General features: G+C 40.3%; 1 long non-coding RNA gene across 1 annotated transcript; it reads right to left on the bottom strand.

The window, feature by feature from the left end:
• Positions 1–56,990: 56,990 nt before the first annotated feature.
• LOC310848279 lies at positions 56,991–97,511 on the bottom strand. Its single transcript, XR_014566267.1, has 4 exons — positions 97,395–97,511; positions 96,503–96,657; positions 63,180–63,328; positions 56,991–57,231 (listed from the first exon to the last, which is right to left on the bottom strand). It is a non-coding gene; the product is annotated as an uncharacterized lncRNA (long non-coding RNA).
• Positions 97,512–144,179: the final 46,668 nt, after the last annotated feature.

Below are 144,179 nucleotides of genomic sequence, written 5' to 3'. Positions count from 1 at the left end.
ACCGCATTTGGTTGTTATAATAATGAAATGAAATTTTACATACAGCGGTACCTTAGGTTAATAACTTAACTCATTCTGGAGGTCCGTTCTTAACCTGGAACTGTTCTTAACCTGAGGCACCACTTTAGCTAATGGGACCTCCCGCTGCCACCGCATGATTTCTGTTCTTATCCTGAAGTAAAGTTCTTAACCTGAGGTACTACTTCTGGTTAGGCAGAGTTTGTAACCTGAAGCATCTGTAACCCAAAGTACCACTGTATGTGTATGTAAAGTTAAAGGGACCCCTGACCATTACGTCCAGTCGTGAACAATTCTGGGGTTGCAGCGCTCATCTCGCTTTATTGGCTGAGGGAGCTGGTGTACATCTTCCAGGTTATGTGGCCAGCATGACAAATCCGCTTCTGGCAAACCAGAGCAGCGCATGGAAATGCCATTTACCTTCCCACCGGAGCGGTACCTATTTACTTGCACTTTGTGCTTTCGAGCTGCTAGGTTGGCAGGAACAGGGACCGAGCAACAGGAGCTCACTCTGTCATGGGGATTCAAACCACCAATCTTCTGATCGACAATCCCTAGGCTCTGTGCTTTAACCCACAGTGCCACCCACATCCCATATATATATATATATATATATATGGATGGCTTGAGGACATTTCCTGGGCTGTCTTGGAAAGCCAGAATGTAGGACATAACAGCATGTGTACACCTTCTGCCTTTAGGGATCTGATGAAATATGAAATTCAGTGGATTTGATATTTGAAAGCACAGGCTATGCTGTTCTCCCTTTAGCTGGAGGATATAGAATAACAGCACACAAAACTCCATATAACATGGTACTTTGAGTTTTCAGGGCATGCGTCCTCTTTTATGTGGAGGTGTCAAAGTAAAAGCAATGGACACTACAGTTTGAGAGTTTCCTCACTACACTTCGTTAAATTACTTTTATGTGGTGTAGCACCAAGGAGTTCCTGAAGTTTTACAGATCTCCTTAAAAGTGAAGAATGAAACTTTGTCTCAGAGATACATAACTGGGAGTGAACGTGGCTATGAAAACTAAATATAGTTCTTCAATGCGCTTATTGGCAGAGACACGCAAGGATACCTGTGAGCACAGATGATAATCACCCACATTCCTCTCTCTTAAGTAAAGGAGGCTTTGTTCTTATTTTTTATAACAATAAGAGATCCATCTGTCATCCCACTTGATGTCCACATATTCAGTGAAATAGCTGAGACTGAGTGCATACAGTCAACATGTATGCATACAATCTAAATATTGAGGCCCTCCAGTTGATAAAAAATCCAGCACGGTCAGAATTCCTGGTCACATGTAGCCTCTGTACAATTACAGCTCTATGTGCATAGCTAACCCCTTTCAGAATAGGGAATGGATGAATAAATCTGCTTTCAATACATTTTCAGTCCTTTTTCTGTGCCAATTGTAATTATTATTATTTTTTAAGTCCATATGAAAATGTCCATATGAAAACATGTATTCCAAGGATATGCTTTCTCAAAGAAATAGATTTCTAAATGTGTTTTATCTAAAACTTAATTTAAAAATGTGTATATACTCTCTCTCTCTCTCTCTCTCTCTCTCTCTCTGTGTGTGTGTGTGTGTCAAAAACTGTGATTGAAATGCAGTGTTTGGGAAGGGCGAAAGCCAGTGGATAACTAATTTAATTCTATACATTAATCCAGGTGGCTCGAATCAGCTCATTTGATACCAGAATTCACAAAGAATCCAGTTCCACAAACATTCCTGTTTCAGATGTCCTATTAAACACTCCTTTTCTAACACAAGCTCTAGTACTTCTGTGTTCATGAACTGCACATGCTGGATGCACAATTAACAAACCAGTTGTTTGCCATTAATATTGAATTGGTTATGTTATTTAAAGCAGTGTTTCCCAACCTTGTGCCTCCAGATGTTTTTGGCCTACAACTCCCATCATCCTAGCTAGCAAGACCAGTGGTCAGGGATGATGGGAGTTGTAGGCCAAAAACATCTGGAGGCACAAGGTTGGGAAACACTGATTTAAAGGCATTCCAGCTCAATGTAGCCATGAAGACTGCATTCAGACAGGGGTTTATTGTGTTATTTTAATGGATACAAACTGTCCCAATTGCTAACGTTCCTTTTAAACAGCAGCACCCATTGCCTTATACAGCTGTGGCTATTTGACTGTTATACCATCATGGCATGCTAAATTTCATTTACACTAGTTGACATGGTATAGCACCAGACCCCCAAAATGTCCCTATTTTCCAGTGACAATCCTGGATTTACAGAAGCTGTCCCGGTTTCCTATTTGATTCTGGAATGTCCTGCTTTTCCTAAGGACACCCCTATTTTCATCTGAGAAATGTTGAAGGGTGGCGCTGTGGGTAAATCCTCAGCGCCTAGGGCTTGCCGATCGCATGGTCGGCAGTTCGAATCCCCGCAGCGGGGTGAGCTCCCATGAAACGGTCCCAGCTCCTGCCCACCTAGCAGTTCGAAAGCACCCCTAAAGTGCAAGTAGATAAATAGGTACCGCTTTATAGCGGGAAGGTAAACGGCGTTTCCGTGTGCTGTGCTGGTGCCAGCTCGCCACAGCAGCTTCGTGACCCGGAAGTGTCTCCAGACAGCACTGCCCCCCGGCCTCTTAAGTGAGATGGGCGCACAACCCTAGAGTCGGACACGACTGGCCCGTACGGGCAGGGGTACCTTTACCTTTACCTTTATGGTTGGATGTCCCTATTTTTATTGGAGAAATGTTGGAGGGTGTGTAGCACAACAATTACCATCATCTGACGGTTGCTTTTCTCCTACCCGCTCCAGACATGCACACTTCTGTTGCCCCATGATTCACTACATGCCAACAAGATGTAAGCACTTGGTGTTTGATAAATATGATGAAGCAACTCTTGATAAATACAGAGTGGATCCTCAATAAGCTGGCAGCAGATGTCCCTCATTTTTCCTAGATTGTTTGCCTGACACCAACTGAGTCATGCTTTATATATTTGAAGGAACAGGTGCTTCAAGACATCACAGAATCAGCCAGAGTAATACTACAGTAAAGAAAAGAGGAGCCTATAATTTTGATGGTATTTGAGAGTATACAAATTGTACTAGATAACTAGCAGTTTATATGACACCTAAAGAAAGCCTAGCACAGAAGAAGAAGAAGAAGAAGAAGAAGAAGAAGAAGAAGAAGAAGAAGAAGAAAGTAAACAGTCAAAGCCTCAAGGTAAATAAGTCAGCAGCCAGATACTCCATATTCTTGACAATTATACCTACCTAGTTTGTCAAGAGAATTGGAAAGTAACTGAAGGATCATAAATAAAGGAATATGATAAACTTCAACACATCAAATAGAAGGAAATGTTCCCTGGGGCAAAAAACAGGATCCACGTTGTTTATAACACCTACATTAATGATCAGGAAGAGGAGATAAACAGCATTTTAATGGCATTTGCCAATGATAAAAATGGGATATATTGCAACACTAGGGAGAGCCGAGATAAGCTACAAAATGAAATAAAAAAGATAGTGTGGAAATAAGGCTGGAAATATTGACAGAATTGGGGTGAGGGAAGGATTCCCTTGGAGAAATACAAGTTGCCATATATACATAATAAATGTGAGAAGGAAACTGGAAAACACTATATTCAACAGGCAAAGAAAAAAGAAATAGTGCTTTATCTTTGTTTTAATTTTTCCTCTACCTAAACTCTACTTATATATTTGTGTTGGTTTTTTTTTAAAAAAAGGATATATAACACCATAAGAGTCCGGCGGCTCTCTCCTGACAAAGGAATCCCAACCTGAGGAAAGGCTGTATTTGAATATCATATTATGTAGGCTACCTGACACTTTATTCAAGTGTCTTTGCATAGTGGTTTTGTGAAATTCATTTACATTGCTGGCTGAGTTTTTTTAATTATTTGGATTGGCAATACAGCCTTTCTAATGCATTTTATATGTGAAGGGAAAGTAGCAGAGAACTATGTCAATAAAAAGGAATGTGTGCTAGAAAAAGAAGTTCATCATTATGCATTAACATCATTTATGGTACATTCTTTTGATAGGAAACCTCTGCCTTTGGAAAGCAAAGTGAAATGGCTTCTGCAACATTAAACACTGACAAAGAATGAATATTGCGCCTCCACAAAGCAAATGGTCAAAGCAGGACAAGAAACAAACACATTTAAAAACACCCCCTAAAACGATGTGTGTGTTCTGTAGATACATTTCATTTCCTTTTGCATCTCATAATATTTGCAGATAAAAAGCTTCAATTTGCACAGGGAGTCGCTGTTGTCTCTCTAATTATTAACACATGAAGGGTGATACAGAGCTTTTCCTTGTTGCTGAAGACACTATTGTCAATTTACCAACCTGCAGAAAAAGATACCTTCAGGGAATCCTTTTCATATTATTTTCCCTTTGGGAAAAAGAAACTGCAACCCGCCCCCCCACCCCAAAAATCTTCCCACTCTTTAAAAATGCAGCTCCTAACCCAAGCTGGTAAAGCTTCCATGCTCTAGCTAGATCCACCTCTTGCCTGGAGGAAGGAAGTTGCAGTCCTGGATATGGGATCCTCTTCAAAGAGGGTCCTAATTGCACTCAGGACCTTGGGGGCCCCCATGGCATCCGGAAGCAGGGCTTAGCCCAGACATTCCTGGGGTGGTCTCTCGATCACCCCATTTCCAGCACCCAATCAGGTTGTTTTGCAAGTTGGGGAGGGTGAGGGTCAGAGCCAGTTGCTTCACACTGCCAAACACCTGCCCACCCGCCCTCTTTGGTTTCTGTGCTCTGGCCTTGCTTGGGACTTCAGTTGGTCACCTGTTTTGTGGCAGGGGCCTGGTAGGAATTTTGTCCACTTGGCAGATTGGCACTGGCCATTTGGCTTCTCGCCTACCTCCCAGCAATCGTCACAACTTTGTAAGGTTTGGCGGTTAGGCATTGACTTAGTGTGGTTGGGGGAGGGGAGATGTGGCCATCACCTGCTCCTCCTTAAAAAAGGGTATTCCGTTAAAGGAATCTGGGGGTTCTGGATTTTGTCTGAAGTCTGCTTGAGGGGCTAGGGGCATGCCAGGACCACAGAAAACCTGGGGTGAGCTACAGCTGATTTGCATCGATTTAGCTCCCTCGTTTGGTCTACCCATCCAGACCTCCTGGAAGGGGTCAGTTTTAGTTTGTCAATGCCTAAGCCAATACTGCTCACATTGTGTAATCAATAAAGTTGTGGCCTAAATTTTCCCATTAATTTTAAACTAAAATTTGAGTCTGTGTTTAATTTATTTCTGGGGGGTTACCTGAGGTCCTCGAAGCGCAAATGTTGAACTACGATTTCCGTCATTCTGGACTTTTGACCATTATGTCTGGGACAGAAGGGGTTGCAGTTCCCATGCCCTCTTTAGGTCATAGTAGGGCTTTAGAGCTGCTCCATCCTTTCATTAGTATTTTATTAATATCCTAAACTAATAAAAGTATATGTGGAAAGAAGCAATGCATAAGGATGTTTGAGAGTTATGGGGAGGTGGTAGGAAAATAGTGCCCTAGTGTTTTGAAATTTGCATCTATTTGCATGGGAGTTAGGATTCATTCCTCCCTCCCCTTCAAGCTCTAGAGATTGGAGAGTGAAACTTGAATATCTCTGGCATCAAAAGCAAAAGGACAGTCATTCTCCCAGGACAGTTACTAGAAAATTCTAGTTCAACACCAACATCCACCCTCCAATTTCTCATAAGTGTTCTTGCCCTGTGAAACATGCTTCCATTTTTCTCATTCTCAGGGCACTTGATAATTTCTTGCAGTGTTGGGTTTTGCCTTATCACTATAAGGTGGCCTGGGGTGGGGTGTGTGGGTATGGGTGTGTGTGGGTGTTTGGGTGTCAGTGTTTTCTTGCCAGTAAACATTTCCTTTAGCAGTCCGCAGTGTCCCTGGCTATCAGCAATTCCTGAAGGAAGTTACTTCATGATGTCTTTCTCTGGGCTTCGATTTGAAACAAAGACCCCTGGGAGGGCTACAGAATGCAGACCACTGGAGAGGTGATTTGTTGAAGTAAAGGAAGGCCACTTGAAAACATCCAACAGACACCTTGAAAATAAAAAATAAGTGTGACATAACACCTATGATATCTGCCTTTTGATAATTTTCAAATACATTTTATTATCTTGTTAAGTGAAAGGGGAATGGCTGAGTAGGAAAAGGAGAAATGTTCAGCATAGCCCCAGAAAAACCAGACAATCCCTGGTAAATATGGATATTTGGTCCATATAATATCATCCAGGCACAGTGCTTTTTATATCAGGGGTTACTCAATGGTATGCATGCCTCTTTTTGGTTGTTAAAAAGTGTGGCACTTGCTGTAACAACTTCATGGTGAGTACCAGGACCTATTTTTCTAGGTGGCACTGTCTAGGCCTCATATTATGTAGATTCTCTTTTCTATTTTACCAATATTTATTAACAAAAGTGAGCACAAACAAAAGGATCTAGTATGTTGTTCCTTTTCACCTCATTCAGCCCACCCCTAAAATCTGGAGGAGCATATTTCTGTTTTATAGGGGCCAGACTGCTAAATGTCTGCATTTCCCATACACAGAGATTATGGCTACTGCCTCTCTGAAGCTGGAAATGTGTGCCCTCTCTGCTTGCAATGAGTCACAAACAATGCAACCCTGCACATGTCTACTCAGTAACAAATCCCACTGTAGCCTGAAAGTGGCTACAGAATTGCAGCCTAAATCTAGCAGGATGCATTTTTACCCTATGGTCCACACACACAAGATACAGTTTCTGGAAAAAGATGAAAGAAGTTAATAAGCCATGTCATTAAATGTGGAATACCTCTATCGTCATTCCAGCAGTTTTCTCCAAACTGCTAGATTAGTGTAAAGCAACTGCACTGAGCTTTGAAATGTGTTTTTTTTTAAAAAAACCCAAAAAGTATTTTAAGAATTGCTGTCCTTGCAGTAATTTTAGTTGCTGACAAGAATAGTTTTGCCATCTTTTTAAGCAGTGCCTTTACTAAGGATGTTAGGAACGAGTGCTTAGTGAGAATTACCGCACAAGCAGCTTTCACTAAGCACATGATTATATAGATCCTTTCATGCTCCTGCATTAGGTTAAATTCTGATTACTGTGTTTCTTGCCTTTCTTTTCAGCTTAAAGTGGTTTTTGTGGGTCCAAGCCTGAACATGTAAAGCACAGAAGCGCTACAGTGGAGCCTTCTGTGCAGATCACAGAGCTTATTGGAGGAAATCCTGATATCCAGTCACAGCTTCATATTGTGATTAACTTTTCAGTGGTAGTCAGATAGAGTATTTCATAAAGGGCTTTAATAAACTTATGTCTGTTAGAGGAGTGCTTCAGCTGAATAGATTGCGATTTCTGGATTTTCTCTCACATAATGCGTTCAGGTTTCTCAGAAATCCAAAGAATTTGAAGCTTTTCTGTCTAAAAAAATAATAAAGGGAAATGCCTAAGGTCTAAATTTTATTCACCTGACTAGTTCTAGCACAGTCACCATTATGCTGCGGCTAGTACTACATATGCTGATTTCTGAGCCAAATGACCCAAGAAAAATCCCACTTTTCTTGGTAGCTGTCCCTGGCGAACTACGGTGTAGGTATTATTTATTTGTGGTTTATTTATTCCTAACCTCTGTTTCAGAGCACAGCTCTCCCAAGGTGGTTCAGAAGGATTTTTTAAAAAACAAAAACAAACATAAAACCACATAAAACAAACTTTCCAAATAACCCTATATGAGCAGCAACAAATAAAATTCAAGAACGAGCACATCAAACAAACATAGATCTTTAAAAAATAAAGTTCATGGCTCTTTTAGAAATCAATGTCAACATTTTTAAAAGTCAGTATGTGGGTATTTACCTGAGGAGGGAAACCTGTAGCTGTGAGGGCACTGTCAAAAATGTCGTGCTATCAGTGTTCCTTTCTAAATAATTCCTAAATTATTTGGGTATTTGAAACAAACATGAGTCAACCAAGACCACTGAGTGACTAGATTGAAAATTAATGGATGTTTCTGCATTTACTTCCTATTTGGTGTCACACAAACCTATGGGAGAAGTTTTTTAAGACATACAGTCCAAGGCATTACATCAAAAGGTGCAAGGATAGGTCACCCTTGCATTCATTGATAGCCTTCCATTCATCACCCTCCCCAATAGACCAAAGGATCAAGGCATATGTGGTGTTTGGGAATCAAAATATGATGTAAGTAAATGACATTCCTAAAATAAGCATTTTATCAGGTGTGGCATTCTAGATTCACTTAGTCAAATACGTCACTAAGGGAGGCAATATTGTGGCAAGATCAGCTGGGCTTGGCCAGTGTTAAAGCCGAGCCCCTGCTCAGCCGAAGATGAACTAGCATAACTTGCTGATCCTGGCTCAGCTGGGGCTCACTCCCCCAAAGTGGGTGGGTAGGCAGGTCCAGAGGGGGGATTTAGGATCGAGTTCAGCTCTGTCACAAGACCTAGCAACCCAGCATCAAATACTATTTTAAAAGGTTGTCCCCCTGCTTCTACCAGGCTTAGGCAGAGCAGCAACAGCAGCTGTGCTGCTGAGTGGTGTTTGAATCTGGTGTAACTTCACGCCTACTTAACTTAACAGCGGTATGCTTTATGCCATCTTCTTGTGCATAAGATTGCTGCCTAAGTATACCACAATGGCTCCGCAATATGTGTGCCTTGTATATAGACTATGTAGAATATAGGTTCTTTCGCATCTTTTACTGGAGTGGGAAACTAGAAATGTGTAACTGCTATTTCTGAAATTCAGAAGAAAGCCAGGATAAATTAGAAGATTTACTATCTGATTTGTGTAGGTACGGCACATTAAAGATAGGAAAATTCATAACAGTGGCTTTGAAAAAGTGCTTGGATTTGAATGAATCTACATAAGGATGCTGTTGTAAAATGTCTAGCAGGGATTCACCTTCTCCCCCAGATAAAAGTGCTACAAATGTGAACCAGGCTGCTCACTTGAATTTTACTTCACTGTAGTTCTGTATCTTTCAGCCTGTATGATTCTGGATTAATGTCACAGTGACGCTAAAGGTGAGTGTACATTTTCATTGAAATTGTATGGTGGTTAGTTGCTAAAACAGAATAAAATCTGCTGTTATATAGAATATAAGGCATATATGTATATTTTATTAGAACCCAAGGCTTTAATGTTTTAGATTTTTCCCAAAGGGATCATATAAACAAAGCCATACAGCAAAAACACTACAACTAGGCAGTTCTGCAGCCAATATACTATAAACAGAACTAGATCCAAGTCAAGCAATTTTAGCACAGGTGGGCCCATAGCACTAAGACCCGTTACCATGAATATTTCTTAGCTGCACTGTTTTCAGGGCCACAGACTAGCTAAGGAAATCATCCATCACATATGTCCACCTATAAAGTACAAAGAAGAATATGTTCTGAGGACCCAGAAATAGAAAGCCACACATTTTCAAGGTTAAAAAGTGTACAGAATGAAAATCTTGAGAACTGGCTTTCAGCAGACTTTATCCATTAGTTATGGTGACTGCTTAGATGCACCTTAAATGGCCTACACATAATAGAATTCAGTTCCCATGATTTCATAGTGCAAAAATACATCAGACATCTTATGAAGGAGATAGTTTAGAGTCAATATGAATGTTATGAGGACCACTAAAGTAAACAGGAGTTTTCAGAGTGATCATTTCCCCCTGGTTCTCTTAAAACTCTAAATAGGAAACACACACAGTTTTAATAATTATGGGTTGTATCCAAAACTGTGTGTTAATGCAATGGGACTTAACCTTCTTCATCCCCCCACCCCTGAAGTCTCATGTCATCCCTCAACATCTGCTCTGGGGAGTGATCTGTGGGATCCTCTGGTGCAGATGGGGGGCACGGGGGATGTTGTATTCTGCCTTATTATTATTGATAGTCAGAAATACAGTATGTGGTTTGGGTAAAATAATCCACATATTGCTACTGCAGTATACTAAATGGAAAACTAAATTGTCCACTGTGTCTATCATCCATTAGTTTTAAGAAACACTTGTATCATCTATTAAGAATACATTTTTCACTCAGGACTAGGATCAGAATAATTTCTTCTTATATTTTTATTAATTTATGACCTGAGCCCTACTAAGAATGCTTTACTAACTAAGCAAATAGTCTTTTTCTGATTTATCTTCTGATTCATCTATCTGAACCCTGTACCGCCCCCCCCCCCCCGGGTTTAAGAATGTGCTACAAGGCTATTGAAACAAAAGTTCTAATGTTTTATGACTCCAAAACTCTGACTGAACTGATGTACAGTGGTACCTCAAGTTACAAATGCTTCAGGTTACAAACTCCGCTAACCTGGAAGAACTACCTCGAGTTGAGAACTTTGCTCCAGGATGAGAACGGAAATCGTATGCCGGAGGCACAGCAGCAGCAAGAGGCCCCATTAGGCAAAAGCACACCTCTAGTTAAGAACAGTTTCAGGTTAAGAACGGACCTCTGGAACGAATTAAGTTTGTAACTAGAGGTACCACTGTAATTCTTATTTAAAAGTGAAAAGCTCAGAAAATTGGGGAGGGGGAAATCATGAGACTGAATCATGCCGAATATTAGAACAACTGTCATCGTTATATATGTTATGTAAGAGGCAGCCAAAATAAAGTAGACTAATTAGACAGGCTGTTTTTTTACACAGTTTGACATGTGCAAGGTTCAGGAAAATATACCACTGAAAAGGCCCTTGTGTTGCCTCCTTCCACACCTTATTGGGTGGGGACACACAGAGAGAAGGGCCTCAGATGATGAAAGCAGGCTTTGAGTTGGTTCACATGGGGAAAGTTGGTTCTTGAGCTACTGGGGTCCTGAACTGCATAAGGCTTTTTAGCTGAAAACCAGAACTTTGAGTTGAGCCCAGAAACTAATTGGTAGCCAGTGCAGTTGTGCCAGAAGCGGTTTTATTTTTCAGACCGTCTTACTCTGGTCAGCCATTTGGCCACTAAATTCTGCACTAGTTTCAGTTTCTACACCATCTTCAAAGGCAGCCCCACATATAACATATTGCAGTAATCTAGCATGGCGGTTACCAGAGCAGAGACAACAGAAGTTTTGTATGCACTTTTCCTAATACAGACTTCTTTGCAGAGCAATTTTCCCCAATACAATGCATTTGTATGTTCATTTTAATTAATACATGCATTTGTAGGCACACTTTCTGTCAATACCTCCCAAATCATTGCTGGCTCCTTCTCATACCAGTATTGTCCCACTATCTGACATTAGGAAGGAGCCATAGTTGTGGGCTCCTCCCATATGGCTTTAGAATTCTTGCATTGCTGCTCAGAGTGGTTGGGACAGCCCAGTCAGACGGGTGGCATAGAAAAATAAATTATTAGTAGTTGTATTATATAGAGAAGCAATGTGGGAAAGCAATCTCAAAGTTAAACTGTATTAGCAACCTGTGAGTCGGTGAGACTAGATGAGATCGAATGCAAATATTTCAGACTTACTTGACTTGTTTCCCCCATGCCATTACATCATGCCACAGCGTCAATATTTTTAAGTAGCACTAATGCACTCATTTCTGTTAATTAATTGTAAGCATACATGGGTAACCTTGAACATTGTTTCATTGTTGGGCCCCATTCATTCTTAATTTCCCACAATGGCAGCTTGTATGTCTTTGAAATAACCTAGATCTGTGGCGTACAGCTACATTTCTCCTCTAATTTCCCCCACTGCAACAGTTTATTTGACTGAACATTTTCAGCAGGGTAATTAGCATGTACAAGACTATTTATAAGACACAAATCTTATTTGTGTACTGGCCAGTGGCCACTGCTAACATTTCCCAAGGGGGGGAACATGCAAACCTGCTTGCTCTTCCGAGCATGTTTCATAGTTGTAGCCTTCTGTAAAAACCAACAAAACATATCCAAAGTGGATCTAAAAAGGCATTGCTTTTCTTTTTTTATGTACTTCTGCCTAAATATGATGGGGTGAGAGACTTTAAATTGGCCATCGGGGGATGGCTTTCTTCACCTGTCTTGCCCTACACTTCAAGCCCTAGAAGCCTCTGGAAGGGAGTTTCAGCTTTTGGTGAATGGTGAAGATTCACCTGCTTACCCTGGCTTTTAACACTTGAGCTGTATATTTTTAGAACCCACCTTATTTCTGTGATTGTAACCTGTCACAAAACCTTAGAGTGAAGGGCAGGCAAATTAGGAATACTTTTTGTACTGTGCTCTCTCTCTCTCTCTCTCTCTCTCTCTCTCTGTGTGTGTGTGTGTGAGAGAGAGAGAGAGAGAGAGAGATATGCTTATCTGTAGAGCTAGCTGTAGTGCAGCTGTTTTGAGAGGAAGCATGATGTTGAAAGCTAATGTAGATTAGCTATGGATTCTTTCTAGCTAGAACTATCTATAATCTCTCATTCTGTTATAACTTCACTAATTTCTTAAAATACTGGCACCCTATTTGACATCCCAGCAAAGATATGCAGAGTCATGCAGGGAACAAGGTAGTACAAAGATGGTAACAGCAAGGTAAGTAGATCAAGGAAGGTGGCATACATGCCATAATGTATTTTCTGCCATCCTGCTTAGCTCTCAAGTCCATAAACCTGCATAAAGTTCATTAATAGTATTTTTATTGCGACATAAAAAACATAAAAAGTGAATGAAGTGAGACTCAGAAGGAAAGAAATAGAGAGTGGAAGTAGAAGAGTGTGTGTGTGTGTGTGTGTGTGTGTGTGTGTGTGTGTAGATAATATTAACACTCTGGGACAAAATATTCAGCTACCTGTTATTTCCCCTACCTAGTATGAGATACATATATCTCTTAACACTCCAGATCCCTCTGAAAGCCTTGGGCAAAGTCGGAGAGACAGTGTGGCATAGTGGTTAGTGTGTAGGACTGGGAGACCAGAATTCCTAGTCAGCCATTAAGCTCATTGGATGACCTTGGGCCAGTTGCTGCCTCTTGGCCTAGCCTTCCTCATAAGGTTGTTGTGAGGATTAAATGAGGAAGGGGAGAACCAAGTATGCCACCATAAAAACCAGTCTGCTCAAGAAGAATGAAACAAGCTTATTTTGTTTAAATGACTCCGATAGAAAAACCATGTAGGTAAATTTCAAACTTAGCTTAATCTTCAAGTCACTTGGATCAGAAGTGGTGATAAGGCATTGTAGGAGAACTGACCCAATAATGTCAGATTTGTGTCTTTCTTTTATTGTTTGATTCAGGCTGTGTCAAGTGGCATTGTTCAAATGTATGGTGGTACAGTGGTACCTCTAGTTACAAACTTAATTCATTCCGGTGGTCCGTTCTTAACCTGAAACTGTTCTTCACTAGAGGCATGCTTTCGCTAATGGGGCCTCTTGCTGCTGCTGCTGTGCCGCCGGCACACAATTTCCATTCTCATCCTGGGGCAAAGTTCTCAACTCGAGGTAACTCTTCCAGGTTTGTGGAGTTTGTAGAGTTTGTAACCTGAAGCGTTTGTAACCTGAGGCATTTGTAACTCAAGGTACCACTGTATTAGATTTGCAGTCCCCAAAAGATACAGGAACATAGGAAACTGCCTACTGAATCAGTCCATTGATCCATCTAGCAGTGGCTCTCCAGGGTTTCAAACAGTGGTTTTAAGCAAACCTACCTGGAAATACTGGTGAAAGAACCAGGGACCTTGTTGCATGCAAAGAAAAAAAGCAGATGTTCTACCACAGGCTATGGCCCCTTTCCTAGTAACAAGCTCTTTCCCTAATACAGTTTTGGGCATACAATAAGGATCAAGTTCCAGATCCCATGAAGTCAGCAACAGAGTTCTCAAAAGATTCAACAGAAAAATATCAAAACCATAAAGAAACAAACCTCTGCCCCTCACACTGAATAAGACTGCTCAGTTTTATCTATGGTTTTATATATGTTTTTTAAAGTTTTGTTGTCATTGTTGCATTTTGTATCTTGGACCCTAAATCACTTTGGTATGTCTCATGGGAAGCTATTAATAGTAGTAGTAGTAGTAAAGGTAAAGGTAAAGGGGCCCCTGACCATTAAGTCCAGTCGTGACCGACTCTGGGGTTGCGGCACTCATCTCGCTTTATTAGCCGAGGGAGCCAGCGTACAGCTTCTGGGTCATGTGGATAGCATGACTAAGCCACTTCTGGTGAACCAGAGCAGCACACGGAAACGCCGTTTACCTTCCCACCAGAGCGGTACCTATTTATCTACTTGCTTTCAAACTGCTAGATTGGCAGGAGCCAGGACCGAGCAACGGGAGCTCACCCCGTCGTGGGGATTCGAAATGCCGACCTTCTGATTGGCAAGCCCTAGGCTCTGTGGTTTAACCCACAGCGCCACCTGTGTCCCTTAGTAGTAGTAGTAGTAATTAATAATAATAATACTTTATTTTTTCCTAATTTTATGTAAACTGCTCAGACTCAAATTTAAACTGCACAGACTCAAACTTAAGGTCATGTTCAGCTGCAGTGAAAAAAAAGCTATCCAAACCTCAAACCATCCCCTTCTTAGTCAATGCTTCATGGCAATTTGTATCCTGGAAAGGAAAGTGCATTTCATAACAGTGGCTTCTGAGAATGGCAAAGTAATAACTGTTTTCAAACACTGATAAAGTGGCTATTTTATTTGTGTGTCCCAGCCAAGTGACCTCAAAACTAGGAAGTATAATCATTCAAGTTTTTATCCTGATCTATAATCATTCTGAGTTGGGTGTTTTCCCCATTTCATAACCTACTGCCAAACACAGCCAAAACTCTTGCTTACTACCAGTCTAATGAAAAGAAGAAGAAGAAATTACAGGGTTTATGTCCATATAATGATGGCTGAAAAGACTAGTGGAAAACCATTATTTTCAAAATCCTGCAATCACCACAGCTCATCATAATTCTTATTAATCTTGAATGTTCTTTCTGTTTATTATACTTTCTTTTTCAGCTTGTGCTGCAGACATTTATTATTAAAGCCCCAAATAATCAATCTCTTCTTTGTCATTGCTTATTTATGTGTAACTTTGTGTATTTATTTTTCCTTTATCAAATGCACAACTCTGTCAATTTTTCTATGCCGTTCGCTCTCTGGATGATTGCATTTTTGTCTTCTTACCTAGAACTGGAAGGCAATCGCAACAATGTAGTACTAAAGACATCTACTCAGAAGTAAGCTCTGTTTAATTCAGTGGGGTTTACTCCCAATTACTAAGTGGGGTTAGGCTTGCAGCCCAAACTTGAAATCCTATGTCTATTTATGTAGGAGTAAGCCCCACTGAAATTATTGGGATTTGCTTCTGTGTAGACGGTTGTACTGTAAATTGTTGAAATACCTTGTCTGTATAATTCAAGCTAAAGTAATAATATTTGCAATTATCCATATTTTTTTAAAAAATGTATTTTTCTTGGTAAATTCATTTTTATTGCTCCTATTATGAGAAAAATAATGATGATGGGGAAAGATATTTGCAATGATCTTTCATTTCTCATGCTGTTCTATATTTCATTAAGAATCAAATATATGCTTTCCAACATGCAAAGTATTTTTCTCCAGTAAAGAAAATACACTGTTGTTCAGGGTGCTGGAATTTTAATGGACTAAGGAGTGTTAGCCTGACTTAAAACTACACCAGAGCAACATCACCCACAAATCTGTGCTAGGAGTTTTGTCCTTACTCCTACAACCATCACCTTCTACAAGTCTCTCTGAATTACCAGTAATGAAAAGGCAGGCTTTCTTAGGGGATGACATGGAAAAGTTGGAAGCGAACCAAAAATTTGTGGATGATGTTGAACATAAAAACAGACAATTTATTTCATAGCAAATCAGGAATTTCAGAGAAAAATGTGTTTATACAATGCTGAGCAGATGCTCAACTGGCATATTCACTCTAGTATATTCACAGTCACACATTATCTGTTGTTGTTCAAAATGAGTTCTGGAAAAGTTGCTTGGGAGAAATAGCTGCAGAACTTGACAGAAACCAATCCCTGTCACATACATGTCATTAAGAGCAGCAAATTGATGCCAGCAAAAAAGCAAGATGCACGTTTAAGACAAAATAAGTAAATACAGTGGGTGGATGCAAAAGTAGGTTATGGTTTATTTCAGGCTGATAGAAATGAGAAAGAGGTGGGATTTTGTTATGCTATAGATATTTTGAGAAGAGGAAGCGCTGTGGCCCATAGACTGCAGCAAAATACTAGGCAAGGAGCTCAGAGGCATTTTGCCTTGAGTGCTTCCCACCCACCCTCAGGTTAGAGCCTTCGCTGATCACTTTTGGGGTGCTGGTTGACAAGCGAGAAAGTAATGTTGTCTCTCAGCATGATTGGCACTTGGTTCTGGGGTTTTCTCACCTTCCCCTCAGTGAAATTGTGGCCTACTTTTGTTAAGCAGAAGTACATTATTTGTATAAGGGCAGAAATGGCATTGGGCAGGACCAACATAGCATGTGGGGAGAGCTAAGGGGGAAGGTTGACCATGGCACTTCACAAGATTGGGTTGGGGTATCTGCCTGGTTGGAATCTGCACCCTGATTGCCCAATGAGACCTTTGCTTGTTTGGCTTGCACCACAACAAGGTTCAACACTGGCCGACTCCCATGGAACAGGTTTGGGGTGGCCCAAACCCAACAGACCCATTCTATCAATATGTGGTTGGGGAATGATGAACTGGTCCTGGTCCCAATGCCATGCCAACCCTTACCATGATTGTTGTTGTTAATAATGATCTGACCTAATTTATTCCATCAGCGGGGGGGGGGGGGCACTAGGGGCACATTGGAAGATGGCCGACAATAACATCTCTCCGGCTCACACAAGGTAATTAAGAGGCTGATATGGGAGTATGCAGCCTCCCTTGTTGCCCAAGGGAATGGGGAACACTGCCTTGCCTGCTGTGGCCATAAATCACCCCCGGATTTGAAAGAAGGGGGTGAGGGCACTAGGCACAAAGCCCTTGTGTGGGTCCGGCTCTCCCGGACGCTGTCTCTGATCGCGCGCTGGCTGCATTAGCTCAAATAAACAATTAGAAAAGAAGCAAATGGACATACTTCGAGTGAAGATCAGGAGTAAAGACTGCTAATTAAAGGGATCTCTGGGATGTGGAGCGACGGGCTGGATTCAACAATAAATCAAGAAGAAGAATCATCAAAGGATTGATATGTCGGAGCGAGACTGAAAAGGGGGGGGGCTTTTCTTTTTTTGTCTTATGTGAGTACCCAATAACCCTTCCCCCTAAGAAAGAATCGTCGCGATTACTGATCACAAGCAGTATGAGTAAGAACTGTGTGGAAATTAATTACTAATCAAAGATATGGCGTGTGGGAACATCAAGAAAGTTCTCTGTGACGCAGTCATAAAAAGAGACTGTTATGGCAGGCCTGCCCACAGGAGGACTGAGGGGGAGGAGGACTATGGCTGGTACTATATCGGAATGTGAGATCGGCCTGGCAGGGCCCCCTGAGAAAATTTATGAGAGCGGCAGGCCTGTGGAAACCAGGACAGACGGTGGGAAACGTTTTTTACGGAGGTGATGAAATGATGTCTGTCTATTTTGATATGGCTCTTGGATGAGTGTAAAATCCACACAGGATATAACAACGTTTGTTTTCAACCTGCTTGTGGAGACTATCAGAGATCATAAAGAAAACAAGAAGATGAGGAAAACAACAAAGAGAAGATGGAATAGAACTGTGAATACTATTTGGATAGAACTGTGTATATTAAAGCAGCAGCACGAGAGATGTTTGGATCCCGTTTGGAGCTCGAAGTATGGGTACCCTCAACAAAAAATTTAAAATTTGGCTGTGTAATTTGGAATTAATGTGATTTGGAATTAATGTGATTTGGTTGGCCTGTTAATAAAAAATATTTTTTAAAAAATAATAATAATTTATTCCATCAGCAGTGTACAGTCTGGTTATTTGCTGCTCTCATGCATCACATAATGCAACTGCCTGGGTAAATGAAAGGAGCAGCTAGATCTTCTAGGCGAACTATGTAGGTAGCTTTTGCATACTATAACGTTAGTCTGGAACTTGCCACTCACTTTTTACCTAAGATCCATACAATATTATTGCTAGCCCATTATTTTCTAGATGTCTCTATATTGCTTTTCAAAAAATTTCAAACCTGTTTTGCGCTCTCTCGCTCTCTCTGTGTGCATGTGTGTGTGTGTGTAATACAATGCAGTGTCAGTGCAAAATATCCAGTATGGACTGGCCAAGATATATAGAGACCTCTCAGGTCTAATGAGCCTTTAATTAAAAGGTTCCTCCAGTCTGTCTCTTTTTTATTGCTTCTAGTTGAGGATAATGTGATAATACTAGTGAATAACCTTTGAATTGCCCTGTGACTAGCTTCCAAATTGTTCTTTAATGAGAGTCACTGGGAGTGGGGGGGGGGAGTGCCTTAATTACAAGTTGCTTCTCTTCCCACCCTCACCCCACCCTTATTTCCCATTTGTTATTGTGAAATCACTCAGTTTTGCTATAAAGGTAAAACAGATGAGAAGAAATGTCCAATGGTAGGGCTTGCTTTGACGGGCAGGCACCAAGGCTGATGGATCTTCTTCATCCTCTTTATTATAAAATCAGGGGAGCAGGTTAGAGAGGACATTTCTGTTTTTTCTCTCTCCTTCCCAAAGCTTGTCCAGCTTCAAAAGGCAAGGAAAAATGGGACTGCAAAATAGATTAAATTCTTTGCAGATTATTTTCTCAAAAGGTAAAGGTGTTGAGAACGCAAGAGGAATGTCACAGACCAGTATACAGTGGTACCTTGGAAGTTGAACGGAATCCATTCCGGAAGTCCGTTGGACTTCTAAAATGTTTGAGAAACAAGGTGCAGCTTCCAATTGGCTGCAAAAAAATTGGAAGCCTCAACAGACATTTGGGTTCCAAAGAACGTTTGCAAACCAGAACCATCACTTCCGGGTTTGTGACATTCAGGAGCCTAAATGTTTGACTTCCAAAGCGTTCGACTTCTGAGGTACGACTGTACCACAATAATTCCTGAAGAGATCCTTGGCTAGGAGAATGGATACAAGGTACTTCAGCTTCTTGTGAGATAATGTTAATGTTTTTGTTTAAAACACTTATCTTAATTAAAAATGGTAGGGATAAATATGAAAGTACAGAAGGAGAAGGAGATAGGGAAATGCTGTGTGTGTATGTGTGTGTGTGATATTTTAGTAATCTAGTTATTGGAAGACCTCAGGTATAACCTACAAGTATATTAGTTAATCTATGAGAAGGTGCTGAGAAATTATTTTTAGCTTGTCACCATGGGTACAGTAACATGTTGCAAGGACATGATTTTGGTGGTAGGTGTGACTAGAAAAAGAATAATCTAACGACAGTATAAAGTGGTAGACTAGCAAAAGTAGTTTAACTAACAATACAGTTTACTTGGAAGCAAGTGACTATGTTCAATGGGGCTTGCTTCTAGTGAAGTTCTTAGCGCTGCGCTGTAAATTAAATAAGTGCCTGACATTTTATTGGAGCGTCATCACAGTGTTTGAAAGAGTCTGGTCAGTTTTAGTGTTTAATTTCTTACTGTTGAGAATCTGAGAAAAGAGGAAACTTTCCCATCATATTGCACTCTTGGCATGAAAGGCCACATCTTGCATCAACCATATTCAATAATGTGGCTCTGAACTTTGAGCTGTGATTTGATATAGCAGTATCTTTCCTCACCCTTATTACCTAACACTTACCAGCCTGTCCACTCTTGGCTGATAATGAGCCTACTTCCTTTCATGCCTATCAGCATGCTTTTGTGTTAGCTACAGCAGTAAATTACCTAAAATAACTCTTTTCTTGATAATAATAACAATCCTATTGACCTCCTGCTATGAAGAATGACATTAACTGTTCTAATTCTTTAGCTTGCCTTGCTTGGAAGACATTGTACTGTCTGCTCTTAGAACACATGAAAATACACACCCTTTAATGTTTCTCCCCTCATCTCGAAAAAGAAGACCTTAAAATGTTTCAGTCAGGGAGACCTTTGCCATGACTGTTAACTTTCAGGTGAATAAGAAACCTGGATCCATCTCATTTTTTATATATATAAAAATGAATTTCTAGAACTATCAGCTATTTAATGGAGCGGCGATGAAACAGAGAGGGACATTTGGCTATTTTTCTGGAATGGAGGATAATAGATGACAACCTTTCTGTGTGTACTTGTCCTTCTCCAGAAGGTCAGAGCAGTAGAGCTGTCAAGAAGAAGAAGAAGAAGAAGAAGAAGAAGAAGAAGAAGAAGAAGAGGAGGAGGAGGAGGAGGAGGAGTTTGGATTTGATAACCCGCCTTTCACTCCCCTTCAGGAGTCTCAAAGCGGCTAACATTCTCCTTTCCTTTCCTCCCCCACAACAATCACTCTGTGAAGTGAGTGGGGCTGAGAGACTTCAGAGAAGTGTGACTGGCCCAAGGTCACCCAGCAGCTGCATGTGGAGGAGCGGAGACACAAATCCGGTTCCCCAGATTACGAGACTACCGCTCTTAACCACTACACCACACTGGCTCTCAGAAATTATTAGGAGATAAGCTTCTGGTTGGCTCCTGTGAGAACAGGATCCTGGACTAGGTGGGCCATTGGCCTGATCCAGCCAGTGAAAACACAGTTTGAGCAATAAGAGCAATAAGTATTTTCAAACTCCTGTCTCTTCAAGTGGAAGTAGTCAATAAGAGCAGATCGCTATCCCCAAAATCCTGCATTTACTTATTTTCTGAATAGTTGTATGAAATCATTCACTGTTGCCTCTCAGCACTTTGGAGCACTAAAAAAAATGGAGGGTTGGTTTGTCTGTATTCCTTGGCCTATTGAAGCTTTGCCACCAGTTGGCACCTCATTCTTTCAGCTGCTAGACAGGGACAATTATTGCCACTAATTTCCAATGCTGACAAACCAGCATCATTTCAAAGCAGGAAATGCAGAAACTCTCACCCCCTCTGGCCACTGCTACAATCTGTCAATTATAAAATTTCATCCAAGAATGCTTCTGTATGCCAACTTGATTTTGTGTATGTGTCAGAAAACTAGTATGGGATAGAATAATAACAGTAAGGCAAATGTGGATGAGAATGCCAGATACCTATGGACATTTTATAAGTGTCTGCATCTGCTTTTACTTGGAACACTTCTTTCCAGTTATATAGCACTATTCTAATGAAAGCCAAGCATATGTGGTAGAATTTTATGATTGCTTTAATTACTTAGTTAAACAGCGATGGCTAGCCTCCCACACGCAGCAGCCATGGTACGCTGTGAAATTCTTTTCTCTCCCTGCATTTTTAAAAGGTATATCAACAGTGGTTTTCGTTTATTTATTTATCTTTCTAAACAAAGTGTGAGAACATTTGAAAATACAATTTCCAGCATGCCAAATGATATATTTAGCCTTTGTGAACCCTGATAGTTTTAATAAAATATAACTTTCTACCTTTGATACAGTTCTTTGTATCTCTTGTTAGACTCCCTTTTGACTCTCTCTGTGATGTTTTCTGTAGTGACTTCTCCTCCTAAATGACTAATTGTTGTTTCAATGTTTCCTCAAGAGAAATTTTCTTGTCTCCTTTTTCCATAGGAGTCCCTCAGTGCTCTGGCCTTAGCCCCCACCCTACCCCATTCTGACCTATGTGCATAAGCAGTCATTGAAGAGTGTTATGGTGTATCAACGTTGTGCAAGTGGATTTCTGCTTGCACAAAGTAGCTTTCTCTTTTTCTCCTCTTCCTGGGTGCCCCCTATATCTGCACCAAAGGGTACCCCAAACCACTGGAGAAAATTTTGAAGGCAGGTGGGGGACTGCAGGTGGCAGGAGAGCCTAGGCAGTTTATTAAACTTTTAAGAAGTATAAATGTGTCAAAATTAATTGCATTTCTGGGGGTAAGACTGGATTATGAATATGATAGTGTTGTATTTACTTACCATACCTACATTTGTACCCCATTCTTCAGGCAAAAAAAGCCTTCCACAGTGGCTAAGATATAATCAAAATAAGACAGCAGTCCCTACCCACAGGCTTACAATCTGACAACTAAATAAATAAATGCCAGGGAAAGGGACAGGGAGGGAAGAGGAAAATCAAAATCAAAACTCAGGCACAATTTTTTCAACAGTTTTTACTATAATGACCAGCTGGCACTGTTCAGGGACAGGAAGTCCCTGATGGAGTTGGGCTTCCAGCCAATTTGGAGAAATGAGCCCTACTACCTATCTCTCCCACTGTGGCAGCCTGATGGAATGGCTGCCCCAGGTAAATGTCGAAGGAGAGGAGCCCTCATGAAGCTGGCCTGTTGCAGCAGAGCTGGTGGAACAAGCTATGCTTCCCAGCATTCCCACATTTGTGTATTATCTGCCTTGTTTTAGCCAAGAAAATAAAGCTTATTTCACGCCTCCCATCGTTTTTTGTAAAACAGAAACCTATAATTCCTGCACATAGATGATATTCAGGGTCACTTCCAATTCTATGATCCTTTCAAATATACAGTGACTCAAACCTGCAACCTTGTCATTATGAGCACCACACTCTAACCAGCTGAGCTATCCAGCCTGCTACATGGACAAAGTGTGCTATACACAAGAACACAGTTCATGGGCAAATGATTTCATTTTTTAAGGGCAGACAAATATATCAGAAGCAAAAAAAACAACACACCCCATGTATATTTAAAGAAGAAATGGCCCGTCTCATTACTACATGGAACCATAGTCCTATTATTGTCACAGTTCAGGAAATTTCTGTATTCATAATAAGAACATTTAACATACGTCTGTCCCATTGGTAGTGCTGTGGGTTTCCACAGTGTCCTAGATATGTCACCCTTGTCTAGAATGCTGTGAACCTCTCTTTGTTAATCTGAATTAATGATCAGATGATGTCCAGCTGGACTGGAAAGAATAACAACCTTCCATAGGTAAGGATAATTGGTGTACCTATAGAGCATATTCCAAGTAACAGTTACAATGCTTTAAGGAGTTACATCCCCCCCACTCCCTAATAGATATTAATAAATTTAACAAGTCGTTAAGAAAATGCAAAGCTTTTTTGTGTGCCATTAGATTAGCTTTTTTATTTCGTGTGCTACAAGATCTCTGGTGCATTGGTTTTAGCCATAATTCAAGGTGCTGAATTATAAAGGCCTATGAGATTCTCTTCAGTCTAATTCTGCTTGCCTGGGAGAAAGGACTATTTATTAATACAACCATGAACTTAGCTAAGTGAGCCAATCTTATACTTGTTTCAGGCTATTGTAGAGAAGAGAAGGAATTAGATGAAATTTAAGACTGAGCTTTAGTTGAACTGGATTTAAGAATTTTTCCAATAAACCATTAAGCCATTGTTCAATATATGTCATCTCTTTCATGATAGTTTCATGCAATCTAAACAAATTCTTATTTAACAATCTAAAGTTTAATGATAGAAGCATCAAGGTCATAAGATCACGGGGCATAATGCATATCTTAATAACAAACAAAAACACACACATAGTTTTAAAGGCCATAGATTGCTTAATTAGCTAAAGGCCTGGGATAAGAAGAATGTTTTTGTCTGGCACCTAAAGATATGTAATGGAGGCACCAGGTGAGCCTCTCTGGGGAGAGTATTCCACAAACAAGGAGCCACCAAGGAAAAAGGCCCTTTTTTGTGTTGCCTCCAGACCTCTGGCAGAGAAGGCACATGAGATGGGCCTCAGATGATCAGGGTTGGTTCATGGAAGATAAGGCAATTGATGGCTACTAATCGCAATAGTTATATTACTTCCAGTACTCGTGGCAGTAAGCTTCTGGAGACCAGTTGCTGGTGATAACAAGTGGGAAAGTGCTATTGAGACTGGGGACTTTCCATGGTCATCTGGCTGGCCACAGTGAGCTCAGGAAGCTGGACCTGGTAGATCTTGTCTGAGTGTGATCTCTTATGTTTAGTATAATGGTGAACTATTTCTATTAGAAAAATATAGATGTTCCTTATTCTGACAACATAGCAACACAGCACCTTCCTCAAAATAAGCTTCCCTCCATTTTAATACTTTGGTCTGACTAATCAAGTACTCTGTTTGTAACCTAATATAATCTCATGTTGACAGTGTGAGAAACCATTTTTACACCCTGCAGTAGCCACAGGGCAGAGAACAATTTATAAATCTATATTCACCTCAGCCAATGCCATTCCATCATCTCCCAGTTATCTAACTTTACTCCCACGACTGTATCGGTCTTCTTTGCCTGAACTATTTTCCTTTATTTCTGATGCTGAAATTAAGGGCATTGCTTACATAAAAATCCTTTAAAGCAACCATCAATCTCTAGTATAAATTATATATGTATGGGATTGCATGGCTTGTTTAAGCATTTTTCTTCAGGCAGTCTGTAAAAAAAGTATGTTATATTGACTGAGGCTCAAGTTCTAAAACATTTGCCAAGTGAAATAAATATATGACTATTTCAGATAATAGTTAATTGCCAAATTGTGTTCCTGAAACATTTGAAAATCGCTATTAAACTCTTGATATTTGAATAGTGCTGTCTCAAGCTTGTGTCAAAAGGGCCAATTGTTCTGCTATTTTAGAAGGGTTAGTTTGGGAAATACAAATTGAGAATTTGTTTAGTTAAGCTATTTTTTAGTCTGATGGTGTAGATTTATAGCAGAAAGAGAAATAATAAATCAATGATAACTAACGGCTACAAATGTAGTAAATCAATATTCCCCCTCCTCCTGGGTTTCAGCGAGAAAAATAATAATGGATGCTAAAACAATGTATTTGACTTCATTCATGAGTCCTTTTCTTTGGGTCTTTTTTATATTTCAGTGCTGAATTAATTCAGAATGCCTGAGGAATATTGAATATTAAATTCTATGATATTTTGTTTTCATTTGGGACAAAACTTTTTATATTTTACCTATGTAACTTAGAAATATTTACCAACAACTTTATTTTCAATATGCATAGTCTTTTAAATAAATAAAATTACTTTTTTTGCAAAAGAAGACGAACTAAAGAGAGGTAGGCTTTAAAAAATAATAAGAAATACCTGCAATATTAAAAGTTTGAAAATATTTTGGTTAAGGTTACTAAAAAGATTGCTTATAATGAGCTCAGCTTTGACAATAATATCCAAACACATACAGATTTGTTAATATTACATAACAGTTCAAAACAAGTACAGCCTTAGACCATATAGGATACTGTTTCGAAACTTGTGTTGAGCATCTTTTCCATCCGCTATGGAAATACTGAGGAGGTCACAACTTCCCCTCTTGCATGCTAACAAGGAAAACACTAATCTGCTCCCCATCCCAGGGGGGCGGGGTTGTGGTCCAGCCGTGCACTCTCCCTTTGTACAGCGGGGGGGGGGCGTGGTGATGCCCCCAGATCACAGGCAGTCCCCGGCAGCATCACAGCCCCTGGCTGACCAATTCAGTCATCCAGGAGGGCATGGCTAGGGCAATTTAAATGGCTCCAGGGCGAGGGAAGCTCTCTCTTCCTCCTCCTGCATCGCCCATTAACCCAAATTCTGGTGCCATATGTGATTTATTCTCAAGAACAGGGGAGGGCTCGGGGCCTTGACGTGCAAAGAATTTGCATTTAGATTAGCTTAGATTTAGTTCTAGCATTGCTTCGCTAGGGCATTCTATAGCAAATACTATTTTATTTTTAGGAGATCAAAAATATTTATGCCACTTCTAACTCTAAAGATTTTCTTGGAGTTATTTAATTTATTTTGAGAAGTAAGTTTTCTTCTTGCTTACCTAGAAGAAGTTTTCTGAAGAACCAGCTCCTCTCATATGAACCTCCACAGCTATCTTCCCCAGGACTTGCTCAGTAAAGATGAGGCCTTTTTTCTTATAGTAGCATCAAGATATGGCATCTCATCAGAAATAAGCTTGCTTTACTGCTTACAATGTAGTTTTCTTTTTTTAAAAAAAGTTAAATGCAAAACATTCATTTTCATTTTCAAGGTAGAAAATTTATAATATTCACAGCGGTCCAAAGAGTGGCCATAGCAACAGGAAAAGTGTCTGGTCATACCAAATTTCATGAAGGTACTTTACTTTTATTTTAACACAGTCAAGATAACTTCCAGAAAGTTGATGAAATTGTACTTCTCGTCTTTTCTTCTCACATAATTATAATTGATTTTTATGTTCTGGAACACTTTTACTTTTTAAAGCATAGTCTACAGAGGCTTGTTAAGAAAACGTAAAATCTAATGTCATCAGCGTTTCCTTCCTCCCTGTCAAAGCATAAAGTTCAAAGCTCTTGAAGTAATTGTAATGAGAGACATTGATAGCCATATTGAAAATGTCATCAGGATTGTTGATATCTGTTGTAAAAATGCACAATAAAATCACAACTTAATTGAATAAGCAAAAAAACCACCACAATACACCCTTTCTTTGAAATGCTGTGGCAGCTTTTTGTGATTTATCATAATCTGTTCACAATTAGTATTGCAATACCTACCTGAAATCTCCCAAGACTTTATAGATTTAATGTGAGCTATGGTAATATGAAAACTATTACTTTAAAGATGTATTTGGAGGCCTTGATCTCACAAAGGTAGTAAACCTGTGTCTGGACTGTTTCATTTCAGAATGAAGCTGATTTAATGTGGCTGGGTTTCTTTGTTTTTCAAAAACCTACCACACGTAGAAAACTAGACTCTACAAGTACATATTCTGGTTAGCTTCCTAGTATTGCTTGTTCCCCTACGTGAAGGATATTTTTGTTTCGAGCAGCATTCTTAGGCTCCCATCTTCAACCCAAGCTTACCACTTCAGTAAAACTAGGCCTGAATTGCCTAAAGAAGAGAGGGATAAATATGTTTTGAGGGGGGGGAGTACAGTAAAAAGATGTGGTGTGGGGAAAAGGTTGGCGTTAGAATTGTTACTGAACAATAACTCCCAGCATTCTTGACCATTGATCATGCTAGCATTGGATCATGGGAGTGGAACCCAACAACATATTCTCCATTCTTGAAACAGAGAATTTTGATGGGATTTAAAGAAAAATGTTTCTTCATCTTGAAGATGAGGTCAATAAAATGTCTGTGCTTGATAAGTACAGTGTGACTGAGGTAGAAAGGAAAATAGTAAGTAGGATAATGTTGGTGAGACCTGTTCCTGGTGAAGATACCAGAATCAACCTTCAAGCCTGTGTGGTGGGAAAGAAGTGGAATGGGAACCTCCCTGGGGCACAGAAAGTTTCATTGCCCTCAAAGATGAAACACCTTGAGGTTAATGTTGCTGTCAGTAGTTGCCTCAGCTCCTTGAGAGGATCACCTACAAGAAATAGGGCTGATCTCAGGCTGATAGAGATGGAGTCAAAATGTAGCCATCGTGTTAAAGAGCAATACCCACACTGAGATAATTATTTGTTATTACCTTGCAGATAGAGATGGGACAGATTATATTGTTCATCCCATATATTATCTCATGTCTGCATCCAAGTGTGCAGAAAAGCAAGGGCCTTAAACAATGTCTCTCAAAGCAACAGCAAAATGTGGCTTTGGAAAATCATAATTAGGTACATCATTCTAGGAAGACATGTCAGCAAGGCAGAGAGGCATGATTTGATACAAAACTGCATCATGTGGTACCACTCATCTAGATCCTCACAGATAGTCAAAATGGAAATAACTGACATCACCATTTATAACCACAAATTCTGGAAATCTGGGATAAAGGGAGGGGCATATTAGTTCATGACAAATTTAGGTTGTATCCTCTTTCCTGCAGGGATCCCTTTGCAGACATACAGCCTTGCCATAGATATCAGAGAGCATGCAAGCAGACAGAACTACAGACAAAGTTGTGTTAAATTCAAATCTGAGTGCTAGGAAAACCCCACTACAGGAATGACTAAAAGGAGAGGCATCTTCCTTTTCTGAAAGTAAAGAGTTATTGAAGCAACTAGTACCTGCGAAGTGGTTTTAAATAAGATCAGCCAGACAGCAATGGAGAATAAGAAGGTGAGGTTTATTGCCAGGCAATAAGGTACCCAGTTGGAATAGTTTCCAAAGAACTGGGACCCTGATTGACAGAAATCCAGAGGTCTTTATACCTGAGCAGAACACAGCAAATCATTGATCATAAGACAATCACGAAGGATTCACAATATTGTCAGCAAGAGTCAGCCAATCAGCAAGCGGTTGTCACGCTACTTGACCCCCGGTCAAGCCTTGGTCAGCACCGGATTCTAGTTCTGCTTTCCGATGCTTATAGTGACGCTTTGTCTAACCTTTCCCCCAATTATGACAGGACATGGACATTTTGGACATTTTGTGGTTTTGCTCTTCCTGTTCTGTGGATTTATTTTAGCCTGTATCTGAGGGGATTTTGTACCAGAATCTCTGATTCATGTCTTTCCCCCTTGTTCAGGGTGCGCAGATGTTTAGGGGAAAGGTCGGCTCCAAATTCCGCTGTTTCAAGCATTTTGCAGTTTGCTAAAGCACAGCTTCCCTTTTGATTCAAAATGGATTTTAAAGTACTGTAATCCTTGATTATGTGTAAGCATATATGAATATATTGATTATATTGGTTTCTGATAACTGATTATGTGGATAGCATAGGGGTAACCCTTCTCCCTTGCCTCATTATGGGTGTCACAACAACCTTTATACAGAAAAAATAATGGCCTTCTATGTTATAAGTCTTCAGTCTAATGCACACTAACTTGGGACTTACCTCCAAGTAGACATGGACTGCACAGGTCTAGAAAAAAAATGTCCATCAGTTGCTTCCCACAAGTATCTGAACTTCGTTATATAGTACTATAGGGATGGGTCAGTGAAGTACACAATGAAAAGCTTGTTCACTGAACACATACTAGAGTCGTATTGCAATACTACAAACTGGCTCAGTGTGAGAACCTTAAGATTTTTAACCTTACTGTGGTGTTTGGAATCGCCAATTTACTTGCTTCATATGATCTCAAAGAGAGACTGAGCACATGCTGAGGCAGTGCCTCAAATAAATTCACAGTGCCCAAACTGCCCTGCCTTATAAACCATCACAGCAATTTGAAAATCAATTTTATGTTTGACAGAGAGCCAATGTAGCTCCCTCAGGATACTTGCAACATGCTGAGGCCACTTAGTGTGAGTAAAATTCTGACAACAGCATTTTGTCCAGTTTGAAGTCTGTGCAGGCCCCCCCTCCCTGAATACCCAAAAAACAAAGTATGTGATAGTCTAACCTAGGGGTGAAAGTTCAAAGCATTGCCCATTATTTCTGCATAAATAGTTGCTGACTTTAGTTGATACATAGGCAGAATATTTTTTTGCCTCTTGCCAGCCACAATACAGACATCCTAGGGTAGGGGAAAGAAAAGAGGGAAGTTCAGATGAAAATCATGATGGAAGAGAACTCCTGAAGACCATGCAGGCTTTCACTATGCCATCCTCATTCCAAATTTTAACATTTTGATGTTGAAATGTGGGTGTCACTGTTATAATTTGACAGCAACATTTGACAGTTTTAGCTTTTGTCATTACAAAGGGATGCTTCTTAATAGATTATAAGATTTTTTAAAAAAAAACCAACAACAACATAGCCCTAATTTTTAGAAGTGTGTATATATAGCATTAAGATATCATATAGGTTTTAGTTTTTTCTTCCCAGAGACCTGTCTTAGAGCAGGCCTTGGAACTGAGGCCAAGTGGCTCCTCAGCAGTTAATGTCTTCTTATGTGCAGCAGTAATAAATGAGTCTGTTATGATACCAGTCTGTTGTGTGTTGCCTGGAGAGCCGAGCTAAGATGTGGAATGCAACCTGAGCAAGTAAGCTCACCCCATGTTGAGCATGACAAGAAACTCATTGCAATGAGGCTTCCTATTAAAGGCATGCCAATGTAGTCAAAGCATAAGAATGACATAAGCAGTAAAACAGGAGCCAGCACATTAAAACCATGCAGGAGGAGAAAATCAGTACAGACAAACTGTCTTGGGGGAAAAATCTTAACAGCATGCCTGATGTTCATCAGGGAAGAGGCCATCAAAGTGTTTCTGGAGTAGGAGTCCAAAGTCTGGGTGCTGCAAATGAAAATGGCCACTGTTTTCTCCCCACCAGCTGTGCCTCCAAGGGAGGCAGAACACAGGTGGCTGGCTTCATCCAGCCAAGCTGCTTGTTTACATCCTCAGGCTGCAGAAGCTCAAAAGTATCCATAACAACATGACCAAGCAGAACCTTGGCTGCCTCCACCTCTGATTCAGTCAAAAGTAGGTCACCTAAGGCAAAGCAGAGACAAGCAATTTTTTTCTGCAAAATGTAAAGCAAATGGGTCACAACAGTCCTTTGAAGGATCAACCTGATGATGTTTCACCAGGCCTGGCAGGATCTCAAACAGATCAACTGGCCAACTTTGAACAGGTGTAATGTTGATTTAAAATTTTAAAAGATGCTGCTGTTAAGGTGCTACACTCAATATGCCAGCAAGTTTGGAAAACTCAGCAGTTGCCAGAGGATTGGAAAAGATCAGTCTACATCCCAATCCCAAAGAAGGGCAGTGCCAACGAATGCTCCAACTACCGCACGATTGTGCTCATTTCACACGCTAGCAAGGCTATGCTTAAAATTCTACAAGGCAGGCTTAGGCAGTATGTGGACCGAGAACTCCCAGAAGTGCAAGCTGGATTATGAAGGGGCAGAGGAACCAGAGACCAAATTGCAAACATGTGCTGGATTATGGAGAAAGCTAGAGAGTTCCAGAAAAACATCTATTTCTGCTTCATTGACTATGCAAAAGCCTTTGACTCTGTCGACCACTGTAAACTATGGCAAGTTCTTAAAGACATGGGAGAGCCTGATCACCTCATCTGTCTCCTGAGAAATCTCTATGTGGGACAAGAAGCTATAGGTAGAACTGGATATAGAACAACTGATTGGTTCAAAATTGGGAAAGGAGTACAACAAGGCTGTATACTGTCTCCCTGCTTATTTAACTTATATGCAGAATTCATCATGCGAAAGGCAAGGCTGGATGAATCCTAAACTGGAATTAAGATTGCCAGAAGAAATATCAACAACCTCAGATATGCAGATGACACAACCTTGATGGCAGAAAGTGAGGAGGAATTAAATAACCTTTTAATGAGGGTGAAAGAGGAGAGCACAAAATATGGTCTGAAGCTCAACATCAAAAAACCGAAGATCATGGCCACTGGTCCCATCACCTCCTGGCAAATAGAAGGGGGGGGGGAATGGAGGCAATGAGAGATTTTATTTTCTTGGGCTCCATGATCACTGCAGATGGTGACAGCAGTCACGAAATTAAAAGACACCTGCTTCTTGGGAGAAAAGCAATGACAAACCTAGACAGCATCTTAAAAAGCAGAGACATCACCTTGCCAACAAAGGTCCGTATAGTTAAATCTATGGTTTCCCCAGTAGTGATGTATGGAAGTGAGAGCTGGACCATAAAGAAGGCTGATTGCCGAAGAATCAATGCTTTTGAATTATGGTGTTGGAGGAGACTCTTGAGAGTCCCATGGACTGCAAGAAGATCAAACCTATCCATTCTTAAGGAAATCAGCCCTGGATGCTTACTGGAAGGACAGATCCTGAAGCTGGCTACCTCATGAGAAGAGAAGACCCTGATGTTGGGAAGGATTGAGGGCACAAGGAGAAGGTGACAAAGGAGGACCAGATGGTTGGACAGTGTTCTCGAAGCTACTAACATGAGTTTGACCAAGCTGCAGAAGGCAGTAGAAGACAGGAGTGTCTGGTGTGCTGTGGTCCATGGGGTCACAAAGAGTCGGACATGACTAAACGACTGAACAACAACAACAATATTGATGGAGAAATACTTTTTCCCACCACCACCTTCACTACCAGAGAGAAGGTCTGGGCTCTAACCTGTGCCCAGTCATAGTCAAGTTTTCCACCATCTACACTTTAGATGTTAAACTTGCCATTTAATTGTCATTAATTGTGAAACACAGCAGAGAAGCCGAGAACACTTATCTTGCCTGTGGTTGTTTAGAAGTGATTGTGTCTATAGCCTTATCAAACAACAATCAGTTCAAAATCCACATAATCAGTGACATGATGATTTCATTTATTCTGAAAGAGCCATCTCATAAGTTGATTGTACCAACTGTCTCTTTCAGAATAAATGCAAGAAATTATGTAACTAGCTGTCTAAATCCAACTTTCATCTTCTCCTTATTTGGGAGAGGATGAAGAGGGTCATTCCCTGGAAGAGGGCAGGTATGGGATTCCATTCATCCCACTGGATCAACAGCATTTCCAATATGCACAAGCAGCTGTAGGTTTTTCAGAAAGTACTGTAAATTATGCCGCTTCATCAAATTTTATTTCAGATAACTTGCCTCAGATCGAATATTTGTTCTGACTCCAAGAAGAAGAGCTGGTGAGATTTTTCCCACCCACCCAAATCACACCATCTGGCGACTGTCACCATAGCAGTATCTTCAGGTCACATACCCACATAGCTGCATTATGGATTCTTGCCTACAGCCTCAGTCTGATGACCCAAAAGAGCAAAGTAAAAAGGCACACACAGCATGCCAGCAAAGTGGCCAAGCTCATAAGGCACATGTTTTATTGAACAGAAATAATGGTTTCAATTTGTTTCCAGAACTGTAACAAAGGTTTAGACTCAAGGGAAATCCTTCCTGTTTCAGTCCATTATCTAAAGGACCAATCCCATGGTTTTCCATCCCATTCATTTTTTCTTATTGTATGATAGGGTCATGGCTGATAGCAGTTGACGTAAATATAATTTCTGCTTCTTCGGAACTGGATTCATTTGCCTCATCTGATCATGGATTTTTTTTGTGCTTTTGTCTTCTTCCCCACTAGTTTGCATATGAACACAAAAGTGTAGAGTTTCTGCGGCTGAAATAAATGACAACATGGGAAAATCATTGTATTGAAGAAGGATCCCATTGCTGGGCTGGGCTATGGAGCTACCAGTCTGGGACAAACATGCCTCCCAGAGACCTTTGTAAACAATGGTATCTATGCAGACATATTATACAGCAGTAGTGGGGAATGGTTTTCAGCCCAAGGGTCATGTGCCAGTGTGAGTCAGAGCCAGAGGCAAAAGTAGGTGGAGTAATTAATGTAAAATTCACCTTTATACAGTAAGCTGTTTCCTCACATAGGATTTTAAATATAATTGGTTTATACTTAACACTGAAATGATGAATGCCTAAATATGTATTACTGAAGGCTTTAATATGGAGATTTTCCATGGGGCTATATTGAAGCCAAGAACGGGACTATAAGCTTTAACTGAGTTGAAAATTAACTATTATGTTTTCTGCTAGCTAAGACCTGAGGGTTTAACCTTAGATCAAGTGACAAAGGTATTGAATTGCAAATCACCATTTTGAAGGGAGTTGCCTTTGAGTCTTTGTTCCTAGACTCTTTGAGAGTGAGGACATGTCAATGGCTGTCCAGGAGCACATAGTTTTGGGGGTGGGATGCAGGCAAAATGGAGCATGAGAGCAAGTGAGGTATGTTTGTCAGCTCTTTTTATAAGTTAAAGTTATTTCTAAGAAGCTGAGCCTGTACTGGACATTGCACATGATCTTATGGAACTGTTTGGATGTATCATGGGATGATTTTATTTTGTTTTGAAGAAGCAAAATACAAACATACAATTACTTCCCCTTTGTGTTCCCTTTAGGGCATGTGATGATGATGAGTGGATATGTGTGTGAGAGAGAGTGTTTGTCACTTCAGGCAATTTTATTGGGGGGGAGAGGCTATGTATGATATAACTAAAAATATCTGCATATGTATCCTAAAGGGTGTAGGCAGCCTAAATAAATAAAAGTTTCCTTTGCATATTTTTCTTCCAGCCATCCTCTACTGTCATAGTAACATGGCCCAAAATTAGACTGCAAATTAAATTATTCCTTTAGCAAATCCTGCTGAACTAGCTGCTCTCACCTTTTGGTCTTTGTGTTACATACTAATGGCTTTTCAGTGCTTGTGTTAATTTGGGTGAAGATCTCTCTCTCTCTGATGACTGTTGGTGTCAATCTATTCTATTATTTTGGCATATACTTTTACCAAAGGTAAGCTTGTAATTATAGTGGAGTAATTACGGAGTAGAATTTTGACTTCAGTATAACCCAGCATAGATTGTAGAAGTCTGGGGAATGGTAAATTCAATTGTAAGGACTTTAAAGCACAAGGCTCGTAGCAACATAAGTGCCTAAGAAGAGGAGCAAAAGTTACATCCAACCTTCAATACATTATTGTGCCTTTTAAAGTGTGTGTGTGTGTTTAAAAAGATGTTCACAGCACATCTGAATCTAAATCTGGATCACTAAGGCATGATTAGCCCACATGGTGCCCTCCAAAGGTTATCAGACTGTAACTCCCATCAACCCCAGCCAGCATGGCCACTTATTGGGGAGTTATAGTCTAACATTATATGGAGGGGTGGACAGAGCTGAAGAAGGCAGGCCATGATGGTACACTTGTGTTCCTCTTCCAAATCATATACCCGATGTGTGTGGTGAGGAGAAAGAATCACTTACCCACTGACCTCAGTCCCCTTAATGTCTGAGTATATAGTGGACCATGCAAAAGGTATTTCCAAATGATCAAGATTTCTGACTACCTTAATAGTCCTCATGATGTAGAGCAGTGATTGCTGTATAGGCCTCTTTCTTACCAGTGTTGAACATTGTTACACAATCACCACAACAGTACGAGATTCCAGGGAATTCCAGGTATGTTTTACCCACCAGGGTCTGTTTCCTTTGAGAAATGAGGCACAGTGGAGACTGTGGTGTCTTTATGATATATGGCTTATTTACACACATATAAAACTTGAGTGTATGATGGAGGGGTCTCCAGAGTTACACTCCAAGAAGGTCTTGCTTCCTCCATAAGAGCAGCATTGGATTCAAAGAAGATATTGGTGATTTTCTCTGCCCGTTTGCTTTCTGCTTGTCACATCACTCCTAACATTGACCTGCTAATCCACTGGCCACTTTAATTAGCTGTAACACGTGGCTTAATTAAAGGATTAGCAAGGTCTAGCATGGCTCAAATACACACTTGGGTCAATCTCAAATACACATGGGTCTGGCTCTTTCTTGGTTTTAATAAACCAAACCTTGATTAAATTCTAACTCTAGCTTAATCTGGAATTTAGGGTGTCTTGCACCCCCAGATTTATGACAATATATAGGCCTTAGTGCTGATGATTAGTTTGAGGAGGGCAAGCATGGCAGGTAAACTGTGGTGTTAGATTAAAATTTAGGGTGCAATTTTAGTACATAGCAATGAGCCCTATACATAATTTGAAAGTCAGGTAACTGAGAGGAATAACTATACATTGTTGTCTGGGTCAGCAGAGCTCAGCTCCATGTCCCTTTCATCAACATAGCACAGGTAATGCATGAAGGCATTTTATTTTCACCTGCAACTAGACACATTTCAAGCAGACATGTGATGGTCTTATACAGAACCTTTCCTACAGTTTGGTTTAAGACTGTGATATTTTGTTCTGTTTTAATCTATAAAAAACTAGTTATTGCTGCCCCTCCCTCCCTGATCTTGGAGTGGGCAGTGGTGTAAATGCCAAAGTGGCTATTAAAACACTAGCGAACAAATCCGAAAGGAAGTGTGGCTGGCAGGATTGCAGCCTGAGTATGTGTTGGGAGGAGGAAGAGAGACAATCCATCTGTTACACAGCACATGCCAATTTCCTTTGTATCCTTTTTGGAGGGATGCTTCTAGAAGAGGAAAATGGTTAGAATTAATATGCAAAACTATTAGGACGCACCGGATCCAACAGCCACCCCCACACTCATTTCTGTGAGTGCATTGAGCCCGGGGGAACCAGGAGGGAAAAAAGAAATTCATTTGGATCTTATTCTTTCACCACAGGATATGAGCACACTACTGGTGTTACCAGCTGATGCCACTTAGAGACGGCAAAATCTGACAGTCCCTCTGTTTTTCAGTTTTCCAATATTAAGTTCAATTTTCCACATTTCCACATCAGCGTGTATTTTTTTTAAAAAAAGAAATATCATGATTTGCCAGCATTTTAATGCACTTTTCTCCTAATGTGCCATTTTTGTATGCAATTTTCCTTAATCTGCACAATTTTAGAAAGAAATTTCCCCAGGTAGATTGCATATTTATATGCTGTATTCACAGCATACATTTCTATGCACACCCTAGAATATGCAGCTTTCAACATATTACTGTATTTTTATCTTGTGAACAGCTCTGAGATCTTTGGGTGAAGGGTGGTATATAAATTTAAATAAGAATAAGAATAATAAGAATAATTCAGTTGTTTCCAGCATTAGTCATTCTCTGAGGAGACACACTGAGTTAAGTTCATTCATTTCAATGGGTCTAATCTGAGTAAACCTTAGATAGAACCCACTACATTTATGAAAATCGAAGTCCTTAACCACCACAGCACAACAAATATAAAAATATATAATAAAATGGATGGCTCTTTATACCATATACCGACTTTTCAGATTCTACATTCAACTGGGGTCATCCACCTAGTTAGAATAATATAAATGTTATGAAACCCAGGGGGAACACTCTCACAAGGATGTATTTTATGGCAGGCTCTATGTGGGATTGTAATATTGTATCAAAGGTGTTTGCTAAGCTGAAGTATAGCTTCACCGAGAGTCATCACACAGGCATACTAATTTAGTCAATATCTTTTGTGTTCAATGTTTTATTGAAAGGTTTTCATGTCAAACAAAAACCAAAGCATATTTTCCAAACCTTCTCTCTCCTCACACTCATCTTTCCTCCAACTTAATTGTAATATAGTCACTAGAGTAAATAATTAAAGATATTTACTATGCCCAAGCAATTTATTTTACTGCTTCCTTATACCAGAGATAGAGGAACCTGTGGATTTTCAAATGTTGTTGGACTACAATTCCCATCATCCATAATCATTGGTCATACTGACTGGGGCTGATGAAAGCTGGAGTCCAAAAGCATCTGGAAGACCACAGCACCTCATGTCTTACACTCATAGCAGGTGATATATTTGGCTTTATTTGGGAATAACATTATGGTTCTCCTTGACTGACTTCCTGGTTCTTTTCAAATGGCTGTTTGATATTCAGAACTCTGGGTGGCTTTGATAAATTTGCCTGAGTTAACTGTAATAAAAATGTATATCTTTCCTCACATGACTGTAGATAAAATGTGGACTTTACTAATAAATGTCAGACAAGCTGAGATATTCGAGTTCAGAGAATTCACAAGGGTGGAGTAAGCTAATAACAACTTCAGTAGAAAAACATTCCGGCTCTTGACTGGTAATATGTGTACAGTGTAGATTTTTATGCATCAGGCATCTAGGCCTAAACATTCAGTTCCCAGGAGTTATATGTCTTCACCTTTATGAACTATGTAGGAGCTGAAAGCAGCAAGTAGGGCGTGCAAAGAAGTGTACTATCTTTCTCCACACTCTCTCACCCCATTTCAAGATGCTTAAGACAAGGGATACCCGCTAAGCTACGAGGAAGAGCAGTGAGTGATGAGTGACGAATGGGGACGGAGGATAGGATGCAATTCACTTAGCATTTCAGGGCAAGGCTACCTAATTCACACACAGCCATCCTTCTAAATATGCACTTAAATCTAGTTTCATCATTGAAACCCAACTGCATAAATACCTTCAGGTGAAAGAAACCAGTAGGAAAAACAACTGATACTGGCATGACAAACCTGTGCTTTATGCACCCATGATATCAAATTTGGTGCATGAACAACAGTAGTACAGAAAAGTGGGTGTTTATCTCTAAGGAGGAATGGAGAGAAATTTTATTCAATTTGCATTTAAAGGTGAACTTATCTGCTTTACAGTTTCCAAAACATTATGTGAACCACACCAAGCCATCTATCAGAATTCACATTTCTTTGAATTTTGCAGTGCACTTCTTCAGCCAAATCATTGTGTGTCCATAAAATGCATATATGAGTACCATAGCATACAACAACGTATTTTATGAGGATAAATTGCTTGCAAAAATGTGTATGTTGGGCAAAATGTCATACAAAAATGTGTCTGTTAGGAGAATTTTGCACTAAAATGTAGGTGAATTTTCATGAAAACCATTTAAGAAAATTCAAATTGATGTGGAAATGTGGAGAAATGAGCTTAAGAATGAATAAGTGAGAGAATCAAAATTAAGAGATTTTCCCATCCCTAGTTAATAACAAGTTTCTCTGCTACCAAGTGGAGTTTTTGGTATACTTTGTGTATGCCAGTGCCTTTTCACCCCCTAACAAGCTTGATGCAGTACTAATGCCAAAATCTCATGTTCAGGCATCAAAATTTCAGAAGGCTTTGGGTAGCTCTTGAATTTAAGTCTAAATCAAGAGTAGCCAATATGAAATCCTCCAGATGTAATTCTGGTATCCAGCAGATATTCTCAGCCCTTCCTGAGTGCAAAGCAGTTGCTCTACCTGAGCTGTAGCTCTTCCCCTAGTTTGTGGTATCAGCATGTGAGTAAGTTTACCTACATGTTACAAAAGGAATAATTCAGTGTTGGCTTATTAGTTTCAGGGCTGGCCTCATGTTCACTGTAATGTAAATCTAACCATCAGATAATAAATATTCCACACTTGGCAACAGAGTTTTATTCTGTGTGTGTCCAAGGGCCATGGGACAAATACGTGGGTTTGAGCAAAAGAAATGGTACCACATGGGTAAGTGGTGGAACCTGTTGCCACAGCTTTTATTATGGTCCCTTCTGCTTTCCCTTCATACTTCAGCTAGATCACATTTCTTGATTATGCGAAAGTTACCACAGACCATAAAGGTAAAGGTACCCCTGCCCGTACGGGCCAGTCTTGCCAGACTCTAGGGTTGTGCGCTCATCTCACTCTATAGGCCGGGAGCCAGCGCTGTCCGCAGACACTTCTGGGTCACGTGGCCAGCGTGACAAGCTGCATCTGGCGAGCCAGCGCAGCACACGGAACGCCACAGACCATAGATACCACATAAAGCTTGGTTTGATTAAACAGTTTACCATATCACGTGCCCACGCTGAACTGAAATTCCTCTTTAAAGATTTTTGTTTCAGGGCTTCTGTGTATGAGATCTGCTGTGACATCTTTCCTAACTAGAAAAGGTCAGCAGCTGAAAATAGGCCCTACAGTGATTTAAGCATCAGCGACATGATTTCTAAGAAATCTGGCATACATTTATCTCTGGCTGTTTGACAGATACTACTAAACCAATTGATGGTGACCTTTTACATGTAATCTAATGCGCAGAATGTTCACCCCTTCCTTTTTCATTTCTTGTTGTCAAATTCTAACAAGGAAGCAAAGAGAGGGCAAGATGAATCCATTTTCATGCCAAAGCCCCAATGGGAATGAAAAATGGAACAATGCTATACATATTTGAGGATGGCATGGGCCTATCCAGGGAGCAGTGGAAACTTGGGAATTGAAGCAGGGGCTTCACCTGCCCTTTCCTTATGAATGTATTCTTGGGGTTGGAGGCAGGCTGCCAATCCACTTCTCACCAGAGATGTTGGTTGACATGCTGTGAATCAGCTGGACTGCAAGGGGCCTTTCCACAGCACATCCATTGCTGGCATGGAGAGATGGCAGATTCATTTGTTCCTAGAGCAATGTAAGAGTATCTTCTCTGTACTCTACCCATGCTGCTACAGTAATGCTTGGACTTAGAGCCATGCAGTCTGAGTCAATGATGTGAGCATTTCCTCTTCTGCTCTTTTGCTCCAGTCACATATAAATCAGCTCACAGTCTGTTCAGTTGGAGGGGTTAATGCTGAAGAGCAGTTGCATCACGAAGATGCTTTTAAGCAGGCCCCATGTAGTGACTGTGCACCCCAGCTCTAAGATCTGTGTTTTCCCATTGTGTTGATTTTCAATGCAGGAGCAGGAAAAGGTGGGATATCAACAAACTGGTTTTTAGCAGGCTTTGGTGGAGTGCTTCTTTATAGAATTCAAGGTGTCTGCTTAGTTGTTACAGGAATTCTCCTCTATCTAGGCAAGCATTATCATAGCTCAAGGACACATTCCTTGAGCATTTGAGGAGTGTGCAGAGTAGGGTTCAGGGCCAAGGTGTGCCCTGTGGAAAGTCTTGAGGGCCAAATAGAGAGATCAGGAGGATATTGGGACCAGGACTAGTATGTTTTGCTTGCCTTTTTATATAAATATATAAATATAAATATATAAATATAAATGAGAAGCTTAGAAAAGCAATAAGAGCTTTTAAAAAAACTATGTAAAATGGTTTTCTGCATTGACTCTGATTTTCTGTCTGACAAGATATCCTTCTCCATATTGGTATGGACTGAACTGGGAAGGAGTAACAAACAACACAACACAAAGAAGTGTGAGTGGAAATGTGAACACGCTGGCTAAGAAGCTTGGTGTGCAACGTGTATTAATTAATTGGCATTATTTAATGAGATGTTGAAAGACAAGCCAATTGTTTCCTGATTTTCTTTTCTTGCTTTGTTCCTTTTGAATTCTTAATGTATGGGAAATTTGATTGTGTTTTTCAATACAGGCTGAGAATGGCTAACAGAATGCAATAAACAGTAAATTGGCTTCAGATCAGACCTGCTTCCCTTTATTTATTAACAGCAGATTCAAGTGAAAATTGTTTGAAGGTAAGTGAACACTGAAATTTAATGAAAGGTATCATTCCAGCTAGACTCACAAAGGAGGGAAAGTCCTGTTCCAGCCGATGAAGGTATACACAGAAGAAAATTTTGGGATTTCAGAGTTTAGAGTAGAAACCAATATATACATACAGCAGTATAGAATAAATATATGCAATAAATGCTAGATATGTGGAATAACATAAAATATTGAATTAGGGTGCTGTCCTAACTCTAGATCTGCTGAGAATGAGCAATTTAGGATTGGGCAAATCTCTGGCTCAGGCAGCAGGTTCTCAGCTCAACCAGGCTAGGCCTGTGTGCGTCCCCAACCATGACTCAGCTGGAGATACACTGGTTAGGGCTAAGCCAGCTGAGTTGAGGGGGGGGGGAGGCATTCTACAGGAATAGCAGGAACAGGATCGGAGGATGAAGGACTTATGCTGGATTCATACTCCATTGAGCTCTATTAATGTGACCTGGCAAGCTGGTGGAATTTACAATGGCAATAAGGGTGATGAAAGTCACACTGTATTTTAAAAATTTTTAAAATTTTGCTTTCCATTTGCCAGGCTTAGGCTGGCTCAACCAGCAACAGCCCCACTCCACATGGAGTTTGGATCTAGAATACTTTAATACTGGTTAAATTTGAGGTGACATAAATTAAGCTGACTCATCATATTTAGGATTGATCCCAATGTTATATAACAGCAGACTAGCCTATAAGTAATATTGTGGTCCCTCACCATGTATGTGAGCAGAGGTCCTTTAGGGATGTTGTTAAATGTTGTTCCTACATTTTGGACTGAGCTGAGCACAGACATCAGTCAGCATCCGGTCCTCCCCACTCTCTTTTGTGGTCCTCGTGTGCAAAACCCGAAGCTTGGAAGACATAATAGTTTCCACAGCTAACTAATCTTCATCTGATATATTCATTTTATGCTGAAAACATGGGAGGGAGACAACATGAGAAAGTCTACAAGGTTTACATCCATTATTAACTGGGGGGAGGGGATAGAATTTTAGGAAGCAGTGGATTGTTATCCATTAGATGCCAATACATCCCTTCACCCCTGTGTTATGAAACACAGCACAAACCAAAGCCACGGAACAAGAAAGGAAAGCCACTTAGCCCTGTTCCAATAAAGACCAGGCCAAAGACCCAAATCATTGTATGCTATTACAATGGTTTTATTCAAGCAAGTTATAAGCAAGAGATATACTTTTTGGTGTGTGTGCTTTCTTATAGAAATGTCATTTTTCAAGAAGGGGGGAAAGGTAAGGAAATGATGTAATTATTGATCATTGATAATCCTCAAATATTTTCTTAGTACTGATACCTAGCCTTGCTGCCCAGAATACAATTTTACAATAATTAATGTTGCATTATAAAGAGAAAAATGCTGTAAATGCAGTTAGGAAAGCTGTCCATATTGCCAAGTGAAATCTATCATAGTTATTGCAGTAAAATTATGACGTAACATAACATCAATCATGTTTCAAAAATTATGCTATGGTGTTAAGGAACACATTTTAAATGCACTGGGAAACATTACTGCTAGCTATCATTTTGGAGAAAAACAAAATTAGGAACATGGTAGTCGATGATTATGATGCTGATTTATTAATGTTTTTAGTCACTTTATCTTGCCCAAGGCAACCAATAGCGACTTACAACCAAACAGCCAAACAAGATGATAGATCTGAAAACTATGCCTGTTTAACCTATCCAGCCTGTGCCTTTGCATTTAGATAAATGATCAAGTTGAAGGAATAGGTGGATAAAGAAAACGGAACTTTATGTCTTCCGATCCACAGTCCACATGCTATTTGCATTTAAAATGCACCACGCAAATGTGTGTAGATATTTTATCACAGAATCATAGAAAGAGCATGTAACAGTATTAATTCCCAATGGAGATTGCATGGGATTGGAAGAAAATGGGCTGTGTATCTGGGGCATGCAGTACAAGTGTATGCATTATTACTCAGAAGAAAGTCCCAGTGTGTCCTAGGGGGCTTATCTGGCAACCAAAGAAGCTTATGATGATGGAATGATTGTAGTAGCATGCCACTGAATTTTACGTTCAGTTTTACACAGCGTCTGAAAATGTGTTGCTACACATAGCATTTCCTTCAGTGGTAGCAGTTCACGTGAACATTTTCCCTTCTCTCCATAAAATTCTTCCTTGTCTATTGAGTCTGGTACTAGGCAATGATTCTTCATCCATGTAACTTAATTTAGGATTTGGAATATTTTTCCCTTCCCAAATGGGGAATTTGGCCTCTGTGTCTTTCTACATACTAAAACTGAAACTGAGTTATGTTGCTTTCTTATGGTTGAGTTTCTCAGAATTATCATTTGCATATACCTCAGAAGGCTGAAAAACCTTGTGGGGGGGGGGAATATAATCTTTGTGGGCTGAATTTGGTAATAAATTGTAGGCAAGTCTTTTTTGGAAGACTTGAATCCAGCCCGGTTTCAGACAGATGTCTGTACTGGTTCTCTTGCAAGGATTACCATTACACTCTTTAAAAAGGTAAAAGTAAAGGACCCTTGACAGTTAAGTCCAGTCGCAGATGACTCTGGGGTTGCGGCCACTCATCACACTTTACAGGCTGAGGGAGCTGGCGTTTGTCCGCAGACAGTTTTCCCAGGTCATGTGGCCAGCAAAACTAAGCCGCTTCTGGCAAAACCAGAGCAGCACACGGAAATGCCGTTTACCTTCCCACCAGAGTGGTACCTATTTATCTACTTGCACAGGTGTGCTTTTGAACTGCTAGGTTGGCAGGAGCTGAGACCGAGCAACATGTGCTCACCCCATCGCAGGGATTCAAACCACCGACCTTCTGATCAGCAAGCCCAAGAGGCTCATTGGTTTAGACCACAGCACCACCCACGTCCATTACAGTCTTAGGGTGAGCTTAAAAAATAATCCTAAATAAAGGAAGTGGTGAAATTCATACTGGCTTAATTTAAATCAGTGTAAATTACACCTTTTCCAAATTCCACTCAGGAGCTATCACTACCTGAGCTGGCCTAAGTCCGATGGAGGGGCTGAGAATCAGCCAGCTGAGTCAGAGATCTGCTGGCTCCTCACATGTGCATCCTGGTGAATACTGGGTTTGGTTTAATCTTCGCTAGCATTTGTGTACAATGTGTCTGAAAATGGCAGACACTTTCAAATCACCCAGAGATCTACCAGAAGACCCAGAATGACCTTCTACCCATCACTGCTCTGAGGTTATGATAACTGCAGGAGCTTCTGTTCTTCTGCATAACCCTAACATTTTTGCTATGACTGGCTCCTCCCACACCTCTTCCTTCCTTCATGTCAGTTCAGTTTCATCTCTTCATTTTCTGCATTTCAGAATCATCCTATTTCCCCCATCCAGTCTTTTTGCCTCTTCAGTCCATTGATTTATAAAACTAAGTAGGTGTCAAATACTGTGGTATTAGGGGAGAACTGGAAGAAAGAGAATATTTTCCCCCTATGCAATGTAGAAAGTAAGCAACACGTTAGGTCAGCTCTGCAGTAGAAATGTCAGTATTGCCAGGAGGAAAGCCATGATCTGTGTTTGTGCTCTCAAGGATTTCAAAATGAAAAGAAGTCACTGTATACATGATATAAGATCACATGTGCCTTTATGAATAAAGTCAACAATCCTCGTCCCCTGAAAGTTTAAAAAATATATTAATTAAACCATCCATACAGACTGTTCACTATGGCTGAGCAGATATATGTACTGTTTTGTTAATGAACCTAACAATGTTATTTTAGAGCCTGGTTCAAATATTGACAATTGTGTGGGTATTTATAGGTCTCTTGTTAAAACGTAAACATTTTTCCCCTCATTTTTTTTGGCACATAAAAAGATGCCCATTCCAGATGATTTTATTATTTTTACCCTCAATTCAATATGTCCAATTTTTCTCGTTTGAATGGCTTCCTGTGGTTTCTGTATATTTTGCTGCTTTGGGAGCTAAAAATAGAAGATGAAAGTGCTGCTGTGCCTATTGGTGTACAAATAAAACCCATCAATGGAAATTTGGCCTTCTGAAGAAATGTCATGTTTTCACACAAAGCCCCATGTTCTACTCAAGTTTCTGAAGCTTCAGATAAGAGCATAATTCTTTAGCGCTACTTCATGGAATTATACAGAGAACGATGAGACATTTCTAATGTAAAATATGCATTTATATATTTTCTCTTACTATGACATCATCACATTTTGAAACGGAGCAAAAGTTGCACTTTGACATCACATTTTGCCAATTCAGCTCTGAAATGTGAGGGCACAACTCCCAACAGGAATCCGTCGGGCAAATCAATTATTTTCTGCAGCATGTCAATTTCATATCTGTTCATCATGTGCTGCTGCTGCATTCATTAGTGGTTCTGCCACCAAAAATGAAATAATAATCTGTACCAAAACCCCCCCATTAAAATACATATCACTTTCAAAATACACAGTTCTAAACATATTTTTCTCATAATGCACAATGCACTCTTATTTTATTTCAAAATACTTATTGCAAGATGCATTTTGATCGGTTTGAACTGCTAAGAACAGTGTTGTGGCATTTAGTAAGTGCAGAGTTAAGTTTTGATCTGCAGTGAATATTAGGGAGCAATCCTATGCATAAGAAGCTGGCATAAACTTAGGTGCTATAAGATAGCCTGGGGTAAAGCTATACCAGATCCAGGCCCTGTTCAGCAGAGGGACTGCTGTTAGCTGCTGAGCCAAAGGCTGGCAGAGGGAAAACAAGTCTTTGAAATAGTGTTCTAAAACAGGTTGCCAGGTCATGTGTCTAAGCTGAACAGGCTTAGGTTCCAATCTCTCCCCTCTGGCCTTGGCCCTAGCACCCCCTTAGGAAATGGGGGTTACATTGCCTTTGACTAAGCCAGCTTTTCTGAAGGAAATCAGCCCTGAGTGCTCACTGGAAGGACAGATCCTGAAGCTGAGGCTCCAATACTTTGGCCACCTCATGAGGAGAGAAGACTCCCTGGAAAAGACCCTGGTGTTGGGAAAGATGGAGGGCACAAGGGGACGACAGAGGACGAGATGGTTGGACAGTGTTTTCAAAGCTACTAATATGAGTTTGACCAAACTGCGGCAGGCAGTGGATGACAGGAGTATCTGGTGTGCTGTGGTCCATGGGGTCACGAAGAGGCGGACACGATTAAATGACTAAACAACAACAAAGCCAGCTTTGGTTGAGATGGCTGAGCCCTGGCTGTGCTGAGATGAGCATGTTGCATTGGCATATCTTCAGGTAAGCCAGGGTTGGGGACTTGACACCTGCTGAGCCAGTGATCAGCTGTAGTCTAAGCTGCTCAACCTGTTAGATCCTGCTTCCTTTACATTGCAGTCCAACTGAGGCATGTGAAAACCTGGTTGTCAGCCCTGTTTGCCTCAGGCTCCACACCTCAAATATTTATTAGTGTATATTTAATTTTACATACTGCTTTTCCACCTTTGGTGTGGTTTACAACTGAGCAAATCATAGATGGTTGAACATCACTGATACACACATTTTAAGAATCAGCTAATTATGTTACAGTGTATTCATTAACATTATCAGAAGAAAGTAGGGCAAATACTCCCAGTATAGGATAACCTCATAAGTGACAGAAGTGGTGCCCGTAAAAATGTTTCTTTGAATTCACTGGGAAGCGGAGGGATTATGAGAAAGAATTATTGAGGTTATTCTGGACAAAGGTATTTAAAAGCTTCGAAGGTCAAAAACAGATATAAATTGCTATGTATGACCTGTCATGGTTGCCATGTCATTGTAGGGATGGAGGAATCATTTCATTACTAGCCCATGTCTCTCATCTGCTGGTTTATAAATCCAGTTATAAATTCATATTTTATTGCTGTTTTATTGTTGTTGTTGGTATTCTGTTGGGAGCCGCCCAGGGTGGCTGGGGGAACCCAGCCAGATGGGTGGGGTATAAATAAATTATTATTATTATTATTATTATTATTATTATTATTATTATTATTCCACCCTGCTTCAACCATAATCTGCCAATGTATTTAGTTATTAAATTATGGTTAAAATGTGCATTGAAAATGCATATTTATTTCAAGATATATTAAAATGTGTTTTTTTTCTAAACATACTGAAATAGTCATTTTTTAAAAAGTGTTTTGTTATGCTTCTTGAGCCAAGAACTGTGCCAGAACATTCAAGACATGTGAAAGCTAGAGGATAATTAAGTTCCAACCCGCCTATTCGTCCAGGGGGTGCAGATCAGATCAGCTCATATCAGAATTTACAATGATCAAATTCCTCAAGCATCTCTGTTTCTTGATATACAGAAGCAAGCCTACAGGGCCTGCTAGCTGGTTGTTTTATAAAAAATCCTGTTATTTTAGGAATGCTAGACATTACAGTGCAGTAAGTGTGCTTAGAATGAAGCTACAGAAAAAGTAACCTTTTCAATTTTGAAAGTATTTTTTTAAGTTGTGTGTGTGTGTGTGTGTGTGTTTGCAAATACATAATCTGGTGTGTTAGCCTTATAGAAATTCTAGATTTTTATAAAAATCCAGCAAACCTATAGCTGGCGCCCTTACTCCAAGAGTTTTTCACAGGTGCTTTGATTTGCTAAATGTCTTACGACATAATTCATTCTCCTCTCCTCTTTAAAAGGAAATTAATGAAGTAGTAACAGTGATACAGTATCAGAACTGGCACTGACCTGCTTTGCAGAAAGGTTTTAGAACCAGTGTGCAGCCTTAGGAAATTCTTTCCCGCCCAGCTGAAATCACATACAGAATGTCTAATGTCAGGACAACCATTCATTGCTTATGAAAACTGGTCAGCTTTAGTTTAAAATTGTTTAAAAGATCCATGGCCTTTGAATTAAGGAGGAATACCTGCTTGCGCATTCTCCATTACAGCTCAAAAGCTCCTGCTCACAGTGGAGCTTAGAGAGCAAACTCTGTGTCATGAGTTCAGCTCAATTACGCCAATGCCCAGCCAAGTCTGCATTGCAGGCAAGATCTGTGCAGGGTACTATTCAACGGTTCAAAGACTGAACCGTCCAATTTGCAGAAGATAATCAGATGTGTCATAATCATTCTCACTGAAAAGGCACTTCTGGAGAGGATTTTTCATTGATGACAAACATATGGAGTGACAAAAGGGAGCAGGTGTGAAATTGTCTTATATAATATAGAGAGATTTAGCATCTAGCTGAGCTTTCCTAGGGTATATCAGCAAATTTATAATCTTGTCTTTAAACCCCCTCCCTCTAAAAGAACCTGTTCTTAGAGATGCCAGTCATCTTCATGTTAATTTTAATGCAATTCAGCAATTGCATAATTTGTTATCTTAGCAATGGGTGTGTTTATTGAAGCTTGAATCCTGGCAAGATGGAGTTACTTTAGGTGAGTGGGTCCCATGTTTGAGAAATTGACCCACTGCCTAGAATGGATAGGGTTCTTCTTCCCCTGAAAGAGCAACCATGCAGTAAGGTTCTGCTTTTGGATCTAGCATTGTCACTGGAAGTGCATAATATCTGACCATTGGCCATGCTGGCAATGACCTGATGGGAGTTGGACTGCAAAAACATATGGAGGGCTGCTATTTTCCCATCCTTGCTTCAAAACTGTAAAGAGAATGGTTGCTTACCGGTCCCGGAGTGGGCAACTGTTGCAGCCAATCACGACTGGCTCCCACCCTCAGGGATCAGTGCTGGGGCTAAGCAGCTGGCAGTTGGAGAATTCCCAATTTGCACCCAGTGAATTGTAGTTGGAGAAGTTTAACCACCGAGCCTAGGGCTTGCCGATCAAAAGGTCAGCGGTTCGAATCCCGGCGACAGGGTGAGCTCCCATTGTTCGGTCCCAGCTCCTGCCAACCTAGCAGTTGAAAAGCACGTCAAAGCAAAAGTAGATAAATAGGTACCACTCTGGCGGGAAGGTAAACGGCATTTCTGTGCACTACTCTGGTTCGCCAGAAGCGGCTTTGTCATGCTGGCCACATGACCTGGAAGCTGTATACCGGCTCTCTCGGTCAGTAAAGAAAGAGGAGCGCCGCAACCCCAGAGTTGTCTGTGACTGGACCTAATGGTCAGGGGTCCCTTTACCTTTGTATGGGGAGCGAATGAGGCTTCTTTAACTCCTTAAACATCCATTGTCAAGCATACATTTTAAAAATGAACTGTCAGTGAATAAGTAGGGATAAACAAATCCATGGTAAATTGCTATAAGCCTCCTTTTTTCCCTATTCCACTCCCTTCACAATTCAGAGAATCATAGAATTTTGAGTTAGAGTGGACTCTGAAGGTCATCTAGTTCAACTCCCTGCAATGCAGGAATCTCAGCTAAAGCATCCTTGACAGATGACCACATAACCTCTGTTCAAATACCTCCAATGAAGGAGAGTCCACCACTTTCCAAGGGAGTCCATTCCACTCTCAAACAGCTCTTATTTCAGAAAGCTTTTTCCAGATGTTTAGTCACAGGTCTTACCCTCTAGAACAGGATAAAACAAGCTTGCTCCATTTTCCATGTGGCAGCCCTTTAGATATTTGAAGATGGCTATCATATATCCTCTCAGTCTCCTCTTAGGCAGGCTAAACATAACCAACTCCCACAACCATTCCTCATAAGGCTATAGGGAAGTTTTTAATGTTTGATGTTTTATTGTGTTCATAATATTTTGTTAGGAGCTGTCCAGAGTAGCTTGAGCAACTCAGTCGGGTGCCATATTAATAATAAAATTATTATTATTAAAGTATTGGTTTCCATATTCTTGCTCATCTTTTAAATTAAGCTAAAACACTCATTTACCAGCTTCCTTGTCTTGACTAATGAATCAGCTACACAGGGCAATTTATAACATTATAAATGCATTCTAATAATGTGACACCAGATGGTGCTGTAGAGCAGCAATCTTAAGTGGATGAAAATTTCCATTGGGAGCTGTATTCTTATAGCATTTTTAATAGATTTTTAAAAAAATATTTATGTAGATCCAGCCTAAGCCCACAAAGGAATGGTTGAGGACACATGAGGACACACCTCTCTGCCTGGTGTAGTTTCCGCTGACTCTCAAAGCAAGGTATCTCAACATAATGCTTGGCATTGCCAGCATCAGTAAAAAAAGGACCAAGCAATAAATAAGCAGAAAACCTTGAAATGCAAGTTAAATGAACCACAGAAATATCAAATCAATTGAAAGCCTCAAGGAAACTTGCATACTGTATATGTAAAGAAATTCCAGGCTAGTAGATGGTTGCGGTTTTTTACCCCTTAGAAATGATTCAGCTATGGAGATTGATTTGTTTTCTAGAACATTCATATGAAGTCCCAGATTGTTGTGTATACTCCTCTGCAAATAGCTATGTTCACTTCAGGTTTGACATATTTAAAGAATGTTATGAAAAGAGGGATCTTCTGAGAACATGCTGCTCAATTAATTCTCCAGTGATGCCACTTCTGCATACTGAAATTATTCACAAATTGTGTTATATTTTAGCTTGCTTATGAGCTGCCATTTGGCCAAAAAGTTCCCTCAGGGCAACTTAGGGCTACTCAATACCAAATGAAGTTATTGGAGCAGTCATCCGGCATTTTGGAGTAAGGCCTCAGCTCTACTTCTTCGTTAACTTTTGAATTATGAGAGACTGTAAATGTTCTGGATCAGTGCATAGATGGACTGGTGGACTGGATGAGGGTCCATAACTGTGCTTGAACCCCCTTGTGGGGGTTGGGGAGATAGGTAAGTCAGCTATCCTTGATGAGGTTTCACTTCCTCTGAAGGAGCAAGTACATAGATTGGACTTCTGGACACATGTTTGTCATTAGAGGCCTAAGTGAGGTATGCCTTTTACCAGCTTTGTCTGTTTCACCCACTATGGCTGTTCCTAAATTCTAAATAGCCTGCCGTAGCCCATGTGTTGATAACCTTGATGCTAGATTACTGCAATGATCTCTGTGTGGGCCTGTCCTTGGCTTAGTTGAGAAGCTCCAGCTAGTGCAGAATGCAGCAGCCAGACAGCTGGTGTGGGCACCTGGCTGGCAACATCTGACACCAGTGATAAAGCATATATACTGCTTCCCCATCCATTGCTGAGCCAGGTTCAAAGCCCTTCATATTAATATGCAAAGCCCTGGGCATCAACCCCAAATGCAGCCTTTAGTGTTACTGCTCCAGTCCTGTGGAATGCTCTGCCAATAGAGATTCAGCCGGCACCTCCTCCTCCTTCAACCTTCAAACCCCTCCTGAAATCTCTTGCACTCTGCCAGGCTTATGCAGGCAATCAAGAATACATCTTTCCATAATAGTTAGTTGATAGTCTCCGATTTTAATTTTTATGTGTTTTTGTTATATAGAGATATTATTGCAAACTACTTCAATATCTTTTATGATATAGCGGTATATAAATATTTTGCATGATTGCTCTGTTAAGCCAGGGCAAGGGACAAAAGGCCGACACGAAAAACAGTAAAATGCTTCTGAGATATGGGCCCACAGACATCATCAAGCTGGTCCTCTTCATCATGAGGGCTAGAAACTTTTTTTAAGTACAAAAAAGGGGGGAGAGAACTAGAAATTATCCAGATGCTGAATTCTGCAGTCATTACTAAAAAGTTATTGTTGTTTTTAAATCTCAAAGTGGTTGGTGCCATATTTTTGGGACACCAGGAAATCAATCCTTGCACTTTGGCAAACAATGGCTGAGTTTTGCAAGACAGAAATGAGAATCGCCGTGGGTTTTTAAAAGAATTTATCCTGATCTTTCATTTTTCCTTCTCAGAAAAGACAGCACTGTATTGTTACACTATTCGATATCATATGCATAACATCTGGAACACGAGAGGAACAGTCTTCCACTCTATCCAAAGCCTGGGCTGCACCCCACTTTCAACTGCGATTTCTGAAAGAAGACAGTGGTAGATTCCAAGAATCCAGGCTTCATGACAAATGTAAGTACATTTCGATGACGACCACACATCTCCAGAACAAGGTTCCCATCGTCTCATCTCAATTCTTACTCCTCACCCCCTAGAACAGGTGAACAGGATGATGCCTGGATTGGGGTAGAGAGAGACAGGTATGTGTGTTCTTTTCCCCCCAAGGAAGAAGGGGGGGGGAGGGAAGACATCACCAGGAACAACAGATGGACAGGAAACCTGCTCATATTAAATATGCTCGTTTCCAGAATTGTGTGAGCACCAAGGGAAGATCACAGCCCTGTCCCGTTTCACATTGAGAGGGATGGACACAAAGGGGACCCACGTGAACCCCAAAATCCTCAACAATGCAACAACAACAAAAAGCTTTTGTGCTACTGATGCTTTTTATGGCTTGGAAGTGTCCCCCGTCCTGGAGGTAGGCTGTATGAATTGTGTATTGATTTGTAATGATTTGTTGGGTCTCTGGACCGTAATAAAGATTGATTGATATAAATATTTTTATAAATAAATAAATAAATAAATAAATAAATAAATTTGTTCTCCGACAGTCCCCACCCCCCAACATCTTATCTGAGCTTGCTCCATCACTACAGGCAATTTTACCTGTCAGCTTCTCTTCCAGATCCCATGAGTGCATTAGAAATGCAATAATATTGCTTCTTCATGATTTTATATGTGTGTGTGTGTTTTAAAAAGAATACAATATTTTTACATTTTAGTTTCAATTTATTGAAGTGCAAAAATTGTGGGGTTGTGACCCCAAACTATTGGGGTAGGTTATCCTTGAGTTCACAAAGAAATAATAATATTCAGGGACAGAAAGGCATATAAACTCTTCCGGCCAATCGACAATGTATGCAACATTAGAACTTTTCCAGGATGATTTAGTAATGTTCTAATTGTATAAGGAATAATTTAATTCTTCTTCACTCCCATTCTATTGTTTATCACTTCACTCTTACATTTCTCAGCACCATGTTTCAAGTCCAAATGGACTCCATGCTGGCATTGATGTTTAGCACAGGGTACAATGTAATGGTGCAATTACACCTATCTCTAATGTAGAACCCTGTGTGTTGATCGTAAAGAGCCAGTATGCAATGGAATCTATTGTGCCATCAGTATGTCTGAGATGCAATGATCCATATTGTCTATATTTTTGGGAAGAGCAACATGAAGTCTGTGGTTGTTTTGTTTTTTAAAAAGTAGACATAACTAGTAGACATAACCTTCATTTCTTGCCAGCAGTCTATTACAAATAAAGATTTGACTGTAGTCCTGAAAACCGAACCTTTCCCTTTGACATCATCTATGTAGCCATTCAGTCACCAGATGTGCTCATCTCTCTCTTTGTACTCCTCTTCCATTTATAGCAAGAATTAACAAGTCCCTAGGCCTTCACCTTTTGGTCTAGTCTAGAGTCAGATATGCTAAGTTCATAATTGTGCCTGATGGTGTCACTGGTTCCCATATGGATGAATGAGGAGGGATAATGATCAGTAGACTTAATAAGCTTGGCAATCTCTCCATCACATCCTGGATCTGTGCACTAGGGACACAACACATTGCATGTAAAATTCAACTCATTGTCTTCAAGGACAGTGGCTCCAACCGATTGTTCATCAAGGACAGTTATTCTTAACAGTAAGTGGGAAGAAGATAGCAGCCTCCACCATAAGAAAAAAAAAGGACGAGAGAGAGATTGCCAAGTGAAGAGAATTTCAGAAGAGAATTTTTAGTATCTTCAATTCATATTATTTTTAGAATTGTCATTTTACACAGCAATATATAAATGTTTAAATAATTGCATATTTCTTCCTTGGACAATTAACAGTTTCTTACTCTGGCCAGTCTGTGCAATTCCTTTGTAGAGATAATTGAAACTTTAAATCAAATTATTTAAAAGAAGGAATCTACAATAGTTAGTGTTGCTTAATTTAAAGCTGCTTCTTTAGTAATAAGGGCAATAGATTAACTTAAAATATTATGAAGAGCAATTACATTGTAGGGCTTATTTTAAAGTGCTAATGAACTGCTAGTGTTTCTTCCAGTAGATCAGCTGTGTTTTGAAATCTAATGTCATTCAAAACATTTGTAGGACTAAAAAAGAAATATATACGGATGAACTATTGATCCTGAGCCATAAAATTTTGCATTACAGCAAATTCTGGTTCTTATTTAAAATTGCCTCTTATTCATTCTTCACATCAAAGTCCACATTTCTTTGATTTTCCCTGACCTTCTGATGCCGTATGCTTCAAATATCTGGTCCTAAGAAACAATTTCCTTTTCCCTGAAATTGGCACCATCATTATCTGTTGATTGGCTGATTTATCAAAACCATTATTTTTGGTTGGCTGACTGGCATGCTGTCACAAAGAATGCCTGTAATTGCTTGTTGATTTACTTTAATGGGATAATGGCATGTTTTGCGGAGTCCTTCATAAAGGTTACATTCTTTTGTGTTGTTGTCTGGGAGACTATTCACAGAGTAGATTCATATGTTGCTGCAGGACTTCAAAAGAGTTCCTGCTCACCTTCAATAACATTACACAAGAATATGTTTAGGACCACAAGAAGCCAAAGTAAGCTTCAGTAGATGGCACTGAAGTTCAAAAGAGTACTAAATACTTGTCAACAGAAAATATTTCAGCACGATGTTATGGTTGTGATTTTCTCTGCCAACAACACAAAAATATGAACTTGTCACAGGTCTGGTTCCAAGCCCTCCAGCTTAGAAAGTTAATGGATGTATAGACAAAGCCTCAGCTGGCAAATTGAAACCCAGGCTGTATGGAAAACAATAACCAATAGAGAAAGGAATGTTAATGTAATAAAATAACATCTGGTTCATACCTTTAAAGGACAGGGAAAAAATACTTTTTAAAATCTGAGAAACAATTCTGTTTACCCTCAATGGAATCTAAATCGGAGTCACTTCTTCAACGGCATGTGCACTATTTGTTTCTTTGGCTAAATGCTTGAATTTGAACTCACAGTGTTTTGAGTACTTTATCTGAATTTCATAAGGTTCTAACTAAATTCTACTCAGAGTAGATCCATTGAAGTTAATATACGTAAGTCAGGCTGCATTTGGAAAGCACTCTATTCCATTTCTCTGCCATTTCCTTACATGATAATTTTCACATTTTTGTGATCTTTCACACAACTTAAAAGCCACTTCTGGAAATCTAATGGAAGCTTAGCACTCATTTCCATGTAAATTTCCCCCAGGAAAAAAAATGCAGCCCTATCAACCCAGAAGATCATGGGAGTTTTGGATTATAATGTTCCTGTGGTTTTCATGGATCACACCACTGCTGATCATGTAGTGAAATTTGGGGTGGTATTCCAGCATAGTTATCTTCATGAGTGAACATGCTCATAAGTGTGGTCATGTGTCTGGTGATGTCTGCTGTTGTGTCACACCACACCCTTTGTTGTTGTTTAGTTGTTTAGTCATGTCCGACTCTTTGTGACCCCATGGACCAGAGCACGCCAGGCACTTCTGTCTTCCACTGTCTCCCGCAGTTTAGTCAAACTCATGCTGGTAGCATCGAGAACACTATCCAACCATCTCATCCTCTGTCGTCCCCTTCTCCTTGTGCCCTCCATCTTTCCCAACATCAGGGTCATTTCCAGGGAGTCTTCTCTTCTCATGAGGTGGCCAAAGTATTGGAGCCTCAGCTTCACGATCTGTCCTTCCAGTGAGCACTCAGGGCTGATTTCCTTAAGAATGGATAGGTTTGATCTTCTTGCACCATAGGTCTCCTCCAGCACCATAATCCAAAAGCATCAATTCTTTGGAGATCAGCCTTCTTTATGGTCCCGCTCTCACTTCCATACATTACTACTGGGAAAACCATAGCTTTTGCCCCTTCATGGATCACTGCCTTGCCGTGGCGAAGGGGCTTGAATAACTCAGAGAAGCTATGAACTATGCCGAGCAGGGCACCCAAGATGAACAGGTCATAGTGGAGAGTTTTGACCAAACGTGATCCACCTGGAGGAGGAACCAGCAAGCCACTCCAGTATCCCTGCCAAGAAAACTCCATGGACAAAGACAGGCATATAAAAGTTATGACGCTGGAAGATGAGCCCCTCAGGTTGGAAGGCGTCCAACATGCTACTGAGGAAGTAGATTCAGAGCTGATGAAGTGGCTGGGCCAAAGCCGAAAGGATGCTCAGTTGTGGATATGCCTGGAAGCGAAAGGAAAGTCCAATGCTGTAAAGAAAAATATTGCATAGGAACCACACCCTTTAGTGTGAATGAAATTTAGTGTGAAATAGTGGTATATCTATCAAAAGTCACAGTTCTACAGCACAACAGATAACGCAGGGTAAAATTTAATAAATAAGAATATTATGTTTGTGGGAGATGAGTTATTGGCTTGGTTTCCTTTTATCATGTATTTTGTATTTTCATTTTGTATTTTTATGTTATGAACCACCCTGTGATCTTTGGATGAAGGGCAATGTGCAAATTAAATTCGAAACTCGCATTATAATTAGCACTCATATTATAGAGAGAAAAACTAACAAAATAATCCCCACATGCTCATTAATGACTGTGTGTCTACTCAGAGTAGAAGTAATGTTAGCTACAACCCATGCAGTTTTCAAGGGCTGTCTAATTTACATCATAAACAAGACAGAAAGGGATTTATACATGCATTTATATTATGACATTGCTCCAGTTCTGATTTCTGTGTCCCTTTCCAATCTAAACTCATGTACTATATTACTTGTTTTCTCCTTTTCTATAAACTCAATATTTTATCTTACTCCATACTCACCAGCCATATGTGGGCAAAGTACAATAACTTAGAACTCCTATAAATCAACTTCTGTAACATTTTAAATTAGATGCCACTCAGCTATGATGCACTCATAAAACCATGCTCATCACATCATCTTTGTCATTGTTATAGGATGGATTATTAATTTGTTTTAAATTTCTGTTCAGCCTTGGTCATAATTTTGAAACATGTTAAAGAACTACCCGTCACCCCACCAACAATGCACAGGAGGATCATGGGAAACAATTCTCTTTGGCAACATGGTGCTAATGCTATTCACCTCAATTAACTGTATCCATAATGAGGTCTCCAAATGTAGTATTTATTTGTTTAAAATATATTTCTAAGACACCCAATAATATGCAAGAATGAAGAGTGTGTTAGAAACATTTTAAGGTATAAATATTGTGTTTGCAAAACCCATAATTCAGAGTGATCTTAAGTTGGGCACAGGTCCAACTAGCCATACTAAACAAGAATACAACAGAGGGGAGAGTTAATCAAGTAAAATTTATTTCAGAACAATTCACAACAATATAACAGCTTATACACCCCCTAGATGCAACACTTAATTAAGCCTAAAAAGATTGAAAATTATTTTGTCCCATTCTTTGATGTTTCAGTCACATATTTTATTACACCACTTTTTCATATTCCTTCACATCCATGGGAACTATTGTGCTGTAAATGGGTTGGTCATTGTAGCTGCACGGTCCAGAGTTGAACGTTACCACAAAGTATTTGTGCTCCTCAAAAGCTGGCTGGATTTCTGTATGCTTTTTACACTGGATGATTCTAGACCAGCAGGTTTCAGATTCACCATGATTTATTTGGAACTCCAGCACGACCTGTCTTCAGCTGGAAAAAAAGTATGGACCCATGATGAGCAATGTTATGCACTTGTGTACTCTTGACTCAAATGTGACATTGTGCTACCCATCCACATCCCCCTGAATTATGGAATATTTAAGCTGACAGGTCTGATGTGGTGACAGGCAGACAAGTCCAGGGGCAACTTTTTTTCCTGCAATAGGTCACCTTCCACTGCACTTCTGTGACAGCCTGTACACTAACCTCTCCACTAGTTCTTCCTTATTAAGTTCCAATAATGCTTTTAAGTCACTTTCCCTTTATCAACTGGAAGAAGAAGAAGAAGAAGAAGAAGAAGAAGAAGAAGAAGAAGAAGAAGAAGAAGAAGAAGAAGAAAGATGAGAGACCATTTTGATTCCATTCTATTTTCTTTTAATAACAGCCCACAGTAGTGACAGCTTTCTGTCTGACTGGAGATGTACTTTTGATTCATCATAGTCAGACTCCAATAATGGCTAAAGCAATAGCTAGCATGTCACTTGAGATGGAGTTTAAATTGTGTTGGGTGGGACACAAAAGAGTGAATGTGGACATCCTTCTCTTGCGTTATCCACTTTCTTGTTACATCTAGCTCATTATGGGTTATAAACGATTAACACAGGAATGCTGAAATGAGGCTTTACAAAAATACAGAAACTACACAGAGGTGTGTGTATGTGTAAAAAAGGAAAGAAAACGAAACTACAAATCTAAATGGTTTCTATGTAATTTAAGAGCTGATTTATAGAAAGAGAGGTACTGCAAAATTGCATGATTATTATGTAATGCAGGTTGCATTCTGTTAAAACAACAGAAATCCTGATCCATGTAAAAGCAGAGATTATTTGTCCTATGTGCATGAATTTTCATCTCCTGGGAAAGAGAACTACTTGTTTCAAATTTAAGAAATGTTATTTCTCCCTAGATGTTTCCTATTTTTGTTGATGTTGTAGAGTGGGAACCAAAAAATCCACCAGGGATACCTAGATGGTAGTTGAACACTCATGATGTGTAGTAAGAGAAGACATAGGCAACAACAGTACACTAGCAATATGTTCACTTTACAATACATTTGGGGACAGAAGGTCCTGCAAGGCTCCTAGCTTCAAGGGAGCTGCCTCCCCTGCCTTCCCCTCCAAAGCTGAGTGTATACTCCTGGGGGGGGGGCAGGGATGGGATGTCAGATAATGTGGAGTGAGTAGTAGAATGTGCCTGTCTCACTTTTCACATTCAAAATTGAACATATACACACTCTTCTCCAACCCAAGTGACATCACTTGACTATATGTTTGGCTTTACAGTCATATGTACTATACATGTCACTAGATCACCTGCAAAAATTACGGGGGGTGTGCAGCACTTATACATTACAGGTAAACTCTGTGCAAGTGTGCAGTCTAGGAAACTCCGTCTGTGTGTAGGGACTGTATGAAGAATCAAGGAAAGCGATTCAGCAGTCATTATGCACACATGGGAAAACATCAATAGTATTCAGGTTGAAGGTCCTCTGACTCACAGGCCAAATCTATCCAGGTCTATTTTGAAGTTATCTCCCTTGATTCAATGCAGCTTACACATAAGAACATTAGCAACCTTAGCCATGGACTTCAGTCTTGTGGCTGTTGCTACTTTGTAGCCCTAAGCTGTTGCACAATGCTCTTGTGAAGACAAACCAGTGGTATATGTGTGTGCCAGGGACATGCACTATATTCAGAGCTGGGCAAGCCATTAGGCAGGGTGAGGCCACTGCCTCAGGTGACAGATGACACCCAGGTGGCATGCCTGTGGGTGCCCTGCCCGCCCCACCACCTCCACCAGTGGTGGCAGAGAAGTGCTGCCATCATCCATACCAATTTTGGGTGAGATCACACCAATCCGGGGGGAGATCTTGCCCTAAATGGATGAGACCTTGCCCAGAATTGCCACCAATGGCAGTGGTGCTTCTCTGCCAGCAGTAGATACAACAGGGTGTGCAGTGCTGGCAGAGTAGGCAGCTGCTGGAGCAGATAGGTGGTGGTGGGAGTAGCAGCAGTGGCAGGGCACGATGGTGCTTGCCGTTTCTCCTCAAGTAGTCAAACGAGACATGCTGTTCTTTACTATGCTGACTCAGACCATTGATCTGCATAGCTCAGTAATGTCTAGTTTGGCAGTCTCAAGTAGAGGCCTTTCAGTGCCTGAGTATCTCTCATTGCTATTTATTTATTTATTTATTTATTTATTTATTTATTTATTTAATTTATTAATTAATTACATTTATTGCCCATCCTTCACCATAAGGCCCCAGGGTTGTTTACAACAATATAATATGCAACTATGAAAACAGATAATGATAAAACAGAGAAAGCCATTCCAGATGGAATAGAAAAGGAAGCGAAGCAGAAGCAGAAGCAGCAGAAGAAGACCATGGTGGTGGTCCCACAACAAAATAACTGACAAAGAACAAGCTAAAGAAGTGCATCTTCAACATACACTGAAAGTTGTGCAACGCTCTGTGGGGATGAATTTTCACAATGTAGCAGGGTGGTAGTGGTCCTAGTCTACCCTTCCCCACACTAGACATACCAGGGATTAGACCTTTTGAAGATTGCGGCTAAGATTAGTCTGTGAGAGTTGCATATTAGGCAAAATTTCATCAGGCAATGCTTGCTCTATCACAGTTTTGCAAGGACAGAAGAAACCACTCACGGTGGGTGGTATTTTCCCTTGAATGTAATTCCTGCAGCCCACTCCTTAGATATGCCTATACCCATTTGTTGAACATAGGACTGGGCTGTTTAAGCTGTATGGGCCATTATGACAGTCAAAGGAAAATTGTTTCAAAACTGTACTCATATATATGTATACCCCCCCCCCCACTGAAATGTCTTAATTGCCAATTAGTAGTTATTAGTTGCTGTTCAACCTAACCAACTCATTTCTCCCTGTCATCTGCTATGCAACCCTCTCTAAAATATTGGCAGAATACTATCATACCACCCCAGCATCTTTTTCCCCTATGCTAAACAAGCCAAGTTCTTTTAATCTCACCTTATAAGATATATGGACTTACTAAAGTGTTAATGTTCTTCCAGTATGTTTGAGACATGTGCCGGGAATGCTAATTAAACCAGCTAAGTTATTTATTTCTATGTACTTAGGTGAGAAGCAAAGTCACCTGTAGGTTGTGTCAAGAAAAAATAACGAAGAATTGCACAGGGGGAAAACAAATACTGAAGGAAATGAATTTATAATTTTATAATTAAGCTTACTTTAATTTCTTAATATATACTAAAATTGTAAGGCTGTTGTCATGATGCAGTTGTCATGCCAACTCCAGCACGATAACACAGTGGCAGGCAGGTGAGCGAGCAAGCAGCATGGGTGACAGGCAGCCAAGCAAGCTGTTTAAAGCAGGGTGGGGGGTACTTCAGCAAACTGCCCTCTGAAGCACCTCCCGCCTCCATTACATAACTGGGGGAGCGAGTGTTTAACAGAGTGTGGGAGCCACTTCAGAGAGTGGTTTGGTTCATCACTATGTGGAGATTTTTTCCTATTGAATTGTTGATATTTGTTTAGTAATGTTACAGATAGGTAGCCGTGTTGGTCTGCCATAGTCAAAACAAAACAAAAATTCCTTCCAGTAGCACCTTAAAGACCAACTAAGTTAGTTCTTGGTATGAGCTTTCGTGTGCATGCACACTTCTGAAGGTATCTGAAGGTATCTGAAGAAGTGTGCATGCACACGAAAGCTCATACCAAGAACTAACTTAGTTGGTCTTTAAGGTGCTACTGGAAGGAAAAAAAATTTTGTTTTGTTTAGTAATGGCTTATGTTCCCTGCTCCACCTCACTCACAAGAGAGAGAACAACCTGGTTTTAATTTATATTGACTGAAATTGTTATTTATTTATATATTATTAGTCAGTTAAAGGTATTATTATTATTCATAATACTTTCCCTAATCTATCTACAACATGACAGTGGTACCTCAGGTTACATACGCTTCAGGTTACAGACTCCGCTAACCCAGAAAAAGTGCTTCAGGTTAAGAACATTGCTTCAGGATGAGAACAGAAATTGAGCTCCGGCGGCTCGGCAGCAGCAGGAGGCCCCATTAGCTAAAGTGGTGCTTCAGGTTAAGAACAGTTTCGGGTTAAGAATGGACCTCCAGAACGAATTAAGTTCTTAACCCAAGGCACTACTGTATATGGCCAGAAGACAAAATACACAGTACAAAATAAGATTAAGTCAGAGAAGCAAGTGTAAATTTTACTTTACTGTGTTAAGCTAGTTTGTACACACACTCACACATTCTTTTCTATTCTCCATCCAGATAAAGAAGGGCCATTTATTAGACTTCATTGATCCATTTCAAACAGGCAAAAACAAAGGATGTGAAACAGGGTTGGTGATGGGTGGGGAGAGAGGTGCAGGTCGAGAGGCCTGGAGGAACGCATTTGGCACATCATCCTGAGGGCCCCCCACCCTTGGCTTATGGAGTTATGTAACAAAGACCCTTAGGGTAAGTGCTAAATTACTACAAAGGCATTCCCCTCTTTGCTTGACTGAAGACACAAGTCTACCTTGGAACACAACAGGCTTCATAAAGGGCTTTCCCCTCTACTTTACCCCAGGGAATCCAATGGAAAAATTATGGGCCTCCAGATACAGCTGAGCACTAGCTCCTGTCATCCCTGACCATTGTGAATGCTGGCAAGCGCTGATGGGAGATGGAGTCCTACAATCTCTGGAGGGCCACAGGTTCCCATTCGCTGACTTATACTGCCCTGCCTCTGACCACACAGAAAAACCTAATTACATGATGCTTCTGTCAGCTGATCACCTGGTTGCATTAATACAGAATTCTTAGAACCTCATTTTCAAAGCTTTGGGTCCAAAAGGATAATTAGTACATACATCAAGCAAATAATAAATAATATACCTTGATTTTTTTAAAGGTGCCTATTTGAAAAGGTACAATTCTGCCATTTTGTATCATTGTGATTCAAAAAGAAATTGACATTTGGGAACGGTCTGAATATTTCAGATAAGAACACAAAAAGGTGTTGATCAATAATGACTGTGAAGGCCACTGTAGGGCTTTTATTTATTTATTTCCCCAGGCAGATATTGCTTCAGAGCTGCTTTATACAGGGATAACACAAGCAACATACTTCATGAATTGTTTAATTAGTGCATCAGAGGTTTGTTTGTTTTCACATTTGTTTTGCTCTACTCTGAATCATGACCAAAGAAATTACAATACTTATTTGTGTAGCTGTAGAAGCTGAATATTCACTACTGCTTGATTAGCTTTCAACGGAAATAAAAACATTAGCAGGCTCCCACAAGTCACAAATGTCAGTGTACTTCAGATATAATTATAGTAGATACTGAAACATGCAATTATATACCAAGTAATTAGTAGGCTATTACAGAGTAAAAGCAAAAAACGAAAACGAAAAATGAAAAATGAAAAAATAAAATAAAACCAAACCCTCAGCTCTTGGCTTGACATCATAAGAGGGAGAAGGAAAGAATAAGGGGGGGAAATGTCAATGAGCTTCACAGTGGAACAGAAAATATAAATGCAAACATCTTCCCGTTTTGTTTACATAATTGTTAGTGTAAGGCTTAGAATTTCCACCAGTACATTATTTTTATGGATTGAAAAACCTGTTACAGATGGAATTTGTTTACCTGTTTTGCCAAGAATTATGTTTCATAGTTTGATCCTATGCATGTTCCCCTGTGTTCAATGGGGCTTATTTCCAGGTTAATGAATACAAGACTGCAGCCTAAGGGCACAATATGTGATGTATTATTGCAAGTGTGATAATTTTATTCCATTTTATGTATCAGCAGCCAATCATTTCCAAGATGTTTCATATTTTATTTTATTTTTTAAAAAAATACAAAAGCGTCATGGAAATAAAATAAATTAAATGTATTCATTACACAAATTAGAGCAAAGATAACCTTAAAGATCCCACAGGAATCTATCCTGCTGCTGAGATCATTGGCATCGGTCCAGATTTGGCTTCCCCTGCGTTACAAAATGTATTGGGTGCTTATTTGGGAACAAGATCCTTTCAGCAGTGTCCTCTGATGCCACTCTTTGCCTTAATCTGTTTAATGCAAAAGAAGAAGAAAAAAGGTCACTACTGGTGACACTTTACTCCAGATACCCCAATACCAATTCCCAGCAGGTTAAATGAACAACAGAACAAGATGGAACCCTGTTTCTAGCAAAAATCATTGTTATGTTAGCCTTGTGCAGGTTCATTTGAACATGCAGAGGCTGGGGTGGCCCCATCCTGCTACAACTCCACCACTCCTATTTTTTCAGTATATTGTACCTGTAAATATAAATAGAGTTTAAAGTAACAACACTACATACTTCACATCAATTGAAATACGAGACAGATACCAACCGTGATAAAGATTTTAGAAGGCTTTTTGAAAGAGGAAGGCTTTAGCAGTCTCAAAAAAGACAATGGTGGAGATGCTTGTCTGATATTCAATGGGAGGATTTTCCAAAGGGTAGGTACTGCCACACTAAAGGCCTGATTCCAACATCATGTGGAAATGACCACATTATAGGATTGTATCTGCAGGATATCCTCTCCTGCAGAACCCAGTGATTGGTTGGGTATGAGGTGGAGGGAGATGTTGCAGGAATCCATCTTCCCTCATTCCTTACCAGTTACCATGCTGGCTGGGGCTGATGGGAGCTGGAGTCCAATGACATGTGGAGAGTCAGAGATTCCCCACCACTGATGTAGATGTTTTCCCAGGGAATCTCACAGGCACAACAGTCACCTGCTGAACCGGCCATCAGGTAACTCATAATTTCCCAGAAGAGAACCCAGATATACATTAATTTGATGTTATACATTATCATATTGTGAGACACTTTTCTGCGGGTTATCCCATGGTGCTAATGTTAGTTTAAAGGCCTGCAATCACATTGTAATGGGTCCAAGTTGACAATTTAATGTTAAAGACCCATATAATCTGTTCCACATGTGAGGCTGTGAGCCATTCCTTCAGCATGTGTAATGGAGACATAAGAAAACAGGTCTGAGCATACTATAATTTGTCAAGCAGGTAGGTCAAGAAACCCCATCAAGACTGTGAGTTTATATTAGGAAATGAGAACCTCCAGTCATCTAATCTGGAAACCTTTCAGTTATTGCTTACAGACTGGCTGTATTCAAACGCAACCATGGTTTAGTATTACAGTGGTACCTCAGGTTACATACGCTTCAGGTTACATATGCTTCAGGTTACAGACTCCACTAACCCAGAAATAGTGCTTCAGGTTAAGAACTTTGTTTCAGGATAAGAACAGAAGTCGTGCTCTGGCGGCACGGCGGCAGTGGGAGGCCCCATTAGCTAAAGTGATGCTTCAGGTTAAGAACAGTTTCAGGTTAAGAATGGACCTCCGGAACGAATTAAGTACTTAACCTGAGGTACCACTGTATAAGAAAGAGCCTTAAGTCCCCCTCTCCCCTGTCTTTCCCCACCATGGCCACGAGGAGGATATTAGAAGCTTCTGTTTTAGATTGGGGGTCAGACAGTATCTCACATTGTAGCTAAACCGTGGTTAATCTTAACTATGGTTGGTTGAAACAGGCCAGCTTCATACATTTGGGCTTGAAGTTAGTTCATCAGCTACATGCAGTTAATATGAACTGAATTAAAGCCATAATAAGATTAAGGATTAGCCAAACCATTTGATCAAATGACATAATAAACTGTGGTTAATGTGGAGCAAAAATGAAAGCTTCCAACCCTCCTCTTTGCAGCTGCATCAGAAGAGAAGACAGAGTGTGCGAAACCAATGCTCACTGTTGCTTGCAGAAGATCCCAAATTTAACCCCCATCATCTCCAGGCAGGGCTAGGAGAGACACCTACATAAAACCGTAAAAAATCACTGCTAGTTCAGTGTAGACAATGCTGAGCTGGATGGATCATTGGTCCAACTCAGTATAAGACAGTTTCCTACATTCACTTCCATTTTAACTGAAATTGCCAGATAATATGTCCAAGCCAGCCAATTCTATATGAGTCAAAATTCAAAATTATTTTAAGCTCTCTTTCTCTTGAATAAATGAACGAGGTAAAACTAGAGATACTGAGCCCATTATAGAATGCTAGAAAAAGGTTGTTGGTTCATGACCACAGGATGCAACAAAACAAGGTTTTAATAAATAAATAAATTGTTATTTCAACAGTTTAAACATGATTCCAAAATTGGTTTTTGTCTTTTATTAAGCACCAATAACTGGGCAGAAATACATGTAGTTCTATATAGAAGGAACTGATTTCCATGGAAACCTTATGCACATGACAGGCTTAAAAAAGAAGAAGAAATCATTGCTTTCCTGGTGACATTTTAGCAATTCCAAAGGTATTAATATTGCAAGTGGACCTGAAATTTGTGAGATGCAATTGTGTGTGTATGTATGTGTGCATGTGTTAGAAGCCAAGTCTGACTTTTCATCTTTTTAACTGTAACTTATGAAAGTTCAGTCACCAGTTCTAGAGTGTAGCCCAAAAGTTTATTGCAACTAAATGAGTTTGTGGCGTGCCTGATTTGAAACATATGTGACTCTGGTGAAAAAAGCAAATGAGCTCCAGTATAATACATAATAAATTCCCTATACATTTGAAGGATTGCCTTGCTTTCATGCATTCCAAATTTGCAGGCAATTTTCTTGCTGCCGTCCGAGACTGCCTTACAAACTGCTGGCAACTAATTGAGAGAGAAATGTGGCAGCGTCTCTGAAATGCTTTCCTGAAAGAGTGTAACTGGTGAACCTTGCTATCTTGATTAGTACATTCATTATGAAGCAGGTGTTAGTGGACTGTGTTAATGGGCTTCAAGGAAAGGTCAAGAAGGTTTGACTGTCATCTCTTCCCCTCAGATTATTGAATATTTCACAGCTCTCCTGATTTGAATACGTCTGTGGAGGATTAGCATCTTTCCAGAGCGGAAATAAGAAGGCTCTTTTCTTTCTCCCTTCTTTCCTTTGCAATTGTCAGATAAAAAATGAATTCGAAGCAAAGGTGCGCAGTTAACAAGTCAGAAGGTGTGGGGGTGGAATGATATTCAACCAAGAGCTAACACCTTGGTGGTTTTCAGTCCTCATGACATTCTAATACTGGGTGTGTACACACAGCCATAAAGTGTATTTGCTTTCTTCTGCAGACACTTTATCTACCATATTGGTGGTAGATCATTCTTCTGGTGTTTTCAACGAACCATTCTGCAGAATGGTTATAAGCCATCTTACATTTAGCAATGCATTCTGAAGCATCTCTTCCCTTGTGTCGAAACTAAGAGCACTTTCTCTTAGAACCTCCTATTGGGTTAATGCGCCATGATGTGGCTGGACTACACTTGTATAACCCCTCCATCACATTTCCATGAAGATTCACCTGAGAGATACCTGAGCCATTTGATGTTCAGGATCGCCTGGAAGGATTTGGTTTGTTTCAATAATTTTTTATTATTATTATTATTATTATTATTATTATTATTATTATTATTATTATTTTACACTCCGCCCATCTGGCTGGGTTTCCACAGCCACTCTGTGCGGCTTCCAACCAAATATTAAGAACACAATACACCATTAAACATTAAAAACTTCCCTAAACAGGGCTGCCTTCATATGTCTTTTAAAAGTAAGATAGTTGCTTATTGCCTTGATATCTGATGAGAGGGCATTCCACAGGGCGGGCGCCACTACCGAGAAGGCCTTCTGCCTCTGGTTCCCTGTAACCTCACTTCTCGCAGTGAGGGAACCACCCAAAGGCCCTCAGAGCTGGACCTCGGTGTCTCATATATTTCTCCATGTATGGGGAAATATATGGATACAGTATTTCAATCTTTGGAAAGTTGCATAGGCTTCACAAATGTTTTACTCTTTAAGAGAAGGAGCAGAAATACCCAGCATTAACTCTTTCTCCTCTGTGCTAAAACCCCATTGGAAATGAGGTGGCTCCAGGCATATAATATTTTTATTTTATTTGAATTTAAATAGCATCCTATACCCAGAAGTATATAATGAATAGAACAACCCAATAACACCCCCAACACCCCCCACACACATTTTAAAGGGGCATAGGACATACTTTATTTTTAATAAAGTAATCCCTTCGTTTTATCGCAGTCTCAAAGTTTTGCTCAACTTAAAAGCTGTAATCACACTTTTTTCCCACCAAGAACTGTATTATCCGACTACTTATGGCAGTTCAATAGATTTGAGGCCCATCAGTTTTGTGCATTGCCTTTCAACACAATGAAGCAAATGTTTCCAGGCCTCTCTAGTCAGTACGCAGAGCTCCCCTAGCTGCACCCCTCACTGGCTCTGTTCTATGTCTCCCTTGAAGACTTTTGCATGACTGAAATATGTCCTTCAACTATGACAATGCCTCTGGCTCTCCTCAATGAAGAAATGTATGTGTGCAGATTTCTATAGTATTTGCTCACAGAAATACCCGATTCTTGCAGGGCTGGAATGTAGGAACGAAGGCAAGAGTCATAGCCATTGCTCTGTTCCACTTTTGTCTCTAGCCTAGGCCACCACTGAAATGGGCTCCCCAGAAAGATAACCATGAGGGAATTTGGCCCTCAGACTGAAAAGTGTTGCCCATCCCTGCACTACACTATACTTTCTTCCTACCTTGGGCCAATATTCTACTCTAAGCCTTGCCTACCTCATATGGTTGTTATGAAGATGTACAGGGAAGTATAAAATGGCTACCAATTTGGATGTACTGCTTGCAGGGATCAAATTTTGGTTCCTTTAACCAGAGTGATGCATCCTTTTACTATGTTTCTCTGCTCCCTCCCATCCAAATGAGTGCAGCTCCAAGTATTCAACTGATCTTAACCTGGCATTCTCATTGGGTTTAATTGAGCATGCTCCAAAATAAATGTGTACCGGTTACTGATTCCTGAGGAGTTGTTTTAGCCTGTAACAGCTTGGAGGTTCCCTATGTCTTTACAGCCTGTTTCCTTTGTCTCTACTGGGCCTCTGTCCCCCTTTCTAGGGCTGCAATATCCTGCAGGTTTCCAAACATTCATTCTGTCTGATGTCCTGCAGTTGGGTTCCATCCCTCCCATTAGGCTAAAGAATGAGGGTGCCCACTCTACTCCTTTCCCCACAGGTAGAGCCTCCAGGCAATGTCCAAACATGGTCTTCTCGGAAGCCAATGCCTAGTTGGCACTTTGGTTGAGCCTACTTAAAGGGCAGGATGCCAGCAAAAGACAAACAAGCTCTGGCAGTCCATCGCAGTGTGGTACACATACACATAGGCAGACTGTAGTGACCAATGATGCTGCTGAGCCCAGTATTTTTTTACTTCCAGCTTGGATAAGCTTGGTCAGAGGATACAGAACGCTTTTCATAAGCTGTGTTGTCCATGCTTTAAATCAATCTTTTTCATACCATATTGAAAACATAGCTGACAATGCCATTGCAATTGGGGATATTTAATAACAATGTGCTTCTTGGGAAGCAGAAAAATGACAGTTCAAAAACTGTTCACAAGGGTAGCCATTTGCTAACTTGGTTGTCAATGAATTGCACATTAGCAAGGCAAAAATTATATGTTACTTTGAGAAACTAATCCCTTTCAGTGTCTGGATTAGATCGGTTAAAATTTCTACTCATGCCAAGTATCCTTCAGCTATTCCCTTGTGGTCTATGTCAGGTTTCAACAAAGCTGATATTCCAGTTTCCCAAATTAGCCTATATCCAGTACTTATCTCAAAGTCAGCAATATCTCCCCACTCCTTCCAAATGGAGCTTATTAAATATGGGGGGGGGGGAGTAATGTCTGTATGCATATATGTCCTGTATGCATACAGACATTACTCCCCCCCATATTTAAGCCTCTTCTTCCTTGATAAATATGTTGCAAAGCAGCTTGATCCCATCAATGCATTTTGCATTACTATATGTTGTCTCTTCTGTCACTTGCATTAAACGAATTTATCAAGGTGTCTTTGGTACACCTTGGACTCCATTTCATTGCACAGGAGTGCTTCCCCCCTCCCCCCTCCCCGCTCCTTCCAAGTGCCTGAATCAGGTCAATTGAGGAACAGCAGCAGAGTCATTATGTGACAGACGAGACCGCCTTTGGGAAACTGGCAGACATGAAAGTACATTGGTGGGGGGAGACTTCAATTAATTTGATAGAGAAGCAGCCCAGTCCTCCTCTCTTTGAAAAGAAAAAAAGAAAAAAGAAAGAAGACGAAGAACTGAGGAGCCATGCAATTTTCTGACAGGAACTTGAAGAAATAGCCAGACAAATATGTGCAATCTCGGAGCCAATCTTTGGGAATCAGGCTGACATAAATTATCTTTGAAAAATGCTGATCGGAGAAAGGGGTTTGCTTCCAGCTCCCTTCCACAACACTATGGGATTCTGTCCTGACAGCCTTTAGTAGAAACTGCTCAGGCAAGGTTTAAAAACTGGTTGGTGTCAGAAGCCATCTGAGTTTATTTCTGCAGATGAGGAAGACCCCTGCCCTCATTTATATATATATGGGGGGGGCTAGAGTAAATTATTCTGAGGACAATATGGTAAATGATTCTCTGGATCTCAAGGAGAATATGGAAAGCTGGAAAATGTGCACAAAAGAGCAACCAAAATGATCAAGGGACTGGGACACCTCCCCTGAGAGGAACTGAGAGATTTTTTTAGTTGAGAAATGAGGTGGTGAGGCGCCTTCATTACATATGTTTAGGTGCAAGGCAAGAGCATTCCTTTTCTCCCAGGCCTTTGGCTAATTAACCAGTTAACCAAGGTAATTATTACTTACTATGTTATGTATTTTTGTGTTTTTATATTGTAAACAGCCCTGTGATTGTCAGATGAAGGGCTTTATAGAAATTTAATAAATTTAATAAATAATAATTTTATAGAATTAACAATCCTGTTTGCTTAAGGTTTTAACGTGCAGTAACTGTGTCTGGAATCAGAGGTCTGTTCATGAAGCACTGAAAGAGCATCATAGCCACATACTCCTCCAGACTCCTCCCTTCAACTTATCACATGCCAGCTCTGGCACAGAAATTCTGGCATATATTAAGCCAGAATTACCTGTAACTTCTGAACTAGGGAACTCAGATTTAATATCAGTTAACTAACCGGAATAATAAGCTCGGTCCTGACTTACTATCCTGGTTTCTTAAGCCAATTGGTCCCTTGGCTGAGACATAACAGGGGATGCTGGCTTAATGCAAACAAAGATATTCATGCCAAAGTCTGTGTGTGATGGGAGGAGGGAAGGAGCATGAAGCTATGACACTTGCTAATGGCTTCATAAACCATGGTTTATGAACCATGAATGAACTTTATAAACCATGGTTTATGAAGACATGGATGAACATCCAAATGCAGCCAATCAGTTTAAGCACTACATTGTCCTTGGCTTGCTGTCTCTTTCCAGCAAGTAATTACAGTGCTGTGGGCTAAAGCAGAACCATAACTTAGGAAAGTAACGTCAAAAATAGGAGTGAAAAAAGATGAACAGGAACTCACAAATAATGCTTATTTCAAGGAGCAACTTAGGTTTTTTTGTACAGCTCCATAACATTAAATGGGATGGGTGTGCACTAAGAAATTGCTGGGTGGATAGTATTTAACTCTGGGACTCAATGATCAAATAAAAAAGTTGACCTAAAGTTATCAGGTCTGCCCTCATTAACCCTTGTACTACAAACTATTCAGAGGACTGGAAGTGAGTAATTCAAAAGTTCAAAAGCAAAGCATTAAGAATGAGAATCTCTGTATTTCTGCCAATAAAACCAAAGTATCATTTCAAGGTTAACACATTAACCCGTACAGAGCAAAATTTAGATAATTTAAAACTGTATCTAAGGTTTCTGGCATTTTTGTGAATTCACATTAGTCGTTGACACTGATTTCAATATTTTAGAGCACAAATGTTTTGGCAATCGAATTCCTGTGTCCTGTGAATGATATTCCTCCAAGGTTCATGTACTGTAGGCAGATCAAACATAATTTAAAATGATTGACGCCAAGTGCTTTACTGTGCAAATTATCAAGTATGATACTGGACTTAATTTCCATAGATTTGCTCATTTTTATAAAGAAGAAGCCTGTTTTAATTTATGCAAACCTTGCACTGTTAGAAGGTCAGCTGTTCCAAGTACCGGTAAATATGTCTGCTACTTTCTAAAGTGTGCTGTAGAAAATGTCTATGAAGGGTCCAAAGTTTTTAGTTCTGTTTTTTTTTTTTTTTTTAATAAATTTTTATTAGGGGTTTTTACAAAATAAAGTACAAAGATAAACAACCTTTCTTTTATCTCAACAGAGTTTCATGACTTCTTTGGACTTCCTCACATCTCCCGCTGCCATTTTCATCATCATAAATTTTTCCCAGCAATTTATCATCTAATTTGCAAATTTTATAACCACTTATTTAAATATAATCCTCTGTAAATTAATTTCTCTTAATCTCACTTTACATCCCATTTCGATCCGATTTTGTGGTGGCCAATTATTTATGATCAAACATCCTACTTAACTTTCCACCAAATCACAATATTTTTGTAAATAAGTCTTAAATTTCCTCCAATCTTCTTCAACCCTCTCTTCTCCCAGGTCTCGAATTCTGCCAGTCATCTCAGCCAGTTGCATATAGTCCATCAGCTGCATCTGCCATTCTTCCAGAGTGGGTAGATCTTGAGTTTTCCACTTCTTGGCGATAAGTATCCTTGCTGCTGCTGTTGCGTACAAAAAGAATGTTCGGTCCTTCTTTGGCACCATCTGGCCGACAATGCCCAGGAGGAAGGCCTCTGGTTTCTTAAGGAAGGTATACTTAAATACCTTTTTCAGCTCATTATATATCATTTCCCAGAAGACCTTCACCCTGGGACAAGTCCACCAGAGGTGAAAGAATGTTCCTTCATTTTCCTTACATTTCCAACATTTGTTGTCTGGCACATGGCATATTTTGGCTAGTTTAACTGGGGTCATGTACCACCTATATATCATTTTCATTACATTTTCCTTCAGAGCATTACATGCCGTGAAGTTCATCCCCGTGGTCCACAACCTTTCCCAATCCTCAAACATAATATTATGCCCAATATCCTGTGCCCACTTTATCATGGCCGACTTAACCATTTCATCTTGTGTATTCCATTTCAACAGCAAGTTATACATTCTTGAGAGTACTTTAGTCTTAGGTTCTAACAATTCTGTTTCCAACTTCGATTTCTCCACCTGGAATCCTAACTTTTTATCCTTTTTAAAAATTTCTTGAATCTGAGCGTAATGTAACCAGTCTCGCACTTTGTCTTTCATTTTTTCCAAACTCTGCAATTTCCAATTGTTGCCCTCTTTCTCTATTATTTCCCAATATTTCGGCCATTTGGCCTCCATATTGGGTCTTTTTCGGGCCTTAGCCTCCAGAGGTGATAGCCATCTTGGAGTTTTATTTTCCAATAGGTCTTTGTATTTTGTCCAGACATTAAACACTGCTTTCCTGACAATATGGTTCTTAAAGGCCTTATTGATCTTAACTTTGTCATACCATAAGTATGCATGCCAGCCAAATGCATTGTTAAAACCTTCTAAATCTAACACATCAGTGTCCTCTAGAAGTAGCCAGTCTTTTAGCCAGCAGAAAGCTGCGGCTTCGTAGTACAACCTTAAGTCTGGCAGGGCAAAGCCCCCTCTTTCTTTCGCATCAGTTAATATCTTAAACTTAATTCTGGGCTTTTTGCCCTGCCAGACAAATTTAGAAATATCTCTCTGCCACTTCCTGAAGCACTCCGTCTTATCCACAATTTGCAATGTTTGAAACAAAAACAACATCTTAGGCAATACATTCATCTTAATAGCAACAATTCGGCCTAACAGAGAAAGCTTCAATTTTGACCAACTGTCCAAGTCTCTCTTAATTTCAGACCAACATTTTTCATAATTATCCTTAAATAGACTCAGATTTTTTGCTGTTATGTTTACCCCTAGGTACTTTACTTTTTTAACCACAGTTAGTTCTGTTTCTCTCTGAAACCGTTCTGACTCTGCATCTGTCAAGTTTTTTCCCAACACCTTAGTTTTCTGTTTGTTTAGTTTAAAGCCCGCTACCCGACCAAAGTCCTGAATCAATTGTAACACTCTTTTTGTACTAGATTCTGGCTCTTGCAATGTCAAAACAAGGTCATCTGCAAAAGCTTTAAGTTTATATTGTTTCACTCCGATCTGAATCCCTTGCACCAACCGGTCCCCTCTAATCAAGTTCAAGAGCACCTCCAGGACAGAAATAAACAGCAAGGGGGAAATCGGGCAGCCTTGTCGTGTCCCTTTTTCAATCTTAAACTCTTCTGTAACCACATTGTTGACTATCAGTTTTGCCTTTTGTTCTGAATAAATCGCGTCAATCCCATTTTCAAAACCCCGCCCCACTCCCATTTCTTTTAAATTCCCCTTCATAAATTTCCAAGAAATATTATCGAAGGCCTTCTCCGCGTCTATAAAAATTAGAACTGCTTTAGTGTTAATATTTGTTTGCAAAAGTTCCAAAATGTCAATAATGTGCCTTGTATTAGCAAATAAATGTCTTCCTGGGAGAAAGCCTGCCTGGTCTTTATGAATTATCTCATTTAAAACTCTTTTGAGTCTTCCTGCCAAAACATCAGCAAATATTTTGTAATCCACATTTAAAAGGGAAATGGGACGGTAGTTCTTAAGTTGTGTCTTTTCAGTTTCTGATTTTGGTATCAATGTGATGAAAGCTTCCTTCCACGATTCAGGCGCCTTCTTTCCCTCCATAATTTCATTGCTGACCTCCATCAGTGGTTGAATCAAATAGTCACTTAATGTCTTATAGTACTTGGAGGTCAAGCCATCTGGCCCTGGAGACTTGCCCAACTTCATATTCTGAATGGCCTGTTCTATCTCTAGTCGTGTTATTTTACTATTCAGGAGTAATCTATTTTCTTGTGATAGTTTTTTAAGTCCATTTTTCTCCAAAAATTTTGCAATCTCTTCCTCCTTTTGTGGCCCTTGAGTGTATAATTTCTTAAAATATTTCTGGAAACATTTTCTAATTTCCACCGGGTTCTGAATATTCCTTCCTTCTATTTCCAAATTTGTTACTATGTTCAGCTTTTGTCTCTTCTTCAACTGCCAAGCCAGCAGTTTCCCACATTTATTAGCCGATTCAAATGTTTTTTGTTTCATTGATTTAATCTTCCATTCTATTTCCTGATTTATCAGTTTGGAATATTGTGCCTGATGAAGTTTAATTTCTCTCAAAATCGGCTGTGACTTCGGGTTTACTCTTAGTTTCTTCTCTAACTCTTTAATTTTCCCCAAAATCTTGTCCTTTTTCTCATTTTGTAGTCTTTTCTTTATGGCGTTCTGTTGTATCAAGAACCCTCTCATCACAGCTTTGCTTGCGTCCCAGATTGTTCTTTTTTCCACAGCAGTGTTCAAATTTATCTCAAAATAGTCCTTTATTGTTTTTTTGGCCTTCTTGATAATCTCCTGATCTCTAAACAAGTTGTCATTCATCTTCCATCTAAAGGAGCCGGTTGGTAATAATGTCATGTCCATTTTCAACACGTTATGATCGGAGCAGGTCTTTGGGCAGATTTCCACTTTCTTCACCTTAGGAGCCAGACCTCTAGAAATCCATATTTGGTCAATTCTTGTCCAAGTCAGTTGGGCTTCAGAGAAAAATGTTCCTTCTTTCCCTAAGGGGTTCTTTGTCCTCCATATATCAATCCAGTCCATGTTGTCTGTCATTTCAAAAAAGGTCTTTGGTAGTCTGCCTTCTTTAGTAACCTTTTGGCTTTGTGACCTATCCATGTTCGTAGAAACGATCCCATTCATATCTCCCATCATAATGATGTTATCATAGTCCAGATAATCCAGCATAATCTCATGCAACTTCTTGTAGAATTCTGATTTCCCTTCATTTGGAGCGTAAATTCCTAATATCAAAATTTTCTCTCCTTGGTGCTGTATTTCAATTGCCAAAATTCTTCCATGTTCATCTTTAAATAGAAATTTTGGTGAGAGGCTCTCCTTTGCATATATCACCACTCCTCTCTTCTTAACTAAGTCCGAAGATATAAATTCTTGGCCTAACCTTTTATTTACCAATATTTTTCTGTGGAGCCTAGTCACATGTGTTTCTTGTAAACAAGTAATGTCTAGTTGCTCCTTTTTTAATATATGAAAGATTTTCTTCCTTTTTTCCGGACTGTTGCAGCCATTTATATTCCAACTTAAAAGTTGCAGAGACATCCTGGATAGATCTGTTTAGTTTCCTTGGGATGGTATTTTGTTCTGTGAGTCTTCAGGGTTCTGAGGTACAGGCACCTGTGGTGGTTCAGGCCCTGAGGGTAGTTCAAGTCCTTTATGAAGGTCCTCTCCGTAGGCAGTCAAAAACTTATCCCTATCTTCCAAAGTTCTAATTTTAATCTTCTTCCCTCTAAAGGTAAAAGATAGTCCTTGGGGAAAGTCCCACCTAAAGATGATTGAGTTGCTTCTCAGCAGTTTTACTAAGTCCAAATATTCAGATCTAAGATCCAACAGCTGTTTAGGAATGTCCTTAAAAATCTCAATTCTTTTGTCCGAAATGTTCAAGGAGCTTCCGTAGTGCAGGCCCAAAATCTTGTCCCTTTCCTCCTTTGATCTCAACGTAATCAAACAGTCTCTGGGCCTTTCTCTCTTTGTGAGTCTTCCAAGTCTGAAGGCTGACACAATTTTAAAGTCTTCCTCCTCTAGACCCCAGAACTTGGAGAATTCTTTGGTCAGAAACTCAGCTAGATTACCTTCTTCCACTTCTGGTATCGATCTTATCCTTAAATTAATCTCCCTGTTCCGAAGTTCCAACATGGAGAGATAGGTCTGGTGTTCCCCAACCTGCTTACTGAGCGGCCTTACTTCTTTTTCCAACTCTCCCACTCTTTGGCTGGTCTCTTCGGCCAGTTTCTGATTTTCACCTGCAGCCTCCTTCAGTTGTCCGATTGCTTGTGCATTCTGTGCAACTTGCCCAGATAATTTGTTTAAAGTTTCTGTATTAAGGTCAATTTTCGCAGTTTGTTGGTCAACTTTCCTCTCCAAAGACTCCAATTTCTCAAGAATTCTCTCTAATACAGAACCAGATCCTCCTGAGGCCATCTCTTCTAGTTGTAAATCCTCAGTTTCTTCCTCCCCTGCCTGTGACAGGGAGGTAGCTTTTTCCTCCGAGGGCAAAGTGGGCACAGATGATCTGCGTGCTTGTGAGGCTGCAGTTACGGTTGTCAGAGTTGTTTGTCTGGTTCTTAATCCCTTTCTTTTTGCGCCACTCATTCCAAAGTTATCTAGCAGTCAAGGTCAAGCTGAGTTGTTCCCATGGGAAAGCTACGGCCCAGGTGGTAGCAATCAAACAGAGGGCCGGGAAATAGAAAGTAAAACAATGTTTTTGTTGTAAATCCTCAATCCTCTAGGGGGAGCATAAAATGTCCTAGGAAGAAGAGTCCATTCCACATACGAAATCTGAACCAATACTTAGGGATCTTCACAAAAGTAGTTTTAGCAGAGTTGGTTTTAGGTTTGCCACAATATTTCAAGTTGTGCTTACTGGAGTTCCAAAATGCAAGAACGTAACCATTCTGAACTCCCTCAGACTGTCTCAAAGTTTAAATAGAATGTATCCAAATTTGCAGTCTGACAGTTCTACTGCTCAGGCAGTTCTGACACCTGGGCTTCTTAAACAGAATTGTAATCCACAAAGAAGGGAGTATATAAGTCCTAATAAAAGTCCAAAAATCAATTGCTTACAGTCATTAAAGGGAAAAGTAATTTCTGCGGGTGCTCAATCTGAGCTGTCAAAAGTTCTCTCTATGCCTCCACTCCTCCTGCTCTTTGCTTTAAAAGTCAATGGCTGCGGAGGACGGACTTCCTTTTCCTCGTCTCTCCGCTTTCAGCTTATTTTCAATATTTTTAGTCCCGAAATTTAGTAAAGTCCTCAATTACTCACGGGTTGTTGCGTTTTAGAATCTTGTGTTGAAGGAAGAAAGGTCGGCGCTCACCGGCAACGGCAGCGCGGCTTCGCTCCGCTGAATGCGCATAGACCCACAGCGCCGCTACCCCCTCTGCGATCCGGAGCCCCTTACGGGGTTCCCTCAACGTTTCGGGGGTAGCTCCTGGCGCCCGCCGGGTCCCGAGACCGCAGGCTTCCGCTGCCTGCGGTTTTCCAGAATGGGTCTCCGCTTCGCCGTAGCGGACGACCCTTTTCCAGCGTAGCTTCCCTCTCCCGGTTAGGAAAGGGCAGCCATTACCGTTCGCGCCGCCTCCGGAAGTCCTCCAAAGTTTTTAGTTCTGGGACAACGACCCCTTTCTTTATGCATTAGGATCGAGAAACCATTGCAGTGCAAAACAAGAGTATTGCACAATGGGATTTTTAAATGTAGGGGTAGGTTGGCCGGGCGATAGTGCCTTATTCTTTGCACTCTTAAAAGGTAAAGGTAAAGGACCCCTGACCATTAGGTCCAGTCGTGACTGACTCTGGGGTTGCGCGCTCATCCCGCTCTATAGGCCAAGGGAGCCGGCGTTTGTCTGCAGACAGCTTCCGGGTCATGTGGCCAGCATGACTAAGCCGCTTCTGGCGAACCAGAGCAGCACACGGAAACGCCGTTTACCTTCCCGCAGGAGCGGTACCTATTTATCTACTTGCACTTTGATGTGCTTTCAAACTGCTAGGTTGGCAGGCGCTGGGACCGAGCAATGGGAGCTCACCCCGTCGCGGGGGTTCGAACGCCAACCTTCTGATCGGCAAATCCTAGACTCTGTGGTTTAACCCACAGTGCCACCCACGTCCCTTAGCCCTCTTAAGAAAAGGTAGAAAAGCTCTGATGCTCTAATGCTATTAAACTTTGACTTGACACTATAGCATAAGATTCAGAACAGATTTGCCTTATACTGGGTGCCAGCAGATTTGGTTCCTTTGGGGTAAGGCCCATGGTTCAGTAGCTTTGCATGCAGTAAGTCCAATGTTGAACCCACAGCATATCCAGGTAGGACAGGGAATGTTCCCATTCTGAAACCCAGGAAAGTCACTGGCAGTCAGCACAGACAGTACTGAGCTAGATGACCTATTTGCCTGACTTGGTATACGACAAAACCCTCTGTTCCTAAAGTCCTACACATAATGAGGTTTATGTACAACCTCCAGGTTTAGGAGGCCATATGCCTCTGTTTGCATGTCATTTGCTATGGAACAAATGGTTCCCCATGATAAATAGGAAGACACAAAGTTTTGGGTTTTTTTAAAGGCATAATTCTTATTTGAACCTGAAGTAGTACATCTGCCCTCTGAAACAGTCTGAACCAAATTGACCCACTTCCTGAAGCACTGAAGCATGGACTGAACCCACTCTTGTGTTCAGTGCACAATGCTATTTCAAAATTAGATATTCAGGAAAATATAAAATATTTGAAGGATACATCATAGATCTCTTGAGTTTACATACACAGCTCTGATCTGAAGGATAAATTATACATTTTTCCAGGTTTTACAGATTTATAAATTATGAAATATCATAAATTATGATGTGGACATAATGATGTTGGAGCAAGGGACTAAAGAGGAGAGAATTAACATATCCCTAGAAGATCCAATTTTGAAGCCTGAGGTTTCTTAATATTTGGTTCACATTCCACTGAACTCTAACACACTTTAATTAGTTGCCATTCACATATAGACAAATGAAGCGAGAGGTTTTGCAGTATGCACACCATTCATTTTCTTGTATTTCCATTAGAAATAGATAAGTTCCATTTGGTAAGTTATCCAAATATTAATAAAATATTTTTATTTCCTGAAAATATTCAAAGTAGTTTAAGAACTGCTTTGATGCATTTGGTTGGTACTGCTAAGCTAGTGCTAACTAGCCGTGAGAATAAGATAGAGATACGTAGGTAGATACAGATAAAGATAACATAGTACATGAATGAAGTAACTCAGGAACAACACCTCCGAGCCAACTGCTTGAGTGTGGGTAGGTAATTCAGCTCCAGCTGTTTCCAGAGTATACATTGTCTGACTCCGTTTCTATGTGGTTTTGGCCATGGAAGTGTGTTTTGGTATGGAATTGTATATGGAGGAAACACCTGAAAACTGTCTTTGGGTTGAGCTGACTTACACTTATCCACACATATTAGACTCTTCCAGGCAACCTGTTTATTGTATTTTCAACCTTGTTTGCTTCTACAAAGTTCACACACAGGTTACACTATATGTGGAGTAGACAAGCATAAAAATTATGTATTTATTTTATTACCTCTCATTCTTTTCTGGGAAAAAAGTATAGGGAACATTTCTCTAAAAGATTTGGGATGATCTTTTTTCTTCTTAAGGTTCCACATATTTGATGGGTTCCCCCCAATCATTTACCGAGCACATAGCATGCTATATTAAAGTGTGTCATTAGCTTGAAGGCATATTGTGAAGCAAGCTGACAAATCACTTCTACCTGTAATACATTTGTTAATTGGAAAAATATGTCTCTGTCAATTGAGCTCATTCTAAACTGTTTTCAGTTCATTAACTGAAAATATTAAACTTTAACTTTCCGACAAAGTTATAGATTTTAGTTAGTGCTCATTTTAAGTACAGAGTTCCCCCTTCACTCCTGCAAGAGAGACCTGTTGCAAATAAATGGCATGGAAATTGCCTTGACACCTGTGCTGAAAGTGTTTTAAGATTTTTTGTCAGCTGCAATTACACACTTAGGTAAGAAATCTAGACTGAAAACAATGGTCTCATTAGTCAATTTCAGTAGAATTTGCCATCCACTGTGACAAGATGTATTAGACATTATGAATTCAGTTGCCGTCAATGATGGCTATTATCTGTATTAAAATATATTTTTCCCATATGAGCCAAGAATTCTTCAACATTTGGGTTCATACCATCACACAAATTAAATTAGCAATTATCCACTAAATTCTCATAGGTAATGTTTCCATTTCTTTTCTTTTTCACATAATTGCTGGAAAAAAATATGTGATTTCTGCAAGTTGGGAGAAAATTACAGACAAGTATATCAAATGTACTCCTTAGTGTATTATATATTTGCATAGAAAAGGAGCCTTGCAATTACAAAACTTTTGAGCTCATTCTGTATAAAAAATGTTTATATTGTCAAAGATTTTATGACTTTACTTTTACCTTCCTAGACAATCTTATATTAGATTCATTGTAGAAATCAATACAGTGGTACCTCGGGTTAAATACTTAATTCGTTCCGGAGGTCCATTCTTAACCTGAAACTCTTCTTAACCTGAAGCACCACTTTAGCTAAAGGGGCCTCCTGCTGCCGCCATGCCACCGGAGCACGATTTCTGTTCTCATCCTGAAGCAAAGTTCTTAACCCGAGGTACTATTTCTGGGTTAGCGGTGTCTGTAACCTGAAGCGTATGTAACCTGAAGTGTATGTAACCCGAGGTACCACTGTATATATCAATTATTTTAGGATACTAAAATGCCAATCACTGGGTTGTTGTGAGGGCTAGCTAATTTCAATTGCTGGTTCCAAATGCATTTTGGTGGCTTTTAATTAGTTTTTAACTAGTTTGTTTTTATTGCTTTGTATTTTATAATGTTGTTTTTAAAATATTGAATCCAAACCTGAGAAAAAATTGGATAAAAATACATTTAGTAGGATTAGTAGTAATAGTATATTGTCCACTCCCAGGAATGAAGAAATGAAGCAATTTGGGAGTAAGTGGACACAATATTCAATGAACATATTATCAACAAGCTAAAAAAACCCTTCAGTGTTGGATGCTACATGTCAAGTGAGATCTAGAAGAACACCTTTCACATGATTCCATCCTACCCACACTGAGCCTGCCAAAGGTTGAAAATTAGTTCATCAGTCAACTTACCACAATAACCCCCCAATAATTACTTCACATAAGATCAGTAGCAAACATGTTTACTTCTATCAATTCTATGTGTAGCATCCAATACTTAGCTTTTAAGCTGCCTACATGCCCACAAGCTAATTGAGAATCTTATGCAATGCTGCCATCTTGGTTTCTGGTCTTCTGTGATGAGGGCATACGAAGTGATGGGATACAAGACTACCACAAGTAAAAAAGAGATAATATCATTTACAGTCTACAACAACAAAACCAAAAGAATTGGTTGAAACTGAATGATGCTACATTGAGAATTTCATCCAGAGGTATTGCACCAAGAAACAAAGTGCTAAATATTCATTATGGAGGTGAAACATCATTTTGACAATGTGCTTACAGAGAAACAAGTTTGTCAAATTTAGAAACAGCACCTTCAGCTCCCTGTGCTCTTGGGATAGTCCATCATAGAGACCTTCCTCATTCTGAGTTCAGATCATTCCTGGGCCAGAGGTGCAGCTCACAAAAGGTGATCGGACACAAGCCCAAACTATTGCTTATTCACATATGGCTCAGGTGGTCCACGGAAAGTTCCTTACACATGATAAGCCAGATTGATGTGCTCTTCCTTTCTGTGTGGGAAAAGAAATGTGTGAATCAGTTCTTCAGGATTACATTCTTGAACTAGCACCTTTTAAGAAGTAGTTTTCTAATTAAAAGACGTAACAAGGTTTAGAGAAATGTGTGTATACAGATGGGTGGGACGCAGGTAGTGTTGTGGTCTAAACCACTGAGCCTCTGGGGCTTGCCAATTGGAAGGTCAGCAGTTCAAATCTGCACAACAGGGTGAGCTCCCGTTGCTCTGTCCCAGTTTCTGCCAACCTACAGTTCAAAAGCACACCAGTGGGAAGGTAAACAGTGTTTTTGTGTGCTCTGGCGCTCGTCACAGTCTTCCATACACCAGAAGCGGTTTAGTCATGCTGGCCACATGTGGACAAATGCCAGCTCTCTTGGCCTGAAAAGCAAGATGAGCGCTACATCTTTGACTGGACTTAACTGTCCAAAGGTCCTTTACCTTTTACTTTTACCTATATGTATGGGTCAGTGGGAAGTGGTAAAAAATCTCTGGAAAGAATATCGGCTAATTTGTACTGACTTCCAAAACTTATGATCCAATACAAATTATATACCCCCCTACATGGTGGCTTTGAAAAGAACTTCTGTGTGGTGATATGTCTAACTCTCCAATGGTTTGATTTTACCCTCAAAGGCACACTCTTCTATTTTTTCTAGACAGACGGATGCCAACAATCTGCCTGACTGCTGCATCACAACTGTAGATTTATTATTATGTATAGGAACATAGGAACCTGCAATCATACCCATTGCAAACACTGGTCCAACTAGCTGAGTTTAATCTATTGTGTCAAGATTATTAAACTGACTGGTGATTTCTCTCCAGGGTTTCAGACAGTAGACAGGATTTGCTCTACCTGGAGGTGCCAGGTTTTGAACCTGACACCTTACGCAGGCAAATCAGATTCTCTGCTATAAGCAGATGCATGTTTATGATCATAAGGGATCAATGACTGTTCACATTCAAAGATTCCAGCAGCCTAGACATCTGTAGTTTCCCTCTGCAGTTGGAATAGCTCCATGGTTCAGAATCCAGAAGAGAAATGTGGGACAGACAGAAGAGATATTTTGACATTTTATGATACACAAGAATGAACTGTATTTCACTCTAGGCATATGTTGTGTATTTTCTTTGGCTACTACTCATTTTCTGTAGAATATAACAGTATTCGATAGAACTGAGATGCTAGTTCAATTGAACTTGTTGCCAGTGTAAGACAATATAAATGCTACTATGGCAGTTAAATTCGTTCATGGCTATCTGCCATACTCTTCAACCCTTACTCCTTTTCTTAATAGGAATACTCTATCTGACCCTACTTAAAAGCAAGACATATGCCTAATTACAGAATGAGGTGTACAGCACATGGATCGACTAACTATTTAAAACCAAAGGTTTCTTCAAGCACAGCTTAAAAACACACCACCCAGTTTCATGAGAAACCTGTACAAAGCAATTTTCATGCCAGGTTAATATCATGCATTTTTCCTGAAAGGACTTTTATCTCAAGAAATGTACGGACCCTGGTGATTGATGAACACTCTGACAAATGTATAGATTTGTAGTATCACTAAGCATTGTAGTGGTGATTGAAAAAATAGACATTAAAATTATTTAAAAATGGAATAGGGCCCAAAAGGGAGATATTCACAGGTCAGATGTTTCAGAAATATTAAATTGCTCAATTGCCAACCATTAAGCTCAATTTCATTCTTGTTTTTGTGCCCAGAAAGAAGATCAAACATATCAATGAACAACTTGGAGAGTGCCAGAAACACCATCAAAGCCCATATTCATCCACAGCACTGCTTTTTCAAAATTACCCTTTCAATTTTAGACAACAGAATTAGGGTGATGACCATAATTGTTCATGTTTGTATGAGGACTTGAGGCTGAAGACAGGTTTCTTTTCCAGGTGTGCACACTGCTCCTATTTTCAGAACTGCTTAAGAATGGCTTGCTAGGTACATGTCTATTATTAGATATGTGTATTGCAATCAACACATCACTGCTGTATAAGAGAGAAGATTATTCAAAGTAATCCCCCTCTCCATTTTTTGAACACAAATAAAATGACTTTCAGACCAAAAAACAAAGACCAGATAACTAACAAAGAAGATGGGGGTGCTGAAAAAGATGGATTATAGTCTTCTGGCCATATACAGTAGTACCTCGGGTTAAGAACTTAATTCGTTCTGGAGGTCCATTCTTAACCTGAATCTGTTCTTAACCTGAGGTACCACTTTCGCTAATGGGGTCTCCCACTGCCGCCATGCCACTACCACACGATTTCTGTTCGCATCCTGAAACAAAGTTCTTAACCTGAGGTACTATTTCTGGGTTAGTGGAGTCTGTAACCTGAAGCGTCCGTAACCTGAAGTGACTGTAACCTGAGGTACCACTGTACATTGCAAAGTTTGAGTATGTACTGTATGCTGATTTCCCCACGTGAATGCAGTCAAAAAGCCCATCCCCATAATTCTCTATTCCAATATGAAATGTCAGTTGTTTGATTTAGTAAATACACCTGTTCCAAATCTGTCAATCCACCTTTAGGTCCTCCCCCTGCCTCATCTTCATAATTGTCTGAGATTATTTTCCAGGTGTGCGGACACAGAAAGTACAGTATGTTCCCTCACCAGACAGATTGAAGGAGCAAAGGAGATAGATAGAGAAGCAGAAATGCTAAAGAAACACATACCAACTGAGAATTAATCCACACTACCACTTTCCACCATCTACATGGTAGTGTTGCATGGGCTAAATAGACATATGAAGATGTCATAATCAGAGCCACCAAACACCCAAATTGTTTCACAAACTACCTGTTTGAAGCAAAACCAGAATATGACTGCAAGCAAGCAAGCAAGGATGGTGAATCTGTTGGTTTTCATTTTTCTCAGTTTTTCATTTTCTTAACATTAATTTCAGTTCTCCATATTTCCACATCTGCTTTTATTTTTTTAAAAAAATCCTCATGAGATTTCACCAGCATTTTAGTGCAATTTGCTCCTACCATATGTATGCTTATATGCAATTTTGCCTAATATACAAGGTTATATATTTTTGCATATTACTTTCAGTGATATATTATTTTTTTGATGCACATTCTACCCTAGTATATGTATTTTCTACACATTACTTGACTGGAAAGCTGCACTGCAAAATTCAGAAAAAGGTGAACTTTGAAGGATGGCTTTCTGTTTTAGTTCAGGTATTGTTCCGTTAAGCGTAAATTGGGTAGATTAACCATAAAATGCCAACTGAATCAAATTTATTCCCCATCCTTAGCTTCAAGGAAACATGCTCGAATGACACTTGAGCATGTATCTCTCTATATATGTATGTGTGTGTGTTATTGCATGTAGACAATAACAAAAGTAATATCAGTCAGAACTGCCCCAAACCTCCCGAGTCTTCACTGAGAATCAGTGCACTAGTCCTGAGATTAAGCCACTGTTTCTGATAATATATTAGCATACCATGTTCCTTTAACCTCCTAATTATTTAATTACAGCTGCAGCAAGTTTAATGATTGGCTTTGGTTCGGATCTGGTTGCTCATTGGAACTGAATGATCAGCTTATTTAAGAAAAAATGGTTCCAGTGTCCTCAACCAAGAGCTCTATATGCACTACTGAATGAGGAATGACTATACTAACTTATTTACTTTAACTGGGGAAAACAGCACACCACCCATATCCACATGGGGTTGTTCTTTCCATTTAAGCGAATGAGGAAAACAATCTGTTTTGTAGGAGCACAATGGAGCTCCACAATAGAGTTTCCATAGCTGCAAGGAACCACTTCATTAAGACAAATGCCTCTAGATGATATGCTACATGGAGAAGAAAGAAACCCAATAGGTTGGCCTTTGTGTAACAGCTTTCTCTAAAATAATGTCTGATGATGTGATAATCTACTGTTATGACTGGCTTTTTCTTTCTTTGGTGGAAAGCCTTCCTTTGTTCTTGGATTATACATTTTAAAGCAAAGTATTTAAGGGGAGATGGCACTCAACACCAAATTAAGCTCATAGGGTTTCGCTTGTAATTCTGGGATATAGAAAGGAGGAAAGTATGTTGAAGTACAATAAAAAGGAACCCAGAGCTCAGATTCACAATATGGAAGAGTGATAAAAGAACAGCATGTATCAAAAGAGAATTTGACACGGCATGGTAAAAGTGTAGTTTCACAATATAATAAGAAGGATTAAAAAGAGAAAGACAAAGTAATGAAGTATAATAGTGTAATAACGAGAAACGATGACACTGTAATATAGAAAAGAGCAAGTGGGAAAATAGAATACATGGAGAGAGAAAAACCCTAAGGCATAGAGCTATGGAGAAAAGAGAGGAAACCCAATGATTGGAGAGCCATAAGACTTTTTAAAAACTGTTGCTTGTTAATCTGTTACTAGGATAATTGATTATGTCTAAGCCCCATCAGCAGCAGTCAAATGTTATCTTCCATTGTTCAAATTATACCTGGGGTATATTAAAGAAACTTTTGTAAATTGGTTTATTTGAATTAAAAAGGCTGAGATTAGATATAGCAAACAGTCTCTTTGTTGAAAGCATGGGGAAGAAATAAAGCTAAACAAAGAGAAACTTCCATGTATGCATGATTACACTTAAATGGCTGAACATTATGAAAATATTGGTTTTTGTTATTTGGTTAAAGAATAAAACAAGAATTCCCTGGATACTTAGATCCAGGATTGAGCAAGTACTCTTTGAAACATGCAGCAAAGTGAAGTGTAGAAATACAGACTGTTAGACCTTTACAATACCCCCTTCTAAGTTGCTTCCAAAGCTCCCCACTTCCTCTTAGCATAGAAAGAGACCACACATTTGGTACATTTAAAATACCGTATTTTTTGCTCTATAAGACTCACTTTTTCCCTCCTAAAAAGTAAGGGGAAATGTGTGTGCGTCTTATGGAGCAAATGCAGGCTGCGCAGCTATCCCAGAAGCCAGAACAGCAAGAGGGATTGCTGCTTTCACTGTGCAGCGATCCCTCTTGCTGTTCTGGCTTCTGAGATGCAGATTTTTTTTTCTTGTTTCCCTTCTTCAAAAACTAGGTGTGTCTTGTGGTCTGGTGCATCTTATAGAGCGAAAAATACAGTAGTTTACTGACAAACTTTTTAAAGGTCAGATTCATGTGTTTTTCCATACAGCAGCAAGAAAAGACAGGCAGTACAACTTAGCTTCAAAAAAAAAAATGGTAAGAGTTTCTAAATTATTAGTTTAGAAACACAAAGAAGACTTTTCTAAAGTCCACAGTCTAAACTTGGAGTATCCAGATTAGACATAATTAATAGTTAGCTTGGAAAGAAAAAGAAAGCAAAGTGTTTAGAGGAGGGTGACTAGTTATTTCTGGCAAGATAGCTTACTCTATGGTCTTAACCCTTTCAGTCATTAGAGTTACACATGTTGGTTATATGTCAGGGAGAAAAATAGTAGATTTACTAAGTCTCCATTGGAAAATCATGTATTTTATTCAGTGGCCTAAAAGGAACAGGCAGCTGATGCTGTTACATGACTGGCATTATTTGTGCTTTTCTTTGCCCAGTGGTGAATGGTTTCTGTGGGAACTGGTGGAATGAAAGGCAGATAGCCAAACAGACAGCAAAACCAGAGCCAATGTCAGCTGAAGCAAGAGACAATGACAAGCAAAGTCAACTCATTCTAGTTTTGCTTGCAGTCTCCTCCCTGCTGAGTTCTATAGGGGAGAATAGTGACACTAAAGAGGAGGAAGGCTGTGACACACACACACATACCTGTACAGGTTGTAAGAAGGTAGGCAGGTGAGGGGAGACTGAGGTTGGTGGACCTATTTGCCCTAATGGACCAGCCTCCACTGTTTTTGCCCAAGCGAACAGTCATGCACAATGGCTGACCACACCAAGCAGTCCACTAGCAGGATGGGCCACCAGCTGCTCATTATGATTTTTATTACAGACTGCCTTGATTGAAGTATTTGGCAGGCCACAGTTCATGGCTGGACATTGCACAACCTGCTGGGTCAGAAATTGTAGAGGTCTGATTTATGAGAGGAACTGATGACCACTCCTCACATTATCTTGACTTTCTGAAACAACTGCTATTCATTGAACTGGCTGACTAAAAGGCTCCGGTGTCCACTTATGTTTAGACTAGGCATTTATTGATCCATTTAATTATATATTACTTCACCCATATCATTAATTTAATATTGAGCCATATCTAGATCATTACAAGGCAATCTAAGAAAGAATTTAGCCTTAGGTTACTGGCCTAATTTGCCTGTGTGATCCCCAAAAGTTTTATTTGAATCTCTTAATTGTAATGCTGTTTCTTTCTGGAAACCACCTGGTGAGAGGGCTGGATTTGGAAAATACAAAGAAAACCCCATGAGTCTAGGATAAGCGGGAGTTGACTGTCTTCTATTGAAGTCATAAAACAATTGATGAACAATTAGAACAGCAGTAAATAAGAGCAAATATAAAAAACGGTTTTAGAAAGCGTAAGTGGAGCACAACAATCTCTCCGTGGCGTGACATGACCAATGGGGAAAGAGGAGCTAGCAGATAAAAGCTGTCGTGCTGACACCACACTTGGCTCTAAGGGTACTTCTGTTTTGTACATCCCTCAAACAAAGCCACATTATCACTAACTTTAATGTGTGTTCCATTGAGTTAGTCACATTGGGGTCAAACTAGATATGTTAAATGTGCCATGATGCTAGATGTGTCTTTGCATCTAACCTGCAGTATTTTTCTTCTAAATGCAAATTGCATCAGCAAGAGAATGTTGATAATTAACAGGATTAGAGTGATCATAGACGGGGCAATTTGCTCCTTTCACCTGCTTCAGTATTTGATTTGGTAGATGGAAACTGCTTATTGTGCAAGCTAAGTGACACTAACGTAGATAAACACTTTTGGTATCTGGTCCATGAGCTTCATGCTGATACCACCACCAGAATCTTGGGGTTTTCCTGAGCACGAACCTCCCTCTTGTTTCTAAGTAGTTCCAGTTTAGATACATGGCTGACACAAATCAGCTGAATTCAATAAGTATTCAGTAAGTGTTCCTATTGTTTAGTTAATTTATATACCGCTTAATTGCCAAAGTTGTTTCCAAGCTGTTTACAAATATAAAACTCATAACAAAAAATATAAACACGCATTGAAATAAATACCCACAATTAGAATGCTCACTAAAACAGCATAACCATTAAAAGGCTCAGCAATTAAAACACAGCAGGAGGTTGAAAGCCAGAGGAATGCTTAACTAAACAGGCATGTCTTTATGAGCTGGCATAATGCCATTACTGTTGGGGCCTTTCATATTACAGAGAACTTTCTAGAACACTGCTGCCACAAAGCCTGCCTTCATCTTACCATGGCTACTGATCGCAATTTAAAAAACAGGTAAGTATCCTAAATATGTCAGGTGAACGTTGTACATGTAAAGCATCCCTCCACCCCCCCCCAAAAAAAATTAAAGGCATTATTTGGAACCACAATCATATACATAGAGCTAAAAAATGTGGATTAGGATCTCTTTAACAGCCAAACACCTCAGCAGATTATGAGATGCATCATAGAAAATAAGATTCAACAAGGCCATGTAGCCAGGGAACGGTAACTCCAGTTCCAGCACATTGAGATATATTACATCTACCATCTGCTACCTTATAAGCATATAACAAAGTGGTCTCTTGGTACAAGAACATCCATGGACAATTAAGATTAGTGTATTCTGATCTGGAGTAATATCCTAGAGGGATGGGGCTCTTCTGTTAAAAATCCTATGGAAGAAGTGGCATGACAATGTGTAAATAGCTTTTTCTCCTGGTGATTTGACTCAGCAAAGCAGGGCCTTAGATTTTACTTGCCCATTAGGTTGGCATTATCTTTTTGTTTGTGTCTTATTTCTCCCTTAAACACCGAGATAGCAGATTGATGTTTGGCACTCCAAAAGTTATCATGGTTCCATGAGAAAGCAGCAGCACTCGCCTTCTCAGGCTGAGCAAAATGTAATTGCAGTGTTCAAAGTGGGCATCCAAAATACAGCTTAGTGGGCTGCATGTGCTGAGTGAGTCATAAAATAGCATGCCCCTGAGTTATCTCAGGTTCAGTGGTGAGGGGAAAGTAATAAAGAGCCAAAAAGTGTAGTGGTAATATGCTGTAATTTGCAAACCCAGGATCCTTTGCCTCAAGAGTTGAGTATTTAGCTGAGTATGTGAGTTGTGGGCTGGAGAGTCCCAGATAAGCCACCATCTAAGCCTAAGACCCCCAGAGGAGGGTTTTCCCCCTCCCAAGTCTGCTTTTTTTCCTCATGGCAGGAAAACTTCTGACCTCAAAAAAGTGTAACTTCTTCTTTTGTAGTACCATTGCAAAAAGGTATTCAGGGAAGAGGAACAAGGACTTCCTCCTGTTTCCTGAACCTCTAAACCCTTTTTGCAATTCTGCCACACAATAGGGCATTTTTTCCAAGGTAGGAAAAAAGAGGGTTCTGAATTTGGCAGAGGGCTGGTGGTTTCATGATTCTGATCTGGTTTATGGGCCACAAGCAACCAATTATAGGAAGCCAGGCTGGTGCAAGTTCCCTCCATCTCAGGGGCCTTTGGGAGGAGTTACTGATGGCTGAAGCCAGCAGGTGAATATGAATTTGAGTGTTGATAATTGGGCCCTAGGCAACATAACTGGGTTTGGGGAATAGCACTGCATAAATTCCTCTATTTTACGTTCTGATGGCTGAGCTCCAGTTTAGTTGGACTGATTTATACTGGCTGAGCCCTGGCTCTGTCAGGAAAGCCCAAGATACATTTCATTCAAACTCTCTCATCCCGGTAGATTTTGGGTTCCAACACTGCAAACATGTTCAACTTTGTAAACATGACATTCACATCTCATTTAATTTCCAAACAATCTTATCGCTCAAGTGGTAGGGGGTACAACCAACCATTCATGTTTGAACCCAGGGAATGAAGATGGCCAAGGTACAAGCACTCTAGTCAAAAGAAAGCTGAATCATTCGAAAGCCAACTTTGGAATGAATGGACCTGTTTTCTACTTAACATTTAATGTATTCCTCCTGTGCTTTTATGATAAAGACTGCTTATTTAGCATCAGTATGCAAATAATTCTGGTTTGGTGATGAATCCTACACTTGTCACCTAATAAAGCATGATCAAAGAAGAACTCCAAGCAGCTGACCAGTAAGTTGGACTCCCCTACTGGATGGTGATGAATGGAGCTATTGTCAGCTGCTGTTTATTATAAAAAAACCAGGTTATTATAGAAAGCATGCCAATCATCCAAACTGTGGTAGAAAATAGCAGTTGGATTGGCATATTAATGATCACAGGAGACTGATGTAAATGTCATGAACTATTGGGGAAGAATAAACTGAGCAGGAATACTTCTCCTCATCTGCTCCCAGTGTGCACAGATAAAAATTTTATCACAGCAAACAGCATGGTAGTTTGCATGAATTATTAAATCATATGCATACAAGAGGGTTAGTAATTAAACAGGAAGACTTACTGAGGATTATCATAACTGACAATGAGTAGAGCTTGCAAAGTCCAGCTATAAGTCAAGAGACTAACGTGTATGATTGCTTTTAATTTGTATGACAATTTGTGAGTTATTAATTTATAACACTTTCAGATGTTGCCATAGGGGAGTTGAACGTGCAATTAGTCTTCCAGTGTGCATATGTCAAACAGGCATAATAAATGGTGAAGATATGGTGTTATTTATACACACGCCTTCCCGCTTTCAAAAGATGAGCAACTTCATTGCCATCAGCTATTTAGTTCAAAAAACTCAGTTTAAAATGACTGCATCATCTCTTCCTGTGCACAATGATGTTTGACCACCCTAATATGCTGCCTGTGTTACGTTTGGGCTGTTCACAACAGTCCAAAAGGCTTGTTGTTTGATCGTTGCAAAGAACTCTTTGGACTAACGGCACTTATTTCAGATCGCAAGGCCTATGACATTTAGAATAATACTGGAGGTCCCTATTCAGCCAATTATTTGCTCAAGCACTTTAGCGTGTGCCAGTGTGTGTACAGAGAGCAGGCTGTGCGTTTGAACCTTTCTTCACTAGGAAAACTAAAGGAACATGATGCAAGGATATACTGGATAGCACTAAAATAGAGATTCCTATCTCCTTATCTATGTTGCTGAACTGACACCAATATTCACCAATAATCGGGGGGGAGGGAATCCAAGGGTTCATTCTCTTCATATTTGGGGGATGCATGATGTAGTCCAAAGGTGTGATCAAATTGGGGAGGGGAACAGCTGAGATCACCTTTGATCTCACATTTCATTCCTTCCGTACCCTCCAACTTTTATCCGATGAAAATTGGGACGTCCTATTCTATAGTAGAGGGACGCTGGTGGCGTTGTGGTCTAAACCATTGAGCCTTGGGCTTGCCGATCGGAAGGTGGCAGTTCGAATCCCCGTGATGAGGTGAGCTCCTGTTGCTCGGTCCCAGCTCCTGCCAACCTAGCAGTTCGAAAGCACGTCAAAATGCAAGTAGATAAATAGGTACTGCTCCGGTGGGAAGGTAAACGGTGTTTCCATGCACTGCTCTAGTTTCGCCAGAAGAGGCTTAGTCATGCTGGCCACATGACCCGGAAAAACTGTGGACAAATGTCGGCTTCCTCAGCCAATAAAGCGAGATGAGTGCCGCAACCCCAGAGTTGTTCACGACTGGACTTAACTGTCAGGGGTCCTTTACCTTTTTTATTCTATGGTAATGATTTTACTATTTATACCCTGCCCATCTTATTGGGTTGTCCTAGCCATTCTGGGTGGCTTACAACATATATAAAAACACAATAGAACATTGAACATAAAGAAATTCCCTATACAGGGTTACCTTCAGGTGGCTCGGGGGTTGAATAACTCCATACACTCTGAAATTTCTCCAATGAAAATATGGACATCCCAACGAATAGCAGGACATTCCAGGATCAAAGCAGAAACTGGGATGGCTTCTGTAAATCCGGGACTGTCCCTGGAAAATACGCTTGGACGCTTGGAGTGTCTGTCCTTCTAGATTAAGAAGGTTGTAACAGAGAAGCATTTCTCCCCTTTCAATTACAGTATCAGTGTTTTCCTAACATCTGTCTCTTTAATCCCTTTCTATCTGTGCCCCATAACATGTACTTCCTCTGGGCTATTACTAGCTTTTCCAAATACTTTCTTTCCAGCACATTCTGTTCTCAGCATTCAGTATCTGGCTGTCCCCACCCATTTGGCCATCCATAGATGTATCTCCAGTTCTACTTGCTAGTGCAATTCAAGTTCTCTCAAGGTCTAATCATTTCTTAAATGGTCAGTATTTTTTTTTTCATATGAAGACAGAATTGCTGCAATGTTCTTCCAGTCTTTTGAACCTGTTTCTTGTAGGATTGATGTGCCATATTTTTACTGAGCAACTTACAGCTAAAACAAAAACCACAAGTCCCTAACTCATTGAGGGTTTAAGACCCATTGGCTACCACCACCTGGTTTAACCAGCCAGTCAAAGCCATTTCCCAGAGTGTGGCCAGTCAGCTGCCAGGAGCCATGGGTGAGAGCTGAGTGCATGGTGGTAACCAAAGGTGGACAAACTACCCCAGAAGGAGCACACCAGAGGTACTGCCCCTCCTCTAACACCCCATACACCCAAGATCTCAAATGTATGCATAATTTTACCCTTACAATAGCAACTCAAGCTAATTGGACTGCTGAATGTGTCACAGCTTAGGGCTACATCAATAGCTAAGTTACATTAGCCTGAGCTTAATTTGCTCTGAAGCGTTTATGTTCCTGTGTTTCAGAAGAAAAACTGCTTTGGGGAAAAAATCAATCTGCATAGAAGTCTAAACATCAGTCAGATTTTATTCTGCATTAGTATTCATACATGCATTCTAAAACAGCGATCGTGAATCTGGTTCTAATGGCCAGATTCCACAGAATTGTGCTGAAATTACATTTTATAATACACATCTAAGAGTGTGTACAGTTAATATGGACTTAATATCCAATATGTCCCATTTATTGGATGATCTGGATAGGCAAGCATCATCATCTGAAAATTGTAACTATCATGGTAACAGCACTTGACCAATTTGTTTCCCATTATTCTCCATGGTTGAAGGAATCTTTTTCATATTCTGGTTTTGATATTAGATATCAGCTGGTCAAAGAGAATGGGAAGTGCCCATAAGAATAGAATGCAGCAAGGTATGATGGACTGTATGTGTGTTCATTTTTCTTCTCTTGCATTCACTTTTTAAAAAATCAGGTATCATCTATAAATTCAACAAAATGAGGTAGAAGACTGCTGTGGCAGTAGGTCGGGTGGTGCACTTGAGGGGTGATGCGCTTGCTGCTACTGCCTCCCTTAGTGGGTTGCATGGCACTGCCCGTGAACTGGTGTCAACAACAGCAGCTTCTGGTGTTGCAAGATTTTGGTGAGATCTTTCCAGAGGCCAGTGCCATTGCTGCTGGTGGCATGAGTAGGATGCCCACTGGGTGCTTCCTCTTGTGAGGCAGCTGTTAGGCAGAACTTGGGCCTGAAGTACCTTATGGATTGCTTGATTCCTTATGTTCTGCCTCCATCATTGAGAGCCTCTGATGGGGCACTGCTTGTGGTTCCTCATGCCCATGAGGTGCAGTCAGTTTTTACCAGGGCCAAGATTTCAGGAATGAGGGCCTTGCCCTGTGAAACATCTTCCAAGCATAGGTCGGGTAGGAGTTGTTCCTGCTTTCTTTAAAATGTCTCCTAAAAGGGGTGTTATTCAGATAGGCCTTTGCAGTGTGAATTTCTTTTAGCAACCAGTATTTATTGATGTTTCTACTGATGCTTTTTTATTTATCTTATTGTAATTTTGCTTGCTGTTTTTACAAAAAGTGCAGTCTATAAATATTTTAATAAATAATAATTGTGCCACTCAGCTTGCTTGCTATCAACATCTCCTCCACTTCCACCACCCCTTTTGGTCAACTGATCTACGCACATCATATTTAACCTTAAATTACAAAGTGAATGATTTCTGTTGCTGCAATATGTTCTTTATAAGAGACTTTTAATGCTTCCAGTCAAGCTTCTAAGGATAACTCTACACCTTTTCTTTATATACTGCATTTACATTTCTACAATATTGTCCTCAAATGTATACCAGTCTTTAACACAATGAATCAGCTGTGAATGGTGTGAGTGAGGAATGGATGCTTAGCTTAGAAAAGAATATACTGAGACCAGCTAAGTAGCAACAGAGAATATGAGAGCTTTGCCAAACAAAGTTTCCAACGCTGCATAACAAAGCTGGCCAAAGATGCATGCCCAAGTCCCCGATGATTCCCAGCAACTGGTATTCAGAGGCACGCTGAAGATATATAAAACTCTGCTGATGTGTGTCCTTGAACTCCTCTAAATAGGACTTACTGGCATCCCAGTGGTATCAGACACATAAAAAATGCACCTGAGTATGCTGTAACTGCAAGCCAAGAACATTTGATACAGGTATTTCAACATAACAAGGCCTTGAAAGCAATCCCTGAGGAAAGCCTGGTTACAGTATTTGCTGACTTGTTCATTGGGGGATAATGCTTTCCCTGTAGTCATTCTTGTGTGGTAGTCCCCAAACCATCTAAAAATATTTGAGCTAAATCCAATTCTCAGGTTGCTTCTTGTAATCTTCAGGGGCACACAGTGGTCTGCAATAGAGGCTCTGCAATAGTTTGCTTGAAGTTGAGACCATTTGAGCTTGATGTGAGGGCAATCTGGTTGTGACATCTGTCACCCCACTGGTCGCTAGGGTTGATTCGGCTGCTTTGGTTGGCTAGACAGATGTCCCCTTCCTCTTGGATTCAAAAATAGTTTTACATTTGTTTTTTCTGCTGTTGCTGTTGTTGTGAACTAGCAACCTGACTTTCCTAAGGCTGAGTCAAGGCTGCATACAACTCAATGACATACAAATTTCACTGTTCTTTCTACTGTTCCAGGGACATGTTCTGTTCCGGTAGCTCTTCAGATGTTTCTAGATTACAGCTTCCATACAGGGGTTGATGGGAGTTGGAGTCCAATGAAAATCCCTGTTCTACTCCATTATTTGTAGTACAGTAAGTCCTATTCCAGTTCTATTCCATGGTTTATTGTAAATCAGAACATATTGGTATACACCACCCGAATCTCACCCCAATCGGTGATAGAATGTAGGGGTTCTGGCATTTACCCAGGATTCAGTTTCCTTGGAATAAAGGTCAGTGGAGATTATGGTGTCTTTAGGATATATGGTTTTATTTACATACACATATATAACTTGACCATAGGATGAAGGGGCTCACAATATTAATATCTCCAAAGATCTTGCATCCCCATTTGGTTTCTCTGTGATCCTCAAAGCCCAGTACAGAGCAAACATGTCTCTCTCCCTTGCTTCTGGCTCACACAGCTCCTACATAACAGCTAGATGAGGAGGGTAGGAGAGACTCATCCATTTGTTCTGTGGCACATAGCAAGTTATTTGTTTATCCTAATTGCGGTGCTTAACTAGCTAGTCAATGTCATTGACTTAATAAAGGAACTGCTTTGGCAAACTTGCTCTTATACATTCTACCCCCACGGGTACAGGATCTGAAGAACTAGAAAGGACTCAAGGCACTGTGCAGACTGGCTCCCCAACTCATAACAATACTTTGAATATCATACACACTACGGAATACTGTGATTTTCACTCAACCCTTACCATCTAGAATGGAAGCTTCTGGGATCTTTATTCTTTGGCAGTTGTGTTTCACTGCAATGCCATTCTAAAATTCCATATGTCAATATCTTCCTGGAAGAACTGGCTGAAATGTGGAAATGCAATGCAATGGCCTACCGGGGTAGTGTTAGAAAGACCTGTAGAGAGAAAGCAAAAAATAAAATAAAAAATCCCCCATTGCATAAGCTTGAAAGTGCTCTAAAGCTTTTAGTAATTGTTTTGTTTTCTTTCTTTTTCTTTTCTTATTTATGTTTCCCTGCCTCAGGCATTCCCTGCGGCAGTCAATAAGTCATTTTAAGAGAAACCTTTCCACACCTTGTAAAAAAAAATAAGAGAAGTAGATCGCTTGATAGGAAACAAAACTGGGAAGGAAACCTCAACTTTCTGATGCTTCTCTACTCTGTATATTTGTTCTTGGTAGACTCCAAATCTGTTTACGGTATTTCAAGACTGAAAAGAACTAAATTATGTAATAATTTGGCATGAAATTTGTCCACTGGAATCAGATTAAAACTAAAGGTTGAGCATCTTCCTTTGATTGCCCCTATATAGAGAAACAATGCTACAAGCTAAATACTGCATACTCTGCTACAAAGCCAATGTGGTGTAGTGCTTGGAGCATTGTCCTAGGCTTCTGAGACCAGGGTTGGAATCTCCTCTCTGCTCACTAGGTGATCCTGGGTCAGTCACCATCTCTCACCTTTAGCTACCTCCCAAGGGTGTTGTGGTGTTAAAATTGGGAGAAGAGCTTTGTGCACCATCTTGAGCTCTTTGAGGAAAGGTGGGGTAGAAATGTAATCATTAATAATAACATAACTATGTACTATGTAATTATAAATCTGTATAACTGTTTAAGGTGGTTTTTGCTTGTTACCTGTAAATTCCATTCAGATGAAAACCTGGACATGACTTGGATATGGTTGAGTGTTCCAAACATGATCCAGGTAGTTAAATGATTAGTTTCACTAACATGATAAATGGGGAAAATAAGAAAGAGTTGTAAGGTCAGTGCTTTTTAAAAAAAGAATGATTCTGGATGCAAAATGTACACACACACACACCACCACCCAAACATTTGGCCGAGCTGCTCCAAGGGAACAAGACTTATAGCAGAAACAAATTATTCATAATTTGCATCTCTCTTCTATTTCGATTTAAAAGCCAGATACTTATTTCTCCTTGTTCAAAATTTTGGTAGATATTCCCTGGGGGCAAGTAGTAACAGTGCATTAAACAGTATATTTTAATCAGTCTGAAAATATATTTTAATGACCTTATTTGTCATTTTTGACACATACCATTCATTTCATTTTTGAAACACGCAGCCCATACTTTTGTCAGGCAATTCTTTTCGTCTGCTTCAGATAAAATTGCCCAACCATTGTCTAGTTGAAGGGTAGGCAACCTGGTGCCCTCCAGATTTTGTTCGACTGCAACTGCTGATCAGCCCCAGCTAGCATAGTCAATCGTCGGGAGTAATGGGAATTGTAGTCCAGCATTTGGAGGGTGCCACGTTGACTACTCCAGTTATGATCCATCCAGCCATCAGTTAAGATTTCAGAGCAGTAACCTAACTGACAAGGTGGTGTAGGGTAAATTGTAAATCACTACAACCAGTTAATCATCACACAGCTAGGCAAATACCTTTTCTTCCCATCATGAATTGAAAATAGGAGTTCCATTATATTTTGATGGTTTTCAGCGCTTTTTTTATTTTTCAGCTTATTGTAAATAGTTACTACTGATTCTGCCTAATGCTGTTTTAGAGGGATTTTTTACTCCTTTTTTTTCAACAGCAGGTAATAGTAGTAGTAGTAGTAGTAGTAGTAATAATAATAATAATAAATTATTTATACCCTGCCCATCCGGCTGGGTTTCCCCAGCCACTCTGGGCGGCTTCCAACCAAATATTAAAAACACAATACAGCATCAAACATTAAAAACTTCCCTAAACAGGGCTGCCTTCAGATGTCTTCTAAAAGTAAGATAGTTGCTTATTGCCTTGACATCAACTGGGAGGGCGTTCCACAGGGCAGGCACCACTACCGAGAAGGCCCGCTTCCTGGTTCCCTTTAACCTCACTTCTTGCAGTGAAGGAACCACCAAAAGGCCCTCAGCACTGGACCTCAGTGTCTAGGCTGAATGATGGGGGTGGAGACATTCCTTCAAGTATACAGGACCAAGGTCATTTAGGGCTTTAAAGGTCAGCACCAACACTTAAAGGTCAGTATGGAAATGTACTGGGAGCCAATGCAGATCTCTCAGGACCGGTGTTATATGGTTTTGGCAGTCACTCCCAGTCACCAGTCTAGCTGCTGCATTCTGGATTAAATGCAGTTTCTGAGTTACCTTCATAGGTAGCCCCACACACAGCACATTGCAGTAGTCCAAATGGGAGATAACTAGAGCATGCACCACTCTGGCAAGACAGTCTGCAGGCAGGTAGGGTCTCAGCCTGCATACCAGATGGAGCTGGTAGACAGCTGCCCTGGAAACAAAATTGATCTGTGCCTCCATGGACAGGTGTGAGTCCAAAATGACTCCCAGGCTGCGCACCTGGTCCTTCAGGGGCACAGTTACCCATTTCAGGACAAGGGAATCCTCCACACCAGCCTGTCCCCTGTCCCCAAAGAACAGTACTTCTGTCTTGTCAGGATTCACCCTCAATCCGTTAGCCACCATCCATCCTCCAACTGCCCCCAGACAGGACCTTCACCATTTCTGATTTGAAAGAGAGGTAGAGCTGGGTTTCATCCGCTCTTGAATTCTCAAGGTGTATTGAATTATCATGCACTGCTTTTGAAACTTTCCTTAGCTACAAAGGCAGTTTTCTGTTTAAGAAACCCAAGTCTGAAGTCATATTGGATGTATGGAACTAGTTGCACAGCAATTTGGATTCTTGTATGAGCTCCGCCTTTGGCCACATCTGCACCTTACATTTGAAGCACTATTACACCACTTTAACAGCCATGGCTCCCCCAACATAATCCAGGGAACTGTAGTTTGTTAAGGATGCTAATAGTTGCTTGGAGATCCCCTATTTCCTTCACAAAACAATCAAACATATGGTCAGTAGAGGGGTGGGAGAATGAGATGATGTGTTTCCTTCTCTTCCCCTTGTCTTTGACTCTACTGCAGACAGCAGGATTTAAGATTTAATCCTGAGCTTAGTCTTGCTGGGTGCTCCCTGTGGGGAACACACTGGCAAAGAATACCCCTGCAGCCAGCTAATGGGAGGAGAGTTGAATTCTGCTGGGGTCTACTTCACCAGCATGTTCCCAGCTGGTGAACAGAAGGTTCAGTTCTGCTCTTTGCAGTGCAGTTGGGAAGGGAGAGGTTTTAAACTCTAATAAAATATTAGGACTGGCCCTTGAATCAATTCAGCACTCTGATCTGGGTTGGATCGGCCCAGATTGGGACTAATCTGAAGTCTCAGACTGGGCTCTGGCTTGGATCACTGGGGCTATGCACAGCTCTAGTTGCAGCCATCCCAACCATTCAAGCTTAATTCCTTCTGGTACATTTAGAAGGGTTTTTGTTTGTTTTTTAAGAGAAGAAGAAAGAAAGAAAGAATTTCTACACCAGTAACTTTTGAAGTTGTTACTCTCTATTTGTAGCTAAGATTTAAAAGAAAGCCAACAATTTCCCCTCTGTGGCATAGCTTAGATTTTAGCATGAGCTGTGAGCTGAAAAATCTCTTTCAGATTTTGACCTCAGCATTATGTGAGAATTGCAGTGGATGAAGTGATGCATTGCATTCTGTCCAGGAACAGATCTCACTCAGAAAAGGTATGTACACAATTTAAATCTTGGACACTATAATCTCCCACATACCGTGGATTAAAATCATAGGCAGTAATGAACACCTAGAGAAAAGAAACCATTATAGCTCTTTGTTGAAGTGTATTTCAAATATCTGCCAGGTTTTTAAAGCTTATGGTGGATTAGTATTTAAAATAGCAGCTATTTGCCACTTCTGACACCATTCTTAAAGGTTGCATCCTCTGCAACACAATGTAAGAAATAATGAAGTTCATTAGTTGCCAATTATTTACAAACAACAGCTTACATCATATTAAATTAGTCAAAAATCAATGCAAGCTAAGGAAAGGACTGGGATATCTGTTTGTTTGTTTTTATCCTCAGCAAGGAAATTCTGAACTCGTAAGCAAATCATGAAGAGGGTTGGTGTGGTTTTTTTCAAATTTGTACCAGCAAAAAAGGATTAAGGTCCAATTTATCAACTGCAAAAAGCAGCCTTATAAATCATGCCATACTTCCAGCATTGTGAGGATGCAATAACTGTGTTTCAGGCAGATATATGAGAACAAACATTTAGAACTAAGTTGCCTATTAGTGCATAATGTATCAGTCGGGCTTGTAACAACCCTAAACCCAATCTGGGTGTGGCTGAGCATAGTTTTTGCTGTCTGAACTAGCTGTGAATACACCAATTTCATGTGTGTAGCATATGCAGTAGTAGCTGGTGTAGTAGAGCGGAGCCACACTCCAAACACTGGCATTGCTGCACCTTACCTGGTTGGTGCTGGGGTAGAACAGGGCAGAGGTGAGTTTGGGGCTGTGTGGACGCACCTGTAGGAATGTCAGATTGGCTCCACCACTGCTTCCAACTGACTGTTGCTGCTGCACAATCCCAGTTCCAATTTGTAAGGCAGTGTTGCAGATCCTCTGATCTCATTTGGGTGACTAGCTCTCCCCATTTGGCCCAAGACACAGTTTATCTCGAATCATGTCCATCTACTTGGACTGAAGTAGACATACAGAAATTTGGAAGCCATTAAGGACCACTTGAATGAAACATTTGCCTTAGGAGGTTTCCTGATGCTATAGAGCAGGGGTGGGGAACCTCTGATCTATGGGTCAAACTTGGCCCATCAGCCTCCCCATTTGGACTACCAGGACATTTGGTGGGTTTCAGCCCCTGCCAAACCCTGTGCAAAGCACTGTGTGCCTGGCTTTGCAAGCTCTGACAATCAGACCACTGGGGGCTGCAGACCAAAGTGCACCTAAGTAGGTTCACACTAAATGCAAACTGAACCAAATTTCTCCCCCCACACCATTCCTGCCATATCCATAAGATCAGTCTGGCAAGAATTTAAGCAGTCAAGATTCAATGAATCTACAGTGTGTGTGTGTGTGTGTGTGTGTGTGTGTGTGTGTGTGTGTTTTCTGTGTGTATTTCTTTCTAGATTTGGAGTCCCTTCCAAATTAATGTCACTAAGGAAATTGCTCCCATGCATGCTACAGTAATCAAAGGCAATGCATTTCAAGTCAGTGCTGAGTTTTTTTGTCTCTTGGTCTTAGAGGGGAAAATGTTAAAGTTGTTCCTGGAACATCTCTTGGCTGCTATTCTAATGGTCAGCCTAACCTTTGCTGTCAAGAAGACAAAGTGCTGCTGCTTTCCTGTAAATCTCTCACAATATAGTGGGGGAAAACGTTGAAATTAGCTGAGCTGTGGGTGGTGCAGAGATCATTCTCAGTTATCACCAGATAATTAGTTTCAAAAAGTAAGCAAAAAACTCCGGCCATGTTTGGTTTTCAATTGCATTAAGAATATTGTTAGAGTTGTATACTCAGCTCATACATTTGAGTACAGTAAGCCCACAGCTTACACACAATTAACTTGTGTGCATTCAACTTTATGCACTTGACCATTTTTAAAAAATAAATAAATAAATAAAAAGGGGGCGAAAATCTACTCTGGAACAGGTTTAGGGGGTGCATAGGAGGAGACAAGAGGTGGACATCACATTGTGTGCATGAATCTTGTTCTGCTTGCAGATACCCCACTTATTGCTACATTGAATTCCACCTCATATGTATTTCATTCAGAAGGAGGGCCATCACTGAAAAAGTTATTATTACTGCAAACCATCAGCCTGGCATTGCTTATTTAAGGGCCAGAGAGCACGGCTCGCAATAGTAGGATCAGTACCCTGGATTGGATTCAGACTTAGTCATGCTTAGAATTTGTTGGCACTGGTTGATGATCTCCGGTGGGCTAGCGTCAAAGGTGAGAGCTGTTTCTTAGTTCTGCTGGATCTCTCAGCGGCTTTTTGATACCATTGACCATAACTTCCTTCTGGACCGCCTAGGGGGCTGGGAGCTGGGGGCACTGTTATACAGTGGTTCCGCTCCTTCGGCCTGGGCCGTGTTCAGAAAGTGGTGGTGAGGGATGAGTGTTCAAACCCCTGGGCTCCCCCATGCTTTTTAACATCTACATGCAGCCGCTGGGAGAGATCATCAGGGTGTTTGGGATGTGTTCATCAATATGCAGATGATACTCTACGTCTCTGTCAAATTAGAACCAGTGAAGGTGGTGAAGGGTCTGGAGGTGGTTGGAGGATGGATGGCGGCTAACAGATTGAGGGTGAATCCTGATAAGACAGAAGTACTATTTTGGGAGGACAGGAAGTGGGCAGGTGTGGAGGATTCCCTGGTCCTGAATGGGTTAACTGTGCCCCTGAAGGATCAGGTGCGCAGCCTGGGAGTCATTTTGGACTTGCAGCTGTCCATGGAGGCACAGGTCAATTCTGTGTCCAGGGCAGCTGTTTATCAATTCCATCTGGTACGCAGGCTGAGACCCTATCTGCCCTTGGACTATCTCACTAGAGTGGTGCATGCTCTAGTTATCACTCGCTTGGACTACTGCAATGCGCTCTATGTGGGGCTACCTTTGAAGGTGACCCAGAAACTACAACTAATCCTGAATGAGGTAGCTAGACTGGTGACTGGGAGCCGCCATCGAGACCACATAACACTGGTATTGAAAGACCTACACTGGCTCCCAGTACGATTCCGAGCACAATTCAAAGTTGGTGCTGACCTTTAAAGCCCTAAATGGCCTCAGTCCAGTATACCTGAAGGAGTGTCTCCACCCCGTCGTTCAGCCCAGACACTGAGGTCCAGCACCAAGGGCCTTCTGGCAGTTCCCTCGCTGCGAGAAGCCAAGCTACAGGGAACCAGGCAGAGGGCCTTCTCGGTAGTGGCACCCGCCCTGTGGAACACCCTCCCACCAGATGTCAAAGAGAAAAACAACTACCAGACTTTTATAAGACCTCTGAAGGCAGCCCTGTTTAGGGAAGCTTTTAATATTTGACACTCTATTGTATTTTAATCTCACAGTTGGAAGCTGCCCAGAGTGGCTGGGGAAACCCAGCCAGGTAGGCGGGGTATAAATAAATTATTATTATTATTATTATTATTATTATTATTATTATTATTATTATTATTATTATTGTCTGTCTGGCTGTCTGTCTGTCTGTCTGTCTGTCTGCCTGTCTGTCTGTCTGTCTGTCTGTCTGTCTGTCTGTCTCAAAAGACAATGACATATTGCACCTCTGGGTTAAGTCAAACCACTGCATTAGCAGCACCAAAGTTACCTCCCTGGGGCGCAAGCCTGTCCAATGTGTATGGAGGTCCTGGGCTCCCAATATGACACGCCCCCCCCCCCTTGGCATTGCTGATGTGGTCCAAAGGAAAACAGAGGAATATGACTGACACAAGATAATTAATTTTGTCCACTACAATCAACACCAAATTGCTACAAGCTCCAAAGTCTTCTGAAAGAATTATTATTTCCCTTTAAAATAATATAAAACCACAAAGCAAAATGTGACAATAAGCTTTTGAATCAGTTAATGTTTGGCACTGAATCTGCTTGATAAGCATGGTTGTTAGGAAGAGCTAAGATTATATTTTCATTTTAAGTATTAGCATTCTGGGGCTTCTAAATTTTGTGAGCTCTAATACAGCCCAGAAGTGGAATGCTCTGGGAAATTACTGCATACATTGAAAATCTGTTTAGATCATTTTCAAACTGTATAAAATATCAATATAAAATGAGGAGTCTAATATAAATTGGCTTAGCTTCATTGACTCCAGGAAGGCCAGTATACGCTGTTTGAGAACCAATATGTGATAAGCTCCCATCTTATCCAGAATGTGAATTGGCAACTGTTTTAGTTGAGTACATTTGCTCTTAAAATAGGGAAATCCCAGTCAATACCTCGGAATACAAAAAGAGGAGTGGTGAATTGTACAATTCAATTTCCAGAACAATTACTTTTATAGAAATCCTCTCCCTTTAAGACTCATGTGGAACCATCTGTCAGGAGCTGAGGTTGTGGCTTAAATCCAACACCATTTGCTTGTAAGTCTGCTGCAGTGAAATCAAAGGAACTTGCTTCAGACTTGATGTATTTAACATTGAGGACTAAACAGAACCACTCCCCGTGATCACTCTTCAGTAATCTGCATTTTATTTTCAATTCCATTGTGTGCATAATTGTGTGCATTAAAAAACAAAGAACAAATAAATGAATACATCTTCATTAGCCTGACAACTGCTATGTAACGTAAGTTTTAAAAAAGTCTGAGAAAGAACAGGTGCATTACATGAGTCCTGTATTCAGATGATGGTTTGAAGTATGATATGGTATGTTGAATCCATTGTGTAGAAGGACACTAGATCACACCTACTGGACTGGCCTCCATGAGTAGGGTGGGACATGAGACAAGACTCTAAATGCATACAACTCCACAGATTTATGGACTGTACTCATGATCAGGAACCCTTCCAAATTGCAAATATAGATCCAATGCATGGACAATTGTGGTCTCATGTTCTACCAAATTCTTCAAGGTTTGGGTGAGACCAGTGGATGCATTTAAGCTAGGACCAGGAGATGTGATCCCCTTAAAATACAAGGCTGTGATAGACCCCGCCCCCATCTCTGTGCTCCACAGAGAACCTACAACTTTCAAAAACTGCTGGACCAACTGCCCTGCATTCCCATCTACCCCCATGAAGTAACAGGTGAGGGCGCATTTACAAAGGTACCTTCTACCTGCCCCTGTATGTTGCAATCTACCATCCTGACCAGCTCCAGAGAAGGCCCCTTTATGCTGCCTGCCATGTAAAAACAATCTACACTTGCCGCCTCTTCTTTCCTCCACTTCCCCCTCCAGCTGTCCACCACTACTTCTGACACTTGAGATGGACCTGGCCCTCTGCACTTTCTCAATAGCGATGGACTGAAGAAGGTTCCTTACCCCTACCTTATGTTGTGAAACATTGACCACACTACTCTGTCTTATCTACATCTCCCTCATTGCCTGACAGCCCATTTCATGCCCACCTGCACCACAAATGGGGCTTTCCACAATACTAGCACTGCTATCATTGCTGGCTCAGTGCTGCACAGTAGTAGTTTAGAGATCGAGGGTAAAAAATATTCCCAGAAGCCATCAGTAGGAGCTGCCATAGCCCTGCGCTGCTGCTATTATAAGACTAGGCCATTAAGGCTTAAAGAAATAACTCAGTGACAATGGTGTGTGCTGTGGCCTAGAGCAATATGGTTTTATGCTAAAATAAAAATGGAAGTGGTATGTTTCTGGGTTCCGCTTCTTTTAAATTCTCTAATGCCTTTTTAGCACTTAGTGGAAGCATTCTGTGAGCCCATTTAAAGCTGGTAAGTAAGTACCTGATCGAGTGTATTTTACTGGCTTTTTTTTTCCTTGAGGAAAATAGGAAATTTTGCACAAACAAACAAAAGGCTCTTTATCCAAAACGATCTCTTCAGGCAAACCATATGTGGTAAACAAATCTCAATATGTTTCAATCACCTTAGTGGCAGAAATGTGTGTCATACTACAACTTCTGGCCTCTCAAAATAAACATCATATGAAGCAATTGTTTACTTTACTCTTTCCAAAACCAATGTGCAATTTCTATTTTGTTTTATTACCAGCTATCCCAGTTTATGGTGGCTGGCAGTGCGCTGTAGGACGTTTACGTTCATTATACTGATCCATCTTTAGGAGGGCAATCCCGTAGCAAGATCCTCTGGGATGAGCAGCTTAGGATATAGCAGATCCCTAGCTCAGTTGGCTGATTCCTATAGCTCAGCCAGGGTTAAGTCCGCAGCTGCAGCTGAGTCAAAGATATGCTGGTGTAACTTGCTTATCCCAGCTCAGCCTGGGTTCAACTAGCTGAGCTGAGGTCAGTGTAAGTCTCAAAAAGTGGGCTTTCCAGGGATATAGGCAACATCCTAAGCCCATTCAGATGGGTGACGTGATTTGGCAAGCCAAATTGAACACTAATTTGAAGGCTTGTTTTCACTCTGCCAGGTTTAGGCAGAGCAGCAGCAGCAACCCTGCTGCTGAACAGGATTTTGATCTTCTGTAACTTCACACTGCTTTACATCAGCTTCTTGTGCATAGCATTGTTCCCTATGCAATAGATAAGCATGCATAAACTTCACAAGGCCACAGTCCTAAAGCTGGCCAAAGTCTAGAAGGTGCAAGTACCACTGCACTGTGGAGCCCAGTGGTTGCGACACCACTTAGGAGCACTTACTCTAGACAAGCTCCTCCATATGCCAACAGAATGTAGTGACTAGGGATGGGCAAACTTGTCGGTTTTGGTTTTTCTCAATTTCTCATGAAAATTCATCAGCATTTCAGTGTGACTTTCTCCTAAAAGACACGCTTTTTGTATGCATTTTTGACAATGTACATTTTTGCAAAGCAATTTTCCTTGTATAATGCACAGTATAATCTATGCATTTATATGCAGACTTAAACTAGTATATGGCTTTTTTGTGCACGTTGCTTGGCTAGAGAAGGGCATTGCAAAATTCAACACTGTGTGAATGTTGAAGGATGGCCCGGTTATATTGTTTTGGAATGTGCAAATTAGGTAAGTTCACCTTTAAATACAAACAATCAAATTACTCCCAATCCCTGGTCACTACCAATAGGGATAGAAAGGGAGTATGTCAGGACATGCTTGGGATGGATCATAGGAGGCCTGGTAGCCACAGGATCCAATTCGTCCTCATACACCTGGCAGGTTCCCCCCAAAAGAGGGGAAACTGTCAGCCCTGGTGCTGGCATAGCAATATTCCCTTCAAAACAGACAATATTCCCTTCAAAACAGACACAAAAATCAGCCTTCCACCATCCAGGCTTAGCAGGTGGCCATTCCTCTGCTATGGGCTGTCTCTCACCACAACTTCAGGGTTTTGGAGAAAATTAGTTATTAGAGTGTTTGAGTTATCAATTTTTAATTTAGTGGCATCTACACATGTAAAGGTTCAGTCCCATCCTCTGTAATTAAAGTTTTATTTTATATACTGTGTATACTGTGGCGTAAGTCCTTTCTCCACTTGCCACCTATTTAACATCGTGTATGACATAGACACTCGACCGGATAAATAAGTACTGTGTGATGAGAGGAGATTGCATCCTCCTGAAAAAGCTTCATGCAACCAATATTATGCATGTTTACTCTGATTTAAGTCTAGCTGAGATCAGTGGGGATCAATCTCAGGTAACTGTTCACAGGATTGCAGCTTTAGGACCATAGTACACAGATTACACCACAGTGGTGATGCAATACCTCTTCCTGGCACTTCCCAGCTACTTTATTGGAGACCCGGTTTTAAGTATTTATGAATCGCTTATAAAGACTATAAATTTCCCCAGCATGAATATTTTTGCAATATTTCTGACAAGTTCATCAACTTCTTCAAAATACACACTGGTCTTATTTTGTATTCATTGAAACTCATTCATGGTATATTCATGAATTTTTATATAAGTGTAAGTACCACTGGAAAATGTGATTTGTGATAATGTACATAATTTTTTATTCAAAAGAATTACAATGCAAGATTACTTTGATATAGTTTCTATGTGTACATTAAATCAGAATACATGAAAGAAAAGCAAAAAAAAAAAAGGTAAAATGAGCTTTTGATATCTAAGGTGAAAGATTGATTTAATGAATAAATTAAGTAGTTCTGATTAAAGTTTAGTTGGTAAAGCTGGAAACCTTGGTGAGTGATTACCCACTTCCTCACTGGAAAAAAATGAAAAGAAAACTGTAAATTATTATTTATTATATTTTTGCACCATATAATTATATCCATGCAGTGCACAAAATTTGAAACCAATACAAAAATAAATCAAACCAGCATCAAAAACACAGAAAAATACAGTATATTTACAAAAGTTCACAGAAATATGAGTCATCTTCAAGAGATGCTTTGCTGGAATTAAAAAATCTTAAAATAGCACCTAAAACACCTAACAGATGCAATCACGGAGGGCAAAAAATCCACAATCTTGGTGCCACTACACTGAATGCTCTATTTCTAGTTGTTGTTGTTTTAATGTATTTTTATTAAAGATTTCTTGGCTTACAAAAGTATGTGCTATGTCTCTTTTTTCAAGTTACATTTTCTACAGATCAGTTTCATTTGTTGAGAGATTAATGTTACATTAGGAAGAAAAGAGGGAAAGAGGTGGAGGGGGCCATGGTGAGTGGGGTTGGAGTTGGGTGGCAATGTTTCACTTTTACTTAATGTATGTGTGGGGTTTTGTGTCAGTGTTGCTTGTGTGGGTTCTCTTTACTATTTGCTTGTGTTCCTTTGGTGGTGAGAGGGGTTTGGGTTGGCCTAGGGTGTGTTTGTTTGTTTGTTTGTGATTGGCTGTGGTGAACTTTTTTCATGTGTGAGTGGGGTGGGTGGGTGGGTGTTTTTTAATCAGGTTAGCCATATTGATTTGTATGCTGTTGGTGGATTCTTGTCATTGTCTTTTCGGGCTGTCTATGTGATAAAGGGGAGCCATACCAGGGTGAAGGTGTCTTCTTCCATTTGTATGCCCTATTTCTAGTTGATGATAACATTACACTGCAAGTAACGCCATTCAAGTTTCCTTTTGTCCCAACTTAGCAGCATAATGTTCCTGATGTCCTCTCTTGCTCTTAGAGCGAGTGATTTTGGGGAGTTGCCTCTCCAGTAGTGTGTGGGCCTATACAGGTTGGCTGCACTACCAACCATCTCCACTGCTAGTGTGCCAAACACCAGGTGAGCATATAATCAATGCTGCCATGAGTTCAATAGGTTTTCTTGCGTTCAGTCCTTACATCTTTATGGTCCATCGCAATTGGGCATTACTTACAATTTCTGGTGTCCTTGAGGGGCGACAGGAGTATGGTGGACAATGTTCAACTTTATGGCCCATTTCTGCTTGTTTCCAGCTTCCACACCCAAAGTTAGAGTAAGGAGAATGCCTGAGGGATCTTAATGGATGGGCCTGCTCACTACCAGCCACTTTGGACAGGTGCCAGTTTGGCCTACTGCCAGTTTGAGTGGAGAGTTTCAGCTGGTCGAGACTGTTTTGTTCCCTGCCGTGGCCTTGGTGGCTTTTTATGGTGCCTTCTGGCCAAATGAGCTCCAGTGGGAGGACATCTTGCTCATTGCATCTCAGTGCACTCACTGCATGTTGATGCTGCAGTGGTGATTGCCCTTGTTGGTTGGCCGCATCTGAGCATGCTCACTACAGATTGCTGCTTCAGTGTCAGCTGCCCTCGGGGTTGCTCTCCTATCTATGTTCTCAGTAGAAGAGATACTCCCTAAAAGAACATGCCGGTTCAGTATAGTTGTGTGTTTTGCCTGGATTTCTGTGGCTGAGTGTCAAATTCCTATTCTGAATTCTCATTCCTTATTAATGAATGACAGAGTTCAACCCTCTTTTCCCATCTGGGGAAGACTTACATAAGACTTTCAAATGCTACTTTTAATAGCTTATGATCCTTGACCTGACCATTCACTGTGTGTCCTTGTGTCACATATTGCCCTCTTCAGACCTCTCAGCACATGACAGATCGGTCCTTGAATGTTATGATCATCTTCATGGCTTGCAGTCAGAAACATTTTTCTTTAAATTGCTCAGAGTGTTGACTGAATATTGGTGACATGGTAAAGGAACAGTAGGTCAATGTCTCTTCACTTTGATAATTGCTTCCATGAATGCCTCTTTGAGTGTATGGGCTGTGTGTTGGGTGGCAGGCGGGAGAATGCATTTCTGCAGCTACCATACTGATAGAGATCTTTTCTCGCCCCTGCCCTTCAAAGAGTAAAGGCTCTCTGGGAACCTATAGTTTGAGATGAAAGCCAGGACAATGACAATGGCGCTTTCTGTATTTGAATCTCTTGCCCATTGTAGCCTCATGGTGAATTGCTTCATTTATCAGGAACATATTAGATGAGAGAGCTTAAAATAATGCAATGATAGATACTCTCTTTCCTCTTGTTTTTCTTTAAAGATATATAAATGGCTTACTGTAATTGTGGAAATTACAGCCTTTGCTTTAAAACTTCTGGGAACTTGAGTCATAAGAAACCCTAACATCATTTGTCTATTTCTCCTGTCCTTCTACTTCCCAGTTATTGCGCTCTCTCTCTCTCTCTCTCTCTCTCTCTCTCTCTCTCTCTCTCTCTCATTAAATATCTCTGTGGTTTCCAAGCATTAGGAGTCCCATTTTTCAAAATCATGTTAGGTGCAAAAGTGGAAGAAAGAATTCCCCTTATCAACTTTGCTCTGGTCTTCAGGCTATCAATCGCTACAACGATTCACATGCTCCTTTCTTTAGAACTGAAGGTCTGCAGGTTTAATTACACATAAAGGGAGCTTTTTACTACTGGCAAACAATCGTGAAATGCATTTATTTAAATTGTGCTTATAAATTATACAGAGGTAATCACTGAGCAAACATCTCATCAAGTAATTTCCACTTGTATAAGTAAAGCCCAAAACTCCCATCAATAAAATGGCATGTGGGAAGAGATGATTTATTCCTTTCATTTGCATGCAAAGCCATTTATCTCTGCAATCCTACAGGCGCCTGCAAGTGATCCTAAAATAAGAGAGATGTAGAAATACACAAGGAACTGACACTGGGATATGAGACTGATGTACCATCCCACATACTTTCTATGGAGTTAATGCATGATTGCATGCTTGTTGTTTTTAAACATGTGTAATAAAATAGGGAAGGAACATAACTCAGCAGATGAGCATCTGTTTTGCATGCAGAATGTCCCAGATTCAATCCCCAGTATCTCCAGGTAGGGCAGGGAAAGGGTTCCTCTCCAAAATGCTGGAGAGCTGTTGCCTGTCAGCATAGACAATACTGAACTTTATGGACCAATGGTCTATTAAATACAGGCAACCTTGGTTAGATTAGATGTGCTCCATTCCTGCTGATTTTTGCATTGTTGCATATTTTTTTTATCCTGTCCTGTGTCCAAATTGCTCAAGGCAACTTCTATGACTTTTCCCTTTACAATCACAGCAACTCTGTTGGGGTAGTATGACTAGCTCAAGGTCACCAAGTGAGTTTAAGGTTCACACCAGGATTGGAATCCAAGTCTTTCTAGTCTAAGACCAACATTCTAACCATTTTACAATTCTGATTCTTGTTTCCCACAACACACGCCTATTTCATTCTGCAGGTGAAATGTTTGTTCCATCTCACCACACATTACTTCAGCATTTTGGCACCAGCTCCTTGTCCTTTGTTCACCAAATTAAGTGATTCAGTATGTTGCCATACTGTAAAAGACAACTTGCATCATAAATGTATGTTCAATAAGATACATTGTGCATTGTGTTTGTTTTTTTAAAAAAATGTTTCTAATTAAATAATGTTTCTTGCCATCTCTCTTCCTTAATTTAAGTTATTATGAACTCCAGCTTCTGTTGTGATAATTTGAGGCATTTTAAAGCAAAAAAGGAGCTTTCCACAATTGAAGGAAACTTCAAGGTGGGGCGAACCATTCTGAAGACCGTTAGAGGACCTTTGAGTGGCAAAAGTTTGGATGAAAGAGCAATGGTACTTACATTTTAAATTACTCTGTAGCCTGAGAACATCTTCATTGCTACCCCTTTCTAACCTTTAACTGTGGTTGTACAGTTAACAGAGCAGTCACCAGCCCATGTGCCTTGGAGATTACATTGATAACAGCTATAATATTGCCCAGAGCACAGCCCACACATACTTTCAAAATGGTGTTCAGCATCTATTTTAATGTCCTGGGAATTATGTAATATCATCATAAAAGCCCTACTGGTGATGCTGCTGAGCACTGTCTAACTGGTCCTGTCCCATGACAGGATCTTCTCAGTGGTGATTCCCCATTTGTGGAATGCCCTCCCTTGTGATGCACACTTGTCTCCCTCATAATTGACTTTTAGGTGCTATTTTGAAACACTTGATGGCTGAATGATACTGTTCTGGGCAACCTTGGAGATATTAGCTGTGAGGATACGTAGTTGTAATTTTAAATGAATGAATGAATGTTTTTGTTGTGCTGTTTTTCTGTGCTGTTTGCTGTCCTGGCCTTCTTTGGGATGAAAGACACACACACACACACACACACACACACACACAAACGTATGTGTGTGTATCTGCTCAGAGGCATTTGCAGTGCCATTTCAAAAAAATATAATGGGAGTGGTGTTTGGTGCTCTATTATAGCAGTTATCAGTGCCACAAGCCACCAGGAAAAAGTTTTAAACTCACATGCAAGGAAATAATATATCCACAACCAGATCTCAGATGACAGAGCTGGAGATCAAGAGACCCCATTGCTATAATGAACTTAAGTGTATATTTTTGTACTGCTAACTTCATTTTGTCTCACAGGAAAAAAGGCCTAATATTTTATTTTTTATGCCACAGAGTAGCTCTATAACCCTGAAGACATTAAGAGGTATTCTCTATATGAAGAAAAGCTAATTATCTCTTAGCTTTTTTCACAAACACTATCCATTTTACTCCACTTCAAAGGGAGCAGCAAAAATGGGTCAGCACAGAAATACAGTGGACAAATATCTGAGTAGGTTGTAATTCATCCTCATTGAAAAATAACTTTGACTGAAGACATATAAGAATTATGAATTAGAGATTGCCTTCATGGGGGTGATTCTTTAAATAATGAGATATAACAATTATATATTGTGACACTTTATGTCTTGCTAATAGTGCATAAATATAAATTAACAAAGGTTCCTGATTCTATTATACAGGACTGTCATTTCCAGATTTTCAATGATCGGGGGCAGTGCTCTTTCCTATAATATGCTTATCTTTATAAAGCTGTATAAAAATCATTGCTGAAATAGAATCCATTGGTTACTACTACATTTGAACACAGGCTCTCACCTCACATAAAGTTTGGGTTGCAAATCTAGTTTTCTTTTTATGGCATTGTAATTTCAGGACAGAAGCTTTTACAATTTCAGTTTGTCTCTTTCAAGGTGAAATGTCATGGTTTGACTTGTATGTATTTTGAAATCATATGAATTTGAGTATATTTTTAATACTGTTACATAGCTGTGACTTGTGGGTAGTACATTGCCTGTGATTACTTTCCGTATGTCATTTACATGACCACTTGAAATTTTTCTAGGAAAATTTGAAATATGCTGTAATGTAAAAATATGACTGATGCTCACAGATTATAAATATTTTTGAGTTGCTCTATTGATATTGGCATATATTCACATTTCAGACATGTGTATCAGAATTTCTTTATATCAACACCATGGAGATGTCTTGGCAGGGGTGGTCAGAGAGGGAGGTGGTTTGACATGAAACCACTGAGTATGATGTCGGGGAGAGGCCTAATGGTTTGTTAGGAGACATTCCCACCCAGTTAACATTGGACACCCTGGCAGAGGAGGCAGCACCCCTTGAACCAGCCCCTATCCTGCCTTATGTCTGCATGACTGTCCAAGCAACTTCGGAGGCACTTGAACCTGATTCAGACAGGGATCCAAGCGAGCAGGATGTCTTGTCATATGTGCTAGCACAAGCAGACTCACAATAGTGACTTCTTTCTTGTCCAGTGCCTACTGCCCCTCTTCCGAAGGGGAGGCAAGGGGGCATGTCAGGTGTTGTAACAGTGTCTTAGTTTGTGTCTAGTCATGCATCTTCGGGCTCTGCTTTTGAATTTATGAACAGTGTATCCTGTAACTTGATCCATGTTTAAACTGTGTACTGACTTGTGGAATAAAGCCTTCTGGAATAACCGAGCCAAGAGTCCTAGTTCTGTGTTTGATGGTGGGAGCCAGAGCAAATCTTACACATAGTATGTGCCATCTTGGGCTTAGAAACAGTGACTTACACTTCTAGCACATCATCATCTTGCATTCACTGGCACTAGGCTTCATAAGAGATACACGTTGTTTAGTGGACATTCAAGCAGCACAACTCTCACTCTTACAAGAACAGTTTTTATTTATTTTTATGTATTTTTCTATCAAATACATAACCTTTTAGGCATTCAAGTTGCTAACAAATATATCAGACCATTACTGTTGCCCCCACTTGCTTGGGACACATTTCTATAAATGTCTAATCCTCCCTGTTCAGGGAGTAAGCCTTCCTGAAACATGAATGACTGGGGGAGATTTAAATGTACTGAAGAATCATTTCTCTCTTTTACCCTGGCTCTATTCCATGGGAGGGCAATTTGCTATCTGTCTTGTTGAGCTGGCTTGGAAACTAACATGTTTACTAATATAAAAGAGCACTGTACAAGAAACTTCTTGTCATTTAGTGGAAGTAACGGAGAGCCAACGTAAGGTACTTAAGAAGCAAGAGGAACGAGACAAGAACTTTCCCAGAAATTGAGTTTTCTTGGGAAAGTGTATCAAAATGGCAATTCAGTGGTTAACCGTGAAGGCTGTCCCAAAGAAATGGAGATGAGAATTGATGATGCAGTGATGCTGTGTGGTGGATTGCTTTGAGGGAAGAGAAGAACTGCAGAGTGAATTGAAACACTGGGAGACCAAAAAAAAAAAAACAAAAAGAGCAAGAAAGTGAACAAAAGATAGGCCTTTCCTTCTTAATGCTCCATCCAAAAATGTGGGTGGGGGGCATGGGAGTTCTTAGAATCGGGTTAAAAAAAGAAGGTAGGAAGTCTTTCCTCAGCCGCAGCAAGGCTTTATCAGGCAGAGACCATTGGATATGAGAGTGCAGGAAAAGGCAGAATGTAAGGAAGTAGAGTGAGATGGGACTGGGTAAGATAGGAATTGGGGACGCGGGTGGCGCTGTGGGTTAAAGCACAGAGCCTAGGACTTGCTGATCAGATGGTCATGGTTCGAATCCCTGCGACAGGGTGAGCTCCCGTTGCTTGGTCCCTGCTCCTGCCAACCTAGCAGCTCAAAAGCACATCAAAGTGTAAGTAGATAAATAGGTACCGCTCCGGTGGGAAGGTAAACGGCGTTTCCGTGTGCTGCTCTGGTTCGCCAGAAGCAGCTTAGTCATGCTGGCCACATGACCCAGAAGCTGTACGCCGGCTCCCTCGGCCAATAAAGCGAGATGAGCGCCGCAACCCGATTCGGCCATGACTGGAACTAATGGTCAGGGGTCCCTTTACCTTTACCTAAGATAGGAATAAGGTCAGGGGATCTTTGAGTTGGCAGTGGTTACCCTGAAACAGAGCTACTGCAACCAACCTGGAGCTCCCCTGCGATCGCCATCACCCTGCCCATCCTTGCCCTGGTAAGTGACTGTGTCACTACTACGAGGGTGCCCAGTGCCAGATTTACGTATAAGCTAAACAAGTTATAGCTTAGGGCGCCACTCTCTTGGGGGCCCCCAAAAAAATATAAAGAAAAAATTGGTGTACATTTCCAAAATATAAGATAAAAAAACAAATAAAATAATTCCTACATACAACAACAGTGTTTTGTGTTGTGTAGGCTCCTATGATGTAAGTAGTCGGCCTGCTAGCCTGCTCCCTAAAATATCACTGCTTTGCTCATTTCTATATATAGGGTGCCTACATTCTGCAAGTGCAAATGGCTTTAGATACCTATTAGGTCCATAAATTACCATATAGCATATACTCAACAAAAAACAGCGACAATTTGTTGTTGACAAAGGACAGTTGGACATATAAAGGGCCCCATTAGCTTCAGTAGCTTTGGGCCTCCTCAAACCTAAATCAGAGCCCTGAGGGTGCCACTTAAGCTCCATCCACTCACATACTGCTACTGCTCAAAGCTGGGACTCTGAGTCCCACAACTGTGTGTAGGGGGTGTTGGCACAGCACACTCCACCATTACAATACAAGGTTTGGTCTGAAAATGTTCACGTCTCCTTGCTCTTAGATCTTTACTAGATAATGTTCCCAGGCAAAATGTAGCTTTCAGAGCCAAGCTCAATATAGTGGCACAATAGTGCCTTCTGGCAACATTACAGGGTTTTTTAAAAAGATATTATTTAAGTAAACAGAAACTTCATATAATAATGAATAATTTCTCCAGTATATGGAATTAGATTGCCATTGGGAATTCTGGAACTGGGAGTTTCAATCCCATTACCCTGTGGGAAGATGCTGCCATCTCTACCTTCCTGTACCCCAAGGTAAGCTTCTAGGCCTAAAAGTGTTTCTGGTTGAGTGGGATGCTTGTCCATCCCCATACCTAACATATCTACCCTCCTGTCTCTGCTTGGAAAAGCCCCTGATACCCCAATGAATAAAAGTCAGAATAATCCCTGAAAGGTCATTTCCACCATGGGCAGGGGCTGGAAATACCTCCCTGGTTTCATGAGGACAGATTAAGGATCAGAACAGAAATGGCAAGATTACCTTCCTAAAATGTATATACACTCCATCCTGAGCATCTCTCTTGTCAAAATTGTTCCACTAATCCGACAACTTCTGCACCCTATCCTGAAAGACAAGAAACATTAAAGATTGGAAACATTGTCTGATGCTGCAGAATAAACTACATTTTTTAGAACCATGTTGTTTCCCTTCATATGTGCTATGTTGTGTTCTTCAGGGGTTAATGAAACTGTGGCCATAATTAAGGCTGAAGTTTTTTCTTAAGTTGGGGAAGCTCCACAGTTTTAAAATAGCCAACTACAGTAACAGCAGACAGTGCACTTAGCTGCTTCTGTTTCATTGAGAAAAGATGTTTCTGCTAAATCTTCAAGCATCATGGGTGTATTCTCTTGTCTAGTGTCTTTTTGTCAAAGCTGACAGTATGATATTTCAAAGGAAAGGAATTTCCTGGTTATACACGCACTGCCTTTTAAAGTTCCCTGCTTATTATTAGGGAGGATTATTTCAATTATGGGACCACTAATGGATTGGAACTTTAAATCATAATTGGGTTCGATGCCCCTAACTGGGTACATATGCGCTGCATTCTGTAAAATTCATGGGAACATATTCTGCAACTCTGCTGTGTTTCATCCTTTAACTGCTCTCTTTCCCCCTAAATTGAATTAAAGTAACAAGCTATCTTCATGAATATAGCTTTAAAGCACTCCTAAGGAGATGGGGTGGGGGAATTGCAAATGATTAACTATGAAATGTGTATTGTATCTTCCTCTTAATAAAACACAGTTCCCACTTTGTTCATTGAATCTGCTGAAGAACTTGGTCATTTCATATAACTGTATTGTTGGCAGCTGCCTGTCTTGTGAGACAATGACCGCTCCCCGCTTAAAACGGGGGGCGCCCTTTGCGTGGACGCGTGCAGCCCCTAGATCTGGAGCGGCTCCAACAGCATAGGCTAGGCTTTGCCTTCCCTCAGGTGGGATACCTGGAGGTCTCCGCCTACCTCAGTCAGTTGTCCAATCCCACCTGGGGGAAGAGTTGCCAAGGAGACCAGGCCAGGTAGGGGAGGGATTACCTGCCCACACAAAGGATTCAACCTCCTGGGGTGAAGTCAAACCTCTGTGTTAGCAGCACTAAAGGGACCTCCCTGAAGCACAAGTCTGGGCAGTGTGTATGGAGGTCCTGGGCTGCCTGGACAACAAATTCCCCCTCTTGGCCTTGCTTATATGATCCAAAGAAAGGAAAGCAGCACATTTGGCACCAGCTTGGCTGCAGGGGTTGCCAGAAGGAAGCATAGAAGGTGCTATCCAATCATTCCAATCATTTTAGGGACTCCACTTGAATTTATGTAGGGTTCACTTCATAGCCTTTTCTTCACCTAAAGATATCCTGCAAGGGAGAGGAGATTTAGGATCAGAGTTTTCCTTCTCCTAGATGGCCTACCTTCCCAGCTTGACAAGCCCCCTACAACATGTGCAGAAACCGCCTTCTTGACCCATTAGGCAACGGTACTCAAATTTGGGCAGAAGTGTGGTCACACTGTTGCTGCAACAGTCCAGCTTGGAAGAGGGGATGCCACCTACTTAGTTGCCAGAAGTGTGTGTGTGTGTTCAGTGCACCTTAGGAGCTAGTGCAAGTGTGTGCTTTGTCAATAAAGAAATTACCAACTGTTTGCACTCCTTGGGCTGGGTGTGCTCAGAACAATAATGTAGTGGAACGGAAGCAGTGCTGCATGCAGCAAATACAGGACAGAATGGGAAATGATGTCTTTTTTCACTCCTGCTTCAGCATCACTCAGCATGGGCACTTGCCCATGAATGGTCCACCCCTGTGTCTGGAGACAGTTGCCACCATCAGCTATGACATACACATTTCATGACAACTCTACATCCTTAGTTCCCTTGGCCCTACAGAATGGTGAGACAGCAGAATCCATCTTGTATCCAAGGCTGCTATTCTGCTTCCACAGCAAATATATGCTTATGCTAAGGAATTTCCTCCTCCTCTCCCCTTCAGCATGGTTGGGGGATCCACCTGAGAAGACTGGAGAGAGGGTGCAAGTAGGAAGGGGAAGTCCCATTGCATGAACAGAATTTTACTTGTGCAGCATTTGATACTGCCCTCCATGTCTCAGTTGCCACTATGCTGATTCCTCTAGTAAGAGTGACAGATTACCATAGCCATGCAGCAATAACCAATGGTAGTTGATAGCCCCCAGCAAACTGTTGTGCCATCACTGTACAGAAATGCTTATGTAGAAATGCATCACAACACTCTGGAAATCAGTCTTCTGCAAAAATAAAAAATAAAAATTACAAGATGCATACTTTATAACAAGTCTCATCTATATATGCATATCTCAATGGAACTACAACATTTTATATTGTTACCACAGCTGAGAAATAGCAAACACTGAGGCACTTGTTTTATGTGACAAGCATAGGCCATCAGTTACATATGCCTGTACATTATTTGTTTTAAAATATTTAATAGGCAATAAAATCCTGTTTTCATGGATCAATGGGAAATTCTTTACAAAGCCACAAGGATAATATAGCTATCTACATTTCAATTATGTGTACTCTGCAAGTAGAAAATGAAGACAGTCATTTATTATGACATTAATTAAGTTAGTGCACTTGCAATAGTTTGCACATGCAAAACATGCCATAAATTATTGTAACCACCATTTAACCCTTCGTGAGTCTGGCAAAGAAGAGAAAAACTTCTAAATAAATACATAATCCGGAAGAACCACCCTTAATGAATTTTTGCCTTTAAAAGCAATTTGCATTTCCTCCCCCCCCCCCCAAAAAAAAATATCTGGTGATGATAGATCACTTGGACAGCTTTATGATGCAAAGAAGACCCAAAGCCCATGGAAATATATGAACCAGGCAGTGTCACCAGAGGTTCTCTCTTTGGTAAAGATAATTTCACAATCAAACTTCTTTTCAATAAAGATGTATTTGAGAAGTACAATGTTTTGAAAACCCATAAATTAAACATTTGAAGTAAGGGCATTTTAAACTAAGATGCCTATACTTCAGACTTAAATTATCTTAATATTGGTATCTTTACTTCTAGCTTCATTGAGCAGCTTGACCAAGTCAAACCACTATGAGCATTTAGAAGAGAAGAAGAAGAAGAGTTTGGATTTGATATCCCGCCTTTCACTCCCTTTAAGGAGTCTCAAAGCGGCTAACATTCTCCTTTCTCTTCCTCCCCCACAACAAACACTCTGTGAGGTGAGTGGGGCTGAGAGACTTCAAAGAAGTGTGACTGGCCCAAGGTCACCCAGCAGCTGCATGTGGAGGAGTGGAGACTCGAACCCGGTTCCCCAGATTACGAGACTACCGCTCTTAACCACTACACCACACTATAAAATAGCATATCGTAATGTCTCATGTTCAGGAAAATGGAGATGTAATTAAATGTTGCACACACAACCAATGTCAAAGTGGCGTGAGATTTCAGGGGTTCCAGATGCTTACCCAGGGTTCTGTTTGCTTGGAATGAGAGACACTGGAGACTATGGTGTCTTTATGAAATATGGCTTATTTATTCAACCTGAGTCTACAATGGAGAGGTTCATAGAATCAACATCCCAAGAAGGCCTCCCATTTCCACAGCCTAGGATTCAAGCAGAAATCAAGCATGTCTCTCCCTCTCCAGCTCTTGCCTGCAGCTTGCTTCTAGCCCAGTTCAAACACACAAATAAAAAAATGACACACCAATAACACCTAAACAAAAAAAGAAAATGAATAAAAAGAAAAACAGACTTCATCTGTTAGAAATTTAACTACCTAATTAAATACTGAAATTGCCCAAAATTAAAAATAAGGAGGATCCTATGAAGCAGAAGAATTAGAAGCTTGGAGAGGAAAGATGTGCTTTCAAAATGCAGTACAGCACTGGTAAAGTTTGGAACAATGTGCCAGGGCAGGGAATTATACCAGCTAGATGCCAAAACACACACACACACACACACACAAAACTCCCAACACATCAGAAAAGGTGAATGCAGCACTTTTTTCTGGGGGTACTCAAGGCTACGAAGTATTGGCATCTTTTTTCTAAAAGGCTAAATGTGTGGCACTTACTGTAACAACTTCATGGTGAGAACTGGCACCTTTTATTCTAAAAGAAAAAAGCACTGGATGAATGTGTCAATAGAACACTCACATTTCATCATCTCCTTGCTTCCATCTTGAACAGCATATGGGAAAGCTAGGCTCATGTGTATGAAAGCTCATTCCCCATTAAAATGTGTTATAGCGGCAGCTTTTTTGTTGCTGTTCAGCCCTCCCCAAAGGCTAAATTATTGTAGGTAACAAACAGGCTGCTTGCCTGATGAGTCAGAAAATGGAAGGATCTCCTTAACTATCCCTCTGAGTCCCTGCTTTGCTACAAATGCAAGAAACCAGAAGATTCTGTCCTAAGAACTAATGAACTTACTTGACAATCCTTTGAATGACTTCAGATGCGTAAGAGAAGATACATGTAAGACGCAGAAAGACATATTCAAATCTTTCAAACACATTTGGGTATATCCAAGGAACCATCTATGGAAGCAAAATTAACCATTACTTAAGAATCTTTTCAATGTATTTCTGCTTGTTTGCATGGGAAGAACATCATTTCCACTGTTTCAAAAGCAGGCACCGGTCTCCCCATTTGCTGCAATGTCATAGTTTAACTGCTGAATAATCAAACAAACCATAACATTGGTATTTAAGGATAATTGTTTGAAAAGCAATGCTCACCTGGAAACAAATAATGCCTGCATGCCTGCTTTGTATATGACCTCACAGCAATATACCGTGAGAACAGCATATGGTTTCATTGATGGAAGCTTAATGGGAAATGACAGGCTGGTTGAAGATGCTCTGGCGCCAATTTCATGAATAATGCATTAATGTAACAGGTATAATCAGTGTAGTTTAATAGTCTGCAACCTCCAGAGAAATAATAGCAGCATACATAAAAAAAAATATCCCTATATGAAGACCACCTGCATTAACCTTCTTTTCCCCATGTCTCTCCTTTTCTGACATATTTCAATTATTTTTAACATCAGCATTCTAAAATGCTGAAGAAATTAAAGATGAGTTTTGGGAGAGATTACTTGGTGTGTCTATCAAAAATAAAATTGTGCTATTGGTTTAATAATTGCAAGGCACTTGAAAAATCAATGCACATTCAAACTGTGCTTCCCATAATTTAAATGCTACCAACACTGACATCATTTCTATTAACCAGTGTCATTTAGTTTCTAAAGAAATGTGCAATATATGGAATTGTTTCTGCAACATAGTTGCTTTAAGAGAATTATCATATTTATACCACCATGTCTGTATTCTGTATAAATGATTACATCTAGATTTTATAAAATATACAGAGGGAAACATGTATGAAAGATATGTAGCCTTACTATCTCTGTTCCCTCCCCTCCCCGTCCCCCTCCCCCTCCCCCTCCACACACACACGCGCGAAAATGTTATCCTGCTAACTAACATTTCTTTAAACTCAGCTGGATTATCAAACACTGCAATCCAATGGAACAGAACAGAAAACAAAGATAGGCATTGAATAGATGCACTGATTAGTGCTGTTGTTAAAAACCACTTAATTATTATACATTGTCAGGCTGGAAAGAGATAAAGATTTGCTCAGGAAATGGATTAGTTTTGCCAGTAATTTAATAATATAATAAAACGAACATTTCACAGAAAGATAGTCCAGTTGGACAAAAACTTATTTCAGATTTGGAATGCTGGATTCACCCTCTGTTCTTAATTCACACACACACCCCACTCCCAAATGGAACAGCATACCTGGTAGGTTGAATAAATCTCGGAATGGAACTTTGCCCAGACACACTCATTCACCTGTGGCTAGCTGTGCTAGTGCTAGTTATGTAGGATGCTAGGCCTCATCTTAGAGTCATCAGGTGTTCTGGATGCTGACTACACATGGCTCTACTTCTCCTTCACATCTGCAGGTCTGGCAGTGGATGTGCTAGACCAGTTTTTGGCTTCAGTGTCTGGCCGACAAACTGAAGACAGACAAAACTGAGGCACAGTTAGTGAGTGGCTCCCAAGAACATAGGGATGGGAGCTGGCCTGCTCTGGATGTTGTTACACTCCCTTCTGAAGGAGCAGGTACATAGTTTGAGGGTGCTTCTGTATCCATTACTGTTGCTCAAGGCTCAAGCAGCCTTGGTGATATAGAGTGCATTCCATGAGCTTTGACTGGTGGCCCAGCTCCACCCCTACTTCAACATGGACCACCTAACTTCTGGTGTCTCTGCTCTGATAACATCTAGTTTGGACTACTGCAGTGTGTTTATACGTTGGGCTGTATTTGAAGATGGTTCAGAAACTGCAGCTGGTGCTGAATTCAGCAGCCAGATTGCTGACCATGGGAGGGTGGTGTGAACATATGTAATCTATTCTAGCACGAGTGCACTGGCTACCAATTAGCTTCAAAATTCAATTCAAAAGTGCCAGATTTGACATGTAAAGCCTTATGTAACTCAGGACCCCAGTATCTCAAAGACCAATTCTCCCCACAGCAACCCACCCAGACCCTGCAATCAGCAACTGAGGCCATTCCCCATGAGCTTCCTCCAAGAGAGATTAGAAGGGTGATAACACAAGAATGGGCCTTTTCAGTGGTAGCCCCTACTTGTAGAATGCTCTTTCCAGGGAGGCACACCTGGCAACATCATTATTTTTAGGTCCCAGGCAAAGAATTTTCTTTTAGCTGGGCTTTTGGTCCTTAATTTGAAAGTTATGGCCTCTTTTAGTGGGGTGGAATCTGTAAATCCTGCCTTTAATCTGTGTGACTGTTTTTTTTTTTCAGAATTTTGTTGGGTGCTGTTAATTGGTTTCAGTGTAAATTGCTTTAGATTATTCTGTCAGAAAAAGTGACTAGATAATAACAATATTTTCATACACACACACACACACACACACACACACACACCATGTATATAATGTCATCCTCATCTAGGACCTAAACTCATCTTAGAATGGATACAGTAAGCCACTTGAAAAGAATTGTAAAAGATAAGTGGAATACAGTAATAGAATTACTATGAGCAATTCATGGAAACTGAAAATTTAAGCATACTTCAATTATGGATTTAGCTCTTTAAATAATTTCCCTGCAACATCTTCGTTTGAGACATACCCTTCAATCTGCATAATTATAGTCTTCTTTTCTTTTGCATATAACCTGTGCAGCTAAATATGAAGCGGGGGTGGGGGGCACTGAAAATTCCTTGCTTTCATATACAGTTGAGTCACAGCTTGGATACACTGCTCAGGTTACCATAAAAGCATATAAAAACCTTTATTAATATGCACAGCTCTTGCGTTAATTAAAGAGCACTGTGACTTTTGAATCAGGAACCTCTAAAATAGGTAAATTAGCTTTTTAATTGGCTCCTGTATCAAGAAATGATGATCTCAATATAGGCATATGTATGTGAAAGGGAAATGAAGGCTTCTAATCTATATTTTGTCAATGCAGGATTTAACCTGACAAAAGTAAGAAGTTCTTTCACAACCATTGTTGCAGAATGAAATCAAAATATCATATGCCCAGCATACATATATTGTTTAAAACATAAAGACATGGATATATGTTGTTTAAAACATAAAGACAGGCATGTGACTCCAACTCTGGTGACTTTATTAAGAGGTATTTTAAATTATGAGGTGGTGCAGACCTTTTGAATAAGGTGTGAGGTTTGAATCTGCCTTCATTGGAGCAATGCAAGGGGCGGGTGGGTAAGGACAGATAATTAACAAATTTTATTGATTACAAATATTCTATCCCAATTTTCCACCTTAAGAAGACCCAAGGTGGCTAAATATTCTATGATATAAACCACTAAGAACAAAACCAAATTATGCAAAAGCTTACCTTGTGTCGATTGCAGTAGTCATTTTGTATCACCACCCTGTTCATTTTTTTTATTGTCATGAAGCATTAGCAATTTCCACGACTCATTCATGGAATGTCTAACTCTTCAAGTCACTCTAACTCGTTAGTCAAGAAGAACAAAAGTTAAGTGTGCACATGATATGGTTCACTTTTCCAAGAATCCTCTCTATATCCTCAACCTTCACAAGTAAAAAAAACCAACCCTATAGAAACATAAGAAGGAGTCATAGACACATCCAGTAACAAAACTGAACTTATAGAACCTAAGCAGCTGTAAAGTTTGCAACATGGTCACAGTGTTCCACCATCGGCTCTTGAAGGAGAAGCTGTGAAAAGCTACTAAGTTCTTTTTTTTTTTTATAAACATTTTTTATTGCTTTTTAAAAATACAGAAAAAAGAATAAAGAGTGGTTATAAGAAGATAGGGTATAAGTAACAAGTTTCCATATTCTTTTTCCATCTATTCTATAGGACTTCCCCACATCCTCCGAACCCTGCGTTCTCTGTCTTATAAAGCATCAGCAATTTGTTAACTTATTTCAAAACTTATTGTAACTTCCATTTTATCATGTTCCCTATTTTCAATTTTACTGTAGCTCAATTCTTATATATTTTATATTAAACACAATAAAGTTGTTTCATTATTTTACCTCTGAATTCTTGTGTCTTAATTTTCATATCATTAACTTACATTTGCTGAAGCTAGAATTTCCTGAAAGGTGCATTTTTTAACATTCATACAGCTTATAATGTTTTTTCAAATAGTCCTTAAACTTTTCCCAGTCCTCCTCAGTTGTTTCTTCTCCCGCGTCTCGGATTCTGCCAGTCATTTCAGCCAGTTCCATATAGTCCATCAACTGCGATTGCCATTCCTCCAGCGTGGGTAAATCTTGTGTCTTCCAATATTTTGCAATCAGGATCCTTGCTGCTGTGGTAGCATACATAAAAAAGATTCTGTCCTTCTTAAACACTCTCTGGTCCACCATGCCCAGAAGGAAGGCCTCTGGTTTTTTAGGTAAGGTAAATCTCAGTACCTTTTTTAGTTCATTATGGATCATTTCCCAGAAGGCCTTCACTTTCGGGCAGGTCCACCAGAGATGAAAGAATGTCCCTTCCGCCTCTCCACATTTCCAACATTTGTTGTCAGACAGATGATATATCTTAGCTAACTTGACTGGGGTCATGTACCACCGGTATACCATTTTCATAATATTTTCCTTCAAGGCAGTGCAAGCCGTGAATTTCAAACCGGTGTTCCATAACCTTTCCCAGTCTGCAAACATAATGTTATGCCCCACATCCTGAGCCCATTTTATCATGGCGGATTTGACTGTCTCATCCTGTGTATTCCACTTAAGCAGCAAGTTATACATTCTCGAAAGTAGTTTACTTTTTGGCTCTAACAATTCAATCTCCAGTTTCGATTTTTCCACCTGGAATCCAACTTTTTTGTCTATTTTGAATACCTCTTGAATTTGCGCATAGTGCAGCCAATCTCGTACCTTAGTTTTCAATTTCTCCAAACTTAGCAGCCTCCAATTGTCTCCAATTTTTTCAATTATTTCCCAATATTTAGGCCAATGGGCCTCCATGTTGGGTCTCTTACGTGCCTTGGCCTCCACCGGTGAGAGCCACCTCGGAGTTTTACTCTCTAATAAGTCTTTGTATTTTATCCAGACCCTCCAAATTGCTCTTCTGACAATATGGTTTTTAAACAATTTGTGCACTTTAACCTTGTCATACCACAAATATGCATGCCAACCAAACGCATTGTCAAACCCTTCCAGATCCAGGACGTCAGTGTTCTCCAATAAAATCCAATCTTTCAACCAGCAGAAGGCTGCAGATTCATAATATAACCTCAAGTCCGGCAGGGCAAATCCCCCTCTTTCTTTCACATCAGTTAATATTTTAAACTTTATTCGGGGCTTTTTGCCCTGCCAAACAAACTTAGAAATATCCTTCTGCCACTTTCCAAAACATTCCACCTTGTCCACGATCTGTAGGGCCTGAAACAAAAATAACATTTTCGGCAATACATTCATCTTTACAGCAGCTATTCGGCCTAACAAGGAAAGTTTCAATCTTGACCATATTTCCAAGTCTCTTTTGATTTCTGACCAACATTTCTCATAATTGTCTTTAAACAAATTCAAATTTTTGGAGGTCAAGTACACCCCTAGGTATTTTACTTTTTTAACCACATTCAGCTCCATTTCTTTAGAAAACTCATCTGTTTCTGTAACTGTCAAATTTTTTGCTAAAACCTTAGTTTTTTGCTTATTTAACTTAAACCCCGCCACCCGACCAAAATCAGAAATTAATTCTAACACTCTTTTAGTGCTAGAGACTGGTTCCTGAAGTGTTAATACCAAGTCATCTGCAAATGCTTTCAATTTGTATTGTTTCACTCCGACCTCGATTCCCTGAACCAACCGGTCCTTTCTAATCATATTTAGCAATACCTCCAGAACTGAAATGAACAATAGGGGGGATAGAGGGCACCCCTGGCGTGTCCCTTTTTCAATTTTAAACTCCTCTGTCACCACATTATTTACAATTAATTTAGCTTTTTGTTCTGTATAGATTGCTTCTATACCATTTTCGAACCCCCGCCCCACTCCCATCCCTTCCAAATTTTTCTTCATAAACATCCAAGAAACATTATCAAAGGCCTTCTCTGCGTCAACAAAAATCAAAACCGCTCTGGTATTCAGATTTGTTTGTAGAAGTTCCATAATGTCAATAATGTTTCTTGTATTGTCAAACAAATGCCTACCAGGGAGAAAGCCAGCCTGGTCCTTGTGAATCACTTCATTTAGTACTTTTTTAAGTCTATTTGCCAAAATATCAGCAAAAATTTTGTAATCCACATTTAGGAGTGAAATGGGGCGGTAGTTCTTAAGTTGGGTCTTTTCAGTCTCTGATTTAGGTATCAATGTGATGAAAGCTTCTTTCCACGTTTCCGGTGCCTTCCTTCCCTCCATTATCTGGTTGCAAACCTCCATCAAAGGTTGTGTCAAATAGTCCTTTAAAACTTTATAGTATTTGGAGGTTAGGCCGTCCGGGCCTGGGGACTTGCCAAGTTGGAGATTTTGAATGGCACTTTCAATTTCTTGCTGTGTAATGTTACAATTCAGGTTTGTTCTCATTTCCAGGGGTATTTTTTGTAATCCATTGATTTTAAGAAATTGATCCACCTCTGAGGCTTTTTGCGGCCCTTGTGTATAAAGTTCTTTGAAGTACCTCTGGAAGCATTTTCTGATTTCCTCGGGTTTCTGAACCATTCTCCCTTCGATCTCTAGGTTTGTAACCGTATTAAGCTTTTGTCTCTTTTTCAACTGCCAGGCTAGCAGTTTCCCACACTTATTCGCCGATTCGAAGGATCTTTGTTTCATTTGTTTAATTTTCCATTCCACCTCTTGGTTTATCAATTTTGAGTATTGCGCCTGGAAAAATTTCACTTCTCTTAACACATCCTTCGACTTAGGCCTGGATCTCAATTTTTTCTCTCCTTCTCTTATTTTCTCCAATATCTTCTCCTTCTTTTCATTCCAGAGCCTTTTCTTAATCGTATTTTGTTGTATTAGAAACCCTCTCATGACTGCCTTACTTGCGTCCCAGATTGTTCTTTTTTCCACGGTGGTATTCAAATTTATCTCAAAATAGTCCTTTAAGGTTTTTTGGGCCTTCTTCACAATCTCCTGATCTCTTAATAAGGTGTCATTCATTTTCCATCTAAAGGTACCGGTTGTGTTAAGTCTCAATTCCACTTTCAAAGCATTATGGTCGGAGCAGGTTTTTGGGCAGATTTCCACTTTTCTAGTCTTAGGTGCCAGTCCTCTAGTTGTCCAGATTTGGTCGATTCGTGTCCATGTCAGATGAGCTTCAGAGAAGAAAGTCCCTTCTTTCCCTAGCGGGTTCTTAACCCTCCAAATGTCAACTAAGTCCATATTGTCTGTCATTTCAAAAAAAGTTTTGGGTAGTCTGCCGTCTTTCGATATGTTAGCACTTTGTGACTTATCCATATGTACAGACACGACCCCATTCATATCACCCAGCATAATGATGTTGCTATAGTCCAAATAATCCAGCATGGTCTCGTGCAGCTTCCTGAAGAATTCCGACTTTCCCTCATTTGGAGCATATATTCCTAATATCAAAATTTTTTCTCCTTGCGTCTGTATTTCAATCGCCAAAATTCGGCCATATTCATCTTTAAATAAAAATTTCGGTGACAGGCTCTCCTTTGCATAAATCACCACTCCTCTCTTCTTAACTTTGTCCGAAGAAATAAATTCTTGGCCTAGTCTTTTGTTAATTAACACTTTTCTATGGAGCCTTGTCACATGTGTTTCCTGTAGGCAGATAACGTCCAATTGTTCCTTTTTCAAAATGTGAAAGACTTTCCTTCTTTTTTCCGGGGAGTTTCCGCCATTTATATTCCAACTAAGAAGCTGCAGAGACATCCTGAATCAGTTGACGGGTTCTACAATGGGGTATCTAAGCTTCCTCCCGATCCCGGGGGAGGTAATGCTGGTCCTGGTCCTGGTGGTATAACTCTTGGAGATGGTCCCGGTGGTGGTGGAGGCCAAGAAGCTGCGGCTCCTTTTTGCAGGTCCTCCTCGTGGTCGTGTAGGAACTTCTGCTGGTCTTCAGGTGATTTAATCTTTATTTTCCTTCCTTTGTAAGTAAATGAAAGTCCTTGTGGAAACTCCGAAAAGCTACTAAGTTCTTGAAAAGCTCTGTTGGATACCACTGAAAATATGCAATTGTGGTAGGAGAGCATGTGGTAAATTTGGGCCTTATCCAGACAACCTATTTACTCAGCATTCGTCCTGATTTCCTTGCACAAAGTTTACATGAAAGTTAAATAATATCAGGTCTGTACTGAGCATTCATTCTGATTTGTTTGTGAGGAAGCCATATAACTGTGAACATTCATCCTGAATTCCTTGTGGGATATTTATACTTCTTCCCACTAACAATTCATTCATTCCATGTGTTTCATTGCATTCATTTTCGCCTCACTTTCCTAACAGCAAAAAAATAAAATAAAATAAAAGTAGATTTGTTGTGCTAGGACAGCAGAACCCTTTCAACCACTTTACTTGAGCAAATCTACATTTATTGGAATGTGCTTCCTGCAAAATACTTACCCTCTGCAGGCATCCTTAATGATGCACATTTTCCAGCACCACAGCTTATGGAAGTTGTCATGTCTAATATTAATGTGCTACCAGTTCATCATACTCACAAAATATAGATGTGACCTGGTGTATCATTGTAATCAATCTCCAGTTTACATCACACATGACTAACAAGAGAATAGCTGTTTTTATGGCTTACTTGAAGTATGATAATTGTGGATTTGTACATTTTAAAACCTAATTATTATCTCATACACATTTATGCTATATAATGTAACTTGTACCAAAAGGAGATGCAAAACATGAAGCAATATATTACGCCATGGCAGCAAGAAACTATCACCAGGGAGTTATAGTTTTGTTTTATAGTGGTTTCAGCATAATTAGTGTCTCACCAAATAAATGATTACCAATAAAAATACAAATTGTCCCTTTCAGCAGAAGTAACATTGTAACATTTGCAAGCCAGAGGAGGAATAAAAAATCGTGCTTTTTATAAAAATACGGTCACAAGAAGAAGAATGAAGTTGAACTTGGCCAATGCAGTGTTTTTGAAATAGCCTCTTGAAGGAGTTTCTTCTAAAAAGTATTTTGGTGAAGAACCTTACAGTCCTTAATATTGTTAATCAGTAACCAAATGATTAATCACTATTGGGTAAATGTTACTGTATTTCATTGCTGCGCTAGTCTTGCAAGCTTCTGTGAGACCATTCATGGTGGAAGACAGGATACAAATTCCATAATCATCAACAGCAGCAGCAGCAATCTATGAAAGCTAAAAGTCTGAGACCATGGTTCCCTTTATGTTAGACCTGTGACATGGGAACTCCTTTTGTATCATCTCAAATATTCATTCTTTGACACACCTGGCTGGGTCGGGATGGCATGGGGGTGAGGGACCAACTCCCTTCTCTTGCAGGGGCCCAATTAGTGCCAGTGCCTTCTGTTAAGAGTTTGGGTGTGATCCCTGATGCCTCCCTTTTCATGGAGGTGCAGGTTACAGCAACAGCCAAGGCGACATTTTTCCACCTTCACCGCATCAAGCAGTTGGTCCCTTACCTTTCCTGCTCCGATATGGCCATAGTGATCCATGCGACGGTCACCTCCAGGCTTGACTACTGTAATTCACTCTACGCGGGGCTGCCCTTGAAACTGTCCCACAAACTCCAGCGGGTGTAGAATGCTGCAGCGAGGCTCCTCACGGGGTCCCTGCCATGGTAGCATTTTCACTCAGTGCTTTACCAATTGCACTGGCTCCCGGTGGAGTATCAGGTCAGGTTTAAGGTGCTGGTTTTGACCTTTAAATCCCTTTGTGTCTTAGGGCCCTCGTATTTATGGGACTGCCTCTCCTGGTATGCCCCGCAGAGGACCTTAAGGTCCATGAATAATCACAGTTTAGAGGTCCTGGGCCCTAAGGAAGTCAGATTATCCTCCACCAGTGCCTTCTCAGTGATGGCTCCGACATGGTGGAATGCTCTGTTCCATGAGACCAGGGCCCTGCAGAATTTAACTTCCTTCTACATGGCCTGTAAGACAGAGCTATTCTGCCTAGCTTTCAATTTGAACTTAGCCTGATCTTTTATTCCCCTTCCTTCCCTCCCTCTCCCCTTTTTATGAAGATTACCAGCTCTGGGATCCCACAGCTAATTCTCCCCTGGTCTCCTCGCTGGCCCAAATAGGACTAATTTTGCCAGCTAGCCCTGGTGATCATCTAATGTTTATGGGATGGGTTTTCCCCTAAATTGATTTTTGAATTCTGAATTTATTGTTATTCACGTTTTATACTGTATTTTATGCTATTTTTTGTTGCATCAATTGTTTTAAATTTGTTGTTAGCCGCCCTGAGCCTGTTTTTCTGAACTGGGAAGGGTGGGGTTTAAATAAATTATTATTGTTGTTGTTATTGTTGTAATGTTTAAAATCCGAGCACCACATCCAATCCTCAGTGGTCAATAATTCCATGGGAACAAATGTGCAGTTGGGTCTCAGACCATGTAAGGCCTTTAAATATTACAGCAGTATCATAAGATGAAGCAAAAAAACAATGAATTAGAAATGTTTTAAATAAATTAAAAGGGCTTTCATTTCCCAATCCCTGGATTCTCAAGCCTCGAGAAGTCACTTTGAGTCTTCTCAGGACCCCAAGTGCTAGTCAGTGATGATTCATTTCCTTCCCTCTCTCTCTCTCCCCGACCTGCCAACTGTGACCAGATATGGGTAGCTTACCCAACTTGAAGGTTACAAAACATGATAAATAACACAAGTACTAAGAAACAAGGCAAATAAGTTACAACCAGTCCACTAGAATAATATCAACACTAGCACTTTGTGGCTTGTGGGTGCAACATACACAGAGCTGTAAGATAAGGGGAGCGGTAGTGCAGGCAAGTCTTTCTGAAGTCTTGCCAGAAAGAATGAGAATTCTCCTGATATAGCTGCTCAGATTCTAAGCCAAGGTTAAGTTTAACTGAAATTATTCAGAGGCAAGAGAATGCTTGGCATCTCCTGCTGCGACCCTAGTGCTGGTTTGTGCTGTGTCCAATTTATTGAGGGTGCCCTATGCAAAGGGATAATAAAGTTGTGAAGCCTGGTTTAAACCAATAACAAGAGTCTTGCCTCTTATTACAGGTGTAGGCTTCCACCTCTTCAGCCATCTTCTTAAAGAAATGATTCAGTTCTCCTTTCACTTGCCTCCAGGCATGAATAATGGTGAATAGATCCCTATAAATAATATAATAATTCTCTACTTTCTTTTCTCTACAGAGAGCAGGGCAGTCTAGATTTAAAAACCTGCCCTCTGACACATAACACAGTTGCCGTGCTCACATTTTTTTTTCATCAATGGGCATGAAAGAATGAAAACATTAACATAATAATAAGTCAGCCATCCGTGGATGCTCTCTAAAGACATTTCAAGGAACTTATCTCCAAATTCTCTACAAGACCTCCCCAGACAATTAGACAAATAGCAGGGTTAAGAACAAAAGAACCATATGGATGCTTTCTCTATTTGTATGAACATACAATTAAACCCAGGCAATGTTCATTACATACAAGGTTGGGATGATATTATTATTATTATTATTATTATTATTATTATTATTATTATTATTGGAAACTCAGCTGCCTACAGCACAGTATATAACTCTTTTCACAAATTTTCAAAAGGATATGTATTCTAAAAATTGTTGAAACGGAACTCTGTGTGCATGTGTTGCATTCTAAACCACAACGTGGTGACTCCTGCCACTTCATACAATTCTGAATTAGTCCAATCCCTGCTCAGTTCAGGAACACTGCAGTTGCACCACTTCAGAGAAAAAGCTATTTAGGAAACAATCTGTCAGGAGCTCATCCTACAATTGAGTAGGACCCTGGTAGAGACACATGCCCGACTGGCATGTTCTCTCCCTCTGGTCAATCGTTCAGGAGCTTCATTAGCTTTCTTCTTCCCGAACATCACAGCGACCGATGCCAACAGACATTGGCACACTCAGGTATCCACAGAGTCTTCGCAGTTTGCATGACAGACCTCAGCAACTCAGCATTTTGGCTAATCTACTTTTATTTACATATAAACACACAGAGAGCACTGAACATGGCTCCCTGTCTCTCTAGCATCAGACAGCAAAGAGAGAGAACAAAGGACAATAGTCCCATTTCACAGAACACAGTAACACAAACATCCTGTCTCTGTCACTTCCCACTCTGTGAAGTCAAAACATACACCATCATGTGATAGGCAACAATCCCATGACTGCAACCATGGAGCAGGAATTCTAACACAATCCTATGGCAAGATCCACTGGGATGACTACCTTAGGATGCATTGGAACTCTGACCCAGCTTTGCATAAATTTCTCGTTTTGGATTAGCTGGCTGAGGCAAAGCTGGCTGAGTTGAGGCTCAAATAAGTATGGTGGGGGAAGGATTTGAGAAGGGGTGACTTAGGTTGGATCCTAAGCCCATTCAGTTTGGTCACACAAACTGGCAACCCAGCAAAAAAGCACTATTTTTAATGCTTTGCTCCCCACCCCACCCCTACCCTGGTCAGGCTTAAGCAAAGAAGCAGTCCCAATGCTGAAAGAGGTTTGAAACTCAAGCTGCATTCAGACTTGGGGTTTATTGCTTTTGTTTTGCTGATTATAATGGTAGTCCTTCTGTTCTGATTTCTGCCTACATACCACCATGTTGTGCTAAAGTTCATTCACACCAGTAGCTGCTGCAGTGAAAAATGAATATTAGAAATTGGGACAGAATCACTACTGTTATAATTGTCCCCTCTGTTCAACAGCTGTTGAGAGGAGAAGGCAATCCTGTTTCAGGCAGGGGGAATGAGACTCTGCAAATGGCTTAACCTTATGATCCGGATGTGTGAAAGCTGTTTATATAGTCTCACATACAACCTGCAGGATCCAGGGTGGGTGGAGTGGGGCTCTGAATCCTGCAGGATCCTGGAAGCGGGTGAGGGAGACAAAAGGTGGCTGGATCAGGGTGCTTGTTCACTTTGGGACTGACCGTGTTTTTTGTAGAATTTGCTTGGCACAAGTTGGACAACAACAGTGACACATAGACACTTGAGCAAGACCTGTGACTACCACAGAAGAATTGAAGTGTAAAGCTCTTGTGTATTTTCCAGGTCCATGGGAATGTAAACAGATTATTTCTGGAATTGTAACACACAAAGATGAGAGCAAAACATGCACCATATTCCGTTAGTTTTCTGGAAGTAGCTTTTTATGTTGTGTGAACACTCAAATATAATGCACAAATTGATAGTGAGAGAAATACCAGCATGCTTGACACCAGGATCTTGCACATAGCATAGCATCCTTGGACTGTGATTACAAAACCCCAGAGTAGGAGAACACAGTAGATCCCATGGCAGTCTGGTCCACTGATGAACAGCTTTTTAAAAGGCTTCTCCTGCTGTTTAGCCAAAACTGTAGGACCCATTTTCACCCATTGGTTCTAGTGCTAATGGAGCAAGGGAGAAAAACCCTGCTCCATTTTCTATGTGGCAGCCATTCATGTATTTGAAGACTTCTAACATGTCTTCCCATGACCCAAAAGCTGTCTGCGGACAAATGCTAGCTCCCTCGGCCTATAGAACAAGATGAGCACCACAACCCCAGAGTCATTTGCAACTGGACTTACTGTCAGGGGTCCCTTTACCTTTAACATGTCTTCCCTTGATCTTTATTTTTTCAGGTTCATGTGCATGTGCAAAAACATCTACACACTTATTCATTCAATAGATGTTTGTAAGAAAACAGGGTCCGTTCCCCCCACAACTAAAAAAGAGTAAAAAAAAATCAATGGTTTGATGTTTGCTTTTAGGCTCAAGCTATCAGCTACAGGTGATATTGCTAGTAATGATCAGTATGAGCTATCTCTGGCAAACAGTCCATATCCGGAATACAGTATGATAAAAGAAAATGAAGGTTTTGCACAGAGTTAATGTGACAAAGGGCTGTTTTGAATGACAGGCCACAGCTCTGGAATATCATAAAGAGAGGTGGTTGCCTCTGAATTTCGACAGATTGCACTTCTTTCAGCAAGGAAAAATAATAACCCAGCCATTATAATCTGTAACCAGAGGGCAAAGGATTCTGGATGAAAGGATGGGGCTTTCAGAATAATAGCAGTACTGAGCTATATTCTTAATCAATACAGGCAATTTTGATTGCAGTGATAAACCATATGCACAACTGAAGGCAGTGTCAGGAATTGCTCAATTCCATCCTACCCAAACCCAAAAAATGTGGATTTACTTGCTGTCACTAGAGTTGCCCTGCTTTCCTTGTCTCCAGTCCATAATGTGTGTGGCTAGTCTCTTTAAGAGACATGCCTACTCTGTAAAAGAAACTCCCCTCCCATGTCTGGTTGTGTACCTGGACTCACATGTGTGCACCTGGCACTCATGTATACACAGTGCTGAGAGGTTTAGGATCTTTTGCTGCAGTTATGAGGTGGGCTTGTTATAAATGGGTGTTAACCCTTAACCTTATGCCCACAAAATGCTCTGACACAGAGAAATAAAGAAAGCTTGGTTTATTATATAAAATAGGCACAACAGTATATATATATATGCTGCTTCAGACAGCAAAGTTAGAATCTAAGCAAGTAGCAAATTCTACAATACATACACACCTTGATTAAAGAGAAAACAATTCCCTATTTTTAAAAGGTTCCAGAAATGTGGGCATGACAATTTAGCCATAAACCCACACTAGAAGTAGAGAGGGGTGGGGAGGAAAGTATACTTGTCCTCATAGCAAAGGGAGGGGGTTTGAGATGAGCCATTCCTGTCTTTCCCCCTGAGTTCCTGCTCATTTCTCACCCTGCCCATCCTAATGAGAAAAGGACTAAAAACTGGCCATCCAGTTTGCGTAACAAATCATACCCTCCAACATGTTGCAGTGGAAAACTGGGACACCCTTCTTCTGGGTCCATGCTCCTGCATGAGTCACAAATTGGGATTTCCCAATTCAACCAGGACAGTTGAAGGTTATGTAAAAGGGTAAAATACTTTGATAGGGGGCTTCCAGTTCCGCTTTGCCTTAATGGAGGTAGCCCCCATGACAGCAGGAGATCATAGGTGAAGGAAAAACAAGGATGATTGAGGGTAAAACATCTATGCAATTTCCACTCAGGGCAGGGGGGGGGGGCCTTCACTCGCAGTTCATTTCAGTACCTGGCTCTTGCTCCGGCATGGAATGATGGCAGGGAGGCGCTGAGTGCAAAAGCACTTCGCCTGGTGAAAACCCTCCAACGCCACCATTAATAAGCAGAGGTTCTCCAGTTAATTAGAGCTCAATTGGAGTAAAGTACAGGCATGTGCTAGAAGAGATGAGATCACAAACTGCAGAACAAACCAACTGCAAGGACTTTAAGGTTTGAATTTTAGATAAAACTTCATTTGTTGCAAAAGACGTGGGGGGAACAGGAGCCTGTGGTTTCTTTATTTAAAGTTTTCTTCTCTGCCTATATGATTCGGCAACCCTCCTCTGGATGTTAGTTCAAATTATATTTGTACAAGTGATGATGGAAGAAATTGAATTATAAATATGGAATATAACGTCAAACAAAACTCTGTGCGTCAAAAAAAGGAAAAAGAGAGGGAACCTCTATTTTGCAAAAGGTTTACAATGAAAACTTGGAGCTGACTCTTCCCCATCTTTTAATATCTATGAAGTGAACTGAGTAATGATAAGAGGACTTGGAATGTAATTTAATTGGGAGAATATTTGGTTATATATCTTCAGCTGGAAGGAAGGATGAAAGGAGTCTGTGAGCTGCTTGCTGTGAACTGATAAGGTTCTTTATTGAGTCATCTGCAGTTTGGCAGATCACTCTTCTTCCCAAGCTAAGAGGAAAAATGATGAAAATAGTTTATTTACTGGGACAGAGTGACTTTTGCAGCTGTTGTTAAAGTTCTTGATGCAAAACAACAAAGCACGGGATGGAGCAATGGAGAAATTTCTGGAACAATGGGATATTGGCTCTGCCCAAGGCCCAAGGATAACAGCAACAATTCGGGGGTGGGGGGAGAGACATAATATCTTACTAGGACAGGAATAAACACCACGGACAGTATAATTGTCACACACAGGAAGAACAAGGATATAGTTCAAATTCCTCACTTGACGTTTTGTAAATCATTTAACCTGTCAACACAAATAGAAGTTATAAATATTGCAGTTGTTGTATAAGGGATTATTATTTTTTTGACTGGAATAAAATTGAAACTAATAAGATTTTGGAAAGCAGAAATAAATAAAATAATCAAATCAAGCACGTGAGGGGCCACTTTAACTAAATTATATAATTCGGTATTTGAATGATTGGTATTAATACTTGTATTATAAATTGGTATCATTATAATGAGGCTATTTTTGGACTGTAATTGAAAATTAATGGAAATTTTATTATTTAAAAAAGAGACTTTGATTGGGAGCCATATTCTGAACCTGGCCATCTCTGTCTGCCATCTGCCTTCAAATCGCCTTATCATTGCATGGATGTTTCCCATTGAGAAGTTGAGTATCCTGTACTTAGCAACTAAATGTGCATGTGTTAATATTTAGGTCAGATGTGGGTGAACTCAGGATATTCTGAGTGTTTTTCTGAGGCGGGAAGCTCCAGAGTCACCAGAGTTCATCATAAGATTGACATATTGGACTGTGATCTACAGAGATAAACCATATTGTAAGTTCCAGTTCACACACATCTCTTCACAGTTCCCTCCATAGCTAAGAATGAACCAGTTGGAGTCTTAGGCTACATTCACACGGCAGTTTATTCTCTTTTTTTAAAAAAATAATTTTTATTAAATTTGCCATTATACAAATTTGCCATATCAAACAATTTTCACAAATTTCAACTTTTTGGACTTCCCTCAGCTTCTCTGCCAATCATCCATATTTTCCCATTTTTACACATTTTCTAAATTTAATATTGCATTTTTAGATTACCCTTACTGTCCACGGCAGTTTATTCTCAGGTGAGCCATGTTTATCCAGAATTTTGGCATCCAAAACTATTACATCTGGTAAACAATGGCATATCTGGGAAACTGTCAGCAATGAAGAACAATTTTTAAAAGGTTTTTTGTTAAAATATTTTCTAAACTAGAGGTGATTTTTTAAACTTTGTATGAAGAAAAACACTTTAGATATCAAATGCTAATGAAACAGTTTTGAGAAAAACAATGACTCGATAGGATGCTAGGCATCGGAATCATGAGTAATATGGTGGCCCAGCAAAAATAAACCCTCATTTCTTAACTGTAATAGTGATGCACTTATGTTCCTCGTATTGTTTATAGTACTGTATAAGATTTAGAAACTCATGTATTCAAGTTCGCAGACAAAACTGGTAGTGGTCCATATGGCTGTGTGGTGCTTAAGAGCCCTAGTTCCAAGCAGCAGAGATAATGATAATAATAATGATGTTGATGGCATGTGGCTTACTTAGAAAAGGATTCATGAGGAAATCACATGGTTTAAATTCCCATGTAGATATGTGAGGAAATGTCTTCTCTGTCAGATCTCTATCACAAATACATGTCTATGGCATGAAAACAACTATGCTATAATGTTGTTGTTGTTAGAAGATGCTCATTTTTCAACTTCCTGTTATTTTGATTAGGCATTTTATATTTACTCTTATAAAATCCCAGTGGTTCTTCTGGTGGAAAAAAATTAGAAGCAAGAAGGGTATTCAATGCTTCTTCTTGTTGTTAATAAGGGTTTCTTGTGTGTTACTTCTGCTCTTGACAATCAGAGGTGTTCCCATAATGTTGAAATGTTGATCATGAATATTCATAAGTGATTATGTATTCGTCAGAATGAAACCATCCAGCCAAAAATCTTACATAAGCCAGTTTCACTGCAACTATTTATGGTTCATAATGCTTTTGGAATTAACCATGAAATTGCATCAAGTGTTTGATATTTGACTCAATGTAATTCCTAATGCTATTGTTTCAGCAGTTCTTTATGATTGGTTTGCGCATAATCAAAGTTTATAATGGGTTTGGGTGGCAAATGGGGGAAATAAATGAAGAACTTTCCAGATGATGACTCAAGTTCTGCTATGAATATGAAAATGAAACAGCTAGTAACTACATAAAACAAGTGAATAATCTGAAGCAAATGCACAATATCATTAAATTCCCTACTTTTAGTTATTTGACAAGTAGCTCTTAAAATGGGCTTTTTACAACTTTTTAATAGGGTACTTATGTGCCTGTGTGCTGGTGTTTTTAATCCGCCGAATGAGCCTATAACCAACTATCTTGATTGTCAGTTTGCAACATTCGTTCAGTGACATAACTCCTGCTTCTTCCTAATGCAAGGTGTCATATACCAACAGGACAAGCCATAATTGTACCAAGGATGGAATATGAAATGCAGTTAGTTGCTTTTTCTTGACAAGGGATTTACATTTATATGAGCTCACATGCAGCTGGATCCCAAAATATGGAGCAGGCCTGCGGCCAAACCTGAAAAATAATGCATACAGTCATAGTATTTACCCAGAATGCATCTGCAATCATTCCAACAGCATTCTTATAGAACTCTGAAGTTGCTTTTCTAAATGCAAAGTGCCTTTCATCCATTTCAGCTTTTGACCTCCGTTAAAAAACAACAACTCAAAACATATTGCATACGAATGTGTGAAATAAGGTTTAGAAATTTGTAAGAAGTTATCTGGGGGGGGGGGATGAAAGATCTTTGTGAAAGAGGTGTTAATTAAGGTAGTTCAGAAATACATTTGTGGAGTCCAATATTACAAATGCTTTCTTGAAAATAAATCCCACCAAGTTCAGTGGGCTTCCTCTCAAGTCAGTGTATACCTTAAATATAAATTAATAACAGGTGAAATAGTGCTAAATTAACCTTCAAGGTTCCCCACCTTCAAGCAGTTTTTATTTTAATTCTATGCTCCATTGCACTGTAAAAACCTGAAACATAGCCGAGCAAGTCAATTCAGATCTAATGGTGTTAGGCACAGTATAAGCCCCTATGTAGAATAAAACTTAGGGATAATAACACTTGTCTTTAATTCCCCACATATGGAGCTTTCATTTTTATTTTTTTTAAGTGCTTTCAGGATTTTCATTGTAGTGTAAAAACTGAAACTTAGCCAAGAAAGTCAATACTGATCTAATGGTGTCAGCTGCAGTATAAGCCCCTACAAAGAATAAAATTTAGGGATAATAATTCTTGTCTTTAATTCCCCGCATGCAGAGTGCAGTCAGCTTTTCCTAAAAGGATGAAGATAATGTAGTTGGTGAGAGGGTAGGGAAAGACTTAATACTCTCATTTGATATTCATATATTATTTGGGCCTTTCTGTAAGTTTCAGTGTGTGACAATCACAGACGAGCCAGAAAACAGTTTAACCCCAGTATATTCAAACTAAGATGATTGGGAAAAATCCAATGGGGGAAGAGGAGTAGAACCAGGGCTGAGGTGAAACATTATTCCCAACTTCATAGTGATATTTGTGGACTCCAGAGGAGAACTACCCTTGATTATTTAGTGGAACCTGCAAACATGGCTGCAAGGATCACAGCCTTCCTGTGTTACCTAGGCGACTGGGCAAAACACCCTTCATGGAGACTTACAGTATAGTTCAGGAACATAGGGGAAAATATCCCAGTTATCGAAGCAACTGGTTGGCTTTTGTTCCCTTACAGTGGAGTGATTTAAGCCTCTTGGGAGAAAGGAAATGTTATTCGGTTGCCTTGGAAATGCAACACCCCTAGCAGCAGTGGCGTAGCGTGGGTTGTCAGCACCCGGGGCAAGGCAAGTAATTTGCGCCCCCTAACCCATGGATTTGCTCCCCCTAACCCATGGATTTGCGCCTCCTAACCCTAACCCCCAGATGTTGCACCCGGTGCGGCCGGCCCCCCCACGCTACGCCACTGCCTAGCAGTGCTGCCTTCAGGTTTGAGAGGACCCTGAATAAAAGGGCATTCTGGCAGGCATCCTCTTTCCTCAGGAAGTGCTTACAGCCTTAGGTGGTGGCAGGAAGTATAAGCTCTGTGAGCAGTACAGGACAGCTGACAAGCCATCATTTTGGTTTCCCAATGTCATGTCTATCCAGGGCATTGTGGGAAGTAAACTGTTACCCTGACACTAAGAATCTCTGCAGTGTCTTTCTTGCATTTTGGACAGAGCACAACCCTCTCTCTCACACACACCCTCTCTCTCCCTCTCTCTGGCAAGCTTTCCAATTCTTACTGCACTTCCCCCACCTTGTTTTCCTCGGATGTTGTGTGGTAACATAGGCATCATAGGAAGTGCTGTGAGGCAAAAGGTCATCTCTGTAAAGTGTTCTGTGAAGCTGTGAGCACGTGCAGAGTGTTTCAAACAAGTTGCACAGCCTCCGGTCACCTCTTGTAATATGTAAGTTAAGAACACCACCCATTGCCACCTCACCGAGAATATTCTCTGATGTTCTCACCTTGTGGAAGGCCAGATGAAAGATTTTCTTTTCCATAGGGAGGTAAGATTTTCATGGAAATAGAGGGTTCCACACAGCATTGGTCTATGCTTCGCTGCCACCAAGACGTGACCTCATGGTGGCACAGGAATTTCCAGGTACAGTTCTGCTGCTGGCAGTTTAAGCACATCCATATTACTGATTTTGATTTATTTGGGGGGTACCCCTCTACTTTTTCACAGGGCAGAATGGGATGTCTCTTTCCCAACTGGTAAGTACAAACCACTATTTGTTCAAAAATAGCTCAATTTTATTCATGGGGACAGACTGTTGAGCCAGATGATGGATGGGGAAAAAAGTACAGAAGGGACATTTGGAGTATGGGGTGGGGGTAGAAAGCAATTTCACTCATGGGGAAGAATGATCATTTACAGATTGAGAACTGCAGCCTCCTAACCCTTTCCTCATCATTGCTAATTAGCTCCATCATCAGCCAAAACTGTATATTTGCCGATCTTGATAATAGCACGTCCCAATTTCCTGTGACAGTACTCTGAAAGATATATTTGCACTTTTCAGTCCCTGACAGCTATGTTCATATATTGCAGAATATGAGAAACTAAATTTAGCTGGCAGATAATAAAGGCAAGAGAGATTTTCTTTGTTTCATGGAAGGAAATTACCACATAGGGATAAACTGGATATGTGGATGGCCAGCATTCTCATTTTCAGTATTTAATACATCTGTCATCCACTATAATTAGCTTGTTCGAAATCTTTCTCAAAAAATACATTGTAATAGCATAAAATGTTACACATGACAAAATAACAGACATTCCAGCTTTGAAAGCAACAATTAATAATATATATGTTTATAAAGTTAAATGACCTATTGGGGAAAATAGAAAACAGTTTATTGTGAAAATCTTTTAATTTTGATCAGTAAAAAGAAAGCATATTATTTATAAACTTTGGGTTGTGTCCAACTAAGTTTTACTCCATGGACCCATTAAATTAAGTTAGTCATGTCTATTAATTTCAATAGGTATATTCTGAATAAAATTTAGTCTTACTGAACACCTCTTCTTCTTCTTCTTCTTCTTCTTCTTCTTCTTCTTCTTCTTCTTCTTCTTCTTCTTCTACTACTACTACTACTACTACTATAAAAACCAGGAATCAATGGTGGCTGGTGCCCATTGAGACTGGTAGGGTAGAAGGCAATGAGGTCACCCATAGGTGTAGTCAGTGCCAATGACAGGCATGGCCAACTAATTCTACTTCTGTCCCCATCTTTCTCCCTGCTGATTTCTATAAGCTCATCTCTGAAACTAAGGAGGATGAAGCTGACAATCAGGCCCACCTGGACTAGTGTAAGAAGGCAGGCAGATGGGGGCTGGCTGAGGACAAACTGAGCTTGGTGGGGCAATGTCCTAATAGAACAGCTTCCGGTGCCAGGAATACTGCTCAAATGATGGCACTGTCCTTTGATGAAATATATACTTCAATCTGGAATAAGAACATAAATCCACTATTGATTTGTTGTTGTTTTTTCTTGTATGACTGTCTTGCATTTTGCACCATCAAAGCAGATCATAACAAATAAAATAGTTACTCACATCCAAATACATTAACAATCCTAATTGCATCAACTTAGAAGGATGTCCCAGTTAGCTCAATGGGTCTTCCTCCCAAGTAAATCTGTGTAGCCCACTAAGTTACAGTGATCGAAGTAGAATTTTCTTCTGCGTAAGCATGTACAGGATTCCAGTGTCAGTCAGAGAAAAGACTCTCTTTTATTCGTTTTATCTTGTTTAGAATTCTTGCGAGCTGATATTCAACAAATACAGCATACAATTATAAAATTACCGAAAAATACAACAAAACCAAATTGCAGTCAGAAATCGTAAACGGTCAGAAGGGAAACTAACATATCACAGATTAACCACTGAAGCATCAATAAATATTATTTTACGAATTTTGATGCCTAAATCAAGATAAAATAAGTGTAAGCATAAAATAGTGGAGTGTCGGCACTTATCTGGGGGGGGGGGATACAGGTGGTGACCATTTTAGGCATGTCCAATTGATGCACGATCACTGATGCTTGTGTCCTTTTGGTCCTGAGAGAAACTAGGGCTGG

This window comes from Podarcis gaigeae, assembly GCF_964106915.1.
Source record: "Podarcis gaigeae genome assembly, chromosome: 7".
Lineage (NCBI taxonomy): Eukaryota > Metazoa > Chordata > Lepidosauria > Squamata > Lacertidae > Podarcis > Podarcis gaigeae.
This window is presented reverse-complemented; position numbering and strand designations above follow the sequence as displayed.